This window comes from Neopsephotus bourkii, unplaced genomic scaffold (assembly GCF_033783945.1).
Source record: "Neopsephotus bourkii isolate Nb327-2 ecotype Australia unplaced genomic scaffold, CSIRO-AGI_Nbou_v1 NB_1767, whole genome shotgun sequence".
Classification (NCBI taxonomy): Eukaryota; Metazoa; Chordata; class Aves; order Psittaciformes; family Psittacidae; genus Neopsephotus; species Neopsephotus bourkii.
This window is the reverse complement of record NW_026902241.1, coordinates 12,706,618-12,836,708: the sequence shown is the minus strand read 5'-3', so window position 1 is coordinate 12,836,708 and position 130,091 is coordinate 12,706,618. Positions and strand designations below refer to the sequence as shown.

The 130,091-nt window shown below is 42.7% G+C and overlaps 1 protein-coding gene across 1 annotated transcript; it reads left to right on the top strand.

The window, feature by feature from the left end:
* Positions 1-26,980: 26,980 nt before the first annotated feature.
* Positions 26,981-125,965, top strand: LOC133225834 (pecanex-like protein 2; the record flags this gene model as incomplete). Its single annotated transcript, XM_061378693.1, has 21 exons — positions 26,981-27,091; positions 28,676-28,767; positions 39,115-39,224; positions 41,062-41,158; positions 47,695-47,787; positions 48,296-48,446; positions 52,453-52,594; positions 57,445-57,622; positions 70,396-70,505; positions 73,080-73,208; positions 87,515-87,573; positions 89,600-89,815; positions 100,175-100,428; positions 104,376-104,609; positions 106,707-106,810; positions 113,899-114,043; positions 115,219-115,449; positions 115,889-116,163; positions 117,168-117,352; positions 121,836-122,284; positions 124,316-125,965. Coding segments are annotated over 21 exons (3,539 nt in total), but the record flags the coding sequence as incomplete, so codon positions are not given.
* Between the last annotated feature and the right edge of the window lie 4,126 nt (positions 125,966-130,091).

Here is a 130,091-nt window from a genome sequence, read left to right as displayed (position 1 = left end):
CACCGGGTACTGAGAACACTGGGTACTGAGAGAACCGCGTACTGAGAGCACCGAGTACTGAGAGCAACGACAACGGAGAGCTCTGGGTACTGAGAGCACCGTGTACTGAGAGCATTGGGTAGTGAGAGCACCTGAGAACTCAGGATCACCGGGCATGGAGAACACCGGGTACTGAGAGCACCGGCTACTGGGAGCACTGGGTACAGAGAGCACCGGGTACTGAGAGCACCGTGTACAGAGAGCACCGGGTAGTAGAGACACCGGGTACTGACTGCAATGGGTACTAAAGCACCGGGTACTGAGAGCACTGCATACTGAGAGCACCGTGTCGTGAGAGCACCGGGTACTGAGAGCACTGGGTACTGAGAATAAGGCGTACAGAGAGCACCTGGTACTGAGAGCAATGGGTACTAGAGCACTGGGTACTGAGAGCACCGGGTACTAGAACACCAGGTACTGAGAGCACTGGGTACTAAGAGCACTGGGTACTAAGAGCACTGGGTACTGACAGCAAAGTTTACAGAGAGCACCGGGTACTGAGAGGACTGGGTACTGAGAAAACCTGGTACTGAGAGCACCAGGTACTGAGAGCACCGGGTACTGAGTGCACCGCGTACTGAGAGCACCGGGTACTGAGAGAAACGCGTAATTAGAGCACAGGGTACTGAGACCACTGGGTACTGAGAGCATCGTGTACTGAGAGCACTGGGTACTGGTAGCACCGCGTACTGAGAGCTCCTCGTACTGAGAGCACCGGGTACTGAGAGTACTGCGTACGGACAGCACCGTGTCCTGAGCGCAGCGGGTAAGGAGAGCACCGCGTACTGAGAGCACTGGGTGCTGAGAGCACAGGGTACTGAGAGAACAATGTACTTAGAGCAGAGGGTACAGAGAAAACCTGGTACGGACAGCACCGCGTACTGAGAGCACCGGGCTCTAAGAGCACTGGGTACTGAGAGCACCGGGTACTGGGAGCACTGGGTACAGAGAGCAACGGGTACAGAGAGCACTGGGTACTGAGAGAAATGGGTACTAAGAGCACTGGCTACTGAGAGCTCTGCATACTGAGAGCACCGGGTCGTGAGAGCACTGGGTACTGAGAGAACTGGGTACTGAGAGCACCGGGTACTGAGAGAACAATGTACTTAGAGCACAGGGTACTGAGAAAACCTGGTACTGAGAGCACCGCGTACTGAGAGCACCGGGCACTGAGAGCACTGGGTACTGAGAGCACCGGGTACTGGGAGCACTGGGTACAGAGACCAAAGGTTACTGAGTGCACGGGGTACTGAGATCACTGTATACTGAGAGCACCAGGTACTGAGATCACTGTGTACTGAGAGCACTGGGTACTGAGAGCACCGGCTACTAAGAGCACTGGGTACTGAGAGCACTGGCTACGGAGAGCACCGCGTACGGAGAGCACTGGGTACTGAGAGCACTTTGTACTGAGAGCACCGCGTACTGAGAGATCCTCGTACTGAGAGCGCTGGGTACTGAGAGTACAGGGTACTGAGAGCACTGGGTACTGCGAGCACCGGGTACTGAGAGCAGTGGGTGCTGAGAGCACTGGGTACTGAGATCACTGGGTACTGAGAGCACCGGGTACTGAGAGCTCTGGGTACTGAGAACACTGGGTACTGAGAGCACTGGGAACGGAGAGCACCGGGTACTGAGAGCACCACGTACTGAGACCACTGGGTACTGAGAGTACCGCGTACTGAGAGCAAGGCGTATGGAGAGCACCGGGTACTGCGAGCACTGGGTACTGAGAGAACCGCGCACTGAGAGCACTGGGTATGGAGACCACCGATTACTGAGAGCACCGGGTACTGAGAGCAATGGGTACTTAGAGTACCGCGTAATGATAGCACCGCGTACAGAGAGCACTGGGTACTGAGAAAATCTGGTACTGAGAGCACCGCTTACGGAGAGCACCGGGCACTGAGAGCACTGGGTACTAAGAGCACTGTGTACTGAGAGCACTGGGTACTGAGAGTACCGCGTACGGAGAGCACCGGGTACTGAGAGCAGCTGGTAAGGAGAGCACCGGGTTTTTGGAGCACTGGGTAAAGAGAGTACTGAAAACTGAGAGCACCGGGTACTGAGAGCACTGGGTGCTGAGAGCACCGTGTACTGAGAGAACCGGATACTGAGAGCACTCCGTACTGAGAGCACCGGGTGATGAGAGCACCGGCTACTGAGAGCACCGGCTACTGAGAGCACCGGGTACTGAGAGCAATGGGTACTGAGAGCACCGCGTACTGAGAGAACCGGGTACTGAGAGCAACGGGTACTGAGAGCACCGGGTACTGAGAGAACCGCGAACTGAGGGCACTAGTTACTGATAGCACTGGGTACTGAGAGCACCGGGTACTGAGAGCACCGGGTACTGAGAGAACCGCGAACTGAGGGCACTAGTTACTGATAGCACTGGGTACTGAGAGCACCAGGTACTGAGAGCACTGTGTACTGAGAGCACTGGGTACTGAGAGCACCGGCTACTAAGAGCACTGGGTACTGAGAGCACTGGCTACGGAGAGCACCGCGTACGGAGAGCACCGGGTACTGAGAGCACTGGGTACTGAGAGCACCGCGTACTGAGAGCACCGGGTATTGAGAGCAATGGGTACTGTGAGTACCGCGTACGGAAAGCACTGGGTACTGAGAGCAGCGGGTGCTGAGAGCACTGGGTACTGAGAGTACTGCGCACTGAGAGCACCGGGTACTGAGAGCACTGTTTACTGAGAGGAGAGGGTACTGACAGCACTGGTTTCTGAGAGCACCTGGCACTGGGAGCACGGGGCACTGAGAGCACCACGTACTGAGAGCACCGGGTACTGAGAGCACTGGGTACTGAGAGTACCGCGTACTGAGAGCACCGGGTACTGAGAGCACCGCGTACTGAGAGCACTGGGTATTGAGAGCACTGGCTATGGAGAGCACCGGGTACTGAGAGCACTGGGTACGGAGAGCACTGGGTACTGTGAGCACCGGGTACTGAGAGTACCGCGTACTGAGAGCACCACGTACTGAGAGCACTGGGTGCTGAGAGTACCGCGTACTGAGAGCACCGGGTACTGAGAGCACTGGGTACTGAGAGAACCGCGTACTGAGAACACTGGGTACGGAGAGCACCGGGTACTGAGAGCAATGGGTACTGAGAGTACCGCGTAATGAGAGCACCGCGTACTGAGAGCACTGGGTAATGAGAAAACGTGGTACTGAGAGCACCGCGTACGGAGGGCACAAGGCACTGAGAGCACTGGGTACTGAGAGCACCGGGTACTGAGAGCACTGTCTACTGAGAGCACTGGGTACTGAGAGCACTGGGAACGGAGAGCACTGGGTACTGTGAGCACCGGGTACTGAGAGTACCGCGTACTGAGAGCACCGGGTGATGAGAGCACTGGGTACTGAGAGTACCGCGTACTGAGAACACTGGGTACGGAGAGCAGCGAGTACTGAGAGCACTGAGTACTGAGAGCACGGGGTACTGAGAGCACTGGGTAGTGAGAGAACTGAGAACTGAGAGCACCGGGCACTGAGAGAACCAGGTACTGAGAGCACCGGTTACTGAGAGCACCGGGCACTGAGTGCACTGTGTACTGAGAGCACCGGGTACTGAGAGCACCATGTACTGAGAGCACTGTGTACTGAGCGCACCGGGTACTGAGAGCACCGGGTACTGGAAGGACAGGCTACTGAGAGCACCGGGTACTGAGAGCACTGGGTACTGAGAGCACCGCGTACGGAAAGCACCGGGTACTGAGAGCTCTGGGTACTGAGAGTAACGCGTACGGAGAGTACCGGGTATTGAGAGCACTGGGTACTGAGAGCACTGGGTACTGGGAGCACTGGGTACAGAGAGCACCGAGTACTGAGAGCACGGGCTACTGAGAGCACTGGGTACTGAGAGTACCGCGTACTGAAAGCACCACGTACGGAGAGCAGTGCGTAAGAAGAGTACCGCGTATTGAGAGCACTGGGTACTGAGAGCACCGGATACTGAGAGCACCGGGCACTGAGAGCACTGCGCACTGAGAGCACAGCGTACTGAGTGCACTGGGTACTGAGAGCGCCGGGTACTGAGAGCACTGGGTACTGAGAGAACCACGTACTGAGAGCACTTGGTACTGAAAGCACTGGGTACTGAGAGCACCGCGTACTGAGAGCACCGCGTACGGAGAGCACCAGTAACTGAGAACACTGGGTACTGGGAGCACCGGGTACTGAGAGCACCTGGCACTGAGAGCAAAGGGTACTGAGAGGAACGGGCACTGAAAGCACCGGGTGCTGAGAGCACTGGGTACTGAGAGCACCGGGCCCTGGGAGCACTGTTTACTGAGAGCACCGGGTACTGATATCACTGTTTACTCAGGGAACCGGGTACTGAGAGCACCGGGTACTGAGAGCACTGTGTACTGAGAGCACTGGGTACTGAGAGCACCGGCTTCTAAGAGCACTGGGTACTGACAGCACCACGTACTGAGAGCAACAGGTGCTGAGGTTACTGGGTACTGAGAGCACCGCGTACTCAGAGCACTGGGTACTGAGAGCACCGGGTACTGAGACCACCGCGTACTACAGAGCACGGGGTACTGAGATCACTGTATACTGAGAGCACCGAGTACTGAGAGCACAGGGTACTGAGAGCACCGGCTTCTAAGAGCACTGGGTACTGAGAGCACTGGGTACGGAGAGCACCGCGTACTGACAGCACTGGGTACTGAGAGCACTGGGTACTGAGAGTACCGCGTACTGAGAGCACCGAGTACTGAGAGCACCGACAACGGAGAGCTCTGAATACTGAGAGCACCGTGTACTGAGAGCATTGGGTAGTGAGAGCACTGAGAACTGAGATCACCGGACACGGAGAACACCGGGTACTGAGAGCACCGGGTACTGGGAGCACTGGGTACAGAGAGCACCGGGTACTGAGAGCACCATGTACAGAGAGCACCGGGTAGTGAGAGCACCGGGTACTGACTGCAATGGGTACTAAGAGCACCGGGTACTGAGAGAACAATGTACTTAGAGCACAGGGTACTGAGAGCACCGGTTACTGAGAGCACCGTGTACTGAGAGCACCGGGCACTGAGAGCACTGCATACTGAGAGCACCGGGTACTGGGAGCACTGGGTACAGAGAGCACTGGGTACTGAGAGCACTGGGTACTGAAAGCAATGAATACTAAGAGCACTGGGTACTGAGAGCACTGCATACTGAGAGCACCGTGTCGTGAGAGCACCGGGTACTGAGAGCACCGGGTACTGAGAATAAGGCGTACAGAGAGCACCTGGTACTGAGAGCAATGGGTACTAAGAGCACCGCGTACTGAGAGCACCGGGTATCGGAAGAGCACCCGTACTGAGAGCACTGGGTACTAAGAGCACTGGGTACTAAGAGCACTGGGTACTGAGACAGCACTGTTACAGAGAGCACCGGGTACTGAGGAGGACTGGCTACTGGAGAAAACCTGGTACTGAGAGCACCAGGTACTGAGAGCACCGGGTACTGAGTGCACCGCGTACTGAGAGCACCGGGTACTGAGAGCAACACGTAATCAGAGCACAGGGTACTGAGACCACTGGGTACTGAGAGTATCGTGTACTGAGAGCACTGGGTACTGGTAGCACCGCGTGTGGAGCTCCTCGTACTGAGAGACACCGGGTACTGAGAGTACTGCGTACGGATAGCACCGTGTCCTGAGCGCAGCGGGTAAGGAGAGCACCGCGTACTGAGAGCACTGGGTGCTGAGAGCACCGGGTACTGAGAGAACAATGTACTTAGAGCAGAGTGTACAGAGAAAACCTGGTACTGACAGCACCGCGTACTGAGAGCACCGGGCTCTAAGAGCACTGGGTACTGAGAGCACTGGGTACTGGGAGCACTGGGTAGGACAACGGGTACAGAGAGCACTGGGTACTGAGAGAAATGGGTACTAAGAGCACTGGCTACTGAGAGCACTGCATACTGAGAGCACCAGGTCGTGAGAGCACTGGGTACTGAGTGAACTGGGTACTGAGAGCACCGGGCACTGAGAGCACTGGGTACTGAAGCGCCGGGTACTGGGAGCACTGGGTACAGAGACCAACGGTTACTGAGTGCACGGGGTATTGAGAGCACGGGGTATTGAGATCACTGCATCACTGTATACTGAGAGAAACAGGTACTAAGAGCACTGTGCACTGAGAGCACTGGGTACTGAGAGCACCGGCTACTAAGAGCACTGGGTACTGAGAGCACTGGCTACGGAGAGCACCGCGTACGGAGGACACCGGATACTGAGAGCACTTTGTACTGAGAGCACCGCGTCTGTGAGAGCTCCTCGTACTGAGAGCACTGGGTACTGAGAGTACCGGGTACTGAGAGCACTGGGTACTCAGAGCACCGGGTACTGAGAGCACTGGGTACTGAGAGCACTGGGTACTGAGATCACTGGGTACTGAGAGCACCGGGTACTGAGAGCACTGGGTACTGAGAACACTGGGTACTGAGAGCACTGGGAACGGAGAGCACCGGGTACTGTGAGCACCGGGTACTGAGAGTACCGCGTACTGAGAGCACCACGTACTGAGAGCACTGGGTACAGAGAGTACCGCGTACTGAGAGCAAGGCGTATGGAGAGCACCGGGTACTGCGAGCACTGGGTACTGAGAGCACCGCGTACTGAGAGCACTGTGTAGTAAGAGCACCGCGTACTGAGAGCACTGCGTACTGAGAGCACCGGGTACTGAGAGCACTGGGTAAGGAGAGCACCGGGTACTGTGAGCACTGGGTACTGAGAGCACAGGGTACTGAGAGCACTGCATACTGAGAGCACCGTGTACTGAGAGCACTGGTTACTGAGAGCACTGGGTACTGAGAGCACTGGGTACTGAGAGCAGTGGGTACTGAGAGCACTGGGTACTAAGAGCACTGGGTACGGTTAGCACCGGGTACTGTGAGCACCGGGTACTGAGAGCACCACGTACTGAGAGCACCGAATACTGAGAGCACCGAGTACTAAGAGCACTGGGTACTGAGAGCACCGGGCATTGAGAAAACAGGGTACTGAGAGCACCGCGTACTGAGAGCACCGGGTGATGAGAGCACTGGGTACTGAGAGTACCGCGTACTGAGAACACTGGGTACGGAGAGCACCGAGTACTGAAAGCACTGAGTACTGAGAGCACGGGGTACTGAGAGGACTGGGTAGTGAGAGCACTGAGAACTGAGAGCACCGGGCACTGAGAGAACCAGGTACTGAGAGCACCGGTTACTGAGAGCACCGGGCACTGAGAGCACTGTGTACTGAGAGCACCGGGCACTGAGAGCACCATGTACTGAGAGCACTGTGTACTTAGTGCACCGGGTACTGAGAGCACCGGGTACTGGAAGGACAGTCTAGTGAGAGCACCGGGTACTGAGAGCACTGGGTACTGAGAGCACCGCGTACGGAAAGCACCGGGTACTGAGAGCTCTGGGTACTGAGAGTAACGCGTACAGAGAGTACCGGGTATTGAGAGCACTGGGTACTGAGAGCACTGGGTACTGGGAGCACTGGGTACAGAGAGCACCGAGTACTGAGAGCACGGGCTACTGAGAGCACTGGGTACTGAGAGTACCGCGTACTGAAAGCACCGGGTACGGAGAGCAGCGCGTAAGGAGAGCACCGCGTATTGAGAGCACCGCGTATTGAGAGCACTGGGTACTGAGAGCACCGGATACTGAGAGCACCGGGCACTGAGAGCACAGCGTACTGAGTGCACTGGGTACTGAGAGCGCCGGGTACTGAGAGCACTGGGTACTGAGAGAACCACGTACTGAGAGCACTTGGTACTGAAAGCACTGGGTACTGAGAGCACCGCGTACTGAGAGCACCGCGTACGGAGAGCACCAGTAACTGAGAACACTGGGTACTGGGAGCACCGGGTACTGAGAGCACCTGGCACTGAGAGCAAAGGGTACTGAGAGGAACGGGCACTGAAAGCACCGGGTGCTGAGAGCACTGGGTACTGAGAGCACCGGGCCCTGGGAGCACTGTTTACTGAGAGCACCGGGTACTGAGAGCACTGTTTACTCAGGGAACCGGGTACTGAGAGCACCGGGTACTGAGAGCACTGTGTACTGAGAGCACTGGGTACTGAGAGCACCGGCTTCTAAGAGCACTGGGTACTGACAGCACCACGTACTGAGAGCAACAGGTGCTGAGGTTACTGGGTACTGAGAGCACCGCGTACTCAGAGCACTGGGTACTGAGAGCACCGGGTACTGAGAGCACCGCGTACTACAGAGCACGGGGTACTGAGATCACTGTATACTGAGAGCACCGAGTACTGAGAGCACTGTGTACTGAGAGCACAGGGTACTGAGAGCACTGTGTACTGAGAGCACTGGGTACTGAGAGCACCGGCTTCTAAGAGCACTGGGTACTGACAGCACCACGTACTGAGAGCAACAGGTGCTGAGGTTACTGGGTACTGAGAGCACCGCGTACTCAGAGCACTGGGTACTGAGAGCACCGGGTACTGAGAGCACCGCGTACTACAGAGCACGGGGTACTGAGATCACTGTATACTGAGAGCACCGAGTACTGAGAGCACTGTGTACTGAGAGCACAGGGTACTGAGAGCACTGTGTACTGAGAGCACTGGGTACTGAGAGCACCGGCTTCTAAGAGCACTGGGTACTGACAGCACCACGTACTGAGAGCAACAGGTGCTGAGGTTACTGGGTACTGAGAGCACCGCGTACTCAGAGCACTGGGTACTGAGAGCACCGGGTACTGAGAGCACCGCGTACTAAGAGCACGGGGTACTGAGAGCACTGTGTACTGAGAGCACCGCGTACTGAGAGCACTGGGTACTGAGAGCACAGGGTACTGAGAGCACCGGGTTCTAAGAGCACTGGGTACTGAGAGCACTGGGTACGGAGAGCACCGCGTACTGAGAGCACTGGGTACTGAGAGCACTGGGTACTGAGAGTACCGCGTACTGAGAGCACCGGGTACTGAGAGCACCGACAACTGAGAGCACTGGGTACTGAGAGCACCGTGTACTGAGAGCACTGGGTACTGAGAGTATCGTGTACTGAGAGCACTGGGTACTGGTAGCACCGCGTACTGAGAGCTCCTCGTACTGAGAGCACCGGGTACTGAGAGTACTGCGTACGGATAGCACCGTGTCCTGAGCGCAGCGGGTAAGGAGAGCACCGCGTACTGAGAGCACTGGGTGCTGAGAGCACCGGGTACTGAGAGAACAATGTACTTAGAGCAGAGTGTACAGAGAAAACCTGGTACTGACAGCACCGCGTACTGAGAGCACCGGGCTCTAAGAGCACTGGGTACTGAGAGCACCGGGTACTGGGAGCACTGGGTACAGAGAGCAACGGGTACAGAGAGCACTGGGTACTGAGAGAAATGGGTACTAAGAGCACTGGCTACTGAGAGCACTGCATACTGAGAGCACCGGGTCGTGAGAGCACTGGGTACTGAGTGAACTGGGTACTGAGAGCACCGGGCACTGAGAGCACTGGGTACTGAGAGCACCGGGTACTGGGAGCACTGGGTACAGAGACAAACGGTTACTGAGTGCACGGGGTACTGAGATCACTGTATACTGAGAGCACCAGGTACTAAGAGCACTGTGTACTGAGAGCACTGGGTTCTGAGAGCACCGGCTACTAAGAGCACTGGGTACTGAGAGCACTGGCTACGGAGAGCACCGCGTACGGAGAGCACTGGGTACTGAGAGCACTTTGTACTGAGAGCACCGCGTACTGAGAGCTCCTCGTACTGAGAGCACTGGGTACTGAGAGTACCGGGTACTGAGAGCACTGGGTACTGAGAGCACCGGGTACTGAGAGCACTGGGTACTGAGAGCACTGTGTACTGAGATCACTGGGTACTGAGAGGACCGGGTACTGAGAGCACTGGGTACTGAGAACACTGGGTACTGAGAGCACTGGGAACGGAGAGGACCGGGTACTGTGAGCACCGCGTACTGAGAGTACCGCGTACTGAGAGCACCACCTACTGAGAGCACTGGGTACTGAGAGTACCGCGTACTGAGAGCAAGGCGTATGGAGAGCACCGGGTACTGCGAGCACTGGGTACTGAGAGAACCGCGCACTGAGAACACTGGGTACGGAGACCACCGATTACTGTGAGCACCGGGTACTGAGAGCAATGGGTACTTAGAGTACCGCGTAATGAGAGCACCGCGTACAGAGAGCACTGGGTACTGAGAAAACCTGGTACTGAGAGCACCCCTTACGGAGAGCACCGGGCACTGAGAGCACTGGGTACTAAGAGCACCGGGTACTGAGAGCACTGGGTACTGAGAGTACCGCGTACGGAGAGCACCGGGTACTGAGAGCAGCGGGTAAGGAGAGCACCGGGTTTTGAGAGCACTGGGTAAAGAGAGTACTGAGAACTGAGAGCACCGGGTACTGAGAGCACTGGGTACTGAGAGCACCGTGTACTGAGAGAACCGGATACTGAGAGCACTCCGTACTGAGAGCACCGGGTACTGAGAGCACCGGGTACTGAGAGCACCAGGTACTGAGAGCAATGGGTACTGAGAGCACCGCGTACTGAGAGAACCGGGTACTGAGAGCAACGGGTACTGAGAGCACCGGGTACTGAGAGAATCGCGAACTGAGGGCACTAGTTACTGATAGCACTGGGTACTGAGAGCACCGGGTACTGAGCACTGGGTACTGAGAGCACCGCGTACTGAGAGCACCTGGTATTGAAACCAATGCGTACTGAGAGCATCCCGTACGGAGAGCACCGGGTACTGATAGCAGAGGGTACTTAGAACACTGGGTAGTGAGAGCACTGAGAACTGAGAGCACCCAGTACGGAGAGCACTGGGTACTGAGAGCACCGCGTACTGAGAGCACTGTGTAGTAAGAGCACCGCGTACTGAGAGCACTGCGTACTGAGAGCACCGGGTACTGAGAGCACTGGGTACGGAGAGCACCGGGTACTGTGAGCACTGGGTACTGAGAGCACAGGGTACTGAGAGCACTGCATACTGAGAGCACCGTGTACTGAGAGCACTGGTTACTGAGAGCACCGGGTACTGAGAGCACTGGGTACTGAGAGCAGTGGGTACTGAGAGCACTGGGTACTAAGAGCACTGGGAACTGTGAGCACCGGGTACTGAGAGCACCACGTACTGAGAGCACCGAATACTGAGAGCACCGAGTACTAAGAGCACTGGGTACTGAGAGCACCGGGCATTGAGAACACAGGGTACTGAGAGCACCGTGTACTGAGAGCACTGGGTACTGAGAGCACTGGCTACGGAGAGCACCGCGTACGGAGAGCACTGGGTACTGAGAGCACTTTGTACTGAGAGCACCGCGTACTGAGAGCTCCTCGTACTGAGAGCACTGGGTACTGAGAGTACCGGGTACTGAGAGCACTGGGTACTGAGAGCACCGGGTACTGAGAGCACTGGGTACTGAGAGCACTGGGTACTGAGATCACTGGGTACTGAGAGCACCGGGTACGGAGAGCACTGGGTACTGAGAACACTGGGTACTGAGAGCACTGGGAACGGAGAGCACCGGGTACTGTGAGCACCGCGTACTGAGAGTACCGGGTACTGAGAGCACCACGTACTGAGAGCAGTGGGTACTGAGAGTACCGCGTACTGAGAGCACCGCGTACGGAGAGCACCGGGTACTGAGAGCACTGGGTACTGAGAGAACCGCGTACTGAGAACACTGGGTACTGAGAGCAATGGGTACTGAGAGTACCGCGTACTGAGAGCACCGCCTACGGAGATCACTGGGTACTGAGAAAACCTGCTACTGAGAGCACCGCGTACGGAGAGCACAAGGCACTGAGAGCACTGGGTACTGAGAGCACAGCGTACTGAGAGCACCGCGTACTGAGTGCAATGTGTACTAAGAGCACCGGGTACTGAGAGCACCGCGTACTGAGAGCAACAGGTACTGAGGTTTCTGGGTACTGAGAGCACCGCTAACTGATAGCACTGGGTACTAAGAGCACCGGGTACTGAGAGCACCAGGTACTGAGGTTACTGGGTACTGAGAGTAATGCGTACGGGGAGCACTGGGTACTGAGAGTAGCGGTTAAGGAGAGCACCACGTACCGAGAGCACTGGGTACTGAGAGCACCGGGTACTGAGAGCACTGGGCACTAAGAGCAAAGGGTACTGAGAGCACTGGGTACTGAGAGCACGGGGAACTGAGAGCAGTGGCTGCTGAGAGCAACGGGCACTGAAAGCACCGGGTTCTGAGAGCACTGGGTACTGAGAGCACCGGGCACTGGGAGCACTGTTTACTAAGAGCACCGGGTACTGAGAGCACCGCGTACGGAGAGCACCGGTAACTGAGAACACTGGGTACTGGGAGCACTGGGTACTGAGAGCACCTGGCACTGAGAGCACGGGGTACTGAGAGCACTGGTTGCTGAGAGCAACGGGCACTGAATGCACCGGGTGCTGAGAGCACTGGGCACTGAGAGCACCGGGCACTGGGAGCACTGTTTACTGAGAGCACCGGGTACTGAGAGCACTGTTTACTCAGAGCACCGGGTACTGAGAGCACCACGTACTGAGAGCACCAGGTGCTGAGGTTACTGGGTACTGAGAGCACCGCATACTCAGAGCACTTCGTAATGAGAGCACCGGGTACTTAGAGCACCGCGTACTAGAGAGCACGGGGTACTGAGAGCACTGGTTACTGAGAGCACCGGCTACTAAGAGCACTGGGTACTGAGAGCACTGGGTACAGAGAGCACCGCGTATTGAGAGCATTGGGTACTGAGAGTACCGCGTACTGAGAGCACCGAGTACTGAGAGCACGGACTACTGAGAGCTCTGGGCACTGAGAGCACCGTGTACTGAGAGGATTGGGTGGTGAGAGCACTGAGAACTGAGAGCACCGGGTACTGAGAGCACTGGGTACAGAGAGCACCGGGTACTGAGATCACCGAGTACTGAGTGCAATGAGTACTAAGAGCACCGGGTACTGAGAGCAACGGGTAGTGAGAGCATTGTGTACTGAGAGCACCGGGTACTGGGAGCACTGGGTACAGCGAGCACCGGGTACTGAGAGCACAAGGTACTGAGTGCAATGGGTACTAAGAGCACCGGGTACTGACAGCATCGCCTACTGAGAGCACCGGGTATTGAGAGCAATGGGTACTGTGAGTACCGCGTACGGAAAGCACTGGGTACTGAGAGCAGCGGGTACTGAGAGCACTGGGTACTGAGAGTACTGCGTACTGAGAGCACCGGGTACTGAGAGCACAGTTTACTGAGAGCACAGGGTACTGACAGCACTGGTTTCTGAGAGCACCTGGCACTGGGAGCACGGGGCACTGAGAGCAACACGTACTGAGAGCACCGGGTACTGAGAGCCCTGGGTACTGAGAGCACCGCGTACTGAGAGCACCGGGTATTGAGAGCAATGGGTACTGTGAGTACCGCGTACGGAAAGCACTGGGTACTGAGAGCAGCGGGTACTGAGAGCACTGGGTACTGAGAGTACTGCGCACTGAGAGCACCGGGTACTGAGAGCACTGTTTACTGAGACCACAGGGTACTGACAGCACTGGTTTCTGAGAGCACCTGGCACTGGGAGCACGGGGCACTGAGAGCACCACGTACTGAGAGCACCGGGTACTGAGAGCACTGGGTACTGAGAGGACCGCGTACTGAGAGCACCGGGTACTGAGAGCACCGCGTACTGAGAGCACTGGGTACTGGTAGCACCGCGTACTGAGAGCTCCTCGTACTGAGAGCACCGGGTACTGAGACTACTGCGTACGGACAGCACCATGTCCTGAGAGCAGCGGGTAAGGAGAGCACCGCGTACTGAGAGCACTGGGTGCTGAGAGCACCGGGTACTGAGAGCACTGGTTACTGAGAGCACCGGGTACTGAGAGCACTGGGTACTGAGAGCACTGCGTACTGAGAGCACTGGGTACTGAGAGCACCGGGCACTAGGAGCACCGGGTACTGAGAGCACCAGGTACTGAGGTTACTTGGTACTGAGAGTAATGCGTACGGGGAGCACTGGGTACTGAGAGTAGCGGTTAAGGAGAGCACCACGAACTGAGAGCACTGGGTACTGAGAGCACTGGGTACTGAGAGCACCGGGTACTGAGAGCACGGGGAACTGAGAGCACTGGTTGCTGAGAGCAACGGGTACTGAAAGCACCGGGTGCTGAGAGCACTGGGTACTGAGAGCACCGGGCACTGGGAGCACTGTTTACTGAGAGCACCGGGTACTGAGAGCACCGGTAACTGAGAACACTGGGTACTGGGAGCACCGGGTACTGAGAGCACCTGGCACTGAGAGCACGGGGTACTAAGAGCACTGGTTTCTGAGAGCAACGGGCACTGAAAGCACCGGGTCCTGAGAGCACTGGGTACTGAGAGCACCGGGCACTGGGAGCACTGTTTGCTGAGAGCACCGGGTACTGAGAGCACTGTTTACTCAGAGCACCGGATACTGAGAGCACCACGTACTGAGAGCACCAGGTGCTGAGGTTACTGGCTACTGAGAGCACCACGTACTCAGAGCACTGGGTACTGAGAGCACCGGGTACTGAGAGCACCGCGTACTAGAGAGCACGGGGTACTGAGACCACTGTATACTGAGAGCACCAGGTACTGAGAGCACTGTGTACTGAGAGCACTGGGTACTGAGAGCACCGGCTACTAAGAGCACTGCGTACTGAGAGCACTGGGTACGGAGAGCACCGCGTATTGAGAGCACTGGGTACTGAGAGCACTGGGTACTGAGAGTACCGCGTACTGAGAGCACCGAGTACTTAGAGCACGGACTACTGAGAGGTCTGGGCACTGAGAGCACCGTGTACTGAGAGTATTGGGAGGTGAGAGCACTGAGAACTGAGATCACCGGGCACTGAGAACACCGGGTACTGAGAGCACCGGGTACTGGGAGCACTGTGTACAGAGAGCACCGGGTACTGAGAACACCGGGTACTGAGTGCAATGTGTACTAAGAGCACCGGGTACTGAGAGCACCGGGTACTGAGAGCAACGGGTACTGAGAGCACAAGGTACTGAGTGCAATGGGTACTAAGAGCACCGGGTACTGACAGCATCGCGTACTGAGAGCACCGGGTATTGAGAGCAATGGGTACTGTGAGTACTGCGTACGGAAAGCACTGGGTACTGAGAGCAGCGGGTACTGAGAGCACTGGGTACTGAGAGTACTGCGTACTGAGAGCACCGGGTACTGAGAGCACTGTTTACTGAGAGCACAGGGTACTGACAGCACTGGTTTCTGAGAGCACCTGGCACTGGGAGCACGGGGCACTGAGAGCACCACGTACTAAGAGCACTGGGTACTGAGAGCACTGGGTACTGAGAGTACTGGGTGCTGAGAACACCGGGTATTGAGAGCAATGGGTACTGTGAGTACCGCGTACGGAGAGCACCGGGTACTGAGAGCACCGGGTACTGAGAGCACTGGGTACTGAGAGTACCGCGTAATGAGAGCACCGCGTACGGAGAGCACTGGGTACTGAGAAAACCTGGTACTGAGAGCACCGCGTACGGAGAGCACCGGGCACTGAGAGCACTGGGTATTAAGAGCACCGGGTTTTGAGAGCACTGGGTAAAGAGAGAACTGAGAACTGAGAGAACCGGGTACTGAGAGCACTCCATACTGAGAGCACCGGGTGATGAGAGCACTGGGTAAAGAGAGTACTGAGAACTGAGAGCACTGGGTACTGAGTGCAATGGCTACTAAGAGTACCGGGTACTGAGAGCACCGGCTACTGAGAGCACCGGGTACGGAGAGCAATGGGTACTGAGAGCACCGCGTACTGAGAGAACCGGGCACTGAGAGCACTCCGTACTGAGAGCACCGCGTACTGAGAGCACCGGGTACTAATAGCAGTGGGTACGTAGAGCACTGGGTAGTGAGAGCACTGAGAACTGAGAGCACCGAGTACTAAGAGCACCGAGTACTGAGAGCACCACGTACTAAGATCACTGGGTACTGAGAGTACCGCGTACTGAGAGCACCGCATACGGAGAGCACCGGGTACTGAGAGCACCACGTACTGAGAGCATTGGGTACTGAGAGTACCGCGTACTGAGAGCACCGCATACGGAGAGCACCGGGTACTGAGAGCACCACGTACTGAGAGCATTGGGTACTGAGAGTACCGCGTACTGAGAGCACCGCATACGGAGAGCACCGGGTACTGAGAGCACTGGGTACTGAGAGAACCGCGTACTGAGAACACTGGGTACGGAGAGCACCGGGTACTGAGAGCACCGGGTACTGAGAGCACTGGGTACTGAGAGCACAGGGTACGGAGCTCACCGGGTACTGTGCGCACCGCGTACTGAGAGTACCGCGTACTGAGAGCACCGCGTACGGAGAGCACCGAGTACTGAGAGCACTGGGTACTGAGAGAACCGCGTACTGAGAAGACTAGGTACGGAGACCACCGGGTACTGAGAGCACCGGGTACTGAGAGCAATGTGTACTGAGAGTACCGCGTAATGAGAGCACCGCGTACAGAGAGCACTGGGTACTGAGAAAACCTGGTACTGAGAGCACCGGTACGGAGAGCACCGGGCACTGAGAGCACTGGGTACTAAGAGCACCGGGTACTGAGAGCACTGGGTACTGAGAGTACCGGGTACTGAGAGCACCGGGTACTGAGAGTACCGCATACGGAGAGCACCGGGTACTGAGAGCACCGGGTACTGAGAACACTGGGTACTGAGAGAACCGCGTACTGAGAGCACCGAGTACTGAGAGCAACGACAACGGAGAGCTCTGGGTACTGAGAGCACCGTGTACTGAGAGCATTGGGTAGTGAGAGCACAGGGTACGGAGCTCACCGGGTACTGTGCGCACCGCGTACTGAGAGTACCGCGTACTGAGAGCACCGCGTACGGAGAGCACCGAGTACTGAGAGCACTGGGTACTGAGAGAACCGCGTACTGAGAAGACTAGGTACGGAGACTACCGGGTACTGAGAGCACCGGGTACTGAGAGCAATGTGTACTGAGAGTACCGCGTAATGAGAGCACCGCGTACAGAGAGCACTGGGTACTGAGAAAACCTGGTACTGAGAGCACCGCGTACGGAGAGCACCGGGCACTGAGAGCACTGGGTACTAAGTGCACCGGGTACTGAGAGCACTGGGTACTGAGAGTACCGGGTACTGAGAGCACCGGGTACTGAGAGTACCGCATACGGAGAGCACCGGTTACTGAGAGCACCGGGTACTGAGAACACTGGGTACTGAGGGAACCGCGTACTGAGAGCACCGAGTACTGAGAGCAACGACAACGGAGAGCTCTGGGTACTGAGAGCACCGTGTACTGAGAGCATTGGGTAGTGAGAGCACTGAGAACTGAGATCACCGGTCATGGAGAACACCGGGTACTGAGAGCACCGGCTACTGGGAGCACTGGGTACAGAGAGCACCGGGTACTGAGAGCACCGTGTACTGAGAGTACCGGGTACTGAGAGTACCGCATACGGAGAGCACCGGGTACTGAGAGCACCGCGTACTGAGAGCACTGGGTACTGAGAGCACCGGGTACTGAGAACACTGGGTACTGAGAGAACCGCGTACTGAGAGCACCGAGTACTGAGAGCAACGACAACGGAGAGCTCTGGGTACTGAGAGCACCGTGTACTGAGAGCATTGGGTAGTGAGAGCACTGAGAACTGAGATCACCGGGCATGGAGAACACCGGGTACTGAGAGCACCGGGTACTGAGAGCAATGGGTACTGAGAGTACCGCGTACTGAGAGAACCAGGTACTGACAGCACTGGGTACTGAGAGCACCGCGTACTGAGAGAACCGGGTACTGAGAGCACTCCGTGCTGAGACCACCGGGTGATGAGAGCACCGGGTACTCAGAGCACCGGCTACTGAGAGCACCGGGTACTGAGAGCAATGGGTACTGAGAGCACCGCGTACTGAGAGAACCGGGTACTGAGAGCACTCCGTACTGAGAGCACCAGGTGATGAGAGCACCGGGTACTGAGAGCACCAGCTACTGAGAGCACCGGGTACTGAGAGCACCGCGTACTGAGAGCACCATGTACGGAGAGCACTGGGTACTGAAAGCACCGGGTACTGAGAGCAATGGGTACTGAGAGCACCGGGTACTGAGAGAACCGCGTACTGAGGGCACTAGTTACTGATAGCACTCGGTACTGAGAGCACCGGGTACTGAGAGCACTGAGAATTGAGAGCACCGAGTACTGAGAACACTGGGTACTGAGAGCACCGCGTACTGAGAGAACTGGGTACTGGAGCACCCGGCACTGAGAGCACTGTGTACTGAGAGTAACGAGTGCTGAGAGCACCGCGTAATGAGAGCACCGCATACTGAGGGCACTAGTTACTGATAGCACTCGGTACTGAGAGCACCGGGTACTGAGAGCACTGAGAACTGAGAGCACCGAGTACTGAGAGCACTGGGTACTGAGAACACCGGGTATTGAGAACACAGGGTACTGAGAGAACCGGGTACTTAGAGCACTGGGTACTAATAGCAGTGGGGACTTAGAGCACTGGGTTGTGACAGTACTGAGAACTGAGAGCACCGAGTACTGAGAGCACCGAGTACTGAGAGCACCACGTACTGAGAGCACAAGGTACTGAGAGTACCGCGTACTGAGAGCACTGGGTACGGAGAGCACCACGTACTGAGAGCACTGGGTACTGAGAGTACCGCGCACTGAGAGCACCGCGTACGGAGAGCACCGGGTACTGAGAGCACTGGGTACTGAGAGAACCGCGTACTGAGAACACTGGGTACGGAGACCACCGGGTACTGAGAGCACCGGGTACTGAGAGCAATGTGTACTGAGAGTACCGCATAATGAGAGCACCGCGTACGGAGAGCACTGGGTACTGAGAAAACCTGGTACTGAGAGCACCGCGTACGGAGAGCACCGGGCACTGAGAGCACTGGGTATTAAGAGCACCGGGTTTTGAGAGCACTGGGTAAAGAGAGAACTGAGAACTGAGAGAACCGGGCACTGAGAGCACTCCGTACTGAGAGCACCGCGTACTGAGAGCACCGGGTACTAATAGCAGTGGGTACGTAGAGCACTGGGTAGTGAGAGCACTGAGAACTGAGAGCACCGAGTACTAAGAGCGCCGAGTACTAAGAGCACCACGTACTAAGATCACTGGGTACTGAGAGTACCGCGTACTGAGAGCACCGCATACGGAGAGCACCGGGTACTGAGAGCACAACGTACTGAGAGCATTGGGTACTGAGAGGACCGCGTACTGAGAGCACCGGATACGGAGAGCACCGGGTACTGAGAGCACCACGTACTGAGAGCATTGGGTACTGAGAGTACCGCGTACTGAGAGCACCGCTTACGGAGAGCACCGGGTACTGAGAGCACTGGGTACTGAGAGAACCGCGTACTGAGAACACTGGGTACGGAGAGCACCGGGTACTGAGAGCACCGGGTACTGAGAGCACTGGGTACTGAGAGCACAGGGTACGGAGCTCACCGGGTACTGTGCGCACCGCGTACTGAGAGTACCGCGTACTGAGAGCACCGCGTACGGAGAGCACCGAGTACTGAGAGCACTGGGTACTGAGAGAACCGCGTACTGAGAAGACTAGGTACGGAGACCACCGGGTGCTGAGAGCACCGGGTACGGAGAGCAATGGGTACTGAGAGCACCGCGTACTGAGAGCACCGGGTACTAATAGCAGTGGGTACGTAGAGCACTGGGTAGTGAGAGCAGTGAGAACTGAGAGCACCGAGTACTAAGAGCACCGAGTACTGAGAGCACCGTCTGCTGGGTGAGCTGGGTACTGAGAGTACCGCGTACTGGAGCACGCATGCGAGAACACGCTATGAGGAACACGCATGCTGAGACCATGGGTACTGAGAGTACCGCGTACTGAGAGCACCGCATACGGAGAGCACCGGGTACTGAGAGCACCACGTACTGAGAGCATTGGGTACTGAGAGTACCGCGTACTGAGAGCACCGCATACGGAGAGCACCGTGTACTGAGAGCACTGGGTACTGAGAGAACCGCGTACTGAGAACACTGGGTACGGAGAGCACCGGGTACTGAGAGCACCGGGTACTGAGAGCACTGGGTACTGAGAGCACAGGGTACGGAGCTCACCGGGTACTGTGCGCACCGCGTACTGAGAGTACCGCGTACTGAGAGCACTGCGTACGGAGAGCACCGAGTACTGAGAGCACTGGGTACTGAGAGAACCGCGTACTGAGAAGACTAGGTACGGAGACCACCGGGTACTGAGAGCACCGGGTACTGAGAGCAATGTGTACTGAGAGTACCGCGTAATGAGAGCACCGCGTACAGAGAGCACTGGGTACTGAGAAAACCTGGTACTGAGAGCACCGCGTACGGAGAGCACCGGGCACTGAGAGCACTGGGTACTAAGAGCACCGGGTACTGAGAGCACTGGGTACTGAGAGTACCGGGTACTGAGAGCACCGGGTACTGAGAGTACCGCATACGGAGAGCACCGGTTACTGAGAGCACCGGGTACTGAGAACACTGGGTACTGAGGGAACCGCGTACTGAGAGCACCGAGTACTGAGAGCAACGACAACGGAGAGCTCTGGGTACTGAGAGCACCGTGTGCTGAGAGCATTGGGTAGTGAGAGCACTGAGAACTGAGATCACCGGTCATGGAGAACACCGGGTACTGAGAGCACCGGCTACTGAGAGCACCGGGTACTGAGAGCAATGGGTACTGAGAGTACCGCGTACTGAGAGAACCAGGTACTGACAGCACTGGGTACTGAGAGCACCGCGTACTGAGAGAACCGGGTACTGAGAGCACTCCGTGCTGAGACCACCGGGTGATGAGAGCACCGGGTACTCAGAGCACCGGCTACTGAGAGCACCGGGTACTGAGAGCAATGGGTACTGAGAGCACTGCGTACTGAGAGAACCGGGTACTGAGAGCACTCCGTACTGAGAGCACCAGGTGATGAGAGCACCGGGTACTGAGAGCACCAGCTACTGAGAGCGCCGGGTACTGAGAGCACCGCGTACTGAGAGCACCATGTACGGAGAGCACTGGGTACTGAAAGCACCGGGTACTGAGAGCAATGGGTACTGAGAGCACAGGGTACTGAGAGAACCGCGTACTGAGGGCACTAGTTACTGATAGCACTCGGTACTGAGAGCACCGGGTACTGAGAGCACTGAGAATTGAGAGCACCGAGTACTGAGAACACTGGGTACTGAGAGCACCGCGTACTGAGAGAACTGGGTACTGGAGCACCCGGCACTGAGAGCACTGTGTACTGAGAGTAACGAGTGCTGAGAGCACCTTCCTCACCCTGATCCCGTGGCCTGTAACAGACCCCCACAACAGTATTGCCCCTGCCAGCCTGCCCCTTAATTCCCACCCACAGACTCTCAACTCGCTCATCATCTGTCCCCGGACAGAACTCAACGCATTGTAGCTGCTCTCACACATAAAGAGCAACCCCACCACCCCGCCTGGCTGGCCTGTCTTTCCTGAAAAGGACATAGCCCTCCATGACTATATTCCAGTCATGTGAGCTGTCCCACCACGTCTCTGTAATTGCCACCAGGTCATAATCTCCTGACTTAACACAGGTTTCTAGCTCCTCCTGCTTATTTCCCATGCTGCGCGCATTGGTGTACAGACATTTCAGGGAGCGAGCTGAGCACACCGATTTCACCCTAGGATTACAGGAGGCCTCCCAGTCTCCATCAATTCCGGAGCACTGTCCCACTGAGGCAAGCCCAGCTACAACCCCATCCCCCTTCGAATCTAGTTTAAAGCTCTCCAAATGAGCCCTGCTAATTCATGCCCCAGCATCCTTTTGCCTCTGTGCGATAAACCTTTCCCACATGCCAACGTCCAGACTGGTGCCCTATAAAACCAGCTGTTATCAAAGAATCCAAAGCCCTGCCTGAAGCACCAGCCTCGAAGCCAATCGTTTATGGACTGAATTTTCCCATTCAGTCCCACATCATCAGTGGAAGATGGAAGGAGTGAAGAGAAGATCACTTGAGCCCCAGAGTCTTTCACCATCCGCCCCAAGGCCCTGTAGTCTTTCTTCATCCCCCTCAGACTGCGGGAAGCAGCTTCCCCCTCACCCGTCTGGAAGACCAGCAGCGGGTAGTAGTCTGTCGGGCGCACCAGGTTGGGGAGCGCCCTGGTGATATCCCTGATCCGGGCTCCAGGCAGACTACACACTTCCCTATGATGAGGGTCAACTCTGCATATCGGGCCCTCTGTTCCTTTCAGAATGGAATCACCTACTACAATGACCCTTCTTTCTTTCTTACCAGAGGCAGTCTTGAGGTGTGAAGTCGACCACTTTTTCCTATGTGGCCTTGTAGGTGGGCCTTGCACCGCATCCTCACCTACCTCTCCTTCAAGATCCAGGGCCTCAAACCTATTACGGAGGGTCACCTGGGGAAGCGGGGCAAGAAGGGAGGAGGGCTGCCCACGACGCCGAACCGGAACTCGCTTCCAACCCTCATCATCTTTTTGGTCCCCTACCTCTGGGTGACAGCTACAGGACAGGGGCTGTCTCGGGCCATCACCCTCTGTCTGAGAGGGCAGGGGGTCCATCCCCTTTTAGGGGGTATCTCCCTGGAGCCGTTCCAACTGGCCAGCCAGGGAGTTACTCCACCAGTCGATCTCCCTTTCACACTCCCTGATGCTCCTCAGCGTCTCAACCTCCTCCTTAAGTTTAGCCACCAAGCTAAGCAGATCTTCTACCTGCTCACACCTCACACAGGTGGAATGCTGTCCTCCCTCCCCCGGCAGTAGCAGGCTCTGGCACTCCCTGCATCCAGAGACCTGAACAGCCACGGTTTGGGATGGGGTCTCTGTCTGAGTTGCTACAGCCCTCTTACTGCTAGCTCTCTTTCTGGAGACGACCATACTGGTCAGCAAAACGACCTACCTGTGCTTCCTTGTACCTACCTGGTGGGCACCGACGTGTCGCTGTCCTCTCAAAGGCTCTTTCAAGTCAAGGGACAGGGGAGTGGTCACCGTTCACCGTGGGAACGCCCCCCCCGCCACATCAGCCGCTCTCTCGCAAGGGCTGCTGGGACTTCAGGAATCGGGAAATGTCGGGAATCGCGATGCCTCTGCACTGTCCCCTCTGATTTTCCGAATCTCGGTAGAACCTCGATATCGCTGTAGCGTGCCGGCTGCGGCTCTAGCTGGGCTAGCTCCAGTCAGCTGACTGAATGATATTATTTTCTCTGCCTGTCAAAGGTGAACAGTAAAAATGCTGATAAATAATTCAACAGGACTCTTAAATGACACTTGGGATAGAGATAAATGAAAAACTATAGCAATCACTGAAAGAAAACAGTGTGGTTATAAATGTGCTAATTTTGGGTGGCCTTGACAGCAATAGTAGAGCAGGTTCTTGAAACAGGCTGGAGAGCATAGGGGAGGGAGGAAATACATGGCTCATGTCCCCGCCTGGTATCTGTTTAGCAAGGGGGGGGAAGAAACCATTTCCCTTTGCTTCTCCCCGGTTCTTATTTTGCCATGGTGTATTTCTTCAAGTGGTGTTTGGTGCTGCGCTTTGGCTAGTCCTTGCTTTGTCTCTGTGGGAGTCCCAGCTTCTAGCTGCCGTGAATGCTTGAAGGTGCTCACAGTACAGATGCTTCTTTAAGCCACGGCAGTCTGACATCCTCCAGCATCTTGCTGCACTGAGAATAGATTCACTTAGGGACTGAAAGTATAGAAGTATTTGTTTTGGGCAATAAAGTCAGGAGGGAAGTTGACCCCACTAAATACCAATGAAGTGTTGTTATTGTTTTGTGGTTTTACCTATATTCTGGATATTTTTGGTTTCTCTTTAGTGTTCTGTCATCATATGGTGACTTTTTAATTTACATTTTACTCATGATTTACTGTAGCATTCAGAGTTGATATGTTGAGAAATCAAAGGGTTTTTGATAATACATTACAAATACTGAAGAAAGGAAAAGGTCTCCTTTGTTTACGACATACAGTAAGAAGCGAAAGGGATAGAAATCATAGAAAGGAACTAGTGTGATGCTGCATGGCATACTATAATAAAAGTCTTGAAAAGAGGTTATAAAAAAATCAGTAAGAATGTGTTAGATGTGTAACCTAATTAAGAAATAGGGCTTCTAACTGGTCATTTTCTTTGCAAGTAATCTATTTAGGATCTGATTCTGTTTTATTTTAAATTTATGGTGGTTCTGCTATTGATTTATATTGATTGGGGAGTCACAGCTTGAATTCATTCTAACTACAGTTTGCATCTTGAATTCCTTATTTCAGTTGATCTTTTTGCTAGATTAACATGTATAGTGCAAGTAAGGGCACACACAGAGCCAACCTTAATCCCTGGGTGCTAAAGGTGAGGTTAGTGACAAAAGTAGTTACCCACTCAATGAGAGTTTTTGTGGTGAAACCATTTAAGCACTAGACAGGCAAATGAAATGATTTGGCAGACGTTTCAGAAGAGCAGGTATGAGATGGTGGCAAAATTTTGTGATAGCAAGTCCTCTGCCTGCTACTTTCAGCAATGATAGAGCTTCTGTCAGGGGAAGAAAGCCTCTAAGAGTGTTATCAATGGTATGTTCAGGAGGCAGAGAACAAGAAGCCTGTTTCTCACTGAAACAATACTTCCCCCCCACACCTCCCTGTGAAAAAGTTTTTATTATTGCACAGCAAATGGACTAGTGCCCAAATAGATATTAAAAAAAAAAAAACCACCCTAAATTTCTAAAATGCTTGCATTGACATTGCCACTGAATTTCCATTCTACATGTATTGACCCAAAATTTCCGAAGTCAAAGCTTGTGTTTCCCTACTACACTTAGCTAGTAGCTACTTATTTAGAGGAAACCTTCAAACAGCAGTGTTGAATGCCAGCAGCTCACATAAGCATCACTTTGTGGTTCAGCTTTTTAAGGTGTTTTTCTGTATGGCAATGTGTGATGTTTAAATAAATTCTCTCTGGAATTCATAATGCAATTCCAACTAATTAGTTACTTTTATCATCTGCTTGCCACAAGGGAAACTACTACTCCTAAATTCAATCCTTTTGTCAGTGACAACTGTTTGTTTTCCTCTCTGGTATGCTCTTTGTGCAGGATGAGATAAACAAAGCTACCTTAGCTAAAGAAGTTGGTAGGATTATTCAAGGTATTAATAGAGAGAGGGTGAGGTGAGGACACTGCTGTAGTGAAACAACTTTTTCCTAGTTTACATTCACCCCTGCATATTTTGGTCTGTTGAGAGGACAGTGTCTCTGGTCTTGTCCTTCCTTTCCCTGCCCTTGTTCAGCTTTCTCTGAGGTTGCTACAGCAAGGGCAGTCAGTACTCTAAGATGAGCTCTGCAAGTTTTCCTGTTCCAAGGAACAAGATCTTCCATGAATTTCAGGAATAGGGCTTAAGGGATAGTTGATCCCATGGCGAAACCACATGGCCTTCTGGTCAGTTTTCTGACATGCCTGATTGTCTGCCTTCAGGAGTGGTCATTGCTTGGCTTGGTGGAATATCTAAAATAAGAACAGATTAGTAAAGGAGATGAATAATAGCATTTCTATGTAAGAAATTGTGAAGACGGTGTTTCCTCATGCTCATGTATGTATAGTTTGTGCCAGCCACAGGAAGTCATGCTGAAGGGTGCATTGTGAATTCAAGTATATTTAAGTGAGACCTGTCTGGGTTTAACACTTGAGTATGTCATTTTTTCTCACATGTTTGACTTCCTCAGCAAGATTTACAATGTTAGATATCAGTAGTGTACAATATGATAAAGAGAAAAGCTGTCAGATTAAACTTGGTATATTGTTTTATTTTAGCACAAGATGCATTAGTAAGAGGAGCTGGGATTAAATACGAAATTAGCATTCAACAAAGAACACAAATACTATTGTTGCCTTCTTAAAATTCAACTGGAGTGGGAAGGGGAATAAATTGTACTAGTGATTTGTTTAATTTGCTTCTTATGAGAATGAATAGGAGGAAACTGCAGTCTTCCTGTCATGTAAACTAATACATGTTTACAAGGAAGGGTGGCTGACACACATCTCTTTCCTTCACCGGTAAAGCAGTATGAATATGATTAAACGTGTGTGTGTGTCCTGGAAAGTCAACAGTATTGGAGACTTGGATCAAGGGTGCATTTAGATGCTTTGCTAGACAACTGTGTGTAGCATTTTGTAGAGTGAGGCTGAGATTAAATGGATGGGAAGGAGGAGTGGTTGGAAATGAACAGAACATGACTAGTAGAACAACTACCTGAATTATTACTCCTGTTCTTCTGTAAAGCAGCCATTTAAATTACCACTTCTATTTAGAAAGGAGCTATGTAAAGATGTCAGACTGGGTTTCTCTACTGATTTTAATGGTCTTTCACCATAGTCAAGGTCTATCCTGTTTAGAAGCTGGGGAACTATTCTGGAGAACTTTCACTATAGGTTTGTCCCATTTTCACATGCTGCTTTAAGTGTTCTCTGTTGATTGCTAGCAGAGGCACGATACTGTGATAGTCGAGATACTTCAGATCATAGCCACAAAAATATTTTTTGTTTATAGTGAATGGTTACACCTGAGCTTGAACTGACACAGATTCAAGGCAGAAGTTCCTAAGTCTGCAAATCAAAATTTCTGTTCTTTAAATAGAACAAATATAACTTTGAAAGTGTATGAGAACCAGTAAGGGGGTTATGTAATGCTGTTTCTTTTTGCCATGGGTTTTATCCAAATTAAAGCTTAAATTTAACCTCTGAGCTTTAGTTTCTAACATGTAATAACATAATTTATTGAATGCATGAGAGGGGAAGTGTAATCGTTGCTTTTGAGGTTGAGATATGTTCACTTGAATAATCTTCAGAATTTATTGGAACAATTTTTTATCCTGGTATGATGCATGTTTCTGTCTTTCATCCATTGTGATATATGACTGTGTTCTAACATATATCTTTTTTTTCTTTAGTGTTTTTATATTGCTTTCCTGCAATTTCTCTTCTTGGTCTTTTCCCTCAAATCAACACATTTTGTATATATCTTTTGGAACAAGTAGACATGTTGCTTTTTGGTGGTTCTGGTAAGTACCCAGTTGCACCCTGAGCTATCCCGTTCTGGGTTTATAAATTTAGACTGGAGTATATTATTGCATGTTTTAAAGTACAGTGCATGTTAAAGCTCAAACAGCTAATGGTAGTCATGTAACATACTAATAAGAGCCCCTTGATTTGATTTCTTTCTTTATTTTGAAAATTCATATGGAAGTTTTGCTATAGGCTGCAGAATGTTTTTGATATTGAAGAGCTCTTTCCTGGTATGTCTGATCTGAATCTTTACTATGCTGACAAAAAAAACTCCCCAACTTATCTTTTTTTCCCTTTTTTGTTAAAACTCCATTTAAAAAATAATAAAAAAATGCATTGTTCCATAGTGAGGCATGTTCACAAGATATTGGATGTGTGATTTTTTTGTCTGGTGTTATTTCACTCAGAGATTAAACAAGGCCCATGAGAGATGATGCATAGGGGTTTTTTGTTAGTAGTAGTAGTTTTTGGTTTTCCTTATAACTTAAATAACAGAGAAGGTTGGGGTGCATCTACACTGTCATCTTGGCTTGGATGAGAAACAGACTTCCTCCTTGTTCTCCCTTGACACGTGTTTTGCACCATGGAATGGTGTTAGAATATGCAAACCAGATTGCACTTGGATGAAGCTCAAAAGAAAGCACTGTAAGGGTGCACCTACTACACTCCTAATGAGCATAGTCTGTGGGGCCTGACTAGAAGCATTCTGCAGTAAGGCAGCTCAAGCATGTTTATCATAGATATGACATTCTCAGCATTATTAATCCCACAGACCCTTGCTTACTGCATCATTCTGCTTGCTACTGTAGATGTAGCCTTTGGCGAGTGGTTAAAACTAGTACAGATGATATGGGTGTTCTTTGCTTTTTGTCTCAAATACCATAGCTTACCTGGAGGAAGTACCATGTTGGATAAAGTCCTCATCCTGTCAGTAATGATGATTCCAGTGTATGTTGAACCCTAACTAGAGAATGGTTTTGCAGCTCTTTTGTCTCTATTGTTGACATTGCTGAACTCTTAATTCTCTCTGACAGCTTTTCCTACTCTGTTTTTGGAAGCTCTCAAAGGAGGTTATAGCAAGAGATCAGCTGGCATCCTTCTCTTTCCCTTTAAGTTTGTTCATGTAGCTTAATATGGTGCAAATCATGGTTCACCAAGCGAGTTAGGGTGCTTTTAGATATCAGAGCCTGTGTCACAGGAGAGCAAAGGGAAAACCCCACATAGAATTTGACTACAAAATTGCCAGTTTGTAGATCACTTCATTCCTCCTTGGTAGCAATATGAAGACATTTACTTGGTATTTTAACAAAACAATGTTCAGTACAAAAAGCGATAGTGTGGGACCTGAGGTCAATGGCAAACACATAGGGTACAGTGGCACCTGGCTTTCAGTCTTTGCTGTAAACACTTTAGTCAGCTTATTTAGTCAGGGTATTAGTTATTCTCTCAGCAAACAGCTTTATGATACCTGATTGTAATCTCTGTACCTCTTGTGATGCGAGAGCTGTTTCATTTTTTTATTTTGATTGCACTTTCTTACTTAGGAAGAAATTAACTCACATGTAATGTCTATATTTCAGCTGCTGCTGGGTTTGTATCTGCACTATACAGCATTTCCAGAAGCTTTGTGGTTCTGATTGTTCTATATGCTTTCTGCTTCAGTGCAGTAAAGGTAAGCCAGAAAAACACTGTAAAAATTCAAAACTTCAAGCTTAAAATTCATATAATGCAGGGAGACCAGCATTGTTTGGTGCTACATTGTCGTTGTTTATCAAAATAGGCTTTACAAGCCATGCTTCAAGTTCTGCCTATTGACTACACTGAAATAAATTGAAACTGTAGTAGCAATACTGGAGTGAATGCATCTAATACCTGTGGCTGTGTACCACTTACATAAATCAGCCTGAAACAATCCGTTCAATTTCCCCTACAAAGAGTAACAGCAGCCTTGGCTTAAAAAGCTGCAACTCCAAGTGACCAGTACAAGCCAGGCTGGATTTGTTCATTTTCATGAGACCCCACTTGGAGTACTGTGTGCAGTTCTTGTGTCCTCAACATAAAAAGGACATGGAGCTGTTGGAGCAAGTCCAGAGGAGGGCCACGAGGATGATCAGGGGACTGGAGCACCTCCCATATGAAGATAGGCTGAGAAAGTTGGGACTGTTCAGCCTGGAGAAGAGAAGGCTGCGTGGAGACCTCAGAACAGCATCCCAGTATCCTATAGGGATGCTGGGGAGGGACTTTTCATTAGGGACTGTAGTGACAGGAGAAGGGGTAACAGGTTTAGACTTAAACAGGGGAAGTTCAGTTAGGTATGAGGAGGAAGTTCTTTACTGTGTGAGTGGTGAGGTACTGGAACAGGTTGCCCAAAGAAGTTGTGAATGCTCCATCCCTGGTGATGTTTAAGGCCAGGATGGACAGAGCCTTGACTGACATGGTCTAGTGTCCTTTCCAACCCTGGTTGCTTTATAACAGTATACCTCAGAAATTAAATGTCCACTTTGGATGGACCAGTGGACCATCTGAACGAGTAATGTGTCTGCATCCACAGGGGAATGCCATTTAGAAACTTAATGCAAGCCAGATGACTGCCACTCTTTTCCTTAATATTCCACCAGTATCCACAACTGTTGGATTAGGGATGTTGGAGACTGTGTCTGCTTATTTCATTTGGTACCTGTGGACTTGTTATCTATGAATTTGCCAAGTACTTTCCTGAATGTGCTGGTCCTGTCTGTCTCCACAATTTTGTGCCAAGAAATTCCAGATATTCTGTGTGCTCTGTGTGAAGCAGTGCTGTTCGTCACTGATTTTTAAACTGATCTGATAATTTCACTAAGCCTTCCCTATGCCTAATATTGCAGCATTTGTGGAAGAACTGTTCTACATTCACCATATCCACTGCCTTCACAGTTTTGCAGGCATCAGTCATATCCCCTCCCCACCAGCTGTTTTCAATCTGAAGAGTCCCAGCCTTTCTAGTGTCTCCTTGTAAAACAGCTGCTGTCACAGGGGTAGCTAAGTTAGTTGCTGCACTCTGTGCCGCCTTTTACTTCATTGTAGCCTTCAGATGTAGAGACTAAGCTGTGTATGGTGCTCAGGATGGAGGTGTGCTTTGGGTCTATATGCTGGCAAAATTAATAGCAATAAAATTTTGGCTGCCTTCAAGTCTGCTGTAAAATTCTCAGTGCCCACAGTTAGAGCAGAATTTCATCTTAGACTAGGGATAGAATATATCCTTTAAGGGACAGTTTTTTGACAGTGTTTCATTACAGGCTAGATGCTATCAGTGCCCATGCAGGGCTGCGTCAGGATGTGCAGTCATTTACAAGCTGCTCTTGACATCTTGTGGGCATACTTGAGAGGTTGCTTTGTGGTGCTACGCATGCACAGCACACACAGAGATCCCAGTATGAGGTTCAACAACAGCCAAAGATGTACCATGTCAACACCCAGGCTGGAAATTTACATAGATGAGAGGAGTAATCAGATGTTTCTTTCAGGGAATTCTTTAAGGAATATAAGCATTTCTACAATGGTTTTGAATTATTTTCCACTTAAAATTTTGAATATGAACTTTAAATAAAAAATGGTCTATTATAATGCTTTAATGGTCTCTCACAGATGGTCAGAGCTGGCTGTGCATGTGTTCTTAACCACTCCCAGCAGTAAGGTAAAACGTGTTAAGCCACCATTTAATCTTGCCCTTGGGTGGCTTGAGTCCATATGCAGTAAATTATGGCAACTCAGTTAGTGGGCAGTGTTCCATTAAGACACTTTAAATGTCTTTGAACATGTTGTGTACTCCCAGGAATTCTGTTGTCAGGCTGACCCAGTAGTTCAGTTGTACTGGTTTCACCTGATCCAGGTGACTGCTCCTTATGCAGTTTCCTAAAGTAACTAATATTCCTGCTATGGGTTTTTTTTTTTGTTATATTAACGATTTGGAAAGTGGCAGCTGAGGTGCAGAAGGTGACTCTCTGTAAGGATGAATAGAGTGAGAAAAATCTATGATGGGGGAAGAAGCAATGAAGAAAACAGAAAGATCTTTATGGAAAGAAGGAATTGAATGAAACCTGAGTCCAACAGGCAAATATCTGAACTGACCATTTTATCTCCCGCTAAAGTTAGCAGAGGGCAATTAGTTGAGGGTAGGGAAGCTGTGTGATGGATACTTTAAGAAATAGTTTTGTAAAGAGTGTTAAAAAAAAGCGCCCATTAAAATACTGTTCGCTCTCCTTTCTCGGCATAATACTTAAAATTACAGCATGCAGGTGGCTTTGTAGATAAGCAATCTGCTTGTGGATTAGACTTCAAACTGCTTAGAAATATGCTTTTAATGCTACCCTGAAGTTGTAGAGTGCTGTGAAAGATTTACAAGATATCTGTTGTAAATTACCAATATTAAGTGCAGACTTTCTGTTCCCACAGAAATTACAGTTAATTTGAATTTTTATGGCACGGTTCTTGTGAAGGCACTTCTGAGGAGGTTAATTTAAAGCATGTAAAGATGATTCCACTTGCTCATAGTCTCAGTCTAGTAGGGTGCTTGAAATGTCATACATTTTTTTCTTCTTGAAGCTGTGTAATAAGCACTTCTGTTATCCCTCTGTGTTTTTCAGTCAGGTCCAGAGATGTTTTTCTTCATTTTGGACTGTTGTCTAAAACATTGAAAGAGAACAGTTCTTTGGTTGGCGAAGGAGGAGTAGGAATTTGCTTAAATGTAACAGAAAAATATGATCCTGAATAGTCACCCCTGTGAAAGGTGATATAATGCTCCTCTAAGAAACTAGAACTGTTTTGATATGTAGTAAGCAACAACATCTGATGGATGAAATGAAGGTTTGGTTTTTTGGTGCACTAGAAATTGCAGAGTTTAACTCAAAACTGACCAAATGCCATAGCCTATTTCACTGAGGTGTTTGCACAACAGTGATAATTACGTGGTTTTCTTTAAGATAGAAATGGCATCTCTTCCCCACTTGCCCTTTACAGTCATTCTTTTGTTTTTATTTTTCTCTTTTCACTTTTAGTCAGTTTGTCAAAACCAACAGAGCAAACTTTTCAATATTTATGGCGGTCAAAAAATTCATCACAATCAAAATGACTCAGGAGTGGGAAAGCTTTTCTGGCACAGGATTTTTCAGTTGCAAAGCTTATTTCTTGGCTGAAATGCAGCATCCTCAAATATAAACTCTGTTTATTGGCAGAATCTTGTAGCTCAGCAGGTGTAACTGGCAGAGTTCTATTTCCTGAAATAAATTGTGGAGTAGGATGGATCTTGAAGTGGCTGTGTGCTTTTTTCTGGTGAACAATTGCTCACATCAAATGCCTAGGCTGAAGTCCCATTCCAGTGGTATCAGGCTTGAGTTTTTCCTTCCACAAGTGGCTCTTCTGTTCTGATTATTATCTTGCAGGGTGAAATAGCCTAGCCTAGTTTTTCTGTGTACATTAATTATTTCAAAAGGAAAGATACTATTCCTGAAGAAGCTCATTAAAAGAATAATTAATTTACCACATAGTTTTATTTTTTATCAAAATAAATGCGCTGTTAATTTCATAATAGATCTGTGTTCTTACATGAGTTTTCCTTGTGGATTTTTTAAACAGAAACTACACAACGTACATACAATAGTTTGATTTAGTTGCAGTCAGATTTCAAAATGTTTTTAGTGTAGCAAATTCACATCAATTCTTTGCTCTACATCTCCTATTTTAGAAAAATTAAAAAGGAAGAATTGAGCAATTGTTTTGGGGTATGTTCACAAAACAGTGCAAGTACTAGAGTTAACCTTCAGCATGTGAATATAAACTCTGAGAACTGAGACAAATAGGCCTGTGCTGAAATCCCATGTCTTGTCCAGACTGATTTTTCTGGTGAATTATGTTGTAGAAAACCAACTGCGAGTCTCTGTGAAAAAGCAGCTGCAGTATAGACATAACGTTAGTTTAACTTAATAATTGTCATTGATTTTTGTTCAGATAAGCTGCCTGAGGAAAATTGTTCTACAGTATTCTCGATTGAAAGTTTATCCTATGATCTGCAGACAACATTTGGTGTGCCGAATGAATTCATCTGGCAGCGCTCTCTTTTTGAATGACCTTGCAACATCTTTGCCATCACCTGACCAGAACTGTTTCTGTCTTAAATAAAATGCACATATCATCTAAAAGAGGATGGACAGATCTCCAGTCTTGTGCTAACAGTGAACGTGCAGGTTGGATCATATGGCAGGCTGCTCACATGTCCCGTCACAGGACTTTATCAGAAGCATATAGTGTGTTTTGGGGAGCGGCTGCATACTGCTCACCTCATGGGCACAGGCTGTTACATGACCCAACATGTACTTTCCACACAACTAAAATAAAGGACAGCCTGTTACAACGCCAGGCGCAAACTCATTGCATGATGAGACCTGTGTTTGAGTTCTGTGTCTTAGACACTTGTTTGGAGATGACTGAGAGGCAAAGGGGTCCCACCTGCTGTGGTCAAGGGGTCTGTTCCCCTCCTCAGAGTGCTCCTCAGCAGCTGTACCCTTGCTTGATGTTTGTGTGGAGGAGCTGTGTATCTGTGGTTTGTCAGGATCTCCTCTGATGGTGCTACTGCTGCACTGATCAGTTTTCGTTTTGTTTAATTCTGTCAAACTGAGAAACCCCAAAATGGCTCACGGTAGGGAGTACAGAGTATTGCATCCAAAATGATAACTCCAGACAGGCCCAAATACAAATAGCTGGAATTCCAAGTCTCTGTCCACGTGTGTGAGGTCTTGAGGACTTACAGATGGACAGGACACTGTTCATCACAGTTGTCAGTAAAAGGAGTATATTGTGAGTGAAACAGATTTTCAAGTCACTGTCTGGCAGCTGGTGAACAGAAGCTGTTCCCTCTGGTGAAGTCACCTGTATATATTTTTGGTTTACAGTGCTGTTATCCCAGTTATGCAAAGGTGGTTTGGCTAAAGCTTTCAGGAGCTGCAAATAATCCCTTCATGCATCTTATCTCGTGACACATCCCTGCCATGACTGATGTCACACCAGCTGCTTATCTAGCCTTACATACAACAATACTGTGAACTTGATTTCAGACAAGAGAGAAATGTCTTCTGAAGTGCAAAGATTTGAGTTTCTCTTGCTGTCTTTGAGATTATTCTTTGTCTCCCACGCCTCTGTTGAAGTCTATCATCACTCCTTACTCCAATTCTTTCCCGGTCCTCTATGAACTTTAATTTACTTTTGTGTAATAAAACGTTCTAAATCTTAAACATGGTTTTATCACTTCTTTTGGTCATTCTGTGGATTCTTACATCTGTTAGCAGCAATTTTTCACCTTGCTTTTGAAGCTATTGGGTAACTGAGTTCAGTTTAAAATTATATGTGCTCACTTCAGCCTGGCTTTATTTCTGATCTCAGCTTCAATCCTGTAATCTTGAGCAGAAATTGCAAGCTGTAATAGCCACCTTAGCTTTGATATATGAAAGGGTTATATCTATTTCCTCATGGAGGTGTTTTTATTTTCTGTTATTACATCCATCAGATTGGAGACGCGGGAACTTCTGTGCCATCTTTTTCACTTGCCTAGAATTGCCTGATGTGCTGCCTTTTGTCTCCTGCACCATCTGCTTCATGGTCTGTGCCCCAGTATTAAACAGATTTTTAAAAAAAAGTCAGGTATGTCCCCCTACTTTTTCCTCAAATATTTAGTCTGGAATTTATCCGTCTTGGTATCAGTCTGTAGCATTCCAGCACATCAGTGTAGCAGAAGAGCACACCCCCAAAGGTTTCTGGAATCTGTCAGTCCTTCTCATCTACTTTCTGTTCAATCAGCTGGTTTGGATTTGAAGCTTATCCAGAACCAGTTAATTGTCATCCAGCATTTTTTATTTATTTATATAATTTTTAACTGCTGAAGGAACTTGTGGTTTGTCTTAATCAGCGTGGAAAAACTCCAGATTTTGCTCTTGGGTCGGAAATTAAACTGATGTGAATGTGTTCACATGCGGCACAGCTGCCCCCTCCAGCTCTGTGTAAGCACATGTTTTATAAAAAAGTAAAGTTACATCATTCCCATTAAAGTTTTTCTTATTTATTGTTTCAGTGGACAGTTACTAGAAATCCTGTGTGTATTTTAAACCATTCTCAGCTCACATTGATGTAGTTTGGTTTGTTGTTTAATGAGTTTTAAACACATCAATCAGAATAACAATGCTTCTTGATTCCCGTTTTCAATGACTCAGACTTCATCTGTGTACTAATAATTTTGAAATATTTTGCCTTATGGTTTTATAATGGGAAAGAATTGCAAGCATACATCTCCCTCAATCTGCTAACACTGCCCAAATGAATTTCTAAACAGCAGTGAATGGACCCATGTGTATAGACAGAATTCCCGGATGTGTGGTAGCTAAAAATAAGAGTATAGGACTATTAGACAGCTTTGCTTCTACCATGTAACATACTTCCAGCCCTGTTGGAGGCTTTGAAGACAAGGCTCATCAATTTTATGTACTTTCCAATTTAGAGACCCCTGAGGTTCATGCAAGAGCTTGGAGAGAGTTGTCAGCTATGACACGTTTCAGTAAGTGATGTTTACAGCCATAGGCTTGCACTTTAGACATAACTTCAGTAGTTATGCTCTTAGTTTTCTGTGTATAATAAGAACTTATTGTCCAGATATAACAGCAAAAGGAAATTATGCTTGCAGAATCTGGTGCAGCCCAGGGTTACTCTTACAGAAGTATGTCACTGTACAAGAACTGTATAGGAATGTAGAAATCTGTACTTCTTGTTTAGGATAAGCTCACCATTATGTGACATATGAGTATCCATGCCCCTGCCTGAAGTTGTTGCTCATCTTACATTCTAGCTGAGGAATCCTAGTCACAGACCGGGACCCCGTTGTGTAAGGTGGTGTGTGCACACATGCATACCCCTGCATCAGTGCCATCCTTATGGGTTTTAAATTTCAGCAATCAAAATACAGTCACAGATAGCAGTTGGGAGTGTGAGACACAGAATATTGCTCAGAATGGGCAGTGATATCTGTAGTCTGTTAGTTTATTACTTGTCAAGTTTGTGGAGCACTTCTGGGAAAGTAATGTTTTGTTTTCCATGGGTGATGGGAATGTAAGGCTGGTGAGCATCTCTCCCTAGAATTTGTTTCTAACCAGTATTAACGCGAGGCTCATGAATAATTCCCATATCCTGGTTGCTAGTGTTCACTGAAAAGGAATATCCATGGTAATATAATTAAGTTTATGATTAACCTTGTAAAGAATGAGTTGTTGTTATCGTTTTCTCATACCTTCAGGGGTGGGGAGGATTCCCTTTTAGCATCTCATTCAGAGTGTATATGTTCAGTATTTCTTTCAATTTACTATCACATGTGTTGAATTGGTTCTCTTCAACAGCTGTCCTGTGTATTGTTTGATATGAGCAGCAACATAGACCCGTGATGAGGCTGGGGTATGGAGGTAAAGAAAAAGACCAAAGAAAGATTAGTTGGATTGCAGGGGGGTAGTACTACATGACTTTTAAGGGTCCTTTCCAACCAAAACCATTCTGTGAATAGTGATAAAATCATGAGAGAGTGGAAAATCAGAGGGGGTATGTGCTTTGTGAAGAACAACTGGAGTTTGTCTTCGTATTTAAAAAGCCAGCCACTATGCAAACACCTTCACCTTCAATGATGCTGATACTGCATCAGTCTGTTAAGTCTTTGTTGCATTGAGAGGAGTAGTCTGTGGGGAGGGGGGGAAAGAAAAAAGTATCAAGGATTTCTACTTACCACAAGTGGTTCTCTTTTCAGAGCACTTTTTGTTTCTGAAGTAGGACGTATGATTTATTTGAGCATATCTTCGAGAGATAAGAGTACCACATGCCTTTTTTGCCCTTTTGTGACAAGAAGCAAAAAGGATAAATAATATAGGACAGAAAAGTACTATCACCACTTTTTCAAAATACATTTGCCTCCCAACCTCTACCAGTTGCAAAAGGCTCATAAATTCAAAGACACCTTTATCTTCCTTTTTAGTGGATTGTTTTGGGATTAGGAGATTTGGTTGTTGTAATGAAACGCCACTCCCAGACCACTGTGTCTGTTGTAACTCATCACTCTCATCCTTAATCCTGTAAGTCCATTTCACTTGTTTTAAAAATGACTACGTGAGTGTCTGCATCAAAGTCAAAACTGATATGAAAGTACAACATGTCACCTCAACCAAATGAGGTAAAAGTAGGAAGTCAGACTACCTGTCTAGTATGACAGATAATAGCAGCTCCCCAAGCTAAAACCTGTCATTCCTGTTTTCCTACTGAGAAGAATCATTGTCCAATTATGAACTATATTGTGTTTTTTCATCTTTTTAATTTAAAGCTCTACCAGGCAGTGGAAGAGGAAAATGACAAAATGGAGCAGGGTACATCACCCTGATGTCGGAGATACGACACCTTTGTTCATTCTCATCTTTTGTACAACATTGTGTAGCATTATTCTGGAAAATCCTGCTCTCTAGGCACACAGCGAGTATTGATGTCTATCCTGCCTGCCTTCCTGGCTCCCTGACAGCTGAGCTCTGGGAGGACAATGACACTTTGGAACTGAAGAATAGGCTAGCTAAATGTAGAAGCTGTGTTTAATATACAGAAAATATACAAGTAAAGACTTCCTGAAACATTAATATGGATAACCAGCCATGTGCAATTTTACAGTAGGAAAAGCGCAGACTGGCTACGGATAGGTTTCAATAGCAGGTATATTGCTGCGCTCTTTACAGTATTTTGCTTCTGGAAAAAGTTACAGGTCAAAGGGGCAGTCATGCACTAGGAGCTGCTGGGTGGATCTGTGTGCAGATCTATTGCCCTAGAAATGCAGTGGATATTTGAACACACTGTGATTCAGCCACTTTCAGAACATTATGGCTTCAGTTAGTTTTCTCTGTAAAATTTCTGACCTGAGAATAAGCATTAGAAGATCTAACTCAAAAATGTATTTGGCCCCAAAACAGGGGACAATGAAATGGAGGGTGAAATTGGATGGCAAAGTTTGACTTGTCAGACAAATGATGCTGGATTTTTCCTAATACTTTTATTTGTAATGACTGTTCTGAGTAGGGTTGTTCGACAGAGCTAGAAACTTGTCTCTTTCATCTTTGTGATGTTCCTTAGTATGATGAAAGGAAAATGATTCTTGGAATTAGAATTTCACTTTTGTGATACTGCTGTTAGGATAATGAGAATCTTGGGGTTAAATTCCAAAGAAACCTTATATTGCAGTGCTTTGAGTGTTTGTCCCTTAAAAGGAAATTAGTTTGTCTTAGGTGTTTGTTGCACCTAAAAGAAATGGAATGTTTCTTACTTCATTTTTTTCTCATATTATTTTTGGCCAATTTTAGCTGTTTCAGTCACCTAGAAACTGTTTATTATCTTGGTTATGCCCAAAGTGTGCTGGCAAGTGTGTAAATTGTCTCTTCTTTCCATGCTCAGGGATGTTACATAGGGTGGCGAGCCCTCTCCACTGTTGTCATTCAGGCAGGGCCTGGATGTAACCTACAAAGCAGCAGAAAGATTTCGGAGTGAGGTGGCAGAGCTGTACCCCACTGCCTGATTTAGGTGACGCTGGCATTTGTTGCATGAAGTCTGACCATAGGTCAAGTAACTACACATCAGTTTAGAGTTTAGACAAATACAGTGCTTTTCATTTCCCTTGCATCTCATTTTAATGAGAATTTGCCTCTAGTGTTTCATCAAAGAGAAGAGAAAACCTGCCTTTCATGTGGTTTCCTAGCTAATTGCTGATTATACAGGAATTACATAGTATGATCACAAAACATGCTTCTAATCTCAGTCTTTTTCATAATAATAGACTTTGATATGAAAAAAGAATTTCAGTCCTTCATAGATGGTGTACAAATTCAGATGCTGTGCATTTAGCACTGCATATGTGACTTACTTAATTTTGTTGTTGTTGTTAAGCTCTGCATTCCTAACTTTAAAATGCTCTGCTTTCTGTCCTTCTGTTCAGGAACCCTGGGATGCACAACACATTCCAGCACTGTTCTCTGCTTTCTGTGGTCTGCTAGTTGCGCTTTCTTATCACCTCAGCAGACAAAGCAGTGACCCATCTGTACTGATGTAAGTTGCCTGCAAATGTTATTTATTGATTACTCTGTATAGCACACAGCCAGAGTGATGCTTAGTTTCCAAAGCACAGGGATTATCTCTCCAAAGTACTGTGGTGAGATGGAAATTCCTTGCTATGTCTGCTTGGTTGGTATCAGTCCTTCAAATAAATGAAGTGCTGCAGTCAGATTGACAGTATGGTTGGTGCTCTTCAAACAGCACTATCCAAATTCTCTGAAGCAGATTTCATCCTCTAGTAAACTGTGTGCTTGCCATTTAGGAGGATAGTGGTTTAGTTGAGAGGGTGCTCAGGCTACTTGGTGTTGCAGAATATGCATTGGATAGTGCTGTGGCAAGGAGAAAGGACATTTGATGTGCTGGGAAGATGGCTCAATTCCAGCTCTTTCCGAGGGTCACTGTCAGTGGGCTATGCCTCTCTGAGATTAACTCCTTCCTTTTCTGCTCTGACAGTCTGTTAGAGGTAGCTGAGGAAAGGTAGAGTGTATTAAGGGCTGACATTGCAAATGAGAAATCCAGGAGAGAAGTCCTAACATTGTGATCTGCAGGTTGAGGTGACATGAGAAAGGCCCATAGATCCATAGTCAAGGGCAGCAGATACAAATTTTCATTTGTGGGAGCTGTGCTATATGGCTATCATGAGGGTTGTCCAGAAGGAGCTGGGCATCTACATATATGGCTTTGGGATTAAGCAAGTGGGTTTTGTGCAGCCAGCGTCACCATGCCATCTGGGATTCTGCTTCACAGACAGCTCAGTCTTACCCTAGAACAGTGTAGAGGGCCTGTGAAGAATCCCATGGGTTCTCTCCTTTGATTCATGACATGTGTTGAGTGTGTCTTGAGGTGAGGTTATTTAGGTGGCATCTAATTCATTGAGTGCTACAGTATGGAACTTGGGTATGGAAGGGAGTAAGCTGTGTGCTGTATTAGGGAGATTTGTTTAGCCTTGGAGTAAAACACAGATAAATTGCAAAGGAGCAGGGAAGTGCTGAGCTCTTTCAATTCTGAGGTAGTTTAAATCTATTCTTTACTCCCACTTCCCAGGAAGGACGCACCAGTTCATTAGCTTCTTTAATGAAACAGAAACTTGTCTTTCCTTAAAACTTCTGTTTTAAGGAAGTAATCTTAAACTGTTAAATCCATTTTAACTTTTAAATCTGATTACTGATTTCATAACATTCTTAATCAAATCTCAGGCAGTGGAAATAATTGTTAAATATCTTAAAATTAAGAATATGTGTACAGCATCATCAAATGTCTATTGTGCAATCATGATAAAAATTTATACTCCTTAAAAAAAAAAGAGGTTTAAGCTTTTTATTTTTTTTAAGCAGCTCCGAACTTAACTGAAGGAAGTTAAGGAGAGTATTTACAGTACTCCTGGAAACAGTATTTAAGGGATGGCCTGGGGCATAAACTTTAAGATAGAGGAAGAGGTAGCATGTAAATTGTGAATTGAGGATATACAGCAATAGCTTCTTTGGCCTGTCTGATGGTGGGTCTAAACAGCTCCCATATTGGTTTCAGTTTAGTTGAAACATTAATAAAAGGCATGAATGCAGCAGTACCCTCTCTGCGCATTCCTCTGAATGACTGAGTTACATTGGTGGACTGCTGAGACTTTTAGCATTTTGATGAGAAAGTTCTACCTTGTTCACAGGTAGAGCTGGTTTGTGTCAATCTCCAGCTATACAGAGACAAGATAGCTACTGAATACATGAGGAGGGAAGGCTGAGGCTGTTCCTGCTTCTCTGCCCCCCAGGTATATTCATATCTGTTAGAAATGTTCAGAAGTATCTTAACTAAGATTTTATTTTTATTTTTTAAACAGGTCCCTTATTCAGTGCAAATATGTCCCTCACTATCTGCGTCAACGATTTGAAGATTCATCAGCAGATCCACTCCCAGAAAAGATGAGAGAATCAGTGGTAAGACCTTTTCTTTCATTACTTTCTGTTCAGAGCTCTCTCATATCCATTTTCTCCACTGAGAAATCTTTTAAATATTTAAATTACAAAAAGCATAACAAATGGAAGGATATATATTCTGTTCCTTTAAATCCACAGAAACTGAGAGAAGTTCTTCTAGACTTTCTTTCCAATGAGGCTGGAAGGGAGAAGAGGAATGTTGCCATTTTCCTTTTGAAGGATAACATTGATTTCTCAATACAGTTGGTGGGAAATGCACTCTTAGAGCTTGGGGAATGGGGCATCTTATCCTGGTACTCTGAGAGCTAGTGCAGATTCTGTGCATATAGTTACAGCCTGGCAACCTGGTGTCTACAAGGCAGGCGTTTTTAAATGCTTTTTAAACAAGCGCATAAGAAAGTGAGCGGTCCTGCCAAACTCCTTGTCTGCGTTGGAGTGGGACAGAGTTTGGTCCACAGCATTAACTGCATTTAAAACAGCCCTTATTCATTCTTCTTCTAGGGCTAGGAGTTGATCTGGTTTTCAGGAATGTGTTTTCTGTGCCAGGAGTACTTTTGATTGTGTGCCCTCCAAGCCAGGTGGAGCACAGACCAGACTTGGCACCTAGAGGTGGAAGAAGCATGTAAAACTTGACTAGTGTGAGAGAGGGAGGTACATGCCTGGTGCCAAGCACTGCCATCTCATCATTTCTTCTTTGCTTGGCAGGCTGTTTATTTCCTACTGTCTGACACGTAGCTCTAAGATTGTGTCAGTTTATTTCCCACTTCAGCTTAAACATCCAAAGTGACCCATCTTTCTTTTTGTCTCTTTCTATATAAAAATCCTTGCTACTACCCAGGGAAGGTTGATCTTCATGTGGGAATGTGATCTTCATGTGTTGACTTTCCAGAAGTACTAAGGGATGTTTGACATTTCTTAGAGTCATGAACTGTCCTGCTTCCTGGCTGTTAGACAGCCTTTCCCCCTGACCATATCCCTAATGCCTGCATGTAGCATTTGCCATCTAGGCAGTTATTCCTAAACTCCTGAAAGACTGCAGAAGCAGGAAACATTGAAAGAGTGCCTGAAAGACAGACTGTCTTTTTTTGACCCTTAGACATGACCTGGGAGTCCATAGTACCTACTGATACAGGTCGCTAGTGTGGTAGATGGCCTGGCGTCCGTATGTCCCTTCAAAAGGATCTCTTCTATACATCTCTCCTGTACATATTGAATCATTTGTTGGACATTTTATAAGGTGTGACATGGCTTACATTTGGCATACGAGTTGATCCCATGGTACCAATACTTTCTACTTTTCTTTGCTAAGCTGCTGCTTGGATTGTTATTTTCCACCATGTATTGTGTTATTTTAAAGTGCTTACTCTAATAGGGCCCATGTAAGATTAAGTGATAAACCTATTTCTTGTTGCTTGTATTTACAAGTTTCTTGCAAACTAAACTGTTTACAACAGGGTCACACTGCAATAAATACTCCAGCTAGTAGAAGAATAAAAAAAATAAATTATGTTAAAGTTTTTGCTATATTCCGTGGTGTTTCTGATGTGTAGGTTATTGCCATGATTCATCGTCAGTCCATTCTTTTGCTTGTGCACTATATGGAAGATGCAATGAAAGCTTCTGTCCCACTGTATTTGTATCCTACTTGTATCCTTTGCTGATAGTGCCCTTCTTGCAGCAGTGCAGGGTCTGATCTCATCTGTTCTGCAGATGAAGCCTTGCCAGTGGACTGCAGTGGTTACTGTGGTTGTCCCGTGCAGAGGACACCACACGGGACATAGTGGAAGGAAACCTTGAGCAAGGCTTCAATACATTGAAACCGAAAAAACCCCAAAGAATGGACAAATGTTCATATAAGACCCTGGCTATATTTTCAAAATGGAGTCATTCTGCAGACTATCAGCCTGGTTTTGTGTCAGGAATGTGGACAGGTACCTAATATCTTACACTAACAGTTACCATGTGGTTCAACGGTACTGGTGCCCTTCAGTCACTGGGGCAGAAGCACAGGGAGGGCTGTGGTGGGACTGGCCAGATAAAAGACTTCATTTCTTCTCTTCACCATGGCTGGTGAAAACATTCCTGCCGTGTTTTGCAGTGGTTTTTGGTTTGTTTTTCTTTGCACTTATTAAGTAGAACATCTGGCACATCTTGCTTTCCAGGATGTACCTGGTCTGGGGGATTGGTGCTTTTCTTGCTTTGTACATTTTCTCCATACTGATGCTTTCAGACAGAGGCTTCTTTCCTTCAGTGTTGCTGGAGCTTATTAGTTCTTTGCCACCTTTTTTTTTTTACATCTCTGTCCAGGCTTCCCTGTATAAAAACTGTAAGCAGATGTGTTTGCTTACAACATCAATTGGCAGTGTTAATTCTTTCACACTGGGTGATGTCCTGAAGAAAGAGAGGTCAGTTTCTGATTAATATAGGCTCTTTGTCTAACCTCTGTGCTATCTGATACCTCTGTCTCAACTAAACACTAACCAGTTTGCCAGGAGACTCCCACTGCTATCTCACAGCGCTGTGCTAATAGAAAAGTAGGGGAGAGTTGAGGTAGGAGAAAATGTATGTGCCTCAAGTTTGAGGAGAACAGTTAAGCCACAGTCTCTGCTGACTTTCTTCAGCAACAGCAGTCATGTTTTGGATGTAACACTCTTGAAAGGGCATTTTAAATAGCTTCCAGAACTTCTGCAAGGGGGTTTTCAAACAGTTCAGAAATTGAGTGAAACAGGATGTCACTATTTGAATGTGGCTCCTGGTGGTGGTCAATTTTTTTTCCTCTTGGAGTACTCATCTATGAGGCGAGTATTCCTGACCGCTTGCCAGTGGCAAGAGATGGCAGGATGCAACAGCCAGCCTTATCCTGATCTATACGCAGATCCATGATCTTCATAACACACCGTTTAACTAAGAACCATTTTAATCAGAAATCCTGAAGCATACAGAACCAAATCACCTCCTCAAGGAGCTGAATGCAAACAAGGTTAATACTGAAAATTAATGTGCTGTATTATGTAGTGGCTTTGCGTTGATGTTCAGAATAATAAATACAGCATCTCTCATTTTTAGTTACATGACCTTTACTATTTTCCTTTGCTTGAATATCTGTGTAAGAATTGCCACCTTTGGAAGCCTGAATTATAAAGCAGCTGTGATGGATAATTGACCATTCAACTTTGAGAATGGAGCTTCCTACCATTATAATTAATTTCTTTAGGCATCCACATGGCTGATTACTAGATTAACCAGTGGCCTGAGGGTGCTAATGTGTTACAGTCAAATTCAGCTTTCTTCCTGGTCTTTGATACAAACATTTAGATAGCTAGTAAAAGGATTTGTACACAGCTCTAAAAGCATAATTGAAAATAACGTTTGGACTTGGTCATTTTAAAGGTATTTTCCAACCTAAATAATTCTGTGATTCCATGATAATAATTAAAAAAAAACCAAACCAAAACCAAAACGCCATTATAGTATATTCTGCATGTAAAAATGGAGGTAATCAAATGTAGAGATGTTGGTTTGAGGTTTCTTCTTTTCTTTGAGTGTAAAATGGAGAAAAATTCCACCTGCTTTCAACCCAAATTATAACAGTGATTATCTCTCACTGAAGAGATTTCAACTGTGATTGGTGCTTAACTTTTCCACATTGGGCCAATTGCAATGAAGAACTCAAGCATCACATTGTAGGGTGTTCAACATTCAGTTGTCTGGCCTTGGGAATGAAATCCAAAATCCTGCTTTGGACAGTTGGGTCTAAATGCAGAATGGAGAACAGGGTTGCATCCTGTGTTTTGCAGGAGCAGGAAGGGTGGAAGCCTGTAGGTGGATGCCCAGGGTTTTTTTCTGGAAGGTAACTTTGAATCCCCCTCAGCCAGAGAGATAACTGTCTAGGGTCAACTGTTTCCTGTGGGGCCCTTACCACTGTGCCATGACATGAAATGGAGGCAACCATAGCTCAGATTTGTTTTGGAAGGTAAAACCCCTGAATTCTGTGAGAAGTTTGAACGTGTCTGCCACATCAAAAAGGAGCTCCTGTGGGGACCATTGTGCACATCAGCAGCTAAGCAATACATTTACATTTCGTAGCAGTTCTGTGCAAAGGCAAGAGGGCAAGACTGAGCATATATGATACTTTAAACATTTCAGATGTTGCAGAGTTAAAGTATCAAATTTGGGTTTAAATACTTGAATAATAATCATTGCTTTAAAAATGGGCCTTTTCCTGTATGGGATTGTTAATGTGTCAGAAGCAGTGAGAGCACCCTAAAAAGAACACTTGCTAACTCAAAATGGGAATGGTAGGAAATACCAGTTGTGTGCAATACCATCAATGTAATGCATTCTCTTTTGACTGTAATCTTTTAAAGAAAATTCTCTTTGCTGACCTGGCAATGTCCATGCTGCCACCTCTGCTGATTTTGCAGTTTAATCCTTAATATTTGATGTACTTCTTAAAATGGCAGCTTCTTCAGTCACCTAATTGCAAGAGAAGTAAGTCATGTTAATAGTAATCCTCTCTGCTTGTACAGAAAAACTTGAAAATATGATTGGAATGTGTTTGTTGTTCTTATAAGCTTGTTGTAAATTATTGAGTAGTTGGATTCAACTGTGCAGAAAATGATACTTGATAAAGAATTTTCATTATACGTATTCACAAAAGGGCTGAAATAGTGCCATATAAATCTGGTACTGTTTAACTTCCTTAGACCCTGAATTTTACAAGCTAAATATCACTGCTTTATGTAGAGCTTATATGCAATGTGTTTAAAAATTTGAAAGGTTAAAAAAATCATTATTTCCACTACATACATTGGTAATAATTCCCTTACCCATCTTTATCAGGGTCTTGACCACAATTTGTCAGTACTAATTCACGTAGTAAAACCATTTGAGTTGGATACACATCTTACTAGCGAGAGAAGCTCTGAACTGAATGGAGAGGACCTGTGGGGACAGGCAGGGGTAAAAGGTTTGTTCAGGGAAGAGAAGGCCTTTCCTGTGATCCCTCTTACGTTCTGGGGAGCAAGTCTGGCTTGTTTTGAACAGATGGTCAGGAAGACTTAGGAGGACCTAACTCTGCTCTACACCTTCCCACCTATAAATCTGTGTGGAATACAGGGCTGTTGGGAGAGGGCAGAGATCTTGCAGGGGAGGGTGTGCTGCTCTTTCGGAGGTACATGCTCCTGAGCAGCCTGGGAAAGGGAAGGAGAGTGGTGATGGCTTGAGAATTCAGTGAAACCTGATTGGAGTTTCCTGAGACAAAGCAAAAGTACTTCTTGAGCCTGAAGGCATTTTAGTCCTCCTGAATTTCAAAGGCCTATTGCAGCGAGTGGAAGTGCTGATGCTTGTGACCTTTTACTAAGAAGTATCTTTCATAACAGGGAGTGATAGGCAGCCTAAATATAGTGGTAGCTACCAGCTTCCCCTGTAATTCACAACCCGTCTGTTGTTCACTTGTTCTGCTTGCTTTCTTTCTATCTCCCTTATTCTTAGGTTTGCTATCTCATTATTATTTCTTTTTTCTTCCTTTTTCTCTGATGAGATACATGAAGACTACCTAGTTTATAGCACCGGGAAATCAGGTGAACTTCTAACTCTAACAAAAGCTTTGCATTTCATAGGAAGTTTCTAGATGTCTTTGAATTAAAGCGTAAGTCAGTTTTTAAACCAAGGGCTGCAAATAGTTACTCGTTCGATCACTTAGCAGTAATATTGAGTTGCTGAGCTTAAATGCCCCTCTCATAAATCTTAGGCAAGGTTTTTATTTGCTCACAAAAACATTTGGGTGACCTCTGAAGTACAATTCAGAAGATGGCACAGATTGCAAGCCATCTTGTTTATTTGTTTACTGAGAATGACATTTTAATCACAAGGAAAACCAGGCTGGAAAGACAGTGATATTTTTTAGTCTTTAGAAACAAAATTACTCCTACTGTAGTTCTAGATATTTATATAAAGGCAGCCACGTCCTTTCATTATCATTCAGTGACACTGAAATCCATGAAATCTTGCTGAAATTTGGCTTCTGATACAGAAAATCAGAAAACGGGACATGTCACTTTAGAACATAATAAATGTATTAACTTTGTGTCTCTAAAGACATTACAGAAAAGCATGAGTCATTTCAGTAAAGCAGGAGAAACTGAATCTGAAGAAATCTTAATGCTTGCAAATAGGAAATAGAACCAGAATTCTGATTCCCCAAAGTAGTTATAATGTAGACATTATATTTCTTCAGCAGAGTCTGACTCAATATAAAAATGTATTGCTTTCATTTCCCCAATTTTAAAACTATATTATTTAAAAAACTAATTTAAAATTAGGCATGATGAATTTAAATGTTGTTACTTTGACGAACTTAGAGTGTGAAGAAATAGTTTCTGAAAGGAAACCAGAGTAGGGAAAATACTTCTGTATCAGGGAATGCTGATGAGCCTTATCGCAAAGCAGACTGTGAGTAATTGAGAACAGAATCCTTTAATTTGGTTAAAATAGTATTGGCTTTCTAATTTTGTATAAAATAATTATTTTCACAGAAAGAAATCTTGAAATCGGATCTCATTGTCTGCACAGCGGCTGCTGTTCTGTCATTCGCTGTCAGTGCCAGTACGGTGTTTCTATCATTAAGGGTGTGTATCTGTCCTGTTTTTTTATTCCCCACCTTGTCTAAGGTATTATTTCTTTAATGCCAAACCACAGGTTGCTTTATCTAGAAAGAATAGAGACTGTGGGAAAAGAAGTTAGTGAAAATGTATTTATTGGTCATTGCAACATTTTTTATGTGTGAGGCAGTTAGTTTGTGGATATTTGTATTAATTTCTGTGTTACTGTTTTAATGTCTCATTCCTTAAAACACAGCTGTTTTATGGTGTGGGAGCTGGGGAATAGGATGAGTAAGCCAGATCTCTTGCCCTTTTTTTTGCAGTTAGGGAGGAAAAAATCTGCAGTGTGTGCAAAATAGGTATTTCAAAATCCATATCCACCAAGGGGTCAGAGAGTTTGAAGATAGGAATAAAAATCATTTACACAAAAAAAAGCAATTCATATGAACTGTTAAAAAAAAAAAAAAAGTTATATATAAGAAAGTGTTGTTTGAAAATTATAACCCTGACTTTTTTGTTTTCTCTTCTGGCCCAGCCATTTCTCAGCATCGTCCTGTTTGCTTTAGCATGGACTGTAGGATTCGTAACACATTACATACTTCCTCAGCTTCGCAAGCATCACCCCTGGCTGTGGATCTCCCACCCCATACTTAAAAGCAAAGAGCACCAGCAACGGGAAGTGAGAGGTTTGTAATAAAATCTTTTCTAAACAGTGATGAAATGACTTGCAGCTTGTCTTGGTTTAAAATAAAAAAAATAAAAAATCCAGAAGGGACAGAGCAGGGAGAATAAATTGTGCTTGTATTTCCCTCTTTCAGATAGCATGCATAGCCCATCACTTCTGTTCCCCCCTGCTTGATCACCAGCAAATCCATGAGCCTGTAAAATTTGTCTCCTGAGACTGCTGCATGGAAGGGCAGGCACCCTGAAGGCTGTCTGGTCTAATGCTCAAGCTCAGAGCAGGGTCAGCTAGAGCAGGTTTCTTAGGGCTGTGTCCAGTTTTGATTATCTTCAAGCATAGAGACCCCACAGCCTTTCTGGACAGCCTGTTCTAGCATTTGATCATCCTTACAGTGAGAAATGTTGGTTTGTTTACTTATGTTGAAATGGAATTTCAGTTTGTGCCTGTTTCTTTTTGTCCTGTCACTGGGCACTACTGAGAACAGTCTGGCTCCATCAGCTTTGCCCTTTCCATCAGATATTTATACTCCCAAAATGCCCCAATCAGGTATTAATAAGAAGCCACTGGAGCCTTCTCTTCTCAAGGCTAAGCAATCCCAGCTCCATCAGCCTCTCCTCCTGTATTAAATGCTCCTGTCCCTTAATCATCTTACTAGCTCTAAGTGGCCTTTCATAAGCCATTGACTGCTTTTTGCTTTTACATTACAGTGCTGTTACTTGCTGTGTTTAAAGCAACTGTAACTACATTATAGTTCATGCTTAGTTCATTCGCATTTTATATAATTTAAAAATTGAAGTGATTGACGGGATTAAGGCAGAATCTTTTCTGCTTTCTGATATACAACTATGTAGCATTTAAACAGCAAGGGTAGTTCAACTTAGAGTTCTAATTTCCATCACAGCACTTTTAAAGATACATTAAAATTGAAAAGAACTGTGAAGCTTCCTTGAAGATTTGTTCTCGCCAGTGTCTTTCGGCTTCAGTGGGTAGTGCTCTGGTACATGTATTTTAGTATGCCGAGGTCTGATTTCTTCTTCTGATAGTTATTTCTACAAGCAACTAATGTACTTTGAGAAGCACAGCTTTCCCCTCGCCCCCAGCTCTCATCTTGCCTTTGCTACCAGCCAAAAGCTTGCTTGTCATTTTTTGATGGATCCTCGGCCTTAATGATTCCCAGTATATGTTCCTGAGGTGTTTGAAGACAGCATTGTCAGAACACAGGCTGCTGAGGGGCTTTAGTTTGTTCTTCAACAAGCAACGACATAGTTCAGATCACTCCCTGCAAAACCATACATTAAGGTTCAATCTTAAAAAAAAAAAAAAATAAAATCATGTTTTTCAAAACTATTACTTTCCAAACAAGGCTTGGGTATGAAAAAAGTACCCAAGAGACTTGATTGAAGGTTGCCTTTTAACTTTTACTGCAATATGCCAAGGAAAATGTAGTAGAAATGTAAATCTTATTAAGGATCGCATCCAACTGAGAACATTTCTCAGGGCTTCCTCTCCCTGATAATCAGTAATTCTGATGAATACCCAGGTTTTATTGTTTATTATTTCTCATAATCATAAAAGAGTACTGTAGAATTTCTTTCCCTTGTCCTGATTAAGTCTGTTTCCATTTGTCACAAAACGTTGTTTTCCTAACGCAGTGACTCAGCTTTCGAAAAGGTTGAGGGTAGATATCTGCCAGACTGATCTGTAAAGATGGGTTTCCTTCTACTTTGAGATGCAGCTGCATTTCCCATGTTACCTGCTGCAGGCAACAGGCTTTTTTCCTTCTTTTGCAGTCCTCATTTTATGTGCAGTGCATTCCTGCACTCTGGGGCTTAAGTATTATTGCAATGTATCTGGTGTTGTGTGTTAGAAAACAAGAGTAAAAAAAAATAAAATACATATTTCAGACCCTTAGGCTGCTGCAGAGGCTTTTTATCACGTTCTGAGATGAAACAGGCCGAGGAAAAGGTTGTGTAATCCCTTTGATAGATATGTCTGACAGGCTGTCTTTTCTTCTACTCTGTAAGAAAAATGTAGGAGCCAAACTTAAAGGTTCCCTGTTTGTGTAGAAAGAGGAGTTTGGAAAAGGACAGTATCCTGTAGTTGTCAGGCATGGACAGTGAAAGAGGCATGCAAAACAAGATATCTGTGAGGAGATTTTACTGTATAGAATTTAATTTTCAGCTTCCTAATTTTTGACAAGTGTACTGTTACGGGCAGAAAAATGGCTGCTAGCAATTAGTGAGGCAGCTGGTAATGACAATTCCACAAGTTTATTCCTGGCTTTGTTTCCTAGACTCTGGATGAGCTGTTCAAAGTTTTGGACCTTCCACAGAATAGCAATTATCAGACCTGTTCTCATGATGCCTCTACGAGATGACTCATTTATTACTTGTCATTGTTGTGCCTGACTGCAGGAAGAAAGTCTGAGGTCAAGATGTATGAACTTGTGGTATAATAGATGTGTAGAAACCAGTGCAGGACTGAATGAGAAAGAAACCCTGAAACACTAGAGACTATTTTTTTCATCTCCTTCCTCCATGCCACTGCTTTTATACCCCACAGATTCATGTAAGCCATTTTCAAATCATCTTTCACTGGGCCCCCTCTGAATGTGAGCTCTTTTTTCTGCCTGCATTGTCTACACACATCTTTCTCTACTCCTGCAGCTACTTTCTTTTTAGTCTACTTGATATGCACATCTCTTTATTTAAGCTTGAGTTCCTGCACAGAGCTCAGCTTTGGGCAGCTGGATGAAGTTCTCAAGTGGTGCTCTGAGAGCAATTTGTAGTTCAGGAGGAGGTGAGAGGAATGGATAATAGCAACTAGATTCCAAAATGGACATTTCACTGTGCGTATGAACTTTTAGGAGGTAGTCTTTAGGTAATAGGAGGAAATATTCTTATGCTATAACAATAAACAGAAATTGATCGTATTTTCTGAAGGTGGATCTTTGTAAGAGCACTGCCTTAGCTTAAGATACTTAAGATATTGTGAGTTAAATTTAAATTGGAAGGATTGCTTTTAGATCTTTCTTTTGAGCCTGTAAAATACAGAACTGCGCCTGCAGAACACTTAAATTTGTTGATTCAGCATGTTGTCTTCGCCTGTCACTGAAAAGGTGTGTGTGGGAGGGTAGGATGTGTATACATAATTATTTTCATTTCTGCAGGGTGAAGTATTGGAGATTCAGTAGCTGGCATTGTTATTTCTGAGTCAATACCAACTTCTGCCTTTTTTGCGTTCACTGTTTTTCCAATAACCTTGTCTAGCTGAGCTCAGCTGAGAATAAAGACATTATTCTTGTCTGTACACAAGTGTTTCTGCATTCAGTTCACCTAAGTTCTTGTAGGAATTGAATTGCACAGAACATTCGGTTCTTGTTTAATACTCAGATTAAGCACCGATGTTGTTAGAAAAGTCTGCTGCAAAAAAAAAAGATATTCTTTACTCGTGAGTGATGTGATCCTGGCAGATACCTTTTACGATGGCTGTTTTAAACGTTTCAAGAAACATCAGCGGCAGTTTCTAGATCCTGTTAATTCTTCAGTCTTTAGATCTCAAAGGATATGTAATTCATCAGTGAGGTCAGTGATACTTTGCAGTCCAGTGAACAGTGTTTTGCCAGTATAAGATGAGGAAGAAGAGGCACGGAGCTCAAATGAGGCTCCCTAGGTCATTCACCAGGTCAGTGCTGGAGCTGGAGAGGGCCTCTCTGGAGTCATTGCATCACTAAAATTGCTATTTGATATAGGGACTAAGTAATTGGATTATGTAGAAACTACCATCTAGCATGTATCATCTTAATTTCTGAGCATTTCTCATGAGTGCAGTTATAAGCAGCAAAGCAGATACTCTCTAAATTCAAATTACAAAAGAATTATGAATTCTGTTATTTCATAAATCAGTTGGTTTATTGTTAATGTCAGCGAACTCATTTCTTCTATGATATTGCAGTGCAAAAAATGCTGATAATTTTGTGAAATGATCTGTTATCTGAATTTCTATTTCAGATGCCGCTCATTTGATGTGGTTTGAAAGGCTCTATGTGTGGCTTCAGTGCTTTGAGAAATACATTTTGTATCCAGCTATAATACTGAATGCCCTCACCATTGATGCTTTCTCAATTAGTAAATACAAGAAGCTTGGTACACAGTAAGTAAATTATAACTCAAAGTATGTGATTAGTAGAATATTTGGTTTTAGACTGAAGAATGAGAAATGAAACGTGTTTCTTAAATAAGTCTGCTCATCACAGTTTTTGTGCATTACTAGCTCAATATACAATAATCATTGGCTTTGCTGAAAGAAAAAAAGCAGAACTACCTTAGCACATGCTAAGACATTACTCCAGTGAGAAAGGGAGAAATTAAAAGATTAAATATATATATATATATATATATATATATGAAATGTCTAAATGTCAATTAAAACCAAGACACACTATACCAGGCTGCAGGTGTTTGGGCATAAACACAGTGGGGTAACTAGAATTAATCAGATGAAAATGACAAATCTAGGTTGGATATCAGGAAATTTTTCCTGACTGAGGAGTTATAAGACTATGGCTTATCTCCCAAAGGAGTTATCAGAAGCTTCACCAGGCAAGCCTTTTACAAGCAAGACTGAATAAAATATTCAACAGTGAAGAATGATGGGTAGTCCTGCATTAGGAATGGTTTGAAAAAGTATTGATACAAGTTTCTCCAGAGTCTGATGTCTCTGATATTAAGCAGAACTGGTGATGCTGATCCATGGTCTCACAGTATGATTCTTGCAGACAGCCTTTTATGGTAAATATTTTGATCAGTGACTTGCCTACTGCAGATATTCAGCAGGCTTAGTGACTGCAGCATCCCCAGTGAGCAGAGGTTCTGCAGTCTTTTTATCAGAATGACAGGGATGCAGATGATGCAAACAAAGAAAGAGCCTGTGTTCAGGAAAGAAGGTTCCAGTAGGAGAAAAAAACAGTGGGGTGGGGGGAGGAGTTCCTCAATACTAATAATAATTAAGATTCTTAGCTGTAAGTATATAGAAAAAAGAACTTCGATATAAAAAATGCTTTTTTTTTAAATTATTCTTCTCTCTTGAAGTGCAACACAGCTTTAGGAACTGCACGACCTGAAGGAAAAGGTGGATCCTGCTTTTAGGGGCTGAAACTAGGACTAGGGCGTTAGTCGAATTTTCTGCATATTCCTCCCAGAAAGCTGGTTCTCCAAAGAGGCTGTCACCAGTCAGTCAGAGATAGCCTGTGTAGTTCCCCATTGACCTTTTTCCCTAAGGTACCTGGGAGATGCCAAGGTGCTTCAGGAGTTTAACTGTATTGTCCAGGGTGAAACTGAGTTCATACTTATCCCTCTCTTTGGTTCTGCAAGGCTGAGTGAACTAAAAAGTAATCAAAATGTCATTTGTTGCTAGTTAGCAGACGTGACTGAATACATGCACAGAGCAAATATGTAGGGTTAGGAAGGTGCTATTTTTACTCAGTCATTCCTCCAAGCTAGATTGCACTTTAAAGTAGCACCTCCCTCAAGTGTTCAGAAGCAGTGAGTCAGTCCCCCAGAAATCTTGAGATTAAAGACAGTAATTACATTTGTCTGCCTGTGATTGTTTGGCCTCTAGGGGAATACCAAGACAATGCTTTCCTTCCCCATCCCCCTTGGTCTGTGTGATCACCTTGGATTTAAAACCTGTTTTTTCCTTCTAGCAGAGGTCTACCCACAACACTCCCAGTATTCTTTAATATGCTTCCCCTACAGCCACTATTTAAATACCACGCACAAAACATTTGTCTTCAGATCCTTCAGATCCTCTTTCCTCTCAACTCTGTAAGCCCATGAGGGATCCTGGATTCTCCTTGCTTCTTCCATAGAAAGTGTTACTGAGGGTTGTACTTTCTATGCTTTAATACGCTAAATATCCACTTCCTTTTGTTGGAACATTCCTTAGTTCTTGACCACCCAAGGATCAGACCGCATCATACAATAGAGAAGGGCAGGAACTGTCCTGCTCTGTGTCTGAAAGTATCTGAGGTGGTACATTTTGCATGATTTGATTTTGGAGTTTTACTCGATTTTAATTTATCTTTTGAAGAAGCTTCATCATGCTTTGTGATTTAAAGGACTGAGGTGATTTGCTTCTTGAGGAGGCAGAACAGCTCCTTCACAGCCAGGAGGTAGCTTGAGCTTTCTAGACCCTGATATGCTGGTTATTAATGGGACCCATGCTGACAAGCTGCAATGCTTGCCCATGTTCCCTGCCACAGAGGCTTCAGAAATAAGCTCCCCTTCTTGCTCTCTCTTACTTTCTCTCTGCCGGGAATTAAGGCCCGAGGAAAAAGCATCTTGTGTGGCAATGTTCTTAAAGAAGAGGGATGATGAGTGAATTGTTTTCTGCTGCCCTTGCCTGAGAGCATTATTTTATAAAATGTCATGTTTGGGTGAAATTTTTTTGCATGTTAATAGATCCAGTGAGGAAAAAGTCTTCTTTTTGCTCTACGATCTGTAAGTTTTCCATGTGAAAATGCCTCAGTGTTGCAAGAATTTTCTTCTTTCAGAAGAATGAGAGATCCAACTGGTTCATACAGGACACACTGGGATGGCTTTTGTTGGCTTTAGAATCTGTTTAGCTTAGTCACTAGATTTTCCGTTTGGAATTCTGGGGCAAATTGAAAAGAACAGCTTTGAAAAAGTGAGAAATAAGGTAAACTTGGCATTTCATTCCAACCGTGATGTCCTGGTGATCCTTTAGAATGACCTGCATTCAAATAAAGTTGCATCTGTGCTATGGATAAATGCCACAGTAATGAAGAAATGCCACATAAAATAAAATCAACCTGAAAATGTGCAGACTTATGAGCCCTGCTAGAATGATGAAAACCTTTAAGAAAGGTTTAAGAGTTAAAAAAAAAGAAGTTTAAGACCTTTAAAAGTTTAGAGCTTTCTGGCCTGTCAAGTGTCAGCCATGGCAACTGCCAGAAAACCCTGAGGGTACCTAATACCACCAAATACTCCTGAGTTCGGCGTGATGCTTCAAGCCTCCTAATGAACCTGAACATGCCCAGAGCTTTCTGCATAAATCACTTGTCTCTTATTCAGACTAGGATCCAGAAACCCAAAGGTTTTGAGCTGAGAGCTGTTTTGCAGCATCCCCAGTATGTGATCAGGATTGAGCTCACAAATACTGCTTTGATTTCCTTCCTTTTAAAAACCTTGATGTAGAAAGTGGCATTGACCATTTAATTTAATAGGTATCACTTAATCAGGAAAGTAGAAGCTATGGGAGGTTTGCTTTTGATTCCTCCTGCTCTGGTGGGTAAGGAAATTCTTACAGGAGTGTGGAATCATACATTCCAGTTCCCGCTCCTGACCCTGTTCCTGTAGTTTTTAGTGGTTGTTGGATAAAATACAGAACCATGCAAGTGTTCATGGTCTGGAGCCCAGTACTGTGTTGCATCTCAGGGGAGAGCCTATCAACAGAGATGTAGACTCATGTTCTGACTTTGACTAAAAACCCTTTAACTTCTCTTGGCACAGGTTCAGCTAAGGAAGGGGGAGTAGAGGGTAACTTGGGGAGTGAGATGTGGGTCTGAATCCCTTCAGGCTGGATATGGGTTCCCTCCTTCACAGGGAAGTAGTCTAACCAATAGGCTGCTGCAGAAGTCTAGCATAGCTCTTTCGAAAGAAAAGAGCCTGCTCAGTTCCCTGCAGGAATGGTCAGAAGCACTTAGCTGTGCTGGAGCGGATGGGGGGAGACAAAGGATCCTCACCTGCAGTCTTAGGTCAGGGTGAGTTAAGACAAGGCAGTATTTTCAGGCAAATCACTATCCTGAGGATTTCATGTAGGCTAGCTTTAGTCACCTGCTTGCAGCCTGAATCTCCATTTACACTGGAGAAAGATCTAAGGTTGGATTTTCATTCTGCTCAGGTGACTAGAAATCAGTAATGCGTGTCTGAGATCTTTCTAGGATTTAAATCCTGGAATAGGCTTTATTGTCAATTAAATAAAATGGAGACCAAAATTGCTGTCCAAGCAAGACCATCTTTCCAATTCTGTAAAGATTCTTAAAATCAAAACTAAAATATGAGAACAGCCTCAGGTTTCTGAGTTCAGATACATATGGTGGTTATTTAAATTCAAGGGGTGCCAATACATTCCTTCTCATCTTTCCTTCTCATCTAATTGTATTTTCTGACACAGAAAACTGTATGGTTTTCTGGAGAGTTCAAAGAGGAACATTATCTTCTTGGAGATACAGCAGCAAGCCCTTGAATTTTTAAAGATTAGACTTCTTGATTTTCTGTGTGGTCACTTACTGTTTAGAGCTGTCAGCTGAAGTTCACTCTCTGAACTGTAGTAAAGGAGAATAAAGTACAGACTGAATGCATTTTACATGAATGCATAGATGCAACACCTTTTCTTTTAATCTGATGAAGGAATTACTGCATATAGTTGACCTTGTGATCAAGAACAATGGTTAGAATTTTAAGCACTTAATGTCTATGAGTGTTTCTTTCCAGAATTTTGTCACTGTGTGTAATGAAATTAGGAGAATAGTTATAAATTCTGTCATCAAGTGAAATTCCTGGTAATAAAAAAAAACCCTGGAGTTCAAGATAGTTTTTTCAAATTACAGTAATGTATTAATGAAGTGCCAAAATATTTCCCACATGGAAATCACAGAAGTTTTATGCTAAGAGCTATATAAAAATATTCTTTCTAGATTCTTGGCTTTTAACAGCCAATGCTACTCTTTTCAGTATAGTTATTTCTTCATTTCAGATTACCAGTGTGTGAAAATTATAAAGGAAAGACATGAAGTTGCACATGCGTAAAATAAATGTCATTGTTAAAAGAACATACGTTTAATATCAAATCAATAAAATGTGCAGATTTAGATACAGATGACAATATAAAAAACATCTGGTATTTGTATTTAAGAGCTTCATAATTTAATGGTTTATGACTTTGACTTGATTAGGTTTTTCTTTCTGCCTTTCTTACAGCTGTGACATTATCCTGATAACAGTTGCTGGGATGAAACTCCTCCGCTCCTCATTCTGTAATCCTATTAATCAATTTGTTACTTTGAGCTTTACTGTAATCTTCTTCCGCTTTGACTACAGAGACATTTCAGAGAACTTCTTACTGGATTTCTTCATGATGTCCATTGTGTTTCATAAGGCAAGTTTTGTAGCTCCTGTAGCTTTATTTCGTAGCTTAACTTATCTTCTTAGTGTCACTGTGCTGATCAATGTGTGGTAGGATTTTTTTTTAGAAGCAATGAATGCATATATAGACACAGATTATTGGTACTATGGAGAAGAAAATGTGTTAACTGAAAACAAGGCTCCAGTTAAGTGTCTTCGCTGGCTTTGTTCAATGTTTTGCATTTACTTTTTGTTCACATGTTGCTATAGAAAGTTTGGAATTCTTGTTCTCAAGAGGAGAATCCTCAATGAGTTGGAAAGAGCCTTTTGGGTCATTAGTGCAGGGCTGCCCTCCAGATCAATCACTTGGTGCTTTTATCTAGGTTTCCTTTAAATGCTTCTAGTGGTTGACTCAACAACTTCCTTTGGGAAATTATTCCATTATCTAATCATCCTCATGATAATAAATGTTTTCCTAATGTCAGCCTTAACATTTCTTTTCCCTATTTAAAGTCTGTTATCCTTGTGATGCTGCCCTTACCCTTAACCTCAGACCTCCTTCCACACTTTAACATTGTTAACTCTTCAAGTGTCCTCTAGTTGAATTAACTTAAAAAAACAAAACAAACCCAAACCTTTATTCCTCAGTCAGACCAGATTCTGTCTTCAGTGAAAGAAGACAGTTTCAGTGAAAGAAGCAGGTTTAACTCATACCTTGATAAAACATGAGAAAGTATTGCAGACTTCCCTAAAGCTTTTACCAGCTTTTTATATTTTGTTTCATTTTAACTTGGTGGTCCTGATTTCCATAACATATGATCCAGTTTGCCCAGGGGTAATTCTATTGAAGTGGTTTTGTTGGTGTGTTTACTTTTTTCCTTTTTTTTTCCTGCCCCATTGGTCAGGCCTGTTTGCTTGGTTTCTTTTTCTAAAATATTCCTACCATATGTGTATGACCCAGCTAGCACCACTTCATTTCTGAGAGGTGAAAAGTATGGTTCCACAATGACTGCTGCATGTGCTGTGGAGATGCCCAATAATGCGCATGGAGATATTTAGCCCTTCTGCGCAAGGAGCATTAGCTCACTCTGCTGTTCATGCCCACCTGGAAGTTTCAGGCTTCCTAAGGAAAGGACAAGTTAATTGGTGTTACGTTGGGAGTTCCAGTCATTCAGGCAGACAGCGAAGAAGAAATATGCTTTTCCCAGTTTATTTCCGTGCTGCTGTAAGGGAGAAGTAGAGGGAGGAGTAACAATTTGGGGAACTTGGGCTCTTTCCTTGAACTCTTGGACCACACTACAGTAGGATCTTCACCTGCTTCAAGCCTTCCGCCCTCAGATGTGTTGCTCTGCTTTGTCTGCTGGGGTGAGGCATCAAGTACTGGGGAGGGAGGGCAGAAGAAAAGGAGAAGAGATGATACAAAGCCCAGCTTTAGAAAGGACCCCTGCCTCATGCTCTTTGATCCTAAAATAAGGTTTATTTTTTAAGCTTCTTACATTGGCGTGAAAGACAAGCAGTGAAAGGGATGAAGAGGTAACATTATGTCAGTTTTCAGTATTTGTTGTATTACTGTGTAGGGGGTGGATTTCTGTCTCCAGGTAAGAGTGTCAGTGATGCGTATCAGTCAACACCCCATGTCTGGATAATGGCTTATTTAGGCCTAAAACTCATTCTCAAAAAACCTCTTTACAGGATCAAAAAATTAGCTCACGAGAACTGAAAGTTTCATTATTTCTTTTGAAAATGTTGACCTTGTGACCATGTCACAAAAGACCGGTGTGAATTATTGAGTGGTTTTGGAAGGGAGTGCTTTAAAGGCTTTCAGCGGGGTTTGGGGGGAATTTGCTTAATCAGTTTGAAGCTACTGTTTACAGTAGAAAGAATAGTGGTAGCAATAAGAATGAGACAAATGAAACATGCATACCAAATTAAGCAGAGAATAATTACTACTCTACTAGACTAAAAGCTTGAACTATAGTCACACTTAAAAAATGTAGTTTTAGCACTGATCTGTCAACTTCTTCATATCTGATAATATTTGAAATTTTGTAGGTCATTAGTTCATCAAGTGGACTTTTTCTTATTTCATTTAAAAAAAGAATTGAAGTCAAATGGTTGAGTTCCTCATATTACAAAAGCACATGCAGTTACACAGTGATAGTTAAAACCAACCTGAAAAACAGCATTGCAGATGATAGCAATTGAAGTCCTATTAATTTCAAATCATAAAGGGCATAAGTTTTATCTTAATTAAGGTCTGAGCTTTAAGTAGCTCAATATTGTGGAACTTTAGTAACGGGTATGGTCACTTGATGATAAAGATGATGTGTTTATTCCATGCTATAGGCCCTAAACAAGGTGCATCCAGCTCTGTTCCTTTATATGTAAAAAGCTGTATGGGTCTTCACAGATTCTGTTCATCTGTAGTTCAGTTATTTTTGTGTTTACAACTATTTCACAGTATCACAGTAGGTTAGAGATTGGAAGGGACCTCAAAAGATCATCTAGTCCAATCCCCCTGCCGGAGCAGGAACACCTAGATAAGGTTACACAGGAACGTGTCCAGGCGGGTCTTGAATGTCTCCAAAGAAGGAGATTCCACAACCTCCCTGGGCAGCCTGTTCCAGTGTTCCGTCACCCTCACTGAGAAGAAGTTTCTTCTCAGGTTTAAGTGGAACCTCTTGTGCTCCAATTTGTATCCATTACCCCTTGTCCTTTCATTGTTTGCCACTGAGAAGAGCCTGGCTCCATCCTCGTGACACTCCCCCTTTATATATTTATATACACTAATAAGGTCACCCCTCAATCTCCTCTTCTCCAAACTGTAGAGACCCAGCTCCCTCAGTCTTTCCTCATAAGGGAGATGCTCCACTCCCTTAATCATCTTAGTTGCCCTGCGCTGGACTCTCTCCAGCAGGTCCCTGTCCTTTTTAAACTGAGGGGCCCAGAACTGGACACAATATTCCAGATGAGGTCTCACCAGGGCAGAGTAGAGGGGAAGGAGGACCTCTCTCGACCTACTAACCACCCCCCTTCTAATACACCCCAGGATGCCATTGGCCTTCTTGGCCACAAGGGCACAGTGTCGGCTCATGGTCACCCTGTCGTCCACCAGGACCCCCAGGTCCCTCTCCCCTACACTGCTCTCTAACAGGTCGTTCCCCAGCCTATACTGGAACCTGGGGTTGTTCCTGCCCAGATGCAGGACTCTACACTTTCCCTTGTTATATTTCATCAAGTTATTCCCCGCCCAGCTCTCCAGCCTGTCCAGGTCCCTCTGGATGGCAGCACAGCCTTCTGGCGTGTCGGCCACCCCTCCCAGCTTAGTGTCATCAGCAAACTTGCTGATAGTACACTCAATTCCCTCATCTAAATCGTTAATGAATATATTAAATAATACTGGTCCCAGTACCGACCCTTGAGGCACTCCACTAGATACAGGCCTCCAACTAGACTCCGCCCCATAGACTACAACTCTCTGGCTTCTCTCCTTCAGCCAGTTCACAGTCCACCTCACTACCCGATCATCCAGACCACACTTCCTCAATTTAGCCTCAATTTTAAAAAGAAAGAAAAAAAACAAACTGAAATAGTCTCTGTTACCATCACCTTTGGCTATGCAGAACTTATTACAGTCATGGCTGATTTCTGCTTACTCACTGAAAATGTCAATTTACCACCCTCTGAATTAAGGTACACTAAAAGTGCTGTGCCTTAGTCATACTGATGGTAATTTTTAAGCATGGTTACCCCATGAAAGAATATTTGCATGCTCTCAAAGCACTGTGGTTGTAAGCGTTTATTTTATTCTGCCAGGCACTGGGGAAGAAAGCATCTAAATTCAACAGACATTCGTAACTGCACCAGTGACTCTTGAAGCAGATTACGTTGAATAAAACTTTGCTAATAATGTTGGGTAGCATATTTCTGAACACCTCACTGATTGTGTTTTCCTCATTTTCCCCATTGTGCTATTGATTTAATGCATTTTAGTTAAATCAGAAGCTCCCTGAACAAGTTGAGGCATGGAAGTCCAAATTGCTGCTCACTGATTTTTATCTCTGTAAATAGCCATGCCACCCGCACTCTCACAGAGAACAAGAGAGTCTATTCAGTTCTATTCCTGAGGATTTTGTTTAATCAACCTGGATTTTTTTTTTTTTGTCTTTTTAACAGCATAGGACTTATTAATGCAACAGTTAATTAACTCCTTTTTAAAAAAATCATTAGCTGTTTACATTTTGACACGTTATGGAGCATGAAAACAGTGCTAAATGTTGATTAGGCACATGCACAGTGGGCTGTTTTATCTTTTAGATTGCCTTGCTAAAAGAGCAAGATAAACAGTTAGGAAAGACTTTATTGGTTTTAAGAATGATTGCAGCTTTCAATTCAAGTGGAACAGGACTTCTCCAACTTTCTTATGCTAAAATTTTCCGTGTAGCTGGCCCAGTTTGTGCCCTTGGCTACAGCTTGGGATTCTTCTGTCCAAACCTCCTGTTGTCTGTATACTTTAAATCAAAGCTGAATAGTCTTTTAAAAAAATGTGGTTGCTTATTCAAAAATTGTGGGTATAATGCTCTGATGTTTGCTCTGTAGGAAGCCAAACCGGATAATCAAGAAAGTCTTCTTGGTCTGTATGACTCTGTGTAAACTTTTTGAATGAGCTCGAATAAGCCAGTTGTTCTCCCTAGATTTTTTAGGAGATGATGTCAGTGCAAAGGTTAATAAGAATGTTCATAGTGGTGGAAAATGGAAAACCACAAATAACTGAGAATATATTCTTCATAGGCATAGCAAAGATGGAGTATAAAATAGGAGATTTCTTCCTAGATTTCTAATAGTAGGACAATCTCTGTGACTTTTTCTGTAATAGGGTAAAAAATGTGGGAATATTAACCCATTTGAATAAACTGTTGGGAATGATGAAAAGCAGGCCTTTCTTCCACCCTTCTGATGTCTACCAATTTAACCAAAGAACTAAAGCACTGGTGGTTAAAGGGTGGTTAAATGCATGTTGTAGCTCAATGAGTCCACCTTTCTTCAGTGTGATAAAACAAAAAAGTAAAAACCAAATGAAAAGCCAAACCAACCAAGCAAACCCCAAAACAAACGAAAAAGAATGTGCCCAGCACTGCCCTCCTTGCCAGATGTGTGAGCTGCTTTTAAAGGATGCATGGAATACCAACTGTTCAAGTCACGAATAAACAGGTATTGTTAACTTTGAAGTAAAAACCAATGAAAATCATTCAAACAGCAAGGTAGCAGTTTAGAACTGGCTGAGATGTTAACAAAGATGCTAAGAGCAAGTCTTGTCCACAGCTCTTTTGTTGTGTTTTCTCTTAAAGATGTGGAGTTTTATTTCATCCAGTGCAATGGGAATCATCTAAATCTTGCTTGTGAGCAGTGATCATAGTGTTTCCCTGAACTGCTTTTGGAATCTCAGGTGGATCTGATGTTTAGCTGAAGGAGCAAAGACAGCAAAGCCCCCTCAGTAGTGTGATTGTAGATGCTTCTGGCTGTAGTATGGTCTTGGCTACTACAAAGAAAACAGAAAAATAGTGTGTTTTGTTGTTTTTTTTATTTCCAGTCTACTCATTACTGGGAGCAAACAGCAGCAGTTGAGGATTCCCATATGGCAAACTGCAGTAAACTGTCTCTTTTACCAGCAGCTCTCATTTGTAGAACACAACTGAGAAATACATGTACTTGAGAGTATGTTTGGGGGTTTTTTGACAACTCTGTGTAGCTTCCTTTAAACCCTAAAGAAAGAGCCAGCCCTGGCTTACACACTCACCTATTGCACAGATTGGATGGGAATGATAAAACTCAGTGTCATTAACCCTCTAATGTATAGGACTACAACTTTTTATCTCTTTCAGTGTCTTGTATATTACTGGCAAGCATATTAATGGCCTCTTAATTTGTGTGTGTGTGGATGAACTAATTAGCAATACTAAAATATAAAATCACCTTATATTTTCTTATAGACAAGTCCTCTGAGGATTCTGAATTTGTCTTCATGCATAAGGCAAAATAATCAAAGAACCAGAGCTTGTTAAATTTGCCTTCATTAACACTGAATTCATTTGCCTAAGTACTCTTACCCCTGCTGAGCTCACTTAAGAATACAATTTCCCTGTTGGATTTTTTTTTTCTTCTTTCCCGGAATACATTTTCCAGTTAATAAGGAATCTGCATTTTTTTTCTTTTTATAGGAATTTTTTTCTTTCTGCATACTTCTTTCTGCCACAATATCCAGTGTCACACATTTATGAAAGATGATCTTTATGTCGGAGTAACTCCAGCTAAGACAGCCAGTTTGTAACAAGCTACCAGACCTGCGCTGATCAGCTTAACTTTCAATATCCACACACAGTCCCTTGAGCAGGAAAGAAATTATGCATGTCGTCTTGTTTTCCTTCATTTTATGAGAAAGTACTACCATGTGCATTGACCTTCTTGGTGCTTTGTTGAAGTCAAGTAATTAACCTATTGGATCTTGTTATTGCCTTCGTGGCAATAAAACTCTTGGTTAGTTGGCATGTCCCATTGATTGATGTAGGTGCTACGGAGAAGTCAAAAGCCTCTCTCTTTTTTCTTTCCCCTTCTGATTTTTTATCCTCCATTAATCTGATGTTTCACTTCAAAGCTTCTGGCACCAAGTCTTTAATTCATATTTTAATCCATTTCTTGCCATTCTTGCATACTGAAATTCAGTGTCTTAATCAGCTGCAACCTCTTGGCTCACAGCTGTTTCTTCAACTTTTGATATCTGGCATATAAGCCCTGTTAAGATACTTTCTGCTAAGTAAAATACCCAAGGCTACATCTGATATTTGACAGGATAATCCCAGTGGTATTTTCCATAGAGTCTTTAACTCTCTTGAGCTATGTACCGTTCATGTTTCCTTTTAATATTGGAGAAATGGTTTAATTGATTTTTCATTCAGCCTTCTGTCACTGACCTCTTTGCCAGACTTCATTCCTGACACTATTCCCAAATTGCATTTTCTCTCTCTCTTTTTTATGTTTTTCCTTTAGAATAGATAAATGCACTTGGGTGCAGGGAGATATACACCCACTCCCTGGGTCAGTCTTGTTCTCTACACACTGAGGACTGTACTCATGTACATTCATGCTGATAGAGGTGCGTTCCGTATCTGTTGATTCAGGCACTGAAAGAGAAATCTTGACTATCTGGCACTTCAGCATGCAACTTGCTCTGTACATTTTTTATCTCTGCCTTTAGTAAAGATTTCTAGGGAGATGCAGCTTTGGCAGGAGCCATGCCTGTGAAGGCTTCACTGAAGAGGCTGGATCATCTGATTTATTTCTGGCCCTCTGCAAATTAAGCTGAATAGCTTTGATCTTGTCCTTTTTGCCCACCTTGGGAGATATGGGAGATGGTTTCTTACTATACCACAGGCTCTTTCCTTTGGATCTCGCTGTCAGCTGTCAGTGTAGGAAGAAGCAGCATTTGCCATGAGCAGATCCAGGTCTGTTAGGTTTTATCATTGTCTTATTGTCATAATCCTCATCATACTTACTTCTGGCTGATGGTTAACATTTAACTTCAAGTGTAAGGCTTCTGAGGCTTGTTACTCAAACTGTTTAAACCATTCCCGTTTTGTACACTGTCAGTGTTAAGTGCTGAACATTGTGTTTCAGGAATATATTCCTCAGAGGTTTATATCGAAGCCTTGGATTGATTATATTTTGATCCTCTTGTATGTGTTGCATTAGACAATGATCTTGAAATCCCACAGTATAAAGGCTTCAAATGTCTGTAAGCAGGTGCAAATAAAGACATCCTGGAAAGTATTTGTTGTAGATTCAAACACAATGCTGTTCAAATACACCAATAGAATGTCACAATAACTTAAGGCACAAACTTTAAAAACCTTTAATATTTTCAGTAAACTTTGTTTTGTAGGACTTTATAAGTGAAGTTTGTTTTAAACGATATTAAATAAAGACCAGAAAGTTAACGATTTGCAAAGCAAAGCCATGAACTGGAATAAAATTGTTCCGCTTAAGTTTAATTTCATATCCATAAACCCATGCTCACAAATTTTCCTCTGATGTATCTTAATTTTTATTGACATACAAAAAAAGAAAAAAAATTACCAGAAGCTATAGAACTTACTTCCAAGACTTGGAGCTACCAATTGACCAGAATTAGCTTAACATGAAAAAATTAAATACCCCCTAGTATCTGCGAGCCTTGAGTTCAAATCTGTCTCAAGTTCTCAGGATCTGAATGGAAATATAAAGAAATAACTGTTCAAAGCAGGAAATAATTGCTTTCTGGATTTAATTTTTTTAATCTCTCAATTTTGTGTTACACACAGAACATATAGCCATATGTATATGACAGTTATTTTTGTTTAAAACCAATTTCTGCATATACTTTTTAAAAACACAGTGAAATTCAAGCTTAGCAAGAAAATGTTAATGTTTATGCATTATTTAGTCCCAGTATTGCCAAGGAGTCTGCCCACACAGAGTCCCAACAGATCCTGAAAAGATAGAAAGGCTGCCAAAAGCTGAAAGTGTTGCTTAGTCTCCATCTTGCATTCAGTGTAATTTAAATTCAGATGTTAATCTCTGCCTACTTTATTGAAATCTTCCAAACTGAGAAAAGGACATCACATTTTAGTGATGTTTCAGACTCCCAAAATCTTCTTTCTTTATGTATGTTAACTAATTTCCATTAACTTCTACTTTGTAGCATTATTTAAATTTGACCTTTAAAGATAAGTCATTGCCTTTGTTTTATTTATGGACATATAGAATACTAGCTTATGTGCCAGAGGTCTGCAGAGGCTTCAGAACTCAGACTTAAGCATGATTAAGATGATAAAATCTGTGTGTCCACATAAAATAAATATGAAAGATGGATGCATGTTCTGCTTAGTGAACTTGACAGTAGTGGGAAGATGCTGGTTTAAATTCACTGAATATCCTGATAATTTAAATTCTTTATCAAAGACTTAAAACCTCTTTACTGTGCAAAACTGTAACATGGGTAAAGATACGTAGGAATATTAGAACTTTACGTCCCCTAAATGATATATATTTGTTTCTGCTTAGTGAACTCTAGAAAACATGGAAGATCTTAATAAAAACATTCTTTTATAAATCATCCTAAACTGTGATGTAGAAGACTTAAGCTTTTATACATGTTTAAAGAAGTTGTTAGAAAGGGTTAAAAATGCAGTTGTGCTTGAGGTTTTATTTCCCACTTTCACTTTAGATGGGAAGGTTTCCTTTTTGTATCTAGGACTGTTAAAAAATATCCCTCACAGCTTCAGGAACAAGGTATTGCCCTCATTCAATCACAACTTTACTGAGGATAAATCTCATATTTCAGAGGACCACAGAAGGACTTAGAAGTCCCATGCAGGTCCCATGGAAGTGTTTTTGTTTAGTTTGTTTAAATGTACCCCTAATTAATTCTTCACTACTTAGGGTGTCTTCATTTCTCCATGCTTTCCCACAGGTCTTGTGAGCCTGCAGTTCCTGAAGGCTATACAGTAAGGACCAAGACAAAGAAGGCATTGAGTACCTCCGCCTTCTCGGTGCCCTTTGTCACCGGGTCCTCTGCCCCATTTAGCATTTCCCCAGTCTGTTTTTGCTGATATACCTGTAGAAGTCCTTCCTGTTGCCTTTTACTTCCCTCACTGGATTCAACTCCAGATGGGTTTTGGTTATCCTAACCCTTTCTAGTCCTACATAATTTCTGACCAAAAACAAAAATTAAAAAAAAAAAAATTGAAGATTTTCCTTTTTGGCTGGTGTCTTAGAGTTATTGAAGACTGAAATGCCGTTAGTTCTAGCTGAAATGAGAGTGACTGTTTCTGAGGATCAGCTTCCTTCCATTTATGAAGGCAGTTTTTAGCAGCTTCAGTTTCCTTCTGTGAGGAAAGCAGAAGTGCTTTGTGACTCCCTGGGGTTCCTATATCAGATATGGGAGAAAGCATATTGTAAATTGGGCAAAACTGACAAGGAGAAATATTTTTTTCAGATGATTCTAACAAGATAAAAAGGAGAAAATGTAAAATCAAGTCCCCACCCTTCCTAAATCTCTGTAATATAGTTGTGACGGATCATCATCTTTAGTGAGTATAGATGTGTAAAATGCTAATGACATGTTACCCTAAGATGCTCTGCGAAACATATCCTGGAAGCAGTGATTTGAGAAATAATAGAGGCACTTGACAACTCTTAATGAAAGCAGTAGCTTGAAAATCGCACATTTCCAGGCCTTTAGGTGCACTGTCACAAGCCTCCCAAAACCCAAGAGATATTCATTAAAGTGTTCTTCTTACGTTCATGTTTTGTGAATGGAAATGAGCTCCATGGCCTGTCTTGTAGAAACATTAGCCAAGAGGCACATGTTGAAAGAAACAACAGCAAGTTCAAGCAGTGGTGGGTGTGGAAGTAGTAGGGCTTGTTAGAAGCAACAGGGAAACTGGGCTCCACGGCCTGTTTTGCAAGAATGTGTAAATATTAAAGAATGATTAAAACAGTGTAATGGAACAGGAAGCCAGAAGGGTTTCCTCATGGAATTGGTTTCCTAGCAAATGCGAAACTTGAATTTTATTTGAGGCTTGAAAACCTTTTGATGAACCCAGATCTTTGAGCACAGCTGGAGTGATTTATGGCTTTGTGATTTCAATCTGTAACAGGCAGAACTTTGCTGGTTGTGCTGCAGTTTCCAATTTTTGGAGGTTTCAGATGTGAGTCATCAGCTTTTTCAGCCCTTCACTTAAACCTTTTAGCAGATAAAATTTTTCTCACGGCTGCTTACTCAGACATTTCAGATAAAGCAAAATTAAGCAAAACAAAGCATCCCCACAACCTGCCAGAGTTTGAATAAATAAAAGCCAATTCTGGTTTCAGTTCAATTTTACTTGCATACTTTATATAATGCTGTAGTTTTCAAGTCACATGTAATAGAAAACAAAATTGCCAAAATACGAATTTCTCATAGGTAGGGGTAACCAGAGCGTTCCTTAAATCATAAGGGCTTTCCTTTATCAGAGCTTTGCTGGTTTAAAATAGTATGCCTGTGCAAAATCTAATATAATCCATATTTTGCGTATTGCAGCTAACTTGAGTCATGCCAAAGCACAGAAAGCATGTGAAACACTGTTTGCATCTCAACTGGAAGGTTGGAATTTGGATTAGTGTGACACTAGTTAAAACTGGAGTTAGCAGCTGCTTCTGTGATCATTTGGTAGCACAAAGACCAAAACACGTTTATGCTATTAATCAGTCTTATTTGCCTCCCAATTAATTTGCAACTATTTACAACATCTCATAGAGAAGGTCAATGGAACATCTTAAGTTCACTGCCATTGTGGATACAGATTACCAAGTGTTACTTAACTGGGTTACTTAACTGGGCTGGTAACTTAAAGACAGATGAAATGAGTTAGCCAGCAAAGGTGCATCCTCTCTGACTACCAACATACTACTAAATGAAGTGTGCCTAGAACCATGCTCTATTCTTGAGGCCAGCTGTCATGGGGAAGCTTGTGTCCATGCTAATAAACTCTCCCAGTCTGTATGCAGGGTGGAGGTATGGAACTGCCATCTGGAAACAGATCATGGAGGGTTTTCACTCAAGAGGGTGCCTGGGGATTGTTTGGAAGAGTGTGTGCTGAGCTAGACCAAAACCTTCCCAGGGCCCTTCTAACAGTTAGCAACACACATAATACCAGTGCCTGGGAACATTCCCTGCAAGCATTTGATATATGTGTTAATACAGCCTCAGTGTCTATCAGGATGTTGGCAATGTCTTGGATTTTTGTTAACTCAATTGAAAATGTACTGTAAGAAATGCAACATACTTTTGCTGTATGAGCACAAAATATTGCAAAACCTCCTGTTTCATTGTCAACTTGTTACGTGTGTTGAGCACTAATGTCTATTGATGGCCAAATCTTTCCTGACACTTTGTCAGGAGCCTACTCTGCAATACGAATCTGATGGCCCAATGCAGACAAGACAAAGTTCTGTTTTGACCAGATGCCAGCAGAGCTGGCCGAAAAAAAATATATCCTAGGGAATAAGTACACATCATTCTTCAATCAGAAACTGCTAGTTGCAGGACCAAGCATATTTTACAGGAAACAGAAGCAAATTCTGTGTGTGTTTCAATTTGTACTGCACAGTAAAAATTCATATTAATACAAAGTTTTTGTGGTAGGATAGATTTGATCTTGAAAATGGAGCTACAATTCATGCTTAATGCCAACTGAATTCTTACATAGTGATGGTTTGTCCCATTGAGTCAATAAATGAAAATGTTGTTGTCCCATTGATTCAATAAATGAAAATGTTGTGTTCTTGAAAAATGTCTGATTTGTGCATGCAGGGCCACACAGAGCTTCATCTGTTCACAATATCCACTTTCTGCTAGAGTCTTGTCCTCTAACTCTCTGACGGGTGGTATGATAGATGCAGTGAATATCAGAACCTGTTTTCCCACTTTATAATTAAAGCAGACATACTTTTGAAGAAAGGTAATGTGGGAGCTACCTCAGAGTGGTGATTAAAAATGTACTTTATCGCAAGTTTGAATTTCAAATGAAGAACATACTTTGGCGCCTTTGGTGAAGTAAGTCCTTAATCCCCTTGAAAGCTAATGATATTACATGATATGATTTATCTATTTATCTTGCATTTGTTCTAGGGCACAGTTCTTAAAAGTGTCACTTTCAGATATGAGTGTTGAAACTTTATCAGTGCCTAAAGAAATCACCATGTTTTACTCTTGTCTTTTTGGTTTTCCAGCTGTGGGACCTACTGCAGAAGTTGCAGTTCATCATGACATACATTGCACCGTGGCAGATTGCCTGGGGGTCGTCGTTCCATGTTTTTGCTCAGCTCTTTGCAATACCTCATATCCTTTATAAATTTGTTTTTCTTTATTCTTAAATTCCTCTTCATGTTTGGAATTGATTTATAGTGTTTGAACAAGGTGTGAAATTCCTAGATAATTTACTCTCAAATGTGAAAAAGCTTGGAGCATCTCCTGAGAAATAGTTTTCTCTCTGTCTTGGCAGCATGGGATCTGAAACTGGGAAACTGAACTCGGACTCAAACTGGTCTGTTTATGCCTGCTCACTTCCCACCCAACCACAGCCCTCAGCACTGACTTTTGATGCATCCAGAAAGAAATGCTGTGATTGATAAATTAGCTCCAACTTGGGTGGACTTCTATGTATGCAGAAGCTAGTTCTGTAAAGTGTGGGACATATGGCTGACAGAGCTCTAAAAAGTTACTTTCTCAGTTGCTTCTACTTGGCATCTCGGGTACAAATTCATTTCAGTGAGCCAATTTCTGTTGCAACTGTCCTAGTTTTTTATTCTGTTTCAGAAGCAACTGGATTTTAAGATTTCAATGTACATTTTTCATTGTGGTGCTGAGAAACATTCTTCTTTTTAACGCTGCCTTTCTGTTTTATCAGTAACAATGTATGTCCATCAACACTAAGGCAGTCCTTCAGAAACAGGAAACCTGGCTTGTGATGTAGAGTAAGGAAGTAGGGCTGTTAGGTTTTGGTAATTTGATATTTTTTATTTAGACATAATTAAAGTATTGGTGTAAAAAGGCTTTTTTTTTATTGCCTAATAAAGGCAAATTGGATGCTATCAAATAAACCCCCCCGATGACAGATAATTGCCCACTGTACTTATCAACTGTATATAAGGGAGACAGGTGCTGTTAGTCGCTTTCATGACACATTTACATATATGAAACAGTTAAAATCACTCTTCACAAGTCAGATGGATAATGTCTTCCAGTGTGCATTTAGTAGAGCATTATGTCTTTCAGCAAAAATAAAACTGTTGCTACTGATTATGTCTTAGACATGAACATTTCACAGCGGAGTCATAAATGACTTATCATGGTGGCAGTTTTTAAATCAAACATGACATTAGAGCTCACTTTAGAAAACATGATTTGCTGTCCCTATCTGTCCTCCTTGTTCTCTTTTTGTCTCTTCAGTTCCCATGCTTCCTTTCCTTATCTGACACTTGTAAATGCTTGTTACTCTTTCACAGCCAATGCTGGTTATGACTACAGTGTAATGTGACAGTTTAACTTTTTTGATGCTCTGTGCTCTCTGTTGCTTTTTGAACTTCAGACTCAGAGGCCAGCTCATTTTCCAGTCTCGCTAATGCACAAAGACACCCTTCCAGGCCACTTTCTTTTACAAAAGTTTGAGGGATTTGGGAGGTATTTTAGCAGATATTCACAGGTTGCTTTGAAAGCATGGCTAGTGAGCCTTTTAATGGAAATATGGTACCACTATGTGCTGCATGTGTTTAAAATGGTTTTTGTAAAGTCTCGAGAGACTTTATGTGGGACACATAAAGGGATATTTCTTATGAGGGTAGGCTAAAAGACTATTGTTACTAGGTGATTTTACCTTAATTTTAGTTGGAGTTGCGCTTGATTGCTGTAGTTCAATAGTGGCTCCTTCACTTCAATTACTTCAGTTGATAGCTTCTTTACTTAGCACCTTCCTCCCAAGAGAGGTGTAAGGAAGGACAACTGGTCTCTTATGCCATTTTGGAAACCTTTTTCCTGAGCTTTCATAGGCATGGTTTGAATTAATGAAGAATTAAGGCTTAGCATTTAATTTACTCGGGTTGTTTTAATCATGTTCCTTTAATTTGCATCTTTTTCAATACCCTTATCCAGCTCCTAACTTGCTTTCCAGCCATTTGAAATATGACTTTAAATATAAAGTAAGCTATGGATTCAGGCATTCATTATGATATTTATGTGTGATATTTACCATTTCCCTCTCCTCACCTTCTCATTTCATATATATTTCAAAGTGTATGAGATGCTGAATAATTTTTACTTTTCAGTCAGCATGGAATATTAATTTGTCAGTAAGAATTAACATGAAAGCATGCTTTTAAGCCAGCAGGCTGGATTATAGAGGCATAGTTGTTTCTCCACATACTAGGTTATTCCAAAGTAAGCAGGAACTCACAGAATAGAATACCAGGCACACTAGGAGCCAGACTCCAGTGCAGAGAACAAAGAATTTCCAAGAAAGTGCTATCTGGGGGGGACTTTACTTTCAGCTCGGTGTCAGGCCCTGGAAAGGCGCTTTGTGTTACAGAAGGTACACTAGGTAGCTGGAAATGGGCACTTACTGCTCTGCCCACGCTCAGGATCTGTCCTCAGGCAAAGATTAGACAGGGTCAGCCAGTTAATAACATAATCTGTTCAGACATGTCACCTCCTTTATAGCTGTGTAGCATTGAAAGCCACCGATTGCATGTTGATAATTGGCAATTTGGCACTGCCTGCCTTTCTCTTCCTTACCTTACCACCTCCTTGGTATTATAAATAAGAACAAAAGCACAAAAATAAGCAGTTCAAAGAGCTGCCTCACTAGTGGTTTGAAAGTATAACTAAATCATTTCTGTTACCTTAACTTGCAGTTTTCAGACTCTGCTATGCTTTTTTTTCAAACCCTGGCCACCTCAGTCTTTTCTACACCACTGAGTCCATTTCTTGGCAGTGTCATCTTTATCGCATCATACGCAAGACCGGTCAAGTTCTGGGAGAAAAACTACAAGTAAGACTGTTCAAAAAATTTGTATACTTGTTATTTGTAAAGGTTTTGCCCTCATTAGTTTCATCTCTCGAGGTATTTTTCTTTCCAGAGATAATCCTTAAATTGTTGTAGCGTATGAGAGGTTAATCTTTGAACCTTGATTCTGGTGTTTTACTGTTTCATGATTATTTGGTTATTCTGCAAATGTATTTAAGAAATTATCCTTATGCTACAGATGAGGTGTCATGTTGCGTTTGTTGTACAGACGTACAGTAATGAAGCTGTGAAAAAAACTCCCACTTGTCAGCCTTTTTGGTCTTGCCTAGCTAGTGTTAGCAACTAAATCTGTGAAGCCTTTGGCACTAGAAGTCAGGCTGCATTAATACATTCTATACTATCCTGATTAAGTGTTACCATTTAGGATGTGGCAAGTAACTCTCACAGTGAAGTGATGATGAGTGTGCATTGTTATTCTTGCTTCATCTGATCTAGGATTTTGACTTAAGAATTGGTTGGTTTTGTCAGATTGTAGCTGTCATTCAGTTTGACAAGGACACAAACATAAAATATTGAATACATTGAGTAAAGAGCTTTTGCTCCTTCTGCCCAGAAGGATTTGAAAGTTTTGGTAACTGGGATCTAATGGGCTTCCAATAAGAGTACTGGAGACCTGTAAACACTTCCTTTTCCAGATGGAGGTAGTTTTTTGCAAGGAATGAAGGAACAGTCTGCAAGGCTAGGGACTGGATTCAAGGATTAAGGGAAGGAGGTGGGAGGTGGTCCTTTGAGTCCTGTGCTCTGGGTGGTGTATGAGCTCTTCGCCCCCTACTAACACGTAACCAGACTTGGAGTAACTTACTGCAGCTGCATCAAGTGAAAATTGTATTGACCAAATTAGGACTTGGCCAGACCAGTGAGAAGTACCACACTTACCCCACTTCTTGTATTGGTGCCACTAATGTATCTGAGCACAACAAGAGAATTCAAAACTAGAAATTACAGTGATTGTTTTTTCCCTTACTTAAGGCAAAGGAGTTTGTTTGATTTCGACTTGCATCTGTGAGTGTGTATGTACTCATCTATAAAGGAATTACTCAGACAAAGCCAAATCATATAAAGAGGCTTTTGAGGGGAGCTGAGTTTTGTATACTGGGGCCAGATCTTAACAAAATTCTCTTACACATCTTTTTTGGGGGTGTCAACAGGTTCATTATTTAGTAGGAGTGAAGCTGAGGGGAGTCATGAAAAGGCAGGAAGCTGCCACTAATCCCAGAGACTAATTTACATTTTTGGGTGGAAAGTTTGAACATTATTAAGTAGGAAGTGGAGATTTTAACATCTGATACATTTTACTTCAACCAGAGCATTCTGAAGGCGTTTCTAGATACCAGTTAGAGGATCAAACTTGGTTGTAGGCACATCACTTCCATATAGCTAGGTTAGCGTAGAATCTGTATGTTATTGTAGGTAGAAATAGGACAAACTGGTTTAATTTAATTTTGGTTTGTCTAAGGCTTTTGGGATGAGATGAACAGAAGATATTCAAAGGAAATTTCAAAAGATGGTTGATGCTTGATACTTAGATAAGGGAGTGGTCTTGTTTTCATTGTTCCTGACCATCTGTGACTCCCACTAAGGGAAGTGAAGAAGTTGGTGCTAATAATTTCTGAAAGCCAAGCTAGCTAATTATTACCCATAAACTGTAAAATTTCAAGGGCAAAAAACCCTAGCCCTTTTGGTACATTAATCTGCCACTGTTTGTCCTTCCAAAAGAAGAAGTAACTACAACTTTGCCTTCAACATGAATGCTTAAATTAGACTCTGTGGAAAAAAAAACATGCTTTCTTTGTAAGAAATTTTAATGTATCTTTTGTGATCTTCTTACTTAAAACCACAAGCTTGCCCCTCATAAACCCTTCAGAAGCAGAAAACAGCCCCTTAGAAGATTCAGATAGTCATCAAAGTGAAATAAATGTTTGGCTGAACCTGTGGCATCCCATAATAGGCACATGTAATGATTCCTCCTGAATTTATATTCATTTTGTCTCTAGCACTTGTGATTCTCTTTTGCCTCATTTCCATTTCAGTATTTCGTTGCTCACATGAAGAATTGACCAGAGTGAGCATTGAACTGAAAAATTCCTGGTTCACTGAAAGGACACAGTGAAAGACAGAAAAAGTCAAGGGACAGGAGTAATTTTGTATTACGAATAGGCAAATTTTATATGAAATACTTAAATAATTGAATTGAGATAGGTCTTGCTTTACGGCTTTAGATCTTGACCCCTCAACATCTGAAAATTCAAAGGGATGGCATAATTGCTTTCTTTCAGAGCTGTGGAGTTAAATAGGATCAGGAACTTGAGCTAGAGTGGAAAGTTGTTCTGGCTGCTGCACTGACCTGTTTTTGGGCTATGGTGCCCTCCAGCCTGATGTGCACTGAGTTCTCAGGTGCTGTAGGACAAAACAGAACACACAGCTGGAGAAGTTGGTGTGTAGATTTCCTTTTTGGCGTGCACATGTTCAGCTAAGGGTATTACCACAGAATCACACAGTGGTTTAGAGTTGGAAGAGACCTTAAAGCTCATACAGTTCCACCCCCCTGCCATGCGCAGGGACACCTTCCACTAGACCAGGTTGCTCAAAGCCTCATCCAACTTGGCCTCAAGCACTGCCAGGGATGGGGCATCTACAGATTCTCTGGGCAGCCTGTTCCAGTGTCTCAGCACCGTCATAATGAAGATTTTTTTCCTGATACTGAATCTAAATCTCCCCTCTGTCAGTTTCAAGCCATTCCCCCTTGTCTTGTCACTACGTATCATTGTAAAATGGAAAGTCTCAGGTTAGCTACAGTGCGATCTGAAACACACTCATTTGAAGCAGAAGCTCTGGCAGATTTTTTTATTATTTATATTTATTATTCAGTAACTTTCTATAGCTTTCTTGTTTTGCCTGCTTTGCATACTCACTTTCAAATGCTTCCTTGCTGTATTGATGGCTACATTAAATTATCTCATTTATATTACCTACATAAAAACTCATTTGCGTTTATATGAAGTAGAGGTAGTCAATTCCATGGTTATATCTTTTATAATTTAAACTCTTAATTGGACTAACTGAAAACAGTTTTGATAAGCAGTCTAGATAGCAAAACATCACGGTTTTGTTTTTCTTCCAACTCATAAATTAGGTTACTTTTTTAGAGTGTCATTTCTGTTCATCGCTATGCTCACACTTAACTGCTGTCAAGTAAACTTCATTTTTTCTTTGTTTCAGTTAAGGAAAACTTACTTTTGTATCTCATTTGGGCCAACAGTGTGAAATGAGATGAGGAAAAAACAACTGGTTCATTTTCTGTAAAGTGAATCCAAAGTTGAAGCCTTGGACATTAGCAGTAGAAAATGCCATGTTTATTAATAAAGCTGGGCTATTAAGCCAGTAGCCCAAGTGGTGAGCAACTGTTCCATCTGTTCCTTAAAGTGTTGGTTTGATTTTCTCTACCTGGTGTTTTCTGAGTGCACACAGACATATCTTGCATTTTCAGTGTTTCATTTAGTCCCATTTTTCTCTTCTGGCAGAAGAGGAGTTTGATTCCTAAGGTTTCTGACTGGGCATCTGCCACTCTAGATGTTGTGAGCTGGAGCTGAAAGTCTTAGAGAATTAAGATGATGGCTTGTTTGTTTTTAAAAGGAGATGGAGGAACTCAAGTGGGTTGAAAAAAAAATATCATTTTGACAGTAAGCAAACTGTGAAATTCCTAGTAAGCTCTTCAAAATTCAGGAATCACACTGTGCCTGTTTGTGCTCTTGCAGTGTGTGTGCAGAGCATGGGTGTTCTTCCCTGCATCAGCAGATGCTGTTTGTTTATAGTGTGCTCTTTGGTACTCACTGCATGCAGAGCCTACATGTAACTGAGGTCAGAGATCTTTTTTTGGGGAAAGAGAAGGTTGGCTTTAAGAAAAAATAAGGCAATAACAAAGGTGAGTAAGAAAGAGCTTCTCATGCAACCACTTATTTACAGCTTCTGCTGACATTGTTGAAAAGAAAAGGGTGTGAAATCAGAAAGCTGGCCTGCTGCTCATGAGCTGGTTACCTCATGGGAGTCAAGATATGAGACATTTTCTGTCTTTCTGTCTATCAAATAATTAAAGATAAAAAATTGATGCAACACCAGCTTTGTGCTGGCCTTAGCCTGGGTCCTGCTTCCCAGTTTGAAGAGTCCTGGTTTAGTCTTTATTTTCACAGCTGTTGGAGTGATTAGGCTGTAAATGTCAGAAAGAGAAAAGGAAATAGCAGTAAATCTTGTTTAATGTATAGGCACTTTAAAGCATAAAATGTTTGTTCAAACACTGTTGTGCTATTCCTCTGCTTTGCTTCTTTTCTTAAATACTTTGTCACGCTGCAGCCTGACAGTGTCCCACTCCTCCCTTTGTATTATCTTGCTTTGTATCTTGGACATGGCAATGGACAGAACAGAGTAGGAAGTTTACTTTCATTCCCCAGTGGATCTAACCGCTGGATCACATTGAGTAGCCTGTTCTCTGCTGCAGCTGTGACTTGTCCCTGCCAACAGCAAACTGCCATCAGGAAGCTGGAGATTTCACTGCCTACAAGGCACTCATCTCTCCTGCTCTTTCCTGTTTCTGTTCTTCTGGTACAGCACCTATTTTGGGGTAAGGCACAGCTTGCATTTGCTTTGAAGGGTCTTGAGTGACTTACAATGTTGTGTAACTAAATTAGTTAGGTGTCTCTAAAGAGGCTGTGATTAAATTGCCAGGTATCTCAGAAGAAAATTACAGGACACCTCTCTGTTTGGGAATATGTGAGCAAATCTTTCTTTTCCCAATCATTTTAAATATCACTGTGTTACTGTTCCAGTCATTGTGGTCTGGAAAATAGCCACCTACAAGGTTAATACAGCTGGGAATGGAGGGTGAGCAAAGCCTCCCCTGCCTCAAATCTAGTGAAGCTGGTATTTTCTTTTATCCTACAAGCTCACTTAACCTGCCCATCATGGACAGCCTGCAGGTGGAATGGGAAGGATTTTCCCAGTGTAGATGTAATTTGGGTTGACCCCATGTTATGCATATGTGTGGGAAAAGGAGTTGTGAAAAGTCCTCTTCTACTCCCTCCCTTTTTCCCATAAAATAATAGGCCTTCTACTTCCAAATGCTTATTTTAACACATCCCGGTGCATCTGGTTTCCCTGTGATGCTGCTCATCTGTTACAGCTGCTAAGACCCCTGCTCTGAACACAAGATGTCATTCACCCATAACTGTCCATGGGCCTTCTTTGGGAGCTGCATGTTCGGAACTTTCATGTTCTCTTTTTTAGGGCTGTCTTTCTTTTTTTTTGGTCTTTTCTTGCTATGTTGTTTGATTTTTCACATGTTTGTAGACCTCCATAGTGGTGATGTTTACAGAGGAACAACTGCAGCAGATGTTTATAGTTCACTAATGCCTTGGACATTGGTTTACAATGAATACATTAAAGAAATGTACATTAACCTCTGAAGTCAACAATCACAGCATAAGTTAAGCATAGGAGAACCATTTTTTCCCTCTAATCGGCAGGAGTTTGTGTTAGCCTGATTTCCTCAAATACCACTTCAGAAATGTTATGTTTTGACTGCTGTCACTGCCTGTTCTCCTTACTTAGAGTTCAAACTTTTCTGAATACTTCCAGCCACCTGGCATGAAAGCCACATTGCAACCATGAGTTTTAGTGTTCATTGTGATCATTCTGGTTTCTTCTGAACTGTTTCTTTCTCTGCTAATTTTTGTGTTTCTCTCTAGCTGCTTCTACTTCTATACTGTCTTTTATGAACTGACCAGAAAGAAGCACTGTATTCCAGTTGCATAACTTCAGAGTACACGGAGATTCTAGTTCCTTTGCTATCAGCTATTACTTAGCTTTATGAATGCTAGCCCCTTTGATGGCTGTGGCTCTTTTAAGAGAGGTCTTCACTGAGTTGGCCTGAGAGCTCCTTCAGGTTTTTATTGAGTGTCAATTTAGAACTGGGAAAAAATAGTATAAGTAAGTATCAGTGTGTAGATAAAACAAAAATGGGTGCTTATTAGTACCTGGGACTTACAAGTCAAAGCAAGTAGGACCAATGAATGAATAGGTTTTAGTCTGAAGTTTTTGTGTGTTGCCTTCAAATTAGAAGAACTGCTTTGTCCTGCTTGCAATGCATGTAGAATTTGATGAGAGTCTTTCTGGAGACTTCGAAGGAATGGAGATCCTTGAGCATCCAGCCTAGACTGGTACTGAGGGATGTTTAGGCTTAGCTTGCGTGCCCACAGCTATAGCATTTCTACTGACTGTAGTGGTACTTCCTGCCTGGCAGTGATGTAAGTAAGATGGAATGTTAGCAAATTGCTTATTTTTTCTTCATTAGTCTTCTACCTGCACATTTCCCAATAGATTTTTTTCTTTTTTTTTTTTTTTTTTTTTTTGGCAGGGGAGGGAAATGCTCTCTCTTGAAACAAGGAGTATAAACTGGCCTTTAGGAAGTTGTGCCCTATTCTCCAGGTGCACATGTGGCCATGGTTCTGGCACTAGGGGAGAGAATAGAGAAAACCAAAATGTTTGAATGAAGAACAACGAACATCCTTGTCCATACTTCAGCCTTAGTTCTTCAAGAGCCCTCTGAAGTTACTTGTTATTCATTAGACTTACTCATCTGACTGTCTTCTCAAGAACATTCCCTGTACTGCCTGTCTACTTTACACCTTTACATTACTTACCACCAGTACTACCCATGGGCTTGTACCTGCAAAACTTGCCTGGCTTGGGAGTCTAATCCCTTTCAGCAGGTGTGTAGGGCTCTGAGGAGCAACAAAGCCACAGCATTCAGATGTGGGAGGTGTTGCTTCGGGTAAAGCGCCAAGCTAGAAGAAGCGTTAGTAGAAGTTACGCTCCCCTCAGCATCTTGAACTGTGATCTCACCTGGAGTAAGTGACCCTGTGTGTGTGTGTGCCCCATTGGCCACTTGCTGTAGCACAGAGGTATGCACATCTCTCCAAACCAACCCTCACATCATGCTTGACTCCATGTGCAGTCACACTGAACTGTGAAAATGAGAGGGCTGTCTGAGAAAGGATGGGTGAGGAAAACCAGGCACCTTTAATGCAACAAACCTGGTATTAAAATAAGTGTTTTCTGAGTTGCCAAGAGTTTCACACTCAAGGGAGGCTGTACAAAATTCAAGTTGTATTTTAACTGTTTGGCAGTATCTTCTTAATGGTAACATCGCTTCTTCTCAAATTTTGCCCCTGGCCATCAACAAAACAAATTGAGGCTAATTGAATAGGAGCCATATGTGTGATAATTAATTGGGAGTGCATTCTGATTCAGTGCTTTATAGTTCCCTGCTGAGTTAAAGATGCATTCACAACTCCAATTCACTGAATCATTCTAAGAGGACAGAAAAAAGACAGAAGGGAGGCATCAGAGAGAATGCATGCTGAGACCAGGCAGGAACACAAGCAGAGATCAAAACCACAATGGGATAAATGAAAAGGGAAAGGAATGGGCAAAAAAGGAAAATGTGTGCAGTGAAAAATCTGAGAGGATAATGCAACAGGCATTGATAAGCAGGAACTCAGACTTATAAAGAAAATCAGGAGCATGATATAAGAGGACTTTTAAAGATATTTGGAAAAGAAGGCAGCAACAGGCATAAGAGAAGGATGAGAAAAGACTTGTAGAATCAGAAATAGGAAGCATGTAATATTTTGAGGGCTTGTGTGGATATACAGTGGCATTAAAATTTTATAAGCTGTTCATCTAATGCTTAGCTTCCAAATTATGTAGATCTAATGAGATCAAGTAAACACATGAGATTTCTGTCATGTCAAATATTGGAGACCTGTTAAAATGGATTGACTGAATTTCCATAAGAATAAGTGTTCTCAGCAAGCTTTCATCCTGTACACTTCAATAATGTAGATCACCTTCTGGTTTAGATTTAAGTGAATCAGACTTTTAGGGGCAAGATGAGGTTTGGAGCACTAAACACAAACGTTTGAGAAGAGGCTTACTCTAGCAACTTTTGTCAAGATGGGAAAAACTGAGATCACAGAGATGTTGCACAAGTGTAACTGTTCTGACTGAGGTGATATGTAAATTGTGTACAGACAGCAGCTGGGAATATTTCATAGTACAGCTTGCCCAAATCCTGGGTTGTCTCCTTATGTACTGGACCCAAACAGTCTTGGGGCTTCTAAAAGCAAAATGTAAAATAACTCTCACTTCTTTCTGCGATAATGAAACATACAGAATCATTGTCATCATTGCTCAGAATTGTCTCTGAAGCTTTGTACTAGTTGGGACTAAGTAAATACTGGATGAAAGCAAGAGGATTGAGGATTTTCGGTGTTTGTTTTTTATTTGCTTCTTTCCCCTTAATTTTAATCCTATGTCTAGAAGTGTTTGTTCTCAAAATACCAGGGATTTTTTTTTCAGTCTGAAGAGTACTGTAAGAGACTATGATAATGACTGCTGTCAATGACTAACACTCTAAACAGTCCTTGCAGTGAAATATCTAAAGGTATTAAAATCCCTGGTTATGATCGGATTTTGTACAACTGCACAGTAGCAGTAAGACTTTCCTTGTTCTTCAGTGTAGTATCACTGATGCTATACTTGCGGGTTGATGGCACTGGAATGGCTTGGTGAGCTTCTGCATTGACTCCATCTTTTGGTGAGAAATAACATGGAAAACCCTATAGTGAGCTAAACTAGTATTTCTGATGTAGGCTTTCTTTGTAAGACATCATTCACCAGTCTTTCTCTTATTCTTGTATTTCCTTACACTTTTGTGCCATCTCTACCTCCTAATTTTATTTTTAAGCAGTGCATTGCTCTGTGGAGTAAAGGAGGCAAACATTTTGGCCTTATTTGCTGAAGCAGCTGCCAACATTTTGGTAATATTTTTTTTTGCTGTCTGATCTTGCTCTGTTTTTCTAATGAAAACTTCACCAGGACTTTTCTCATAACCTCCCTCCTATCCTCCAGGTCCTTACCATTTCTCAGGCTTTTGCCCCATCACTCATGGGCCCGTGAATTAGCTCTGCAGAGCCCTTTATCCAGATCTGGGCACAGTGGAGTGCCTTTCCCATAATGTTTGTATTGGCTCATGATGGGAAAATCAAAAAACTAACACTCACATACACTGTTTCATACACATGGGTTTGTGTGTAATTAATATATTTGCTTTTAAATTTAAAGTACTTCTATGAATTGCAGATAGTGAGGTATAGCTGGGATGCATGATCCCATGTTAAGCCTCAGCCTTACATGAATGTCAGGGTCCTGGCCTTTTTTCACTGACACAAGAATGAGTACAGACATCTCTGTGCAATTGGCATAATCCTTCCACTTGTAAAGTTTCTTGTATTGGTTAATATAAAATACATGAAGATAGTGACTAGATGGCTTTCAAAAGAAAAAACATACTTTGACAAGTGAAAAAAAATAATTAAGTAGCAAGGTAGACAAATAAGACAAAAGCAGGGATATTGATGACAATTTGGTAAAGCATTAGTGAATATTTTAAAGTATGCAGATGTTTAAATAACCTGGCTTACAGTAAGAGGTGAATTCCCCAGCTAAACCTTCGAATATGCATGGATGTGGGATGCTTAATATGTGTTTGGGCACTCAGTTTTTTATCTCAAATTCACACCTCTCCCTATTGCTGCAAGAGCACAGAAACCTCATCTTAAGAAAAGGCTTAAGAATACACCAAATAAACATGCTCAGTAGTATGAGCACCTAAAATACACCAAATAAACATGCTCAGTAGTATGAGCACCTAACAGTAGTATGAGCTGAAGCCAGCAGTATGAGCATCACACGAACCACAAAAAAAACCTGAAAACCAAACCCAAGAAGTTGTCAGCATAGTTTATAAACACCTTTTTAAGCTCAAAAACAATTGTTGATAAGATCTTCCAATGTTTTAAAAGGATTATTCAACAGCATTGTCTTTATCAACTTTATCTCTCAGCCTTCTCCCAGTTTCCTAGTGTGCAATCAAAGTCACTTTTTATTATTGTTAGATGAAACACTGGAGCAGTCAAGGAAGGAGGGGAGGAAAAAAAGCATAAAAAATAAGAATCAGAGAAAGTGATCAGTAAGGAGAAGTTTTTTTCATTTTTAAGAGATCTTTATCAATGTGAGTTAAACCTAAGGCATATCTTGCATGCAGCTGCCCAGAAAACATGGGCATGGTTATGCACAAAGGGGCTGTCAGCCTTTGCTGTTACCGTAACACTGAAATCATTCTTTGTTTTAGATGAAATTGAATTCGAACATCTTGGGCGTCCTCACACTTCCAATTAGTACCATCGTTTTAGCCTCTGGTGTCCTTCAAATATTCATGGATGCCTGCTTATTCTGCCATCTCCTGATTCTCCCTCCTGCCTCACTGTTGTAGCCTACTACTACCACTGTGTTTTAATGCTAAGCCTTCCATTTATAGTGCCAGCAGTGTAAGATTTTTTCACATGGAAATGTTGAAGATTTTTTTCAAGACTCCCATGAAGAATAATAATAATAGGGCTGCAGCATAGTAGAGTTTCTGTCTTAGATTTTCCTGTTAGATGTCATGGAAAGGCAGATTAAAATTCATTGGGCGTAGACAAAGAAAAACTTTGAATCTACCCTAGAAATGCATCTCTTGTATCCCCCAGAGAAGAACTGCTTTTCTTTTGTTCTCTTTCAAAGTAGAGATCCCCTACTTCACAGCAGGAAGCCTGGAACTCTTGAATTGGTGTTTTGGGGCAAAAACCAGCACCAGCAGTGCAGATAGAACAGCTGCAATTTTATTTTTATCTTCTGGAAATAAGCACAGCAATAACCTTTTCTTTTTACTCCTCAAATTCCCCAATTCTCACCATCCACTGTATGTTCCCCCAGGGTGCTGAATCCCCCTCAGTCTTTTTCCTAGCTTGCTAAGGAAACTGGGAGAGTAAAGTGAAAGAAGAAAGTCTTCCCAGGTTGAAAAACAAGGCAGTATTTTGGGACAAGGCGAGTAAAAGTGGCTTCATCCTTTTTCAAAGGAAAGTGGTAGTTATAATGGCATGAACGGTGCTATGCAAACCAGAGGATTATCTCAGTGCCCATGTAAATGATGAATTGAAAGAGCATGAGACAGATATTTCAGGAACTAAGCAGATGTTGACTTTAAACAATCACTTGCTCTCTCGGGCAAGTGCTGAAGGACCTGCACTCGGTTTGCATAGAATAATGAAATTTAGTAAGAAATTCAATTACTGAGCTAATTATCACCCTGGATGAGTGGTAACAACCAAATTTAAAGTAAGATTTCACTGGAGGAAAGCACAGGTCACCCACTGGAACACTTAAGGAGGTCCTAGTTGACAGTGAAAAGCCCAGGAGGAAAGGTGTCCCTGACTTGATTGTTAGGCATGGTGCATTGGAGTTTAATGTTATGCAAATTCCCATTGCCTTCAAGAAGGTCCTTTGGTTACTAATAATTGTGGAAGAGTTTTAAAGTCCAAAATGGATTATGTGACTGGATTTATTCAACTAATGGAGTTTCGGGAGAGGAGTTTGCTTTACACCTCTATTACCTTTGGTCTTAAAAAATAATAATAATTTAAAAAATCTTCAAAATATGTCTAAAGATTTGAGGTTTTCTCATAGCATCTGAAAAGGTAAATCCTTCCTTGTCTCATGTCCTGAGGCCCATATTTTAGCTGCTTAAGCAACCATGACTGTGCTTGGAATGGAAGTTAAAGCTGCAATCCTGGTTTTGTTTTGTTGGTGAGAGTTGTTCTGTTTCTTTCCCTTTTTCCCAGTCATGCTGCATTATCTGTCTTAGAGTGTCCTGAAGCACTCGTGATTTTCCTTGATTGTATCATGCATCTTTCTCTCAAAGAAAAATAAAAAGGAAAGAAATGGAGCCAGAGCTGCATGCTGGGCAAAAGGATTCCTACTCATTATAGATTAGAATTTTCTGAAGTATTGCTTGATTTGTATAGGTCTCAATATGCCTCAAGAACAGAAATGCTTTATAGGTTGGTAAAAAATTGGGGTGAAGAATAGTATTGGCTTGTACCTCATACTGCCACACTCATTTCAGAAGGACTGAAAATTAATAAGGAGCCTCATAATCTTAAAACATATTCATTTGGAAATCAGCAGCATTTCTCTGCTGAGAATAGAAAATTGATTGAATTCCATAACCTAATCTTTATGCTTACTCTTGCATATGTTGCAATTGCAGGTGGATGTATATCAGGGTAGAAGAATTCTGACAACCTTTTGAAGTAAAATCATTCTTTATATTCTGAACTGCTTAGAAGGCCCTCTCCCCCACCCCACATTGCCATTTTCTGTTGCTGAGGAAATGAAAATTGCAGTTACAATAAGCTGAGCCAACCAGAGGCAGGAAGATAAATAATACATCAAATAAAATGCTAATCAATGTAGATAATGTACTAATGCTAATTACAAATAATTCTAATTAAGGTTCATATTCTTTTCAACTGTATTTCTTGCAAAGTAAAGAACATTCCTTTTTAAAGCAGAAAAAAAACATTGCATTGCTTATAGTGAGTGAAAGTAAAGCCGTTCTGTTCCTCTTCTACTTGTGGAAGCCTGTGTGCAATTTTTCTGTTGGTCAGTTTTCCACAGCTTTTAGGGAAGGCTTTAAAGGGTGGATGAAAAGGCTTTCCAACATTAGGGACATCAATGGCATCCTTCTCCCAGCTGGCTTCAGCATGACCTTATAGCCCTGAAACTTCCATCCTTTTAAAAAACCTGTACATTGACACCTAGGAGCCAATACTGAGATGAGTACATACAGATTCCCAGGGGATCTCTGCTGTGCTTCAAAGACAACGCTGTGCTGGATTTGCACCATCCTTTTGCAATGTTATTTAAGCTGTTTAAAAGCCTCCCATACAATATATACCCTCTTTGATGCAGTCTTCATGCAGGTCTCATAGTGAGTGTATCCAGGCTTTTCAAGCTGACTGGCCAACCATCAGCCCATTCAGAAACTCCACAGTGCTTTGTGCTTCCCACCCTAGTGAGCCAGAGCCAGCCCGTCCTGCCTGGCTGTGCTGCCCAGGACCATGCCTGGGTGTCTCCCTTGGTTCCAGTGCCAGGGGTGGTGTTGCCTTGGCACTTTCCTCCTGTGTTTGCAGGCTGTTGGACAGATTAGACTCTCGCCACTGTCACATGTAACCTTATGCTGACTGCTGTTTGGAGTAAATGGCTTTGTCTTTTCCCATTCTCTGCTTTAACCCCTTTTTCCAAGGAATATTTACTGATTGGTAGACCTACTAAGGCTAGGGATTGAGGGCAAGATTTCTGAGGCAGTGTTCTTTATGAAGTGTCCTGAAATCCTAAAGCCCTGCTGCCAGAACAGTATTTCAGGGAAAATTACATTTACTATAGTATTTCTGTTAGCCAGGCTTTCACTTGTACCCTTCAAGGCTTGGGAGATCTGTGGACTTCTGGTGTTGAATATCCCTAGTCACCACAACATCACACCCTTCTTCTGGACACAGTGTTTTACTTGTTGGTTCTTTTCAGACTTAGTGTCTTTTATTACAGGTAGGACTAAAAGTTCAATCCAGTCTACCTTTAGTTGCTTTCTCTTTTGTAACCATTTTTCCTATGGTATTTATATTCCACTGCTACAATGAAAACACTGAACAGGGAATGTGTCATTCATAAGAGGGCAGGGTTATCATCTATATGGACTAAGAGCCTGTAATTTACTTTTTTCTTTTTTTTTCAAGCAATAAGAATGACCAGAGACTCTCTCACTGCTCCGTAGCTAAACATGAAACTGAGTTACGTGGTTTTTGTTGTTGTTGTTTTTCCATGTATGTTATATACCCACGGAAATACTTTCACACAAAGAAAACCCCTTGAGTCCAGCTGTTTTCCTTAGGGTTTAGAAAGGAGGAAAGACTTATTTAATATTCTTCCTATTCACTGTTTTGGTGGCATGTGCCTGTGTACTGCATACCACAGATTCTCTGCCCCAGAAGAAGGAAAATGGGGAAGAGAGAGTTTGAGGAGGGAGACAGGGGACGGGGGGGGACGGACACACAGACACTTCTGTGTGCTGATAAGCTGCAATATCAATGCTGAACTGAACTAACTACATATATGCCTACTTGGAATAAACTTGATGAATGGATTAGAGTGTGAACTGCATGATGTAAACACACAGAGAGAAGGTATGTTAAAAAGAAAATACAAATGTGATTTTAGGAGAGTCTTATTTAAGAACAAAAGAAAAAAGAATTGGCTGTACAACATGTCTTTATTTCCAGCACCAAAAGATCGGACCATTCCAACACCAGACTGGCAATTCAGATCGAAAAGGATGGAGGTATGGCCTGGAAGTTTGGGTGTGTTGCTTGATTTGCAAAATGTGATTTATTTACACTGTTGAGGCTTTGTTGGGTAAGCTGAAGAGATGCAAAGGATTTAACTGTTGTGTGAACAAGCCAGAGCATTTTAAATGTAGTAGAGCACCGGTTTAAGTTGTGTGGCTTGGTAAGTAAAGGTTTTGTTAAAAGGCAGCAGGTTAGTGGTGTCCCTAACTGCTTGCAGGTATCGCCTCTTCCCTGGGAGAAACCTTTCTGGAGATTGGGGAAAGGGAAATCAGAAAATTTGCAGGAGGGGGTAAAAAAAGAAGTAAGAAGGATGGTGGGCTTCTCCTCTGGGTTCCAGTGCAATAAATGAGCTCTGATTCATGGCAGTGTAAAGCACCTTCCTGGGCTGCACCAAGTGGTTCCTGTGAGACTGGGAAGCGAGAGCATTTTTGAGGGAGACAGTGGACATGGAGAGTGTGTGGTACCTTAGCTGATGCTCTTCAGCACCTGGTGGGACAGAGCCCTTTCCACTGGAAATCGATACGAGTGTTTCATGCCAAATCCTCATTCCAGCAGGAGAAGCCAGGATTTCATATATGGGTTTCTTCTGCTTTAGTGTTTTGCAGCTGGTTTTATTTTGCCCCTGAGGTATTAGGGGCTTCTATTGTAGAGGTATAAGATTACACTGTAATTATTGCTGTTATATTTTTATTTACACACACACACCCTTTTATCTTTATCCATTATATCAAGGCATGAAAAAATATGCATTTTTAAGCAGAAGTGGGTGTAATCCAGGGTGTCCAAGAAGGCAAGAGAGGTATTAGCAGTTTGAGGCATATATAATGCTCTTTCATTATTTATCATTTCAAGGCAGGGAGTTAAGATGTTTCCCAAGGCCATTCCGTCATCTGGTAGCAATAACCTTTAGCACTATTCTATATGCTAATAAGTTGATTATGTTTTACACCCCATAGCTCAAGCAAAACATTTCTTTGTGTGTGTGTTTAAAAGATTAATTAGATGACTCATTTAGATTTTGACTAAATGTACTCTGGAAGGTGTATAGCTGAGTATGTCTATATGTGCATACACACCTGCATGTACATCCATACCACGTTGGATGCATAATGGCCTTGGTGATGAAAAGCAGCATAGCAGCATGCTCACTCCTCCTCTTCTACTGAGGAGTAATTTGTAGGGGAAGCTATAGCCTGTCACCCTCTGGGTTTTTTCTCCATGTTAGATCTGCTTCTAAATATGCACATACATAAATATGCATGTACACCTGTACATATGTATCCACATGCACGCTTGTGTATAGAAATACACCTACAAGATGTTGGTTTGTATGTGTATATCTATTAATGCACCAGCATTTTAAAAGTATCGAAGGTGAGATACTGGTGTATTACAGAAATGAAAAGCAGTTCTTGTGTCAAGTATATATTATGTAAAAGAGTACAAGCACAAGACAACACCATTATAGATTATGCAGCACTGTGTTAGCATTTGTGAAAGGTTCATTCGCTTTCATGGATCACTGTCATGAAGTGCTACTTTTAATCCAGTTAAATGCCATAAACTTTCAGGAGATGACACTTCCAGACTGTGATGGGGTGAAGAACTGGTAACAAGCAATGTGTAATTGGACAGCTACTACTTTTAAAGACGTTCTGGGTTCTTAAATTAAGGACAATATCTAGACATAAACTTAGCATTGCAGAAACTTTCAGTGGAGCTAAAAAATTCTTGCTGTTGTAAAATATGGAGGTGATTTAATTTGGCCTGAAATAAGTCTTAGCACTAATTTGAGGTTCTATTTACACTATTCTTAATATGAAACAAAAGTTTCATGCCTGGTTCTCTGGAGAGCTAAAAAACACCTGGGGAAATATAGATTGTATAAACTATGAGGAAGATATCCAGCTAGAGGAAGAAGCTTTATGCAGGAATAAAAAAGGATGTGGGATTTTATGCAGAATGGCTCAATGTATTATAAATTTTATTCTTTACAAATGTGTGCTGCTCTGGTTGCAGGAAATGATGACAATAATCTCAACTCTATTTTTTATGAGCATCTGACAAGATCTCTGCAGGAGTCTCTTTGTGGAGATTTGATTCTGGGCCGCTGGGGAAACTACAGCACAGGAGACTGTTTTATTCTGGCATCGGATTATTTAAATGCCTTTGTGCACTTGATTGAAATTGGAAATGGCCTTGTCACCTTTCAGCTCAGAGGGCTGGAATTTCGAGGTAAGGAACCTTGATGATTTAAGTAACAACAAAACCAGCAACAAACCATGTCTGACCTTTTCATCAATCAGTCTATAGCAGGACTTAGAGTTTAAGGACCTTTCTCTCTCTCTTTTAACAAATACTTGTCTGTTTGTCTAAAAGCTCTGTACTTCTTTGTATTATGGTCTGAATAACAGTGTTTTGAAGCCTAGATCTTAAGAATTTTGGAGTCATGTTCTGCAGTATCGTAAGACTTCCAGAAAGAAGGCAAGCTGAGTTATTCGTTTGTTTCACGGATCTTTTAGGTTGTGATTAGTTACGTTTTCAGATTATTTCTTTCCCTCCATAATGATGAAAAATTAAGTTATTCTTAAAATTGATCAACCACCCAAACTTGTCTTTGAAAAACACCCAAATATCATTAGACTCCTCCCATGGAAAGTCACCTTTGTCAGATCATGCAGGATGCCGGTGCTGAGATGGTCTCTGTCACAGCAAAACAGAAGAAGACAAGCAAGTCAATCAGGGTTTCGTATGTCGATTATTTAGAAAGTGCTGACTTCAGTTGAAGTGACCTTACTTTGTTCCTGCTCGGTATATTCCTCTGTTAGGACGCTTCACTTTAAGGAATGCCAGTTGTGTTCCTGTCCTCAGTGGTGTGGCTTTTGTGAGGCCAGTTGCTCGTAGTGTCATACACCTGCCTTTTTGTCTGTTGTTGTCCCTGGAGTAGGAAGAAAAATGAAAGTAAACCCACAAAACTTTTAAACAGCTTGTAAATTTTGCTCATGCTACACATGTTGGCTTCCTGGGTTTGCTGCTTACATTTGTAACCTGTCAGAGATAACACTTTGCAATTGCAGGTGACGGGAGGTTTGAAATCCCGGAATAAACAGTTTTCCAGTCTCCAGGGCTGAGCAACCAATGGGCAGTGTGTAGAGGAGTGTATAATCAAGGCGACTTTTCAACAAGATTAAGTATGAGAAAATAGGATGCAGACTGGCTCTTTGAATGCACTGAGGTGTGGGAGGATTAGACGAGGAAATAACATGTGTGGGCTCAAATCTTGACTCTGCTGCAGGCTCCCTGTAGGATGTTGAACAGGTTGTGGTAAATGCTCGATGTTCACTTTCTTTCTTCTATGGTGGGGATGAAGATCACACTCCTGTGTCTTAAAAAAGGGTATGTAGAAAACAGTAACCTGAAACAGCTTGGTATTGTAGTATCTGAAGAGATACGTGTTCGGTAAAAAGGCAGATTATAAAAAAAAAGCAACTGGAAAGGAAAGAGAAACAATTTCTTTATTAGCCTTGTAATTTCTTGTTTATAATGATGATGATGGATTCATGGCTTTTTTCAACTTCAAAGACATCTGTGGAAGTATTATCTTCTTGTGTGCCTACAAGGTGAGCTGTGCTGCTGCTGTGTCAGAGAGAAGTGCTGAGGTTAAGTACCATATAGAATCCATGGGTACTTAAAGAAAGTAACTTAAAAGCTTATTTTGGATAGTTTTGGAATTTGCTATTGGTTCTTTCAAATCCAGGCCAGACAAATGCAGATTTATACTGTTCTGCAAGAACAGTTAGATACCGCGGCAGTACAAATCTCTTGGTCACAGTAGTGCTGGTTTCACAGGCCAGTAAATCTCTGAGATAACTGGTTTTTTCTTTTTTTCCTGAAGACAGTTTTAGTCAGCCTGTCCCTTCAGGTTCCTCTTCTGTTGCTCACAGCCATAACTCCTAATGGAAACTCTGAAACAGAAAAATAGTTCATTCGTTTCTGCAGATCTGAAAAGTGACTTTCAGGAGGGATTTATTCATGTTAAAGAAGAGGTGTACCTTGGACACTGTTGACAGTTTGTTCAGGTTTGTTGGGATCTGGGGTAAGCAGGAACATTCACATTTTCATAAACTTGCATTCTAATTTTAGAAAATCATACTTGCTGATCATCCTTTTGTGTTACGATAAGTTCACAGTAGGATCTGAAACACACAGAAGGAAGAAATCTCATTTTCATGATGAAATTACATGATTTTTGTGAACTTTTTTTTCCTTTATTCAGCTGCCACCTACTGCTGGGTCCCTCTCCTTCATTGCCATCCCCAGGTAGATCCAGAAAAGTAAATCTAAATCTTGGAAACAGAGATGAAAAAAATATGAGAGGATCCTCAAACCATGTGCTAGCTGGATAAAAAGCCTAACAGATGGGTTGAGTGAACTGGAAGTTGAATGGTGAACAACTAGTTTTGTTGTTAAAGTGGTATAGTTCTGATGCAAATTGGTTTGGGAAAAACTTGGTCTGACTTTGAGCCAGTATGGTTCATTACCGTGCAAGTGCCATTTTGCATTTGGATTGGAGAGCAAAGTTCAAAAATTGCAATCAAGGTGTTTCTTGATTCCCTTAAATCAAAGGTTAAGTAATTAAATGGGTCTGAAAATTGACCTTTCCATGCAGGTTATCTAATGCTGTTCAGTGTTAGTACTGTAGCTGTTTCACTTTGTGAATAGATAAAACATGTTTGCTGGCTGCACTAGGCTGTCCCAAGGAAGCTGAGATTGAGCTGAAACTCTTCCTTGCCAGGTTTTCTTTGCTCCTTCCTTTGAGTGGGATTGCTGCCTGCAGGGGAAGGAAGCTAGGGTAGGCTGTGCCCGGGCACCAGCAAGAGCTAGCTCCTGCACAGACCAGGCACATTCTTCCCCACTGCATATCTTGCAAATAGCTGGTGTTGAGTACAGCTGAATAGAGTAGGGTGTTTTTCTGCACAAGTGGGAAGAGAGTATGCAAGTGCCCTGGAAAAACCTGGTAGTTTGCAAAGTCAAGAGGGAGTTGTTAAGCACTATGCTCATTTCCCCTGCTTTGGGCATCTTATGTTCTTATTTTTAGTTGTTCGGTCAGGCACTGTTTTTCATATAGGACCTTGATTCCTTTTCATTGTGCAAAATGGTTTCCCACAGAGAGGCAAAAAAGGGCCAGAGGAGGAACTTGAAATCTGTAATTTCTGAGCTTTGGCTGCTTGACTTCAGTTTCAAACAAGTAATTTTAATTGAGGGCCCTAAAAATCTGCTCTTCCTTAAATAGGAAGTCTGTGTTTGCTTTGGAAATGAGTGAATCACAACAGTGTTCTCTGTACCTGTGACTGTGTTCTGTTTGTGAGTAAACCAAAAACAATATCTGCATTGTGGAGCTCTGGATTTTCCTATGGGTGTTTCTCATTGTGTTAGCTGAAAAGCTGTGCTAGCAATACTGCCACAGTAGTGGCTGAAGAAGGGGTCATAGAGTCTTCTGATTTAAGTGTACTGGGAGCAGGAGGTACTGCCTCCTCAGTTTGCAGGCCAGCATAATTGGGAATTGGCGTTATAAATGACTGATCCAGATGTCTTTCTAACTGTATGTAATAGAAGTATCTGACTCAGATTTTAAACGAACACCACCACCACCACCACTCCCCCCTCCAAAACCCTGCAGGCAGAGCAAAAAGATACAGGCTGACAGAAGGAAGTCAGCAAAGGTTGGATTCCTCTCATCCATCTTTAGTCCTGTTCAATTTAAGCACCTTGCATGAATTAGTTCTTCATTCTCCCTTTCTACAGGCAGAGAGGTGATGAGCTTCCATCGTGTCATTTATCCTGTGTGTCAAGCAGGGGGAGGCTCAATACCTCCAGGCACCGAGAGGAGACACCCAACTCGACTCCTCTATTGAAAATGAAGAGAGTGTAGTAATGAGCTCAGATTCAGTGAAAACTTTCAAGCAGCTGCACGTTGGTGTTGGGGAATCAAGCCCTTCAGTAACTTCACTGTCTGTGTTAGACCACAGCAGTATGCTAAAAGCAGCCTGCCAGAAGAAATACATGATGTATCATTTAATTTGAAAGGAAGAAAAGGGAAAACCCACAACCAGGGAACAAGCAGAAAGAATGTCAAAATATCTAGTTCACTGTAGAACAAGGAAGACTTAAAAAGAATTTCTGTTTAGTCTGTGCCTCCATAAGGTGTATTTTGGAGAACATCCCGTTAGGCACTATCCGTGTGCAGAAACCACGTTTGAATGGCAGTGCTGAAATATTGAGGAGACCTTTCCTATATCATGCCCAGTATTCTTCTATCATGTAATTAACTTCTAAATATCTGCTGTGGCTTTTTGTTACTGCATGTTGCACATGCAATATTCATGCTTCACTTGGAGCTTCATTAGATGAATCAAGAAGCGCGGAGCAGACACAGATGTAATCGTACGTAGTAAAGGCAGCTGTGACAGCAGGGTTGGATTGCCTGTGGGGCTTTCTCTGTGTTAGCAAACTTATTTCCCACACAAAATGGTATATGAACACAGCCAGTTTAGGGTATATGCTTCAGGCACAGTAATGATGTCTAAGAAATATGGACAGTTACTCATTTCTGCAGTGTATGTGTATGCTGCATAGTTTTTTACAATAGCAAGTACATTATAAGTGTAAGGAATATTTATTGGTATTTTATTTTCCTGTCTGAAGGCTCTGTAGAGCTAGCAAGAAGAATTCCTTCTTTTAAAAGTGGTTGCAACTTTACTTTTTGCTTTTACAAGTGAATTCTTGCTGTTGGGAAATAGAAGTACCCACCTTCCTGTCTTTCCTAAAACCACACTTGAGGTATGTTCAGTGTGTGCACCAGACCAAAAGGTATCGATAAATTACAAGGATTTCAAAGAAAAGCTGCTATTTTTAGCACATCCCTTTGGAGAGAAGGTTAAAAACCAAAAAGTAGATTGTTCAGGGGAAATAACAAAGGCTGAGAGACACAATGCTCGGCAGTATTAGAGGCAAGAACAGAAAGAGTACAGAGGGTTTTCTTTAATCTTGGTGATCTAATTGGGAGAATTGGCATGGAACAGGGAAGAGAATAATTTGTTGTATGCAGGAAATCTTTCTAGATGTGTAATGATGCTCCAGCAGTAGAAGCCACTTAGGAATTTCAAATAGGCTTAGAATAGTTTCTGTAACACAGAGTAGACTAAATATTTGATAGCTTTTTTTCACTTTCCTCCCTTCCAAAATGTTATATGTGTATATGGGTACACTGGAGAAGACTTTTGGAAGGAAGGAAAATGTTGTTAGACACACTGCAACCTTTTCGTTGAGAAAAGGTTTTTGCCAGAAATAAAATGTTGCATCTTGCTTTGCACTCCGGAATAGGCGACATGAAAGGTTTTTGCAGTATTTGGTAGCTGCAAGTTTAACAGTCAACATCCTTAGAGAATGCTTTCTTCTGTCTGGGCTTCCATAATGTGCCCCTGTGGACCAAGAAAATGGAAGATTTCTGAGGAGAGGGGATGCCTGTTAGTAGAGCGACTGATCTTGTTTAAAAAACAGACTATTTTTCAGGCATCCAAGCACCTGAAGGAGATGAAAACCAAAGCACAGTTTTATAACTAATAGCTTTGATCTTTGAGAAACTGATACTGGTTTTTAAGTTCTGAGATATTTGTTTGAAACAACCTGAAACTATCAGAGCCTGTAAACTACTCTTCTTAATCCCAACTCCACAAGGAAGGAGCCAAAACAGTTGCTGGTTTCCAAGTTGTGTCCAGTTCTGGGGTTCATGAGTTTCCATTTGGGAACTCAGTTTGCTCTCTTTGAAGTATTTGTTGTTCTGTGTTTCTTGTTGTTCTGTGTTTCCTGTTGTTTTGTGTTTCTTGTTGTTCTTTGTTTCTTGTTCTTTGATGCTTGTTTTAGGTGGGGATGTCCTTTCAATGGCTGTGATTATGCTTTTCGTGCTTCTTCTGGGTGATAATTTACTGATTATTAGGTTGCTAGCCTTAGCAGAGAAGTGTTTGGTGAGAAAGAGCCTTATCCATCAGAATTTGGGACTACTCGGATTTGCAGCCAAACTAGGTGGAGCAGAGTCAGATATTTCCACTGTAATGCATTTATTTCTAAACTACTCATGTGCGTGATTTTGTCAGAAAAATGGTGAGAAACCAGGCATCTTTGTGGAGTCATCAGTGATGAGACCACCGTATGGTCTACAAAAGGAGTTTACCCTGTGATTCAGTCCATCTTTATGGTTCACATGTCTGTATCCAGCTCCATCTCTCTGGTTTAACACCTAGTTAAATACCCAAATCCAAACCTGATTGTTGGTGTCACAGCATTTTAAGCTTGAAGTGCCCGGTGCAGGAAAGTGATTTATGAACTTTTTAACATCTGTGGGATGGGGTCAGTTCATTAGTCCTGTGAGCCCTTTCTATTTACATTTGTACCCTACTTGTTTATGATTGTCAGTGATCCTTAGTGCTCAACCTATTGCTACCTTAGCCAAAATAATTAATTCCCATTCTGGATGTGCTGTTAAACTATAGTGTTTTATGGAAGTTAAAATAGCTTCTAGAAGTATTTTATATTACGGGGCCGTTCAAAAGTAAAAAATGCTTTTCCTTTCACTCACCAAATTTTCAAAATTGAATTCAAAAGCACCCTATGATTTCAGCCTTAAATTTTAGAAGGCTGAGTCATTAATTTAGCTTTATTTCATGTATCCTCTTGAAGTGAGATAGAGGTCTATAGTTTCAATTTTCTCATTTCCATTTCGGTCAGCTCATTCTGGCAGAGCACAAATCAGTCCTCAAATCCTGATGTGTCAGGAAAATAGAAAAGCTCCAAGTTCTCACCCTGATTTTCTCCTGAGCTCACATAGATTGACCTTGCTTTGTTCAGCTGGCACATGTTTTTGCATTGATGGGTTTTTGGCACCCCTCCAGCGTTAGATATCTTACAAGTGAATTGGTCTCTATACTCACAAGGGTCACAGTGAATCACTAAGTTTGAGTGAAGTGGAAGAGCTTGTTTTCTTTCTACTGCAGAAATAAATGTAAAAAAAGATGTTTTCTCTCAGATTTTAGGATGACTAATTACCAGTGAAAACATTTTCCTATATTTTAATATTTAATGGTACTACAGTTAATTATATTGCAGAACTGAAGTGCATGTTCCGCTCCCTGCTTTTTGGTTTTGATGAATAATTCTGCCAGAGTTGCTTGAACTTGATAATTTTTTGAGAAGCAATATAAAAATTGTAATTGAAATCATCAACTTACAACATATGCATGAAAGTTTAGAGTCATCCTTCTGTAAACAATATACACAAATGCTTAACTTCACTTATTGTGACTTATATCTTTTGGCTCAATGCATAAAGCTGAGCACATGCTCTTAGTGTCTGCAGTACCAGTGTCTAGGATAATGGACCAAAAAGGACTGATGCAGGCACCAGTAAAATGAAATTTCTCAGTAACATACAAATCTGTGGCATTGAAATCCAGCCAGTGTGTTATGAATTAAAGTAAGGCTCAATTCAAGATGAAAGTTACTGGCAGTCTTTCTAGACTGCAAGAACTGGGAGGGAACCAACATGTACTTGAGCATCAAGCCTGCGTTTTGTCATTGCAGACTCGAGTCCTTTTACTAGATGTCACTTGGAAATGCTCATCAGCAGCATGATGACAGAGATAGGGATTTGGTGTTTTGTCAGAGCACTGGCCATGGTTCAGGTTAAACCTTTTTTTTAACAGGGATACCCCAGAGGCTGTGCAAGCTGTCAAGACATCAAATCCCCAAGGTGGTAACCCAAGTCCATCAAACAACTTTTGTTAAGTTAGTGCCTGTTTGCCAGATGTTGAAGATCACAGCCCTGATTTCATGCTTTGGAATAAATCTTCAAAATGACCACTTGAGCTCCTTTGGTTGGTTCCTAAAGCTTTTGTAATAACACAGTCCCAGTTAGAATGCTTGCCGTGTTCAACATTGATTGTGCCCACTGCAGTATGATTTTAACTTTAGTTGATTAAAATTACCTAGCAAAGATGAGTTGCAGACATTTTTACCTGTTGAATTAGCTGAGAATGCAGATAATTGTTCTAGCATCTTCTTCTGTTTGTTATGCATGTGATGACAGCTTCCCTCAAACATTGAGGGTCTCTTAAATTCACCTATTATTTGCTTGCCAGTCTCATTAGGCCCCATATTTTGCAAAATATGTGGCTTAAGAAAGCTAGTAATTACAGAATCTGCAGTAATAATATTTGGTATTTATTAATAGAGATAAAACAGAGAGCACATAGAAACAACCAGCATCCTGTAGGAATGAAATGCTGTATTTCCATACCAAAAGAAGAAAAGATTGATTTAAGACTAGAGTTACGTAGACTGAGCAAAGCCAGCTCTAATTCCCTTAGCTGGAAGGGGTTCAGTGGCAACTGTTTATTAGGCTTGTGTTTTTCATCACTTATAAACATTTGGCAATACTTAATTTAGAACCTGTGATGAAGTTGTATCTTCTGTTAAATTCAGTTTCGTACTGAGAGACCTTTAAGCTTTCAAAAATAAACACACCAGCAATAGTAACAGCACCAGCATGGAACAGTCATTTTCCTCTTTTCGAGCTGCATACAAAGGAATATGCCTTTCCCTGTTTGAGTAGGATGTATTTTGACTTGACTTCAGCAAAGCACCCACTGACCCAGAGCAGTTGCTGCTTGTTTGCTGTTGAGCAGTAAGTGTTAATTCATGTAGAAATCTGTGAAATACATATCAGAAGCAGTCCAGTTCATGTCCAGACCAACTGGGAATGTCAGCTTGATAGGCCACGTTTTGTACTTTGTGGCGATGTTGAAAGTAAAGATATTTATATTTGAGTGAGTTGAAGGCATTTAATAATTTGTAATATTGTCCAAGTCTGAGGATGAATATGCATCAGTGTGTGAGCAACACTGCATACACAGTATAAATTTTCACTCAGAACACTGGAATATACTGGATCTTCCCCCCCCCCCATTTCTTAGGGCTACAATCCTGCATTTTCTCACACATTTCCTTCAGATGTTTCTGTTCTTCTTTTTTTCTTGTATGTTTTTGCTTGATGTGGATACATTTTAGAAAGTGTACAGACAAAAAAGAGAAAGTGATAACCAATACTTCAACATACTTAGTTATATTTTAAAAGGCTTTCTTAGTCCCAAGAAAGGCATATGCTGAGTACTTCAATTGGTACAAACGTAAAGTCCACAGGTTGTTGACCAGACAGTTGTGATGGGACCAGGGTAGACAGTCAAGGGCTGTCATCACGCTCCACAGAAAGCTGCCTTTGGGATGCTGCCTTGCTCCAGGCTTTCTTTCAGGGTGCTGGCAAACTGCAGGGAATTGGAGCTGACACTGTTCTTTCTTGGTTCAACATTCAGATGATGAATACAACTGAATTATTCTCCCACTTACAGTGACACAACAGAACAGGTATGTGGGTCCTGGCAGGGAGTTCATAGCTGTTGAATTGCAGCGCAGTGTCTAGCACCTTCCTCTCCTCTTGAGATCATTTGGAAGCTGATGGAGCCAGCTCTCTTGTGGGTTGATACTGAAACTTTGGCAGAAGTCCCATGTGAGATGTATGTGCATCTTGCATCATAGGAATGGACTTGAAAGATGGTTTATGTATAAATTCAGTGAATAATGACTTCTGCAACAGCCCACAGAGAGTAAATTTAAAAGACCCGTACGTCAAGAATATAGAACTCACATATTTAGAGAACAGGGGAGTGTGGGGGGTTGTGTGGGTGTCTACCTTGATTCTGATTTGCAGTGTTCTACATGGTGTAGAAACCACATTCATAGACTTCAAATCCCGAAGGGCTCAGCTTGAGCACCTAGTGTGCACAGCACAGGCTAGAAATTCAGGCCTGTTACTGTTTCTGCATCTGCCTCAGGACTTTTTTTCCAGTTAACATCTCTTTTTCAGAAAGATTTACTCTATTTTGATGTAAAGCCTGTGTAATAGGCTAATTAAAAAGCTGCTCTGTCTTCATGATATACTAACACTAGTGTTATTCATTAGAGATGTTTGATCTGGAGTAGCTTTTACTCTGGTGGGAGAGGGTGGATGGTATTTTTGGAACCTGCTTTCCAAGATAGTTTGCTAAACCCCAGATTTTACAAGTGCTCTGGCACACTGCAAAATCTTTGTTTGCATCCTGTACGTTACTTGAAGAAGCAGACTGATACTTGGGTCAATTTGCTTAATGTGCCTGATGGAGCAGGATTCTTGACCGTTGATTACTGGTGAGATTCTATTAAGGCAGAAGCTGTGCTCTGTAGTTTAGCTCAGATCAGAACTGAACACCTAGAACATTAGATCAGGCCCTTTTGGCTTTTATAGGTGATAGTAAATAAATAATGTACAGCTCTTTATTTGCTACTGCGCACAGATCAATTGGCACATCTAGTATCTTGCCATAGCTCTTTCTACTAGATTTTGCTAAATTCACAGAGCCTTTGTTGTACTTTTTCAGCTTGGAAGAAGTCCTTTGTTTCCTCCTCCCCCAATAACTGGCAGCATACTCTCTTTTTCTCACTGCCAAGGGACATATTGCCAGCAGAGAGAAGTGGAAGCTATAACAGAAGGAGATGAAGACAATGAAGGCTGCTGCTGTTGTAAGCCGGGGCACTTGCCTCACTTGTTGTCATGTAATGCAGCCTTTAACCTCAGATGGCTGACATGGGAAATAACACGAACCCAGTACATCCTGGAAGGATATAGCATCATTGATAACAACGCTGCGACAATGCTGCAAGTGTTCGATCTGCGGAGAATACTTATCAGATACTATATAAAGGTAAACTCCTTGGCAAAGTGTACTTTATTCCTAGGCAGGTTTGTAAAATTGAAAGAACTCTCCGGCTGGCTAGAGAAGAAAGAGCGTTTGAACTATTTTACTTTATATATATTCACTTGCACTACTGGCAGTCAGACTGACTTGATGTTAGATGGGGATAATTAATTCATATCTCCCTTTGCTACATTTGATTCTGACAGCTTATACTTGGTACAGAAAATCGCAGGCATGCTTAAGCAGAAATCAAGAAGGTGAGTGAACATCCTCTAGCGATAAAGTCAGAGGAAGCATCCTTACAAAGCAAAACTTCACTGACAGTTTGTTATTTCTTCTTGACTTGGTCTTTCCACTGTTTTTTCTGGCAAACCCAGGAAGGAACAAGAAGCATAAAGTTCTTGGGAAGCCTCTGAAAGCTGTTTCTCAAATGTACTTTCATAATAGTGCAAACGCCCTTCTTACCTGTTTTACATATATGCCACAACACATCTTGTTTTATTCCATTGATTAAACAGTAATTCATTTACATCACTTCTATATTTGTGCTGTTATTAAGATCACAATGATTACACAGACATTATTTGTCAAAATAATTGAACCTTAAAATCTAGCATGAGATCTTCATCCTTTACCAGATGGTTTCCAGTCCAGCAAATGAAGACGTAGCTGAGCTTCATTGTATTCTACTGAATCAACAAGAGCCAAATGCTTCCTCCTATCCCACTGGTACTGCCACAAAGCCAGTCACTAAAGCTCCCAACCATCGCTGCCATCTCCATTCTACTTACATCTCTGCAGCTGTAAAAATCCTGTCTAACTTTGAGAGACCTGTTGTAAATAAATTAATCACTTTTTTTTGCAAGTGAGCCAGTGCAGTAAAGCCAAGATTGTTGCCTCAAAAAGCTGCTTTGATCATGGAGTCGACTACTTTGTAAAATGCAGACTGGGATTTCAGAAATAATTTTACAGGCAGTAGGGCCTGGTAGCTAACCTGCTTGTTTACTTAACTAATTAGAAACAAAACTGCATGTGAGGATGAGTTTTTCTTTTCAGAAGTGGGGTTTGTGGCTATAAATTAAGTTGGTTTTAAGTATTGTATCTGAACTAAAAAAAAACCAAAAAACAAAAGCAACAAACCACCAAACTTCTTTAAACTCTAATGAGTATATTGCTACAATTGTTTCATTCTACTTCAAAGAGTAACCTGGACATAAATGGGTGCAAGCTGATATATGACTCAGCTTTTGACGTTGAACAAGACTGAAAAAAGGTCAGTCTAAGCTGCTGTTTAAACTCAGCAGCTTATTAGTTTTAATCAATGAAGAATTGTGCATTGTAGACTGGAACTTGTTTAGTGCCTTTAAGTCAATTAATATGTAGAGGACTTATAAGCTTCATCACATGGGAAGTGAAACTTAACTGAAAGGTAGCTTAGGGCTTCTGGTTCTGGATATAGCTGAGAAGCAGCTGACATAGGTAGGATCACTTAGACAAACTTTTGTCTCATTGATAGAGGTGTGGTTCAATGATCTGGTTTTGAGTAAAAGGGAGATGGGTTAAACAGGCTTCACACTACTGAGGTAGGCTGGGGCTCCATCTCCACTGTATGCAGATGTTGCTGTGTCCACAGCCTACTTTGAAGATGTGAAAATCAAATCTCTTTTGGTTGGATTTAGTTGAACCAGTGCAATAACACTGCATTGACACATCTTCATTCTCAGAAAGGAGTCAGTCTTTTAATCTACTTCTCATTTTAGGGAAGGATCAACACAAGATAATAAATAATAACATGTTAGCAGCTTTGATATTAGCCTGGGCTGGAGGTCCCTTCAGTAAAGGGAGAGCATGCTCAGGAGATCCCTTCTTTAGAATGGCGCTTCCCAAAAGACAGCTGTATGGAGATTTTCCCCTCCTGTTCTTCAAGTTATTGGTTTTATCCATAAAGAGCTTTGATAAGATTTGGTAAAATCCTTAGCACAGCCTCAGAAGGTGAGAAGATCTTATTATGTATCAGATCAGCTTTCATCCTGTTTATTTAGTACTTACCTACAGATAAACAATATCAGAAAGAGAGGTGCAAATTCATTCCTTCCCCAGCTCTTTCTTATGGGGGAACCTTGAGTTGTAAAGACCCTGCACAATTCCACTGTGAACATTGTAGAGCCATGACATTTTCCTTCTAATGGCGTAGGAAACTAATTTTAAGAAGAACCCTAGTTAATGCAGAACTCAGGTCACATAAATCACAAACTCAGAAAACACTTGGGCTAGAGTTTCTGCAGCAACTGCATTTCCATTGCACTCAGCATTTGGAGTGCTTCCAGTTTATTCCTTGTGGCTTACAATATTGTAAATATTTACCACATTATTTCTGAATTGCTGTATAGCTGAGGGTGTACTTGTGCACAAAACATACCTAGGAAGAGCTACTAAGAGCAGAGTTGAATTAGGTGGCAGAAGTTCCTCCTCTTTTTATGTCTGATTGTAAGTCTGATTTTTTTCCCATCTGAGCCTGATTCTCTTTAAACACTGGTGAGATTAATAAATAAAGCAAACTCTTATCTTGAAGATCAACAATGAACATGTATGCTTTGTTTCAGTTCTCCTGTCCATCAAGAATGATTATCATATTGGTCTCTTAAACAATGAGTTGCACTGAGTGTCTTATTCCTAAGATGTATTTATTTCATTTGCAGTTTCATTGACAGCCCAGAAAGGCCCTTCTTTTTTCTTATAAAAGGATTTTATTCTCCACAAATAACGTGGGTCAGCTCCTGTAGCCATTCTGCATGTATTTTGAAATAATATCCTGCCCAACTACTGTGAGATTTTCCCCTTGTGCCTCTTCCATCTTTTTTCAATATATTCTTATTTAAACATCTTTTAGTATTCGTGAAGTCTGCATTTGCTGAGTGCTGTGTTTCCAGCTCTCATTGTTTCTGCATGAATCTTTAAAAGAGTGATTTGTTCTCCACAAGTCAAAAAGTTAAAGGTCCATCCTCACTCTGTATCTGTCTCACTTGTCTTTTTCCTCTGGAGTTTAATTTTTCGCTTGCTTATGTATTTTTCTGCAATTTGAAAGATAAACTGTGCAGGGCATCTGGGAGTTTTTGAAGAGCTGGGAGTGTTTCTGCCCTTTTTAGTCCATCAGATTCTCATTTTATACATTTATTTGCTTAATAATATTTCAATTCCATGGGCAAAGTAGTATTACATCTTCAGTCATGTTCACTTGCTGCTCGTTTGCTTTGGAATCCAATTCTAAATGAATATATTAATATTATAATATAATCATAAAACATTGTAATGGGACTTTCCAGCTGATGCCACTTCCCACTGCAGTACTATGTCTTCTCCTAAGTTTTATATTCTTTTGAAAATAAGCTTTAAATTTGGTTCAAATAGATTATTATTTCTATTTTTTTATTTTATTATTAATCTGATGGCTCCATACACAGCAGTTAAAGGAACCTAAATGTGGAAACTCAGGCATACCTTTGAGATACGAGTGTTGCTGCTTTCAAATATTTCTGCCTTTGGTAAAAGAGCTCCTGCAGAATGCTGCTTCTCTTTCAGTGCTTTAAAAGCAAATTCAGTTACATAACGTATTAGCTTCTGAGCCTGACATACAAGAAAAATCCATTATTCTGTATGGCCTCACTGTGATGTTACTAAATACAAAAAGAAAACGGCAGTTAAAACAGGTTTTCAGACTTGTGTTGTCAGATCCCACCCTCATGGTTAAATCATGGTTCATGGAACTGTTTCTTTTAAAGAATTAGGAAAGCTTCATCCCCAGAAAACAGAAAGTTATGGAGGAAATTGAGAGTTTAGAAAAATATGTACTATTATAGGTAGTTAATGTGCTCCTCTTTGATTTGCGATGTTCTGTGCAAAATGGTCTGTTCTAATCAGAAGTAGTGTCTAATGTTTGTGCATTTTGTCGACAGAGCATAATATACTTTACAGCAAGTTCTCCCAAAATCCTTGACTGGATAAAAGACGAATCCATCCAAAAGATATTGCAGCCTTATGCAAAGTGGCATTATATTGAACGTGACCTTGCGATGTTTAACATTAACATAGATGAAGATTATGTTCCTTGTCTCCAAGGAATAACAAGAGCTAGTTTCTGCAGTGTTTATCTGGACTGGATTCAGTTCTGTGCAAGAAAAAGGGTGGAGGTAAGCTTGCATTTATGTATCTTTTGGTAGTCACATTTTTAATTCCTGGGATAAGCATTAAATGATGCATAGTTACTCTTCTGCTTGCTCAGGATTAATACAATAAAATTTATTTCATTTAAGCTGTCAAATTTTACATAAAGGGAAAATGCATATTTATTTAGTGGAATGGAAATACGTATTATGGAGACTACACTCATGCAAAATTTAAGAAGCATTAGTGTTTGAATACAGAACCAGCTCCTTAGTGTGCACACTTCTAACACTGTCCATTTCATCAGCTCTAGAATGCGCAGATATAACAAGTGCTTGCAGAAGTGCAAGCGGGGAATGTCATTCGGGGAAAGCTCCATTCAGGGAATGTCATTAGTCAGTCAGTGTTACCAGTGTTGGGTCCCTTTGTACCCTTTCCAAAAATTTGCCTGCATCTGGGTATATCTGGTCTTCAGATGGCAGGGAAGTGCATGAGAGCTCATAATTCAAGTATGAACAATGCTACAAAAATGCATGAAATGATCTCACAGCTCTAGAAGGTCAAGGGCAGGTTTTCAGCTACACGTTCAAATGCTTTGAGCCACTAAGATTACGGATGGTCAGCAATCATTTGTTGGAAATGCATTCCTGTATTTCCATGGAATACTCAAAATAGCCCAGAAGGAGAATGCAGTTTCAAACAAGCATGTTCCCTTGATTTAACTTTCTGATTATTGCTGATGACTGCAACAAATGAGAAGCGTATCTTTCCTGGCCACTACGCACTCTTATTTGTACATTTTTCATTCAGGATCACTGAGTGCACATCCCATTTGCTACCACTGACCTTAGCTGGAATAACATTGCTGAACCTTAATGTTTCTTCTCCACTTTGGTTCCTTCTCATGTCTTTAACCCTAAATACTATTCCACCAGTTCCTCTGCATATCACTGCATTGATACTGGTTTTATTGAATCGTCCTCTGAGCCTTCCCCACCATCTTCTCCTACTGGGAATGTTTAATCTCTTTTCCATCTCCATGTCTCAGCTCCCAAGTTCTGACACTCAAAGAACTGCACAGTGCAGGGAAAGCCACTATTAAATGATGCTTTTTCACTCATTATGTGGCTGAGACTTTAAAATTGAATAATATAATTAGGGTTACCAAATAGATTTAAAGTTTATCAGTTAAAAGAGGAAAGGAATGCCTGAATTAGTGCACACACACACATATTTATGTGTTTGTGTTTTTTGCATCCTTTTCTTTTACCTCTGTTTTTGTAATTCACTGACTATATAAGAATATAGTCCATGTTGAAGATAAGCTGTAAAAAAACCTTTACTGTACACATAGAAAAATGACACATGAAAATCAATGTATTTTAAACAGGAGCTTCATTCTCCATTACAATTGGTTTCAGTTTTAGAGTCAAAGCTACAAGAGGTCACTTATTGCAGGGGCTGAAATAATAGTCTGTATCCTCCTGAAGATTCATATTCATGAAGGGTTATTTCAGCTTTTTCCTCCTGCTTGATAGTTCTCTTTGCAAAAATTTCAGTAAAGAAATTCTTCTGAGCTAGGAAATGAAAATGAAATGTTTCAACTGCTTGTTAAAATGTGAGGTCGGTGTCATCAATGGTATACATTTTAGACATAGTTATTCACTAAAGATGTGTCCTTTCCATATAGATTGTTATTCTGGAATGTAAGGTGTGTTTTCATAGGCACTGTGTCCCATGAAAAGGGGTTTGGCTGCCTCAGGTTGCAGCATCTGTCAGCAATAAGGAATCTGCTCTGATTTAGAATGTCAGATCTGGGAAAAACAAACCTGCAAAAAAAACCCCACTGCCACCAGAGCTCCCCTCCCTTGGGATCTCGCCACCTGAGATTCAAATGTTCTGTTTCTAGCCAGGGGGCAAAATAAGCTTGAATTTTGCAGAAAGTCTTTGATGGCAGGGATCTTCCTTCTTGCTCTGTTTAATTGCAAAGAATTGCAAAGAATGTTTCTGTGTGTAAGTCCAGCTACATGCAAATGTTGTGACTGTTACCATTTATACTACTGCAGCGCTTATAAAGATGGTATTTGCATTTAGAATAACATGATGTTATTAAAACTTTGTAGCACCTGGACAGCGATGAAGATTCTCCTCTAGTGACACTTTCCTTTGCCTTGTGTATACTGGGTCGAAGAGCTTTGGGAACTGCAGCTCACAATATGGCCATCAGGTAATTTTTAGGAATCCTTATCATAAAGACCTGTTTGTCTTTTTTCACTTAATGTGGTATCTCAGCAGGAGATTAGATAGTGAAGTCTCTTTCCCATATAGAAGAGAAGCCTTTTTCCTGTTTCTTCTATAAAATAATTTGGTTTTTGCCATTCCTGGACATCTTTTACTTTGGTAGCTGACTAAATAATTAATACGGGTCTTCATTTCATAGGAGAAAGCATAATTTTGCATTGAAAGAACAGATAGCAACGGTTATTGCTTGTGTTCACTCATGTCTTGCCTGGCTAAGCATTCCAGATGCTGGTTCCCTCCAGAAGAGGAAGAAACTGCTAAGTCATCTGACTGAAATCTAGTTACCTAAATAATAATATACCCATAAGGGTCCTGTATTTCTCAGGGCTGTATTCACATTCACTTTGCCACTTCATTCTGCTGACTGAGGAAGGGAGGACCTTGCATCTTTTGAGACCACAGCTTTGTCTGTTCTCAATCTACCTCACTCATTCATTCATTGATTCATTCATTCGTCCAAAACACTTCCTGGAAAGTTTAGTTTCATTAAAACACACTTGATTAAGATTGCTTCTGAACATGTTCTTCATCTTACATCTCCGTTAAGGATTCTTCCATTTTCACTAGCAGTTCTGAGTCGTTTGGATACCATTATACAAGTTACAAGGTACCTTTTACACCATTCTATAGATAAGGCATTTTATTAATGAAATAATCTTTATGTTAACAAAATCAAACTTCTTACCTAATTTTAGATTTTTACTAGATGTATTTGACCTCCCTGTGTTCACAGGAGTTTAGTGACAGTAGAGAGTTTGAGTAAATACATTTTCTAGGTGACCTTGCTGCATTGGCACAAAACTGTGAGGAAAGGCAGCTAGCCCTCTATCAACGTGCTCCTTAGAGAGGATTTGTTTTACTAACAAGCAAGCAAAGACAGCATGTGTGATTTTGAATGCATTCTGTGTTCCAAGATAAAACAGTCCTTTTAATTATTCATTTCAGCTTTGTTACCTGTTTCGATGTTTGTAATATTTGGTTTTATGTCTTCCTTTTTCAGTCAGTCATGCAAGATGTTTGTGGCCCACAGCTTATTTCTTGGTGTGCTAGTTCTTTCTGCTTTCTGAAGTGGCTTTGTCATCTCTTTTCTACTAGTTTGCACATTCCCTTTCTGTAGTAGTTTTCTTCTAGGTTGAACTTCCTCTCCCTTCATTTCTATGCGCTCAAATTAGTGTGATATTTAGTAAGCCCTTGATATTCCTAAAATTGCCCTATTTTTTTAGATGATCCAAATTGATGTGCATTTATGATTTATTTTTCTTTTGAGAAAAGATTAAAGTGATTTTTGGTCTGGAGCTGCAATAGATGTGTCACAGTTGTATTAGAAACGCTTCTAAAAATATCACACAGGCTTCCTAAAATTGTCATTATGTTACATGTACTTTCCACCGGATCTTAAAGTCTTCATTACAGTGTTTTGGCACTAATACAGATACAATAGCAATGTCACCTACTTCTATTGGCTTACATGGTTAGTAGCTAATGCAGAGAGATAATATTATCAGAGGCTTTCTAAAGCTTAACATGGAAAGAATGAATGTTGGGGATAATTATTTGCAAAATTTTCTGTAAAGATTTAATACTAATTGTAGGAGTTGGCTGTAGCATGGCTTTTTAATATCTGCAAAATTATCGATGAACTACATCAGTTCCTCTCTTTTGATGAGTGGAAACTCCACACTTAAAAATACTTTCCTTGGTGAGAAAAGATCTGTAGAAAGGCAAAAAAAAATGGTAGTCATATGCACTGCACAGCTCTATCCCTGTTTTTCCGAATCTATTCTATGTAATCCTGTAGCTTTAATTAAAGTCCTGGCTCTCTTTTTGTTAAGCGAGTGCTCCAGGGCAATATTGAATCATTGTATTTTTTAAATGTATTTTATGACATAAAAGGGATTAAGTGGAAGCTTCTGTCAGTATCTTTTTCAGTGCTACTTCACAAAAGCTTTCCCTAGAAAAGTTTCACTGTGGAAAAACTGTGTCACTTACTCACCTGGTTAAATTACCTCTAATACACCTCAACTGTCAGAAAGATTTAGAGGACAGAAAGGAATCCAAGTAGCACAGTTCAAGTTATAAATTGCTGCAGCTACAAAACATGACTTCAGCTCGGTGAGATAACTAAGGAGCAAGGTGGGTATGCTACCCCCTGATATAAAGACCTTGATCAACAGAAATCCCCCAAATACACTCACTTCAGCACAGGGGGCAGCTCTTACTGTACTTACTGTGTTTACTGCTTCATAGAAATCTGCACAACTTATTTAAACACAAAGCAGCAGTAAGTCAGCGAGGCTCCAGTTGGTGTACAAATATACAGTGTGCCGGGGGAAGAGGACTTTTCCAGCATCTACAATGTGCAATGCTGCTGAGGCCGGAAAGAGGTGTTCCTGAGGATCAGCTTTAGGCACTGAAGGCAGGTCTCTCTCCCCTCTCTCTGATGGAGATACAGCAGCTCTTAGAGGGTGATATAGGCTGGTCCTCACCCCCCAGCTCTTGGTCTGTTGCAGATCTGCATTCAGTCAGATGGGAGCAGTATCTCTCATTCAGTCAGATGGGGAGGAGTATGCTTCACAGTCATTTTCCTTGGAAAGGTGCCATGATATTTTGGGGACCTTTTGGGGCCTACTTGTGCTGAAGAGTGCTTTAGTTTTCTTCAGAGATGGTGTCAGAGCAGGCAGTTCCACAGCCAGCTGTGTGCATGAGGGGGATGTACTGCGTGTGCAGCTGTTGGGAGTTGGCCGCTTTGTAAGAGATCAGGGCTCCTGACACACGCTCTGTCACACTCGAATGCTGGACTACAAAAAATGGCATTACTTGGATTACTCTGGTAGGCACTGAGAAGTGACCTTGAACTTCAGGAATATGAATTCTGGCTGTGAAGCATCTTTTGTACAACACTGCTAGAGGTTTTGTGATGAGTTTGAGATGTAACAGCCAGATAGGCATTGTATTCTTACACTTATTTCTATGAAGTGTTTTAGATATGTCCAACATAAGCAAACCAGCCAGGAAGCTGTGCTCTGCAGTCCATGTTTTGTTCTTGGTGGTAACTATGCAAGTTGTAGGGAACTTTCTCTGGACTAAGTCTAGCCCTTGCTGTATCTGAAGGAGTAACACTCATCTAACTGCTGCACAGAAATAGTAATGCAAAGGTAATGTTATGCTACAGAATTGAGATTCAGGTTTACATTGTGTATGTAAACTACCAATTTGCACTCATTTACACATGATTTTGTCTAATCTATTAATCAGTAAATGTCACTGTGTAAACCAAGATTTTAAATGCACTTATATAATGTATGTAAATAATTATTCAGTGTCCCCGTTCATGTAAATGTCAGTAGAAACCCAACATTAACACTAAATTACACAATAAATGCATTCATTAAGGCAGAACCTTGCTATGCAAATCACTTGCTCTTTTAAAGTACCATTAGGAGGCATCCTGCACAAAATGCAGTTTGAAGTGTGAGATGACATTACCATTCATTTATTCAAATATGAGTGATAAGTTTAGGTGTACATTTGTAAAAAAAATACTTAAAACTCCTATTCAGCCACTAGACCTGCTGGTAAATAACTGTTTACATGTATACATGTAAATAAATGTACACAGTTCAAGTTTGGAGAAATATAAAAGTCTCTCAAGCATCTCTCATCAGATACTTCCAACACTACAAAGCCTGGATGCTTGTGTCCCCTGAGCTCCCTTTGGGTGTTATCACTCAGAGTGGACAGAGGGTTACTCCAAGGAATGCCTCTGCCTGGAGGAGCCACTGTTCATGCTGAAGCCCAGGGAAGCAGCTGGCCCTGCTTGTTCTTTCCCTTCTGGGCATCACATTGCACTGCCCAGCATCTGGGGGGAAAGAGGTGGAGGGCTACCACTGAAAATACTTCATTCAGATAAGCTGTGACATTCAGGTCATTACCAGCTCACAGGCATGCGTGTTTCTTCATTCCTTAAATAAATCTACAGTTAACACTGAGAAAGGTCTATGAACTGCAGACAGAAGATGGGTTTTGATGTGCAAAACACACACAGGTATATTAACCAGCTCATTAGTTTTCATCCATGCTGTTTCAGGCTTGCAGCAAATGCTTTTAGTTTCAGCTGTTGGACAAATGTAAGGGGTGCAGTAAGAGCGAATATTTGTTTTGGCTCTGTTGCCTTCCCTCTGGTATTTGTGGTGCTATTTAATCCCCTTCTTTCTGTACATTTGAGGGGCCGACGGTTCCCACACACCTACTAGTCTTGTTCTAAAATAGCTCACAGTTGTGGCAGCAGCTTTTTGGGTGTTTAGCTGAGAGGGTTAGAAATGTTGCCAGAAATAGTAGCTTTGTCTCTTCCTGATTAACGTCATTCCTCTGGCATGCAAATTTACCTTAACTAGTTTCTAAAGTATTTTCTGTAAATACAGCAGATTACTAATTGAAGTATGGTAAAACTGGGCCAAGAATGCAGCAACAACCTTGAGTAAGGACTGAGATCAAAGCTGTTGGCTTTACAGCTTCCTTATAATCTCATTAGAGTCTTCAGGAGACAGCATAACAATGGGAAGAATAGCAATAGCTGTATTTATGTGGATTAAGGGCTTCGTGTTACAGAAGTAATGGCTTGAGATAGTGTCACATTATAGGCAGAATGTACCCAAAAGCCTCATTACAATTGGCGGGAGAATAAAAGATGTCCATAGTTTTGTGAATACAGCAATCTCCTCCAGACCTCTCTGCTGGAAAATACGACATAGAAAATAATTGACTCTCAGCCTCTCACAACTACTGTCACCACTGCTTTGCTCCTTGTAGCAGTCATATTTGTTCTTAAAAATGCTCGTTAGAGAATTCATTATGCAGAGGGATGAGAAATGGATAAAGTCTTCCCTAACTAAGCACAGTGAGAACTGTGTGTGCTTCTCTGTCTGCCGATGCTCAACTGCACTTTGCATAGCTGTCCTAGTCCTAGCCTTGCTTTCAGTAGGTACTGCTGTTCACAGCAGCCTGTTTAGCATGTGCTGACGCCTGCAAGACACTTACATGGTGAATGCAAACTCTTTGTCTGCTCTGGTGTTCAGATTTGCCTCTGAGAGCTTCTAATGATGTAAAAACCAGTTCTCTTTCCTGCCTACTCCTCCCTTCATCCCAGCCAACTTTTCAGAGCAAATACGGGGGGGTGCTATATGGGGAAAAACTATACTAGACTATACTATCATCATTAGGTGCAGAGTTCAGGGTAGGCTATTTTTCAATGTCACCCTGGGAAGAATAGTTAGATACAGCAGTGTTTTTACCAGGCGAGGATTCAACTATGTATGCTGGATGTTGTCTAGTGGGTGGGCAAGTGAAAGGACCCTTCCTGATTTCTAGACTTTTCAAAGGAGATGATAGTCACATATTTCACCACATATTTCACACTGGCTGCACCCACTATTTTCCCTCCTCCCAATTGCCCTCTAGGACTTTCCTATCTATTAAGCAGGATTTGGGGATATTACCATATTCTAAATTGTGGAGATGATTAACTGAAAGTCAATGGGGATCAGGACCTGCTCCTTGAAAACACATAACTCCCATTGAAATCAGTGCTTGAATGTTTTGAAGATGCATGTGTGAGTGCCTGTCTCACACAGGCGTGTTTTAATACATAACATAGTACTAATAAATGCAAATCAGTTAAGAATTCACAGGAGCTTCCCAATGCTTCTCATGTTCCCAGCAGCGACAGCAGCCCTGCCTTCCTCACTGGCCTTGCTCCCACTGATTAGTTGGTTTTTATAATACGGTGCTTTCACAGAGAGAGCTGGTATCCAGCTGCTCTTCTGGTAACAGCATATATATCTTTCCATTTTAATTTCTAAAACATGCTACGAACCAAGGGCAAAATTAGAATGTTTTTGCTGCAGATAGGCCAAGCAGTTCTCCCTCTCAGAGAAAACATCTAAATGGCTTTTTTCTTATCCTAAAATAATTAAGAGAGCTCAATTACATGGAAAGATTATGCATTCTCTAGAGAGAGCCAGGGCAGTAATGAAAACTGCCAACATCTTAATGCAGCTTCTCCTCAGAGCCTTTACAATCTGAAAAATCAACTGTTGTAAGAGTGAGCGAAATCTTGGGAGGTAGGTGAAACCATGTCCTGTGGGTTTGCAGGAGAGGCCTGTTTTTAACAGATGATTCTGCTTGCTTCAGTTTGGAGCTCACTTCTTCAGGGCAGTGTTAGGGCAGCAGTCCTGATACAGGCATTATACAAGCGGCTGTGGTGGTGTGAGAAGCTTGTGGTTCAGGGTGCAGACTGGAGCTGAAGGCCAGTTTTTTTTTCCTTTAGCAAAGCCCTTTTGAGGCCCTTTTCTAACAGCCACTTGGCTCTGTACCTTTTACCTCTTGCTTAAATCTCTGGTCCAGGCAAACCAGTATCCAAGGTCAGGCAGAACTGGTTACATCTAGCTTCTTATATTAGAAAAAAAGAAACCCAGGGCACATTTGCTTTAGGGCTCGTTGTTTCAATATGGAATGCCTGTCATTTGACTCATGCTCTCACCTGGTTTGCTGCACAGTCCCTGAAGCTAAGTATTCTTCTCAGTACCTCTGGGTTAATGTTCACGTCTGGGTTTGAGTTTCACGACAGAAGTCTCAGATTTGCTGATCAATCAATACACCTTCACATGAGCGGGCAGCTCCTGCCGCCAGCACAGCGCTTGTGGAGCAGCTGGCACTCTTTGACTTGGTCTCTCTGGCACTGCTGTGAAGTAGCAGCACCTTGCGGCACCCTGTGACCCAGCCACCCATCCTTAGGACATCCTTCCTTCCAGGTGCCACACTCATTCCATGGCCAATTGCTTACAGTGCAAGCAGAATGAAAACCACCTACCCTGAGGAATGCTTTTGCATTAGAAGTGTGTGCGCTGCAACCCCGGCTTTATACCCACTGCTCAACACGTGGCCAGTGGCTGGCAGGGGTCCAGCCTGGTGAGCTGGGAATGACTTTTGTGAGTGACTTCTACCTCTCTCTTACAGCTTGGACTCTTTTCTTTATGGGCTCCATGCACTGTTCAAAGGAGACTTTCGGATAGCGGCAAAAGATGAGTGGGTCTTTGCAGACATGGATCTATTGCATAAGGTTGTTGCCCCGGCAATCCGAATGTCTCTGAAGCTACACCAGGTAGTGTCTTCTTTTATTATTTATTTTTCGTTTTAATTTTTAATGCAATACCTGTTTTCTGAGGGAAACACAGGAATCCTTAGAAACTGTCCAAAGGGGAGAGGGAAATGGAGAGGTTTTGCCTTATTCTGAGAAACTTCCTTAACCAAAATGGAAAAGCTTGGCTTTTATTTATTTTGCATTCCCTTATCTTCTTTTCTGTACCCCTGCTACGCATTTGAAACCATTCATATTATAGAGCTTGACCCTGCGCTTTTCACCAAAACAAAACTGACAGTCATCTCTTATCTTACTTGTGTGGACACTATAGTTTTAGATTGAAAAAACCTACATTAGACTAACTCCACTGCTAACTTATCAGTCTTTTCATGAACGGCAATACACATGTAATTCTTCCGTATGTTAAAAGACATAGCTGAGAGGAGAGTGGTTTGAAGGGTCAGTGTCACGGCTGTTTGTTTGATTATGTGAGGTTGTTTCTGACCCCATTCTGTTTTCAGTTGTAAAAATCTGGCACATTTCTATTGAAGTTGCTCCAGTTTCAACCCCGGTATAGCTTGGAGTTGACAATGTTCTTGCTCTGACACGATGATTTAGTATCATATTCTTTTACCATGCATGGTATTTATAATTGCTCTGAATGTAACTGAAGTGGAACTGCTGGGAATTAATATGCGAGAGTTTGACACAATAATTTTATGAATGTTATCGCTGGCTGTGTTGCTGCGTGACAGCTATAGCAGTAACACAATATTGTGATATGTGCCGATGGATTCCCAGTCTGTGCTTTTGTTAGTGGTTTTTTTGTGAATAAAAATAAGGATTTCCAGAAGAACTGTGCAATGGCCCAGGTGATTCTGATCCCCCTCCATCTTACCCCAAAGCTCTGCCTCCCAGGGTTTTCCCACTCTATAAAAAGAAAGTGGCTAAGTTGGCATCCTCTGAGTGTCTTTGTCTAGTGGAGACATGAGATCAGAACAAGTTACAGTAAAACAAAAATTGTGCCTTTCTATATTACCGTTAAATTAATTGTTCTACACCCCCAAAGACATGCTATATCAAATGGCAAGTCTCTTGTGGGGTCAGGTGGCAACTGTTTGGAAAGCTAGATTTTGTTTATTGTGTTTTCACAAATATACCTGACTTTTTTAATACTTTTTTTGCTGTGCTACCAGGACCAGTTCACCTGCCCAGATGAGTATGAGGACCCAGCAGTTTTGTATGAAGCAATACAATCTTTTGAAGAAAAGGTTGTGATTTGTCATGAAGGGGACCCAGCCTGGCGCAGTGCTGTGCTTTCCAACAGAGAGGAGCTGCTAACCCTGAGACATGTGGTAGATGAAGGAGCAGATGAGTATAAAGTTATCATGCTCCACAAAAGCTACTTGAGCTTCAAGGTTATCAAGGTACGTGTACCATCTTGCTAATATTGCAGTAATTTAGGGCTGTGGTAACTAATAATAGTTCTGAGAAATCTGGCCAAAAGGAGAGGTTGATTGTAGTTACTGGAATAGGGATTGGACGCTAAAAAAGCTCTCTTCAGTTGACTTCCATTTTGCACCCATATGTTTGTGTATCTGAAATATCATTCCAGGCTTTACCAGGGAGTAGCTGCAAAAGTTCGCAGGACCTATTGGTGCAAAGACATGAGGGTTTCCACACACAGCTATCACCCTTCTACCTAAATTGTCATTCAGTGTCCCTGCCCATGGCAGGGGGTTTGGAACTAGATGATCTTAAGGTCCTTTCCAACCCTAACTATTCTATGATTCTACAATTCTATGATTCTGTGTCTTAAGCAGCAAACACTTCCACGTGATCCACATGTTTTTAACCCGTCTGTAGGTCAACAAGGAGTGCGTCAGAGGGCTTTGGGCTGGGCAGCAGCAGGAACTGATATTCTTACGCAATCGCAACCCGGAGAGAGGAAGCATTCAGAACAATAAACAGGTCTTGAGGAACTTAATTAACTCTTCATGTGATCAGCCACTGGGATATCCAATGTATGTTTCCCCTTTAACCACCTCGTACCTTGGGACACACAGCCAACTGAGGAACATTTGGGGGGGACCTGTCAGTTTGGACAACATTAAAAAGTGGTTCAAATCCAAATGGTTAAGGTAGGTGTTACATTTTGGCTATGCAGATAGAGACCCTGCAGTCTTAGTTCCACTGTATTTTCTATTAAAAGAGAGCAATTCCATAGTATGAGTAAAAAATTAATGGCAAATAACTCAGAATATAACAAAGTAGCCCTACAAATATAGCAGAAAGCAAATTTATTACATATGCATGGCTTTTAAGCAAAGATTTCTGCATGCTCAATAATATCCATTATCAAATCACTTAGCACTACAGACATTTCCCTTATTCCAGGGAATTTTACTGTTTATGCCTTGTAAATAAGGGCATCTTTTCTGTAACTCAGTGACATGTCAGAACATGAGTAAATGTGTTGGCGGGTTATGCTCCAAAGCTTTGGCAATATAGATTATCATCCCCAAATCTGTTCTTGATGAAAACACATCTAAAATTTACTTACTACCAATGAAAACTGCCTGACTTCCCATAGGTAAGCGTGATCAGTGTCTGACACATTCTATCTCTCTCTTATTCCTACATACCCTGTTCATACAGCAATAACTCATTCTTGTCTCATTCCCTCCACCTGCCCTATCGCCACAGTGGCTGAGGAGAGGCAGGGGACCATAGAGAGACTATAGGAGCCAACTTGCATGTTAAGACCTGTGCTTAAATGCCAAAATTAAACCTACTGGCTTAATATGTTAGTTTCCCACCACAAAGCTCATTCCCACTGAGCTCCCTCCAGTCCATTCCTCTTCTTTGCTACTTGGTTACCAATGCAAACCCTGATCTTTAGATCCCACTGTAACAGCAGATAGTCTCGCTGGGCTCCAAAGCCAGATAACATAGACAAGGAAAGATTTGGTGTGCATTGTGTAGAGTTTTGTTCTCAGGAAGGTAATCTTTGTCATCTCATAAAATGTCAAAAGACCTGCAGCAGTATGAGAGAGTTACAGTTATACATTGTAAGGGCACTTAATGGTGACAGAAATTTTTGTGCATAATAAATGGATGACCAAGCGTGTGTTCCTGCCAACAGAATGCGGAAGGATTGCCATGCAACTCACCATGAGAGAGGAAACGTTGAAGAGGTGGATGGTGTAGGGGGTTCTTCGTCTAGCAGCAATCGCACAGGCAATTCAAGCCAAAGCAGTAGCTCACAGCCTACCAGAGATGGAACACCTCAGCTGCAAGCTTCATCTCAAGAGGTCCACCAGCGTGCAGGTACCCGCACAATTTACTTGGCTTTCTCTGTAGTCCTCTCCTGAGGGGTCATGCCACATAGGCACGTGTTTTTGGAGCGTGCTTATATCCAGTGGAAAACTAATTTTAGAAAGAGGGTGCTTTGTCTTTTCTGGTGACCAAGCATGCGGAAGAGGTAGCTTCCTGATACTGTTCCAAGTATGTACTGGGAAGGGGGGGATAAGACAAATGTGATTCGCCAAAGGTGCTGCTGTCAAACTCCTTTACATGTAACTCTTGGACTAGGAGGTTCCACTAGCAATGCCAGAATGAGAAATACAGGTGTGAGAGAGTCTAGCTGTGCAGTGGAGAGAGCCCATACCACAGTGAACCTGGGCTTCCTGTTGGCTGGGATGTAGAAGTATGAAAACATCTTAATTATCTTGGAAGGACCATGACAATTTATTTGAGGAATTAGTTTGACTGTTCACCAGCACATGTGGAGAACAAACAAATAGGAAATAACTTCTTATGTTTCTACAGCAGTTACCAAAAGAAAATTAAATGTTGTCAGTTGTTCTGTCAACTAACATCTAAGCCCTTCTCACATTAAATTATGGAGCCAAAAATACTGCAGATGTATTCACAAGGTAGAACTACTGCCCTTCACACTGGAAATATACATTAAGTTTGGCAGTGGGTCACTGAGAGACCAATTGCTGTGGGATCAGGACTTTTAACACCAATTAACTCAACCTTTCAACAAGTTGTGGTTATTACTGTGAACATTAAAGGCCAGGACTAGAGGGCTATGACGTTTGTTTGTTTCCTGTTAGAGCATTCTGACCTCTCATTAAAGATAATAGACAGGACTGGAGAAAATCTTGCCCTGAATGTAAATCATGTTGCAAGAATAAAGTAACTGCTGCTTTTAATTGAGTTTAGCATTAGAGGAATTCTCATGTGCATACTCATAACTTGACATGGCAGTAATCAGAATGGCAGACTTAATTGTAAAATAATGATCATGAGCACGCCATACAATAATGAAAGTTAATTATGAGTTGTTTAAAAGAGTGTACTGGGCGCCCAAAAAACCACAATCAAGAGAGAAGGTCACAGCTAAGTACAGCAACCTGGCACTGAGGTAAAATGAAGAAATGCACAACAAATGCAGGGAAGTGGAAAATAGCAAATGCTAATCAGTTTTCAGTCCTTAGAGACTACTGATAAGAGAATTGAAACAAGGAGAAGTTTCTGGCTGGCACTATTAGGGCAAAAAGATGAAACTGGGTTTATGGGTTTTTATTTTTAGAGATTACTAGAAGAAAATCCTGAACAGTCATCTCAATCTACCACTATACAGAATGGCAGAGTTTCCAAGGCGTAGAAATGAGAAATGTCTGGTTTCTATTGGGAAAAATGCAGATGACCTGTTTCTATGATCTGAACATGAAGTAGTTCCTTCCATCCCAACAGCTACAAAGAACATGAAGGAGTTGCTATAAAAGCTATATGCTTAACTGAGCAAATCCAAATGACTCTCACTCAGTAAGGTTTTTAAGAGAGAGCTGGTTAAATAGCAAGCTCTTTTTGATCTTCAGTAGGTATCAGGACACTTCAGGCAGCTCCAGAGGATGGGGAAAGAACTTACGCTATGCCCATTGCTTAAAAACCAGAATGATAGGGTTACTTGGATAATGCATCAATCTGTCTGTGTCAATCTGACTTTGGTTCAGGATGCTGTTGGCCTGCTATGCACAGTCCTAGTGCCCTAATTTTAGAAGGACATTTTTAATTTGGAAGAGGTTCAAAGAAGAGCCAAAAAATGATCAAAGATCTGGGAAATACATCCTGTAGGGAAAGATTAAGAGCTTTCAAACAATTTATATTATAACAGATGCTTTGATCATAGTCTGTAAGTACTTACCTGCGCAACAAAAGATGCCCAAAGACTGCTGATTCAAGGAGACTTGGATGTAACAAAGCTAAACAAATTCAGATTTGAAATCAAGAACATATTTTTTAAAGTGACAGTAAATAAATAGTGAAACAAGTGACTAAGGGTTAAAGAGGGTTCTCCATGACTGGAGATAATGGATGCATTTCTGAAAAATCGCAGTAGCAATCAGTAATACCACACAGACGTTAATTCCAGGCAGTTCTATGGCCCATGCTATATAGCACAGCAAACTACATGATCACATCAATCCCTTCTAGACTCGTAATCTATGAATTGAGTGCATTTAGTGTTTTCATATTTCATATTTCATTTTGCAACCTGGTGCCACTGAGTCTGCAAATGCAATGAAAGCCCTATATAAAAGTGCAACCAAAATCAGGAGCATTGGTGGATACGTGTGGGGTTCTTCCCCAAAGTGTCCTTATTTCATGATGCAGTTTATAGAACAGCCTTTGTTTCCTAAGTGTTTTCAGGGACAAGAGTTATTTATGTGTAGACACGGGTGGTCTCCTGTCCAATGCTCTAACCACTGCATTTGGGATGAATATAGAATACTTTTGGACAGGGGTCAGCTTGGCAGTTTAAATCACAAACAGATGTTTGGCCACGTTAGCCCCTGCACAAACTAACACACTGCAGCCCCTCTGTTCTTAATTCCAGTCTGTTCTTTTTACTCAGAAAGGGTAACGTATTCAAATAACCATCAGATGTAGAAATCAAAGCACTTCAGCAAAACCCCAGGGTCTGAAGAAACTGAATCCCTGTGGAGGCCAGACATGCGCTCAGCTGCCTGCGCAGCAGCCAGGCCTGACCCCAGTGCAGTGTGTGCCCTCCTTGTTGATCACATCTAAGTGCCAAGGACATTGGGAACGTGGCACACAGGAGCCACATGCATCTATCCTGTTGCTCTCAAGCAGAGATGCTGGGGCTTTTATTATGGAGAATGTTGCTTTGCATGCTGTCTTAGGAAAATTTTATTGTTTAAAGTAAAAAAAGAACTAAAGATACAGTGTAAAAGGGGTGTGAAAGTGTCCAGTGCTTGCCAAACCAGCTAGGTTTTAGTCCTCCTAAAGTGCTCCAGTTAGGTTGTAGCCCAGTTCTGCCATCTGACTTTCTACCAAATAACCTAAATTCCCTTTGCATCAGCATCTGAAAAATGGGGCTAATGATACCAGCCTCTGGAATGTGGGTCTGTGGATGTAAAACAGCATGTTTCAACTATATAATGTGAATAGTCTGGATATGAAATTCTGCATTACTAGAATCCTCATGAATGCAGCAAACAGTCATGTTTCTAGAAGATAGGGTGAGATTTATATTCCTTTATGCCTGCAAACTTTCACTGTCTGGAGGAGTTTCAATGCTTCCCTCCATAGTTTGGGTATTGGGAAAAAAAATAAATTACCAACCTAGAAATACCTGCCAAAAACACTTGTTTCTGTGCTGATGGCTCTCAACAGAATTTCTGGCATCAACTCTCTACCCCACAGCTATAGCAAGGAAACCAAAATGCCAGCTTATGTTAATATTTGGAGTTTCCTGGAAAGCAGAAAAGCCAAGCAGGCACTTGCATGACTGGGTATGTGCTGTGTAAACCTGGGCTAGAGCCTGTCATCAGAAACAGGACACTCTTTCAGGGCTCGCTGTGTGTGCCAACCTGCTGAGTGCCGTCTGCAGAGCGCTTGGGTTTCTGGTGTGTTGACTGACCAATAAGTTGATTCATTTTCATTCTATGCCTATTTAACTATGCAAGCATAAGAAATACAGAAATTACTTGTTTGAATGATACAAGGTGTTGATATCAGTGTTAAAAATGGGGGTATATATGTTCAGGAAGATAGTTGTCCAGGCACGTGACAAGAGCTTATCTTATACTCTCTGTATCCAACTCTCTAGTTAAGACACTTCAAGAGCCTTATATGGGTCTCATTCAGACCTCCAACAGACTACCCTAACTCAAGGTGTTCACATCTCTTCAGTCTGTGATATATTATATATATATCACTCTTGGAACTCAGACATAGTTTAATGTTAGTCTTAACAACTATCTAAATGCTTCAGTCTTCCACTTGGTTTAATTCTCAATTTCTCTTTCCCCATATATGCAGGAATAATTCTTCTTAATGTGCCACTGTTTTAACTCACAGTTTTCTTATTTTACTGTTGCATTTAATTATACCAAGACATAAAAGTCACCGTCCCCTACTTCAGTGTGGTTGTCAAAGGGGAGTGGATTTATAACAACACAATGAGCAGGTTAAAATGTACATGGCAGAATAGGTGTGAGCCTGTGATTAGAGCATTCTCCTTGGGCTGTCTTTCTCATTTTCCTCTCTTTTGACTGAGTGCAAAACCACTGGAGCTGTTCTGCCCAAAAGCCTGTAGTGGAAAACACAGAAAGGTTCATGGGTTTAGCCATTTGTTATTTCTGGTATTCTTGGGATTCTTACACTGACAAAACTGGCAGTGATATGCTAATAGTAATATGCAGAAGTGGGACACTGTTAGCATGGAGTTCATCAGGACGCCACTTACTTAAATATATTAATCTTTCTTTTAAAGGCAGAAGAAAACCCAGGAGTCAGTCCATCCAGGCACACACTGCTTTAAACCAAAGGCCTCCTGCTTCCAGTCACTCTGGACCCATTGTAGAAAACCGCCAGCCTTTCATCCAGACATCTACATCTGCCCATGAAATTGCCCGAAGGCTTTCTAGTAGTCAGCTGTCACTCCACAACTCAGCAACATCCGTGTTTTCCCAGCCCCCAGCTGTTCCTGTTGCAGGCCAGCTGACTGTGCAGGACAGAGCTGCAGCAATGCTCAGGTCCAGTCTGGCCTCTTCCACCAGCTCAACTCTCAGCCTGCTGTTCGGCAAGAGAAGTTTTTCAAGTGCTTTGGTGATTTCTGGGCTCTCAGCTGCAGATGGGGGTAACACCAGTGACACCCAGTCGTCCAGCAGTATGAATATTGCCATGGGTCCATCTGCTAGAGCAGCAAGTCAAACAACTCGGGTAAGGCTGAAGGCAAAATAGCAGAATGAACTGTGAACTTCTATACTGCTGTCCTATCAGGTTCTTTAACAGTCCTCACCACTATTTGGTTTCTTCCTTCTCACTGGTCAGAAAACAACCTTGGTATTTGTTTTGGAGTTTGCTGCATCACAGTGAAAATGAGACTGTTTAATATTAGCATGTATATGAGAGTGATGTAAGTAATTGCATACTTAACAGCAGGGTAGCTGTTAAGTATTACCTGAAATTGCAAAATGGGGAAAAGTCCCTCTACTTTACACTAAAGACCAGGGACTTACGTCTCCATTTTCTGCAGTCCAGGTGATGAGTGCCATCATAAGCAGACTAAATAGCTCCTTCCCTGCTTATGCAGGACTTAATTATTTGTTCAAATAGGAACCATTCCCAGTCAACAGGGCACTTGTTCTGTCCCTCGCTCTCATCAGAAATTCAATCCAGGAAGTGAAAACCTTGTTGCTGAAAGGGTTAGTCAAAGAAATCTGTAGGAAGTATTTCCCAAAGGAAACCTGAATGCCCTGTGATTCAGCATTTGCTAACAGCAAAACAGTTCACACAAAGAACTTCCAGCCCTCTTCCCAGTAGGCTCCCATTTCTATTCCCATCTTCCCTGGAAAATTCAGTGCACACAGTAGTGTTATTGTTTTATTGTCTACTTAAGTACATTTATTTAACTGCGGTTGCTATGAATTGCTATCCTGAATTTTGAAACTTTCATCACAGCACTACAGAGCAGTAATGTGAGAAGACGGACTAGAGATAAAAGGGCAACTGCAACTACAAGCTGAGTGACAACATACTTAAGACAGACTTTTGCATTTGGCCTATTAAAATGGAGACCAAATTGACAACAGGGGGAGACAGGGATATAGAAAGTCCAAATCACTTTTCTGCTACTATCATTCTGAACTGTGTGTATCTTTCCTAATTTTCAAAGAATTCTCTAAACCTCAAGTGAAAAACGTTCCTTAGTCTGTGTGTATTTTGCTCACACCCCAAAATAGTAGGATTGGTATTATTTCCCTGGAGTTTTGCCACGAACTGCAGCAGAAGCTGACTGAGCATTACTCATCTGGGTTCAGTCCTGCTTTATTACTCTAATGAACATTAATAATATTTCTACATATAAAGCTGAATGTATCAAATGACAAGGCATAATTCCAATTCTCAAAGAGTTTATAGCTTAATTTGCAAGAACAGAGCCAGTCTGCAATACTGAGTACTCACAGTAGGATTCACCTTGTCTAACTTTAAGCCATCTAAAATTTGGGCCTGAAGTCACAGTAGATTGTAGCTGTGGCCTCTGTATTCAGTGGAAAGGACAACCTACTTCAGCCTTACAGGTCTCAGAAAGAAATTTTCCCCTGGGACACTCATATCTGTCTGCCAGCCATTGACCGCTCAGATGATACACTACATGATTCAATTTAGATGAGGTGAATCCTGGCCAAAGTAACTGCGCAGAATCCAGGTGTCTATTTGGCTGAAAGTGGAGGAAGTGTTTCATTTAAAGGTTAACACAGCACAGTTCTGGAAAGTTTTTATACTAATGGACTCCTTAAAGTGGGAGTGCATAACGTTTCCAGACTGATAATTGCATTCCTGTTTTGATGTAAAGGTTTCTTTGTAAGCTGGGTTTAAAATTTGGTGTATAAAGCAAGCCCCAGAGCAACCTGATTTAATTTCTTAGAAGTGAGCCCTACTTCTAGCAGTGGTTTGGACTGGATGACTGCCAAAAGTCCTTTCCACTCTAAATTATTTTACAGCTCTCTCTGCATGTATATCTGTGGTACTAAACCTCAAGCTCCTGGTCTGCTTTACTTTCCAAATACATGTGTTTCCAAGTACATGTGACACAAAATCCCTTGTGAATAACACAGGTTGAGAGTCCTATGCAGTTTCAGAGAATGACATTCCTAAATCAATATTCAGATTTCCACCTGTCACTTCAAAATTTAGCAGAAGTGTTATTCAGAAGTTTCCTAAACTACTTGACCTTTCCTTTCTTTCCAGCAACTCACCGAAACTTGTGAAGCAACCGATGCTACAGAACCCAGACCGAGGCGAGAGGCAGGTCCAGCCCATGCCATCTTCATGAGTCAGAACCTGGAGTGCAGGAGGGCCAGCCAAGAAGATATGGCCCTGGAAGACACTGCTTCCCAGCAAAGCCTTTCTGAGGAGCAATAAGGAGCATTTCTAGCGCAAGGGCCATGTGGTTCTTTGCATTAAAGACAGAGTCAGGTCAGGGAGCTGCACAGGGGTTTAGGTTCTTTCAGATGTAACAAGCAACCTCCAAATGTTTATTTTTCTAACTTCTACACAAGAACACTAAGGAGCAGATGTTCTTCAGCTAAAGGCCGTGGCGTGGGTAGGGTTTGTAAGATGTCCTAAAAAACACACAGTGCCACTTCATCTCAGGTTCTTGTAAATCCTAGAACAATGACTACAACTTGTTCAACGTTCCTTCCCCTGGAATGGCTGGAATCACAGATCAATACAGTGGAAAATATTAACACAACTCAGTGAAAAGCACACAAGACATCTCTTTCCTTCCATAACTGAACAGCTGATTGCATGCAAACTAATTGGCATTTGATATATAACATATAGGAAAAGGCAGCTTTGAACAGGGGCAGTGAATATGTAAGAGGATAGTACAACATATACTGTAACTTAGAGCTACATCTGATTTTTGTTGAGTTTCTTTCCAACGGCAAATCTCTTATTTTTCTTTAACATGTTGTGCAGGTGGTAATTCTGAATAGCAACATAGCATCACAGATTGATATGCTGCATATTCAGCCATACTGAAATATTGTGTGAACGAGCCATGTACACAGATTAACAGAAGTCAAACACGAGAAAAAGTATCCAGTGCATGGAAAGCCTTCAAAGCATACGGTGCACCTTATTTGCAAAGAAAGCATCTTTGCATAAACAGCTGCTCTTGTACATTATCTCGTGCTCCTGGTTGGTTTACAGCAGTGTCTCTCAAATTTCAGGCAACAGCCCCCTTGGAAGTAGCAAAAGGGCCCAGGGGAATCCTCCTCAAAGACAGGAAAGTGCAGTGCAGGCTGTAATTATTGTCTGGAAGTGTTTGGATTAGGAAGGGAGCAGCTAAATGCCTTTAATTGCTGGACGCAGCTCAGTGTCCATATAACACCTGTAGCCAGTAATTACAGACCATCCTGCTTTCCCACCCCCAGAGAAACTGAGCTGCAGCCAACTTAATAGTTGCATGAAGACAGATGATGTAAAAAGGGAGGCCACGCTTTTGTGAAGTTTGACGAACACTGATTTACAAGAATGAGTGACTACTTTGGAAGCCTAAAGGCTACAACAAATCCTGCCTCTATGACAGCGTCTAAACACACATGTGCCGTATTCTCATTATTGTTTTAATCAAAAACATTGCAGCTATCAGTGTCTTGCCATTCATCTTTACTGTAAGTATCATAGATTGTTTCTAATGCTCAACAGGGTGATGTGCAGCCAGGCTGGCCTGTCCCAGTTAACAAGAAAGATTTAACAAGAGCTGCTGTAGCTAAAGCCTCATTACTCTTAGGCGATACACAGTTGCATTCTGAGCTTCCTACTGAGCCACACTTCAGATTTAAGTAGTTGAACTAAGTAACACCTGCTGAAAATAAAATGATCCAAGTATGTTTTGTGTGGCAGCAGTCTTTGGGTGTTGTTTGGTTTTTTTTGTATTCTCAATTGCCTTCTGCCTTATGAAAATGAGATATCTATTGTTTTTCTTTCACTTCAGATCTTGATGAATTGATTGTTTGTAAAGCTCGGCACAACCTAGGCAAAATTTTGTTCACATTTACAAGGGCAAAAGCAAAGTATTCATGTACAGCCTCAAGACATGTGGTCTTCAGTGCAGTTCAGGCCCTACTAGTGTCTCCTGCAGCATCCAGCTGCAATGTGGAAGAGGAAATTGAATTTGCCTGCTCCCTTCTGACCATTTCTGGCAGAGTGTACCTCACCTCTTACCACCCTGCTCATGAAGTGCGTCACTGCAAATGAAGAATGGAGGTTATACAGGTAGGTAGAGGACTCTTACTAATAGCCACCAGCCCTGTTTCTGCCCTGGGGGCTTTTGCATGGCAGTCTACTATGACAAACCATCGCTGCTTTGTCTTCCTAAACCTTGCCTTGTGTGGAGGCAGGGCAAACAGATGGCTGTGGAAAGCACTGAAAACTTGCCCATACTCAGTTAGCCACTGAGGCCTCTAATTTTCACATCTTTATCTTAAGTTTGAATTAATTTCCATGAAAAGTAATTAATTCCAGTAGGTCTAATCAACCTAAATTAATCTGTGTATCTAGCTTAAGCACACTAAACCAGACTGGGAAACAGCTGCACAAATCCTTCCAGCGGCAAGTTGCTGTATCTGCTTAGCATGGACTGAGGCCCAGCAACATCACTTTCCCCCAGCACCACATCTTATGTGATTAACTAATGTTTATCTTCATGGCCTCTGGTACTGCACCATAGGATACTGCACCTGCCTCATAGTTCTGACTCGGTTCAAGCCACTGGAGCATAGCTCCTTTGGGACAGCTGTATGTCATGAAGCCCAATCTCCTGCTGCACAGGGTGGCTGCCAGAAAAGGCATCCCCTAACTCCTTTGTTGAGGCACAAGCATGGCAGAGCAGGTGTCAAGGTGAGATTCAAAAATTAGTTCCTTTTCTAGCCATGTGTATGCAGTTTTATTTTGGCCTTAGATTTGTTACTGTAACATAGAGTGTTGAAAAAACCCAACGGTGACAACGGTAAGAAAGACAAAATCAACAGTAACAAAGACAAAAAATATAAATTGAAGATGACAGCACAAACTCACCCATGTTACATTTCTCTATCATTTTGGAGATGGTCTGCTGTTATTAATAAGGCTTACTGCAATATGTGGTGGTTTTAAGTATGGGCCTATCCTACAGAAAAATCAGACATGATGGTCAGAAATAAAATCTGGAACTAGGTATGAGGTTGCACTGATTGAACACATCTTAGACCTCACACTGTGTCTGCATGAGGCAGACAGGCCCAGTTACTCTACACATGATTAAGGCTTTGATGCACACAAATGAGGTACCTAACCCTTACACAAGGCCTAGTTTAAACAGTAAGGTGGGCAGAACAGCTCTGAATAGCACCAAAAGGCACCTGAGTCCATAGGAATGCCATTCTCAGCACCATACAAATACACAAAGGCTTTAAGCCATCTTTTTATTCTTGAAAGACCTAAGCAGCTTGATACTTAACCTCATACATGAGGTGCTTCAGAACTGTAAGATGGAGGTACCTGGGACACCTCAAGAAGCCCCACCTGAGCAGTTTTGGGTTCTGAACGAAAAGTAAAGGCAACTTAGACTGCCTTTAAGTGAGCTGCAGGACTGATGAGGGGTTTCACAATGCATAATGCTGTTGTTAAAACCTGGCCCTGTAGCTGCTCAGGCTGATCAATTTGTCAGTACCCCACGTCTGATCTCTTACCACAGCTGTGATGCAGGAACGGTAGCCACCACCAACACACAAGTACCTTTCCTGTGCAGTTCCATCTTGTGTTTTGAAGATTCAGGTGCTACGCTTAGATCTTTCCAGAGCTGCTAAGTCTACTGACTCTGCAGGGGCTGAAGGCAGAAGCCTGGCCATTGCTCCTCCAGCCAGCCCAATACCTTCTTGTTTCTACAACCTGAAAGCAGTGATACTCCCGTCTTGCTAGCAAGCTGAATGCATCATTTGAGGGAATCACTCAACCCACAAGAGCATTTGGTACGTAGTTCTTTCATACAAATGTCAGAAGGGATGAAGAGACAGAGGCCCTAATTGCCTCCCCCCCAGCTTAACTCCAGATAACCACTGCTAAAAAGAAACATCAGGAGTGATTTTACCCACACTGGCTCAGCGGAGCCCTCGCAACCAGAGGGCACAGAGGAACGCATACAGTGCAGCAGGCTACAGGAAGGAGGATAATGAGTATATGGTAAACCATGCACAAACACAGTACAACAGCCCTTGCATTAAATGTGGGATATTTTTTGTTTTACTAAACTTTCCTTTCACTAATGGGCTCTTGTTTACATCATACAGTAAAAGCCAGGTGCTACATTTGTAAGGATGAAGCATAGCCCAAAGATGTGGTAAAAAGAGTACCATTTACCAAACCCAAGCACAGGCTGCTGAACTGGCTCACATCTACGAGGGATATGCTGCCCTTCAGTCCAGCTGTTGCCACCACAGCAAGCAAGCAGGAAACAGTGATGGGTGCAATGTACAAAGTTCATGTCTGTTCATCCAAAAATACAAATGCTGGAGGCCTTGGTTCTCTCCATTTTGAACTGCCATCTAAACTTCTATATGAGGAACTGGAGTTCTCATTGTGAAGTCTCATTCCCACAGATGGAAAAACTTGGCATTCACTGCAGTTAAGACGAATGTTAACAAAAAGGACTTAACACTGTGAATCTTTTTCCCTCAACAGGGTGGCCAGATACTCTGAATATCTTATTAAGTTCTGAGGAGGCTCTGCAGTGTCATTCACAACTTTTTTAAAATGCTATTTATTAGAATAAAGCAAGAAATGTCATCTGCATTTAGCTCCAACCCACAAACTGACTGCTCTTCTCTTGCTGGGGAATTTAAGTTAAAGATTAGCTGAATTTTGTGCAGCTCATTTTAGAAGATTAGAATTACCAGTGAAATTCTCCAGCACATAATAATCATCTTCTCATCAATGCATATTTTTTAGCTACCCAATTATTGCCATATTTAGATTACTCCCTGGATTGGGAGCTTGTATTTAATTACAATATTTCACTAGTGCTTGTACACCCTTAAATCTGCAACATAGACATACTACTTATAATTAACTTTGCAGTAGGTCCAGTGTTAAAGACTCACCTCTCTCATACAGAGTTTTACAAGTCAAAAATTGTCTAATGCTTGATAAATAATGCAGACCATGTTTATTCCACGCTGTGAGCAATTTGATGGTGGAATTACAAGCCTCCTTGCCAAAAAACATCCTTGATTCTCAGGCTTCAAGAGAGTAATTGGTACCACATATTTTCCCCTTTTTTGCACCAATTAAAACCTGCAGGTGCACTAATGCTGTCATCTGGAATCTTGCTGGTACATCAGAGGTTATTTTCCCCAAATGTGTGCTATTAGGAAAATCAGCCCATCAGGGGAATTGTGAATGCGGTATTTGTTGTTACAGTGCTCTCAAGGCCTTCCAAATATTCTACTAGTGCAGGACCAGACAATAAATTCTTACCTCTAAAGTAAGCCCAGGTGTCATAAAAACTTAAGTTCAGTTGGAAATACTGCTTTCCCACTCATTCGATGTATATTTGAAACAGGTGAATCATCTCTTCAGGACTGTCTCAGATTTAAAGGCCAGACATGACTGTTAAGGTCATCTAGGATCCCTTGCTGAATACAGACCACAAAATTTCTCTTTCTTTCTCCTGAAAAGCACTCTAGCTCAAGAGAGAAGCTGGGCTTAAAAAAAAAAGAACAACAACAAATTAAAGACACACCAATCTTGAGACAGGTAGCAGAAACCAAGAGCCAGTGATGGCAGCCGCAAAAATACCCTTGCTTTAAAAGGGCAGACACTTCACTGACAGTTCCAGTGAAGGAAAATTCCACCTCCATTTGGGAAGTTTTTCCAGTGACTAACTACCCTCACTATAAGAGGCCTTCATTGCACCATGAGACAGCAGCTTAAAGTACTATAAGCACAATGGTCAAAAATTCCCTAACTTTTAATGAGT